Raw genomic sequence first — 144179 nt, 5'->3', positions numbered from 1 at the left:
AAGTAATATTAAAAAAACTAAGTCTGGCCATAGCTGGTTTGGCTCAGTGGATAGAGCACTGGCCTGCGGACTGAAAGGTCCTGGGTTCAATTTCAGTCAAGGGCACATAGCTGGGTTGTAGGTTCAGTCTCCAGTAGGGAGTGTGCAGGAGGCAGCCGATCAATGATTCTCTCTCATCATTGATGTTTCTAATCTCTCTCTCTCCCCCTTCCTCTCTGAAATCAATAAAACTATATTTAAAAAAAGTAAAAGTCTAGTAAGTGATAAGTTTGATGTATTTATAATTTAATAAGATTTGTTATACGAAGAGCAGGTTGCCTTATCCTCTTTGCTGCCTGATGTTTTGAACAATACAGGGCTGCTTTTGAAGACATTCACCAGAGAGAAATGAACTAAGTGTTTGTCTGTTGATGAGGTGCTTATTACCAAATAGGAGCCCCTGCCCTTGACCTCAGATTGCAGTTTTGATTGTAGGTAGAGCACAGGTTTCCTACACGTTTTGCCCCGCAATGTTGCTCCTCATCTGTTCAGTCTTTGATAGAGAAGTAAGAGAAAGCTGACAGCTGGCTTCTTTGGACAGATGGAGTCTAGTTGATAGGAAGTCGGGGAATTCTTTTCTTCTTCTTTTTTTTTTTTTTTTGAGTATATGAATTTATTTATTCAATAACAATGTTCAATATTTATTGAGCCAAGCACTTTTCTAACACTTCATATGTATAAACACCTTTACTCCTTTCAATGTCAGAAGTCGGGGAATTCTTGATCCTCTGCCAAATTAATAGTTATAAGCATCGTGTTGGCCTCCGTCGATGGCAACCAGATATGGCAGCTGGAAACTTCACTGCACGCTCCTGATGGAAGGGGTATTGACTTTATTGATGCCTGGCAAATCTTTAGTCAAGACGACTGACGTTTATTTGCTCCTATAATCCCAAGGGCTCGAGCCACTTGACACATTTTTGATGGCCTTCCAGTGCACAGCTCTGAAATGCTGCAAACTCCCGGGCAAGCGGCTGACTCCTGCTCAGGAGCAGTGCCTGTCGGCTGGAGAGTGTATACGGGATCTAAAGCGCAGTGTCTCAGGAACATTTCTGTGGGCATCCCTCTTGGCTGAATTCCAGCATCACATGGTGGTTGTGCAGGCTGAATGCTCCCTAGACTGAGGCAGGGCTTTCAAGCAGTTGTGAATCTGGGCCTGGTGAGTAGCTAACCTACAGAACTGACACCCAAAGCAACATGGTGAGGATCAAATGGTCTGTGATTTATGAGGCAGTTATTTTTTCAGTTTCAATGAATATTTATCGGGGGCCTGCTGTAGGCGAGGCATGTTCTAGGTGCTGGGAATCCAGCGGTAAAGAAGAGAGGCTAGATTCCCTCTCTCCTGGAGCTGACAGCTTTGTGGTGAAGACAGACCATAAACAAATAATAAATGTGACAACTTCAAATGGTGACAAATGTGCTACAAAGAAAATGAAACAGCCTAATTTAATAGAGAGTTACTAAAGGTTGAGGGCATGGGACATCATAAATTATGATGGTGGGAAAGGAATCTCTTAGGAAGAAACATTTGACCCCAAGTCTGAGAGACAAGAAGGAACCAGCTGTGCGAAGATGGGGGAGGGGAGGACATTCCTAGAACCAACACAAAGGCCCTGAGGCAGAACCGAGTTTGGCATGTTTACTGAACAGAAAGAAGGCTTGGGAAGCTATCTACCATGACTGAGGAGAAGAGCGGTAAGAGGTTGAGATTTGAAGATTTGAAGGAGGTCAGATCATTCAAGGCCTTGTGGGTTGTAAAGGAGGTTAGGTGGCATTCTCAGGGCGATGAGGAAACCATTGGAGGGTTTTAAGCAGTGGAGTGATGTGTTCCTGTCAATAGTGCTGCATCCACCCATTTAACTTTACATTTACAGTGCCATCTAAAAAGCCCTCCAAAATGTGTCACTGTGCCTGCTGTAAGAATGCTATTGAGGATGTGAGTCTTACACCACAGTTCTCCCTCTGATTGACTGAGGAGGTATTGTAGCAGTTATAACTTGCTCTGAGTTCCAGTCTCAAACCGAATTTATAGAGACCCTGGAGCCAGCCCTCCAGACAGTGTTTAAGTACCTGTGTGACCTTCTGAGTCATTAACTCCAGTGTGCCTCCATTTCCCCATTGTCAACTGGTGCTCACAGTTTTAAGCACTCCCTGGGATCACTGTTGAGAGGATTTAATGAATGGTGCCAGGCATATGTATGGTGTGCACTGTGTAAGTGCTCACTAGTGTTATTGTTAGGAAAAATTGTCTGCCTTACAGACATTACAGATTATGTGATCAGCTGTCTTTCCCTTTGTAGTGTATGTGCTAGAGCTCTCAAGGCCAAGTTTTGTGGTTCCCTCCCCAGTAGGAAGTGGATTGATTTTATCTGTGTTAATATCCTTTGTAGTTCCATTTTATACCTTTGCCTTAGTCTTTCCTTTTTATATCTTAACCTTTTAAAATATAATGTTCCAGATGTTTTGAGGATATTTTACATATTATATACTAGTATGTTTAATAGAGGCAGACCATAATACTTGTACAACTTAATTTGTTCACATAACTATATATCTGAAACAACTTCCCTTGTCAGGAATTATACTTTATCAATTGTATATAAATGAGAGATCAGAGCTAAGGTAATAAATTCAATCACTTGAACTAGATATGTTACTTTTTTTTTTTTTTTTTTTTTTACTGGTTATAATGGTAACACTTATTTCTTTTGAAATTTTCAAATAGTACAGAAGTAGATAACATAAAAATTGTACCTACATCTATCTTCATCTTGGGTAGTCTGTGTGCCCTTATACAATTTTGGGGAAATAACTACATAGTTAACATGCATACATAAAATATAATTCTGACCTCGTTAGGAAAATGTTAGTTTACACCTTGTTAGAAAAGGTCTTCTTTAATTAAGAACCACATACTCTTAATAAAATCACTTCTCCCTCCCAGCTCACAGAGGCTCAGGACCTCCTGGGGATCCAGTGCTAGAGCTCCCTGACATCCAGCTACCAGCCATGAAAGTTTACTTCCTATCCAGTGAGTAGAAGGGATTGTAAGCTTAGAACCATGAGGGATCTCCCTCTCCACCCCTCCACCCCCCACGGATCTGAATGCCTGGGCTCCATGCAGGTGGGCCAGGCTCCGTGTCAGAACATTGCTCTGTAGCTTATATGTCTAGACTGCTCTGAGCATTAGGGATGAAGGTATTGGCAAGTTGGACAACCTCTGGAGAATGGCCAACCTTTGTGTCTCCAGGGTTGTGTAGCAAAGGGCCCATTAGTCTCTGCTAATGGGCCCAGTGAGTCTCTTCACCTCACTGCTGGTTCAACTGTTAAGCCCAGATTTCAGGATCCCCAAAAGACCATCAGGGAGCTGAGTCCGATGCAAAAGCAAAAGAGCACTTATTCGAGCTAGCTCGAGCTCCCCGTCCACCACACTCGCCGACACAGCGGCAGGAGGCAGAGAGAGAGCTCTGTGGGGAGAAGGGTTTTATAGGGGGGTTGGAGTAAGGGGAGGAGAGAGGACTGTGGGCCCTGCCGATTGGCCAGGCACAAGTCGGGGTCTTGTTACACAGGATATGGTTGTGTCTATGGCACGCATTTCCCTTGATTGTCATTGGTTAGTTTAAAGAAATCCTAGGTGTGGCTAGCAGAGGCTTGGGCTTCCGGGAAGAAGCTCCTTGCTGAGCACATGGCTAATGGCTGCTGCCCAAAAATGGAGGATCCGGGGTAAGATGGAGGGCATAGCCCTCACCCTTTCACAACTTACTGTGTCACCTCTGTGAGTCACTTCGCTTAGGGTCTTGAACTATATTAGGGGCCAGTCAGGTAGTAAATGTAGAGGCCAAGTACTGTTGCCAGGCAGGATTGGGTTGTCAGAATCTCCAGATTTTTAAAGCAAAGCAAGCAATCTGGATTTTAATATGAAGTTATCTGGTTCTAAAATATTGGAAACTGATTCTAATTTCTAAAAAAAAAAAAAAAAAAAAAAAAAGTCACCCTGGAGGCCCAAACAAAGCATGCTGGTAAGCTGTGTTTAAGTGGCCGGTAGGTGCCAATTGCGCATGCACTCATGACCTGGTTGATTCCTAGGGTCTGCTATATTAAGTTAGAACCTGAATGTACCACAATTTATTCAACTGATTCCCTGCTAATGGAAAAGTATTCTACTGTTTGCAGTTATATATAATGCAAAAGGAACCTTATGCGAACATATCTGAGCATTGGGGGAAGTGCAGCTATATGACAAATTTCTAAACATAGAAGCATTGGGTCAGAAGTTCATTGAAAATTTTGATAGATACTGCCAAATATCACTCCAAAAAAATTGAACAAATTAATATTCTTATCAACAATATGAAATATATTTTTATTAATAAACTAGCTACATGCCCTGTTTAGTTCTGGACTAATGGATTGCTTTGTTGGATTTAAAACAAATGCCTTATATAATAATCTTGGCAGTCTTGTATATTAGAAAAGGAAAAAACTCAATACTAAACATTGCTGTATTACAATTCTTTTTAAAAAAAAAGTGGTCTGTGAGTGATTAATTTACCAATAGGAGTGGAGCTAATACAATTACTTGGGTTTTATTTCTACTGGGTTCATGGGACTCACAATCCTTCAATTTCATGGGCTTCCAGAACCTGTAGCAGGAGAGGAATTGAGGAGTGATTTGGTGTGAGTCTGCTTTGACAGAATTACTTTAGTGAGAACCCTTCATTTGTCTGCTTTATGTTACAAACTCATTCTCCCTATCCTCCTGCTTCTGACTTGGCTTCTGGCCCATCTGATTGAGTTTGTGCAAGAAGAGAGGAAAATGTATTTATTTAGGTCTGCAAAACACCAAGAGTATACCTATATGGAGAGCCAAGCTGAGGAATGGGGAAGAGCCACGGATGGGGAGTTTGACAGTTTAGAGTTTGCATCCTGGCTCAGCCACTTATTACTATATGATCTTAGAAATTCATGTAAGCTCTGAGCCATGTTAATAAGAATAATAATGCTTTTAAAAAATTGGGATTTTTGGTTTGATCCCGGGTTTCAGCACCCCCCCCCAAAAAAAATAATAATAAAAAATTAGGATTTTTAGGTACAAGTGACAGAAATCAAACTCAGTGTGACTAAAAGCAAAACACAAATTCATTTATTTACTTAACAGAGAATCCCAAGGACGGAATTTAGATACAGCTGAATTCAGATGTTTACACAGTTTCAGAAATATGTATTTCTCTACCTCTCACTCCTTTTCTTTCCTGGTTTGATGTCAGTTTAGGTGGGGTCTCTGCAGGTGGAGATACAAATGGCCACCAGCAGCTCTATGCTTCCTTTCTAGGACTTGGGTACTTCTCCATGGGTCCAGCCAATGTCCCAGGACTGACTTGTTTTAGTCTAGCTTGGTTCATAAGTCCCTGAATGAGTAATTGTGGCTCTTATTGGCCAGGCCTCTCCAGGGGCATGTAGGTTCCCACGGCATATGTGGTGAGAATAGGTAAGATGCCCAAAGGAAAACTGAGATGATGTTGCCTAAAGGAAAGGGCATGGATGCCTGACAGAAAACAAAAAGGGATAATTATAATCCTTCTCTATTGTTCTGTCCTAAATTGCCTTAGCTCAGGCCATAAAGGATAACCTCAAGGGAGGATCATATTGTCCACTATGAGCTCCTGAACACCCACTGGCTGGGGAACCTTTGCAAAGGTGAGACTGGCATGGCACATTCTGACTGGAACAGAGGTGTCGATAAAAGTCATTTAATCAACAGGGCTCCTCTGACTTTTTTTTGAGATGTTCACTGTGTGAATGCCTTAAATCACCCAGATATTGTAAAGTTATACGAGGTGATTGACACCGAGGAAGTGTCCTTCCCCATGGAGCATGTGAGCAAAGGGGGACATGTTTGATTATCGACAGGACTGTGGCCACATTTCTGAGAAGGAGGCCCAAGGCATTTTCCAGCAGTTGGTGTCCACTGTGTTGTACTGCCACCAGAGGGGCGTTGTCCACAGGGACCTGAAGCCAGAGAACTGAATATCAAACTTGCAGATTTTGGCCTCAGCACTGAGTTTATCACCCACAAGCTAAGCATCGCAGCCTCCCTGATGCCCTCCCAGAGTCCTCCCTAATGCTTTCGTGGGCCACAACTAGGATGGCCCTGCAGTAGACAGGAGAGCTTGGTTCTGTATAAGATGGTCGCTGGGAACCTTGCTTTTCATGGGAGATGACTTCTGGGACTACAGCAACAGATACTGAGTGGGCACTACCCCATCCCCTATTTCATGTCTTATGAATGCCATAAACTGTTAAAAACTTAATAAGTCTTGACCTCAGCGACAGAGGAACTCTAGAAGAATTAATGAGGACCCATGGCTAAACATGGGCCAGGCGGAGGAACTGAGACCTTGTAGTGAGTCACCTTGTGACATCATGGACCCCCAGGTGACCAAGGGAATGATGAACCTGGGGTTTGAGTGGGACCAGATCCTGGACTCAATAGACAGAAGGTATGACAGAGTGATGGCCATGTACCTGATACCACGAACCGAAACGTAAGTGGAGGGCTGCCCCTTCACCATGAGATCCTTCCTTTCCCTTCCCCAGACTTCAACAGCCGTTGTCCTTCCCTAACCTGGAAGGTTCAGTCATCAGGGCAGAGAGCCTGCCAGTCCCCCAATCATCCTGGAATCAAGGACTACCACTCCCAGCCCAGTCCACCCAGTTGTGGCCCGGGGCCTTCCCCTCCACACACTGCACCAGCAGCAGCTGCAGCGGTGAATTCCCAGAGTGAGCCAACAATGAACACTCCTTCAACACTGGGCGGCCACTTTGTATTAAGACATAAATGCTGTACGCTGTCCACCAAGAAAGAGCATGGCAAATGGACCCAAGTGTAATGTTTTAAATTGTAGATGGCAAGGGAGGACGACAAAGACTCCCGGAAGGGTAATCTGCACACTCCCTGCATTTTAAATGTGAACGTGCTGATGTTGAGCTCTAGGAGGTCGGCCAGAGCCTGGGCACAAACAGCTGTGGGTGGGAGCCGGGCAAGAAGTCCACGCTGTGTGTGAGGAACCCCCAGGAGGGTCCCCGGCACCTCTGTGGCCTTCAGATGCATTCTACCCAGATCCCTGGTGAGTTTGGAGGCTGCCTGGAGGCCCCTGGGGGCAAGAGGAGAGGCTGCTGTTGCTAGAGGCCCACCCTTCAGCCCCCACGTGGCTGAAACGTCCGAGACTTTTTTCCTGGGGCCTTTCTCCCCATCCCCGCTCTTCTTTTCTTCCATGTTTGTGGGGTAGGGGGACAGTTCTTATTAAAATACTGGGTTCTTCTGAATCTTGGAATAAACTGGGTACTCCAGGAAGATGTATCCGATACCTCTTCTATATTCTTCCTACACAGAACTGGGGCTGTGCACCTTCCAGTTTGAGAAGCATGTAGTGATGTAGCACATGGACTTAATCAGAACAACTAGTAGAGAAATGACGAGAGTTTTCACTGAACTCCCAAAAGCAGTGAAGGTGATGAACCGTCAGGCTCCCAGAGGAAGGGACATGCCATACCGTGCAGGGTTACACAGGGAAGCCCCAGGATCCATTAGGAGGCAGAGGGCGCTGGGAGAGGTTTTCCTTCCTGGGACTCGGGGCCGTCAGCAGGACTCATCTCTCCTCAGCTCTCAGCTTTGCTCACCTCCCTGTGTGCTGAGGGCTTTCTAGCGGGGCTCTCTGTGAAGGCAAGATGGTCACCAACAGCCTCAGGTTGATGTCATCCCAACAGTAATAGAACTCCTCTTGCCCCGTGATTCCAACACTCAGGGCTGCACCTGGGACACATGTGTTTTTTCTGTGTTGCACTCCTAGCACACACATTCTGTGTTCTGAGTATGTTAGCCTCATGACGGGCATTTTTCAGTGCTGCTACAGTTCTCATACCTTCATTTGTAAAGGCTTTGTAATGAGCCATAGATGTGCCATCTGTGTACAATTTAGGAAGAATCATCAAAGAGAGGGGAGAAAATGGACACAGGTATTGGGTAGGTGTTTATTTGCCTGTAGAGAATGTTAGTGCATAATTCAAAAGCAAGAAGCAACTAAATACTGCAAAGAAGTAAAAATTAGTTTAAATGTTCGAGGAGCATGGTATTCTTAGGCTGTTTTCCATGTCATTTTCTCTTGGCCATTCTTCCCATTTAATTATTTAATGCCTGTGTATTGCCTTTATATCGTAAAGGAAAATTGCCATTGAGATACAGTTGCTGGGTCTCTCCTGGACTTGTTTTTTCCTTTTTATGCTCCAAGAAAATAAGTATGGGTACTTGCAGCTGTGATTAAGGTATTTATTTACTAATAATTGCTAGTATTTGAGTTATTTGAACTAGAAACTGCTATAAATTTAACTTCTTGGATATTTTTTTTGAGTGCCCATGGCATGCCACCGTATAGCTATCAAGGTGTGCAATCACTTTTTCATTTGGAAAGTTACTGAAACAAACAAATGCAGATGAAAATGTATTTTCTGATAGTAGAGGGCAAGAAACGAATGTCTGTTCATATGAATATTTTAATAGGTACCAGGTGCCCTGTGAACCCCAGCATATATAGCAGGAGGCTGCGAGATGCAGCAAGCTAAGTCATATGTCAAGGTCACACAGCGCCTCATCACCTGAGCTGGATTTCAAAGCCAGATATGCCTGACCCCATGCCAAGTGCACTCACTGTTCTATGCGCTTAAAATGTAATGGGAATTCATGTGTGTAGCACCGTTTTAGAGGCCTCAAAGAGCAGTGGTATAATGGAGGAGTTTGGGGGAGCCCCAGTAGTTCTTTAGAGAGGAGCATCCTGTCAGAGGAATGTGGGTTTCTTTTTTATTTTTAACATTTTTTTCTGAGCTATGTTGTGTTACTAAACAGAGCTGTGTCATGGCCTAAGGGCCTCTTGTCAGCCTCCCCCCCCCCCCGCCCCCCCGAGAAATGTGCTTTTACAGTGGTTCTCAACCTTCCTAATGCCGCGACCCTTTAATACAGTTTCTCATGTTGTGGTGACCCCCGATTTCATTGTTAAAAATTGAACATAATTAAAGCATAGTGATTAATCACAAAAACAATATGTAATTATATATGTGTTTTCCGATGGTCTTAGGCGACCCCTGTGAAAGGGTCGTTCGACCCCCAAAGGGGTCGCGACCCACAGGTTGAGCACCGCTGTTTTAGAACATTGTTTGCAGCCTGCCTGGGAACACGTGTAAACGCCTCTATGTGAAGTCTTCGGAGAGGAAATAGGGATGGACCTTCTTTGCAGTTTATGAAGTTCCACTTGATGTACTGTTGATGTAAAATATTATTATAATCATAAGATAATACAAAGTTAAATGCCTTATCCCTTCCTTAAGGCTCATGGAGGCAGTCTTTAACAGCCACACCAGTAGCTAACATTGATGTAAATGCTCAATATGGGCAGATTAAAGATTTTAATATGCTTTGTGATATAACATGGATTACTTCATTTCATTTTCTTTCTTTCTTTTTTTGTTAATCCTCACCCAGGAATATTTTTCCATTGACTTTTAGACAGAGTGGAAGGGAGGGGAAGAGACAGAGAGAGAAACATCGAAGTGAGGGAGACACATTGACTGATTGCCTCCCGAAGGCACCATGCAGGGTCTAGCCTGAAACCGAGATACATGCTCTTGACCATAATCGAACCCGGGACCCTTCAGTCCACAGGCCGATGCTCTATCCACTGAGCCAAATCGGCTAGGGCCCATTTCATTTTCTTGATAAGTCCATGAGGGTAGGAACTGAGATTGGAAAGATCAATAAAAACACTTTTTCTTCCTCAGTTCAAAAACCCATTTAGAGGTAGAAATAGGTATCAAACTGCCACCTTAAGTGCTAATAATACTGATAATTGGGGAACGAGGCTTAGAACTACCAGCCAAGTAGGAATGCAGTACTTTCCCCATAAAAAAGACAGCCAGTCGCAGTCCCTCACAGCCCCCAAACAACCACTTGCAAGGGCGCCTGCCCCTATTTCATTTCTGGCATGGAAGAACTGGGGAGGATGAGCTCTCTCTAACAGATCCCAAGTGGAAAAAAAGGAAGAGAAGTGCTGAGCTGAGCCTGCATAGGTGTTGCTCCCAAACTCATGAGTCAGAAAACAAACTCTGCTTCCTGTGGAAAATGGTGAGGAGGTAGAGAAAGGCCATAACACTAACTCTACTGAAGTTCCTGCCACGTGGAATCAATGGAAAGGAGGTCTTTGTCTCCGATTGTAGGTTCTAAAATGGATCTGTCCTACAGTTAAGGAAACCACTGAGACACTAAATAACAGCTTGCAATGAGTTAGTGGCCGAGGAGTCTAATAGGGCCACTGTATACGTGGCAGAGTCGGGATTGGACCAGGCCAGCTAGGACAGGCTCTGGCTTATTTCACATACAAAGCAATGGGAAATGTAAAAGGGAGGGCAGATGTGAGAGGGATACAAGCAGAAGTGGTGGAAGTTGGACTCACCGGTTATGAAAGTTGGGGAGTTGTCAGAAGGGCTCAAAGTGTTCTAGCATGCCTAGTTGGAAAATAGCAAAATTATTTTTAAAAATTTGTTTCCAGGAGAGAATAACCAGTGTGCTCTTTTGGGCATGTGAGTTTGAGGTACCTCGAGGCTGTTGGAAATCTGAGTCTGCAACCTAGAAGATTGGCAGCACAGGTGTAGATTTTGGAGTTGGCCATTTAAAGTGAGAGCACAAAAAGAGGAGGTTGGTTTCATAATTGAGTTTTGTATTTGAAATATGCCCAAAGATTGGAGTTGGTAACCTTGAGCAACTTGACCTAGTTTAAAGGCAAGGCCCAGCATTGGCTTAGAACCTAACCTCATCTTTAAAAAAAAAAATAAAAATAAAAAATAAATAAATATATATATATATATAAAATTGATTTCAGAGAGGAAGGGAAAGGGAGAGAGAGATAGAAACATTGATGATGAGAGAGAATCATTGATTGGCTGCCTCCTGCATGCCCCCTCCTGGGAGGATCGAGCCCACAACCCCGGCATGTGCCCTTGGCCGGAATCAAACCTGGGACCCTTTAGTCCACAGGCTGACGCTCTATCCACTGAGCCAAACCAGCTAGTTAACCTCATCTTTCAATCATAGCCCTAGTGCAATCGAGGGCAAGCTCACAGGTTACACTGGTGTGCAGGACAGTTCCTGTTAGCCCCTCCAAGGTCACTGTCCATCCCATTTCCACTCTGTTCTCAATCCAGTTGATCCATGCATGGGCTTCATTAACTAGGCTCTCTTGGGTTTAGATTTGATGGGACCTGGAAGGCAGGAGGAGTGTGAGGTTGATGTATTTATTTTTTTGCTTCCTTTATGGTTAGATCCTGTGGACTAGCTGCTCTCCTTTACCCAAGACTCTCTACAGTTATTCTGTAGAAAGTTCCAGTAGCTGTTCTCTCCCATAGCCCCTCAGGCCTAGAGGTGGTAGTAGTTTCAGGGACTCTGCTGACCTTGTTAGATTTTATTAACACAGTCCTTACCTTTATAGGTAGTGTATTTGTTGAAGTCTCCCAAGTTTCCTAGTTCCTACTGGGACCTGGAATAATTAATATACCTAGTAGACCAGAAGGAGCTTATGTTTGCCAAAGCACTAGCCCTACCCTTAATAAACAGAGGGGTCTTCAAATCGGGAAGTCTCAGACTCGGGAGGAGGCAACAGAATTAGTACAGGGTGTGCAAATCCACAAATACATGCAGCATTTTCAGCGGACAGAATATCTTACACAGTTATCATGATTGTTCAAATGTTTTGTAAGTGCCTTACTGATGCATAAAATAAAAAGGTGTATTTGAAAATAGTATGAAATTCATTTTAACTGCTGTCTTTATATATATATTAATCAATAGGTAGCTTGTATTAAAAATATAGCTATTGCCATGTTTGGCTATGGAAATACTTAAAATGTGGGTGAATTCACATGCAAAGAAAATTAGGCAGAGTTCTGGATTAATATGGCAGAGTAAGTAAATACTGTGCTTGACTCCTCCCATGACCACGTAAAAATTACAATTAAATTATAGAACAATCCACCTGGAGAATCATCTGAAGACTAGCTGAACAGAAGTCCTATGACTAAGGATATAAAGAAGAGGCCACATAGAGTTTAGTAGGAGAGGCTGAGACGTGAAACAGCCTGGCCCCACACCCATGTGTGATGGTTGAGAATCAGGAGGGATATCTTAGCTGGGAAGGGAGGGGTGCCAGCCCCACACCGGAATCCTCAGCCTGGAGCACCAGTGTGAGGAAGAGGAGCCCTCACAACATCTGGGTGAGATGGAGTGCTGGGAGCCGGTCCATGCTTGCTGTTTCAAGGGACCTGGCATATATGGCATACTGTTCTTAATATGTTTGCTCACCTTCTTGGCACTATGTGTTTTAACCAAGGTCTCTGAGAAAGGTTGTTTTCCCCAGGTAGGGATTTTCCCCTGAAGTTAGGGAGGGAATAAAACCCCTCAACTAAGTGCCAGGCGGGTAATTAATCCCTTTAACTATGAACAATCATGCTTAAACTACATAATCTTTTCTCCCTGGAATGGAGATAAGAAACGCCCTAACCTTTGTAATAGAGATTGATAGGATTGAATCAACTGGTATAAATACAGTTGTAACAAGACAGAAACACTCAGAACTTAGAACAGAGTCAACAAGACAGAACTCATGAGACAGAATTCAGAAGACAGAACTTCAGACACAGAACTGAGAACACAGGGCTTGGAAGACAGGACCAAGAGAGACAGAGCCTAGGCACAGAACCTACACAGAGCATTCTCTAGAGACAGAAGAACTTCGCTGGCGAGAGCATGCCGGAGGATCCTGGAGAGGGACTGGCCTCGGAGCCTGGAGACAGAGCCTAGCGGGAGAACATGGCAAGGGATCCTGGACTGAACCTGACTACAGAGATTGGCAGGAGAACCTGGACACTGAACCTGACTGGAGAGCCTGGACAGAACCTGGCTGGAGAACCTAGCGAGGGAACATGGCTACAGAACCTCGCTGGAGATCTGAAGCAGAACCTCTCTGGAGATCGAGACCATTCCTTCTTCGCCGACTCCGTCCACACCTTTGGGACCCCTGGACCCGCTGGGGTTGGACCCCGGCAATGGAGGGCAGCTGGAACCCAGATGACCTCTTATAGGGCCAAGCACAGACTCATTGACTCCAAGGCACTCACCCTGGACTCTGGTAGAGGACAGAGGCTTGGGAGGCACCAGAGACAGAGAGGGAGAAACTGAGTTGTGTGTCTTGAGGGTGAAGGCTGGAGGGACCACCGCCATTGTCCCAATGTTCAGCCCTCCTCCCATGCAGCCAATTCTGAATCTGCATTTACCTAGTGATCTTTACTTACCCCACCCTGGTGACTCCCCGAGACCCTGCCCACCCAACTCACACACCGCCAGGGACTGTTTCAATGTGAGGTAGCTGGCCTTGGCTCAAGCTATAGACTTTCAAAAAACAAAATAAAACAGAACTCTCAAAGGACCGCACGCTCTAGGCAGGTAGTGGTTGGCCTCAACGTGCCTGGTGACTTTTGCTTAGTAGCCCCAGACTCAGCACTGGTTCCAAATATAAATCCACATTAACCTGGTGAACCCACTTGCCCCACCCTGGTGACTTCTGGAGATGCTGCCTCACCCAATTCGCATACTGCCTGAGGCTCTTTCAGCAGTTGAGCCTTATGGGCAGTGGGCAGGCAGTGGCAGGCCTCCAGGTGCCTGGTGCCATTAGCTGAGCTGCCCAGGCCTGGTGGCAGCTGAACTTGATTTGCAGTGTGGCCTCTCCCATGCAACTCCAGGTCCTGCACAGGCAGCTACAGACTGTAGATCACTGTGCAGCTCCTGCCAGGTGGCCCTGGGTTGGTCACAGGCATCCAAATTGAAGTAAAACTGTCATTATTTGCAGTTGACATGATATTATATAGAGAGAACCCTAAAGATACCACAAGAAAACTATTAGAACTGATAAATGAATTCAGTCAAGTAGGAGGACGCAAAATTAATATTCAGAAATCAGTTGTATTTTTATACATTGATAATGAACTATCACAAAGAAAAATGAAGAAAATGATCCCATTTACGATTGCATCAAAAAATAAAATAAAATGTTTAGGAATAAATTTAATCAAGGTGGTAAAAGACCTGTACTCGGGAAATTATAAGATGTTGAAGAAAGAAATTGAGTAAGATACAAATAAATGGAGCATGTACTATGCTCATGGATAAAAATAATTAACATTGTTAAAATGTCTGTACTAGCCAAAAGAAAATGTAAATTCAGTGAAATCCCTATCAAAATACCAACTTCATATTTCACAGAACTCAAACAAATAATCCAAAAATTTATATGGAACCACAAAGGACTCTGAATAGCTACAGCAATCTTGAGAAAGAATAACAAAGTTGTAAGTATCATGCTACCAGATATCAAACTAAACTACAAGGTTATAGTAATCAAAACAGCATGGTACTGGTATAAAACCAGATACATAGATTAATGGAACAGAATAGAGAGCCCAGAAATAGACTCACATCTATATGATCAATTAAAATATGACAAAGGAGGCAAAACTATGCAGTGGGATAAAGGCAGTCTATTCAATAAATGGTGTTGGGAAAATTGGACAGATACATTCAAAACAATATTAACTAAACCACCTTTTTACAACATGTACAAGAATAAACTAAAAATGGATTAAATACTCAAAACCATAAAAACCCTAGAAGAAAACATAGGCAGTAAAAATATTCTCTTAGTAATATTTTTTCTGATCTATCTCCTCGGGCAAGGGAAACAAAAGAAAAAATAAACAAATGGGACTAGATAAAACTAAAAAGTTTGTGCACAGCAAAGGAAACCATCAACAAAATGAAAGGCAACCCACTGACTGGGAGAAGATATTTGCCAATGATACATTCAATAACAGGTTAATATTAAAAAATTTATAAAGAACTCAGACAACTTAACACAAAGAAAGATGGATGGAAGGAAGGAAGGAAGGAAAGAAAGAAGAAAGGAAGGAAGGAAGGAAGGAAGCAAGCAAACAATCTAATTAAAAAATGGGCAGAGGACCTGAATAGATACTTCTCCAAAGAGGACAAACAGATGGCCAATAGACATATGAAAAGATGCTCAATGTCACTAATCATCAGAGAAATGCAAATTAAAATCACAATGAGATATCACTTCACACCTACTAGAATGATTATCATCAATAAGTGTTGGGAAGAATGTGGAGAAAAGGGAACCCTTGTGCACTGTTGGTGGAAATGCAGATTGGTGCAACCACTGTGGAAAACAGTGTGGAGGTTCCTCAAAAAATTAAAAATGGAACTGCCTTATGACCCAGCAATTTCATTTCTGGATATATAGCTGAAGAAATTCAAAACACTAATTCAAAAGACTTTATGCACCCCTCCCTATGTTCATTGCAGCATTATTTACAATATCCAAGATATAGAAGCAACCCAAGTGCCCATCAATAGACAAGTTGACAAGAAGATGTAGTGCATATGCATAAGAGAATATTACCCAGCCATAAAAAGAATGAAATCTTACCATTTGCGACAACATGGATGGACATACCAGTAGAGGGTATTATGCTGAGTAAAATAAATCAGACAGAGAAAAACAAATACCATATGATTTCAGTTATATGAGGAATGTAAAGAAAAAAATAAATGAACATATGAAACAGACTCAGATACAGAGAACTGTATGGTTGGCAGAGGGGAGGGAGGTTGGGGAACTGGATGAAAAAGATGAAGGGATTAAGAAGTACAAATTGGCAGTTACAGAGTAGTCACATGGATGTAAAGTACAGCATAAGGAATATAGTCAACACTGTAATAACTAGCATGGTGTCAGGTGGATACTAGAATTATCGGGAGATAATTTCATAAATTATATAGTTGTCTAACCACCACATTATATACCTGAAACGAACATAAAATAATATTGAATGTCAACTGTAACTGAAAAAAAGTTAGGAACTACTTCCAAGGCCTTTGTTGCTAAAAGTTCAGCAACCTTTTCCTTGGTCCCAGACTAGAAGGATGTGGAATGAACTGGTTCAGTCCTAACTATTTCAACTATCAGGATAGAGACAAAGATGACCACCCACATCTTGAAAGAATTTTTATAAAACATTTCTAACTTTTTCATTTCCAGGACGAAATTCAGGTCCCCAGTCTTGCACAAAAGAGTCCATCCCATTCTCAGCTTTGGCAACACCTTGTCCTCTGTGTGACCTGCTGTGCGGCTCAAGCAGTGAGCAATGTCGATGGAGTGCAAAAATAAACATCTCTAAGGGCCTGTGGAATTTGACGGCCTGTGCATGTGGGGCAGACAGTGGGCTGTGTGCCAGGCCCTGCAGGTGAGCCCTCCAGCAGTCCACACTCGTTTTTAGCCACTTTGCAAACACGAGGAGAGAGGGCCAACTTGGCAGTGAAGCTCTGTTCCCAGGTTTGGCCTGGTCTGGGTCAGGGCCTGGCCAGGTCTCGGTGTTCTCAGTGAGACTCCTCAGGGCGCTGTTACTCAGATGCTGGGAAGGCTGGCTAACCTGGTTTGACAGTGAATAAAAGGAACAAAGAAAGGCTGGGCAATTTCTTCCCTGAATTCCTCCTCAAGCTCCCTGTATCCCTTCCCTGTGTGATTTGGGAAATGGTCCGGCACTCGAGAATTGGAGGTTTCATTCACTAAATATTTATTGGGTGCCTGTTCTCTTTTGTGCCCTGTCCCAGGCACTGGAGACAGAGTGGCAATTAGGAGCATCACGGTGCCCACTCTTATGGGGCTCCCCCTCTTCTGCCTCCACTCTCTCTCAGACTCCATTCTCCACAACACTCCGTGATGTGCGGGTTAACTGGAACCACTGGACAGACATATTTGACTTGTTATGTCCTCCCATCTCAACAACGTGGCAGATTACACAGTGAGGAAAACGTTGTGGTGTAGACAGGCGGCACTGCTTTTCAAGAAAAGGCTCTCTATTGACTAACAAAAAGACTGTGAAATGCATCTCAGGCCCCAAGTGTCTCCTCTGCAGCCCAGAAACCTCGAATACAACATAGTTGCACCTAATAGCTCCATATGCTATAAAAATGCAAAATTAGAGTTGTGCAAAGCCACTGAGTTAGACACAAACATTTATCACCACACATTTTTTGAGCGCCAGCTTTAGAGCGGACATTGTGCGGGGCACTGACTAAATCCCATTTTTTTTTTTTTCCAAAGTGGGCTTCAGCTCAGGTCTACCACTTCTTTTACATGTACTTCCAACTAAGAGAGAAAAGAACTCTGTTACTGCTGAGAACGGTAGCAGGTGGCCAGCTCCTGGCTATGAATTGTACTGTCAACAAACGATTGGACTCCGAAGTATGCATTTTTCTGACGTTGCCTAGAGTCAGTGGCTCTGTGGATGAGGAGCCTACCCGGTGGGAAAGAATCTTGCTTTCTACTCCCTCTGCCTCTTCTGTGAATCATGACTGGTACCTTTTCTCTCTCTCTGTAGGCCAAATACCTTATAAATCACTCTGCCATTTATTCTTGGTCTTATGTAAAGTATTCGTGTCCCCAAAGTCTCATACACAATGTAGAAACTTTGGCAGCCTCGTTAGCAAAGGTCAATGCTTCATTTCAGTTTAGTGCCCAAAGGTCCCTGACAGACATCCAAAAATTTGTTTGAAGTCAGTAATTATTTACTCCTCCGTTACCAGGATCTGTTAGAGGACTAAGCAGGAAGAAACAATGTTTTAAAAAAAGTGAAGTGCTCATCTCCCTTTATTTTAGAATTATATATATATACCAGAATGAGATGCAGAATTCAATTATATTTTAGTGGCTGGATGTCAAAATCCTATAAACTTGAGGCTGATTAGTAAAATGAAGAATTGCATGACGGTAACATACTTGTTTTGCTTAGTTTTAGGTATCCTATCAACTCAATAAAAGGCTTTTCCATATCTGTGTACCATCAGGTGGGTTAATTATTCACAGGAACGCTCAGGCTATAATTCTAGGGGCACTGCAGGCTGCTGTCCGGCCCCTGCATGTCTTCTGACATAAATCTGCTAAAGGACCTGTCTTGAAAGAAACTCAGAGGAGGTGGTTTATGAGAAGTTACACCCCTGTGCTAACCTTGCGGGCTCCCCATCACAGGAATAGGTGCTTGAGCTCTGGCATTGCTTGGATGGCTTGTTGATGTGCCCAATAACAATATTGAAACCTGGAGGGCAGACGGGCCAGTGCCCTGTCCAAGGTCAGCCAGAGCTGTTGTCTCCATTCGGATTCAGATGCAGCGATGTCAGGCGGGTCCCTTCACGTCTCTGAGCTTCACTTCGTCATCGTGAAAGGGGGTTCCAGTGCCCATCTCTGTGGCTGGTGAGGCTCCAGGGCAGCTATTCATGAGGAAGTATGAATAATACTATTGCGTACAGTTGCTTTCAGAAGAGTCGTCTCCCCACCCTGGAATCCTGGGAGGACGTTCCTTGTTCTGTGGTATTACCCAGGTTGACTCTAACTTACAACAGACCTTTGTTCCTTATGCTGTCACCACAGCCACGCTTGGGAGTGTTTTCCATCTTTCATTTGGACTTACTCCATTGCGTTTTTTTTTTGAGAGATCCTCACAAATTGGTTCTTAACTTATAAAATCTGGGAATGCCCAAGAGAAGCTGCTCAACTAAAACAAATGAAAATGGAATCAGGGAACAGCCAAGGCAAAGTAAAAATTAATGATGCTTAATATTTTTGTAAAGAAACAGAACATTTTGTTTTGCCGGGAGTTTTGACCCACAGTGCGCCCTCTACGGAATAATTACCTGCCTTTCACTGTGCAGTCTTAATAAATGATGTGGTCATTTTAGCCCTTGAGAAGCTATACAAAGAAGAAATGTGTGTTTAGATTTACACTGCAGGAGTAGAACTGAAATATCTGTTTAAGAAAGTTATGTGTAAAATGGGATTGAATACCATTTTGAAAGTGAATCATAATTATACTAGCCTAGTTATATTTCTTTTTGCATATTCAGCCTATTCTTTGTGACAGTTACAAGTATACAACTTTTACGTGGTTTTGCATAGCTTCTTTTACAAGATACACACAATGTTAGAGACTTCTTTTTTGCTCTAACATTGCATCATAAATATTTTTCCATATTATAATATTATCTTCTTGTGTATAATTTTAAACAATTGTATACTATTCCATTTGTTTAATGTGCCATAACTCTTTAAACACTTGCCAATTGTTGAGCACTTAGGTTGTTTCTATTTTATATATTATTCATAATACAATTTTTTTTTTGGTCTGGCCTATAGCATTGAGCTTCTCTTAAATTGTTTCCTTAGGATAACTTCTTAGAAATGAGATCATTGTTCTAAGACTATGAATAACTTTCTAATTCTATTTCATCACACTGTTCAAAGGGCTGTTGCACAGTGCTGCCTGTTTCAGCAGTCTTTAATAGCACTGGAAGCACTAAGCCAGGCTGGTCTCATACTGGACATTTATGGGTAGGTAGATTTAGAGTTTTGAGTTGGAAAATAGTTTATTTATTTTTAATTTTTTTTTAGGCATAGAGCATTTATTAATTTTACCATTAGTTTTGAGGTTAGGTGCAAGCTTTTAATAAATGTTCTTTATCAGGTTGAGGAATTTCCCCTCTACTTCTTAGTTTTCTGAAATGCTCACTGTAAATGAGTGTTAATTTTGTGAAATGTCTTTTTTTTTTAACCTATTAAGACTATATAATTTTCCTACTTAATTGATTGATTTTCAGATGTTAAATGAATCTTAAATCCTGGAAGAAAACATCACTAGGTCATGATGTATTATCTATTTTATATGTTACTAGGTTTGATTAACTCATATTTTGTTAAAGATTTTGCTTCTATGCTCATTAGGCAATATCAGTTAATGGTGTTCCTTTCTTGTACTATGTTTGGTTTTATGAGGGCCCTCAGCCATTCTGCTTGGGGAAGGAATGATGGAGTAAAGGCAAGCTGTTCCTATTACCCGCTTGAATTTCTCCAAGCTATTTTATTTTTCTTCCTTGGTGTGCTGGAACTTTTCCCCTGAAAACCTGTACTTCTGGCTCTCTCATTTGTGGGAGATTGTCTAAGACGGTGTTTTTCAGATTACAGCCAAGATGGGCTAGAGCTGGTTCATGAACCACTGCGGATCCACAGGCAGGACTGAGTTATCTCTGCCTATTACCCAATGCATGGGTGGGTGAGACTCCTCCAGGGTCCCTCAGCTCCCTCAAATGCACTTTTGTCTATGTGTAGATGCCAAAATTTTGTTGTTGCGGGAGGGGAACAAATATGAGGGACATCTTATTCCACCATGATGCTGATAACACTGAATTTTTTACTCCAAGTACTTGTATATATCAATGCTAGAAGTCCCATTTTATCATTTAAAAGAAATATCTTCCAGTTTCCTTTAAATCCTTGAGTATAATTATAATAGGTGTTTTATAGTCCTTATCTGCTAATCCCATAATCCCTGTCATTTTGGAATCTCTTTAGTACCCCACCTCCCTTTTTTTTTCTGGTGTCAGTCAAAGAATTGTGCCTCGTAGCATGTCTGGCAATTTTGGTTTGGATGCTGGACATTATGACTTTTCGTGGTTGAACGTTTGCATTTTGTTTTCTTCCTTTGAATATCCTTAAGTTTTGTCAGACAATGAAGTTCCTCGAGGATCTGCTTTATCTTTTTTGAGATTTGCCTTCAGGCTTTGTTAGCACTTTTCACAGTGGCTTCTGCTCTAATTCTATTTAGTCCTGGTACTAAATAACTTATTAACTTATTACTTATTAACTGGTAATAAATAAGGCATGACTCTTCTGGGGTCTCTAGTGAATGTCTTGAGCATTAAAAAGTTCTCTCCTCTTTGACTGATAGGAATTCCACTATCTCCCAACCCTGTGTGAACTCTGGGCATTGTTTAGCTTCTAGTTTTTTAGATACTACATTTTGGCTAGTTTTCTAGAATTCTACTTAACACATGACCAGAATTAAATTCAAAGACTTGAAGGGATCTTTATGCAGATTTCTAGAACTTTTTTTTTTCTGGATGGTTCCCTGGTATGCTGTCCTGCAAATTTCAGGTCCTTGGGCCTCCCCAACTTTTTATCTATGTTCTTTTCATTTGAGTAAGATAGTTTTACTTGATTTTTCCCTACCTATGCTCTAGTCTGGAAATTGCTTCCAAATAGAAAGTTGAGGTAATCATAAGGCTGATCTTGTTTGATTCTCTTCCCTCACGCATCACAGTTCTGCTCTGTTACGTATAGTTTCTGTAGTGTTATGGTTGTTTATGCAGGCACGAAGATACTGTACCAGATACTTCTATATGAAAGAAGTTATTTTCATTAAGTTTAAGATAAAAACTTAATCCTCAGAAGGTTATTGGAAGCTCTGCATTCATGATGAGGATATTTTGACTGTTGGCCCATGTAATAGAATGGGTGATTGATTTCATTATCCTCCTTCATAAAAGCTATTATCTGTAGAACTTTTCTTTTGGGCATCTTACTTTGAAATTCAAGTTTCCAGAATTCAGATCTCTTTTTGGTTAAATGTTTCCAGAAGATAAACTTTTCATTTTTCTCTAAGGGCAGCTCAACTATCCTCCAATTTTATTTTATTTTTTGCTATTTAACCATATTCTGAGGATAGTTTTCTCTTAATTTTTTATATCTTCAGAATTAGTTTTTTCATTCATTTTTATATCTTTTTAATTAGTTTCTTTCATTTATTTATTGCTCTCCTAAACTTTTTTTTTTTTTTTTTTAGTTTTATTGCTTCAAGTATTACAAAGGTATTACATATGTCTCCTTTTTTCCCCAACCCTTGACAATCCCCTGGCCTCCCCTGCTCCCAGTGTCTTATGACCATTGGTTATGCTTATATGCATGCATATAAGTCCTTCAGTTGATCTCTTACCCCCCCCCCTTCTGCCCCCCTACCCTCCCCGGCCTTCTTGCTGCAGTTTGACAGTCTGTTTGAGGCAGCTCTGCCTCTGTATCTTTTTTTGTTCAAAAGTTTATAATGGTCTTTATTAGTTGGAAAATAGTTTAACCTTGGGGGTTATTTTAATGGAAAAACCAATGAAGAGATTAGGACAGAAGTTTCTAAGCTTCGGCTTTTTAAAAAATATATATATTTTTATTGATTTCAGAGAGGAAGGGAGAGGGAGAGAAAGATGGAAACATCAATGATGAGAGAGAATCATTGATCGGCTGCACGCCCCCTACTAGGGATCGAGCCCACAACTTGGGCATGTGCCCTTGACCGGAATCAAACCTGGGACCCTTCAGTCTGCAGGCTGACACTCTATCAACTGAGCCAAACCAGCTAGGGCAGCTTTGGCTTTTTAACTTGTATAATTGATTCTGTCATTTCATGACACTTGACACCTAATTGTGTCTAATTGGTGAGTTATTCTTTTGTGTGCAGGTGTAAGTGAATGCTATTCCTGTTGAATTGTGAGAGAGAGTGCAAGATCTAAAACATACCATAAACACAAAGAGATAGGAAACAGCCCAGCCATTGTGGTTCAGTGGATTGAGTGTTGTCCCATGTACCAAGAGATCACTGACTCCATTCCCAATTAGAGCACATACCTGTGTTGTGGGCTTGATCCCCGGCAGAGGGCATGCAGGAGACAGCCAGTCAAGGTTTCTTTCTCATTGATGTATCTGTCTCTCCCTCTCCCTTCCTCTCTCTCCAAAAATATAAATAAAAACATATTTAATTAAAAAAAGAGATAAGAAATACAGAGGCTCAAATATAACGGATGCTTATTTTATCTTTCTTCTGACAGTGAGAGGTATGTGAAACCCAGAGCTAGAGAGGCAGCCTTCTCCAAAGAGTCTTCTGGGGACCCAGGCTCCTTCTATCCTGTGGTTCTGCCAGCCCCAGGGCGATGTCCTGGTCTGTGTGGTTGAAGTTCTTGTCTCCACATCATGTTCCAGCCTGTGGGAAAGGGGGTTGTGGACGTCCTGGGAAAGCGCCCTTGTCTTTGATCTGATGAGCCAGAAGCGGCACCTATTACTTTTTCTTGCATCCCTTTCATCAAGACTAAAACAACATTGTTACCCCTACCTCCAGGAAAGGCTAGGGAAAATGGCATCAAACTGGGTGCATGTGGGTTGGCAAAAATTCGAGAGGATCTACTATGAAAGAGAAGGCGGAGGGGCTCCAAGGACACTAATGCTCTTTGCCCCAGTCCAATATTCTTAGTTATAAATAATCATATGTAACAGGAAAGTATTAATCATCTTTGCCCATTGAAAAATCAACCTTTGGAGATGTCAATAAATGATAAATATGTCCTGATTTTGGTTTTAGATGGCCCACAGTGACCCATGTGCCAGGTAGCATTCTATGCCAATCTTGAATGCCAACAGGAAGTCACGGGACAGTAAACTCTTCCAGGATCATAACTGGGCTGTTGGAGTAACTTGGAAAAGAAGAAAAAAGGAAAACCATGACAAAAGTAAATAGAGCCCGGTCCACCTCCCCTCCAGATGGGGGCTGGGGCTGGATGATTGTGGCTGGCTGTTTCCTCGTCACCATCTGTACCCGGGCAGTAACCAGGTTAGTGGCATTTTCTTCTTGATTTATTAAGATGATCTGGTTATTTTTGTTGTTGTTCTAAGTCTGCTTCGTTCTATTTCTGAACCTGCCATTGTGAAAATGTGTGTGTGTGTGTATGTATTTTCTTTGCTCAGACATCTTTTTCTTTGTGAGGAATGTGATTTTCTGATACTTAAAAAAAGTTCTGCATTGTGGTCTCTTTGATAATGTCTGACACATAAACCTTAAGTGTTAGGACATGTTTAGACCAAATATTGTGGCTATTCCAGCCACCTGTCTTCATACACAGCTCATCCCAGAAAGGAAAAACATATAAGGCTAAAATAGTCCTTGAAAACCTCTTCACTTACTAGGTACTGAGCCCTTTGAAGCTTAAAACCTTCATTTAAGTTCTTTCACTTCATATTGCATTTGGCTGTGTGTTTGGTGGTGGAGGCTGAGGTCTCTGGTTGAAGACGAGAGCAGCAGCATAAATACATGGATTCTCTCCTTATTTACTCATATCTTCTCTCTCTTTTTATTTTTCACATGTTTATATTCTGAGAAAGTTTCTTTTTTGGTTTTTAAATTTTATTTTTAATTATAGTTTACATTCAATATTGTGTTGTATTAGTTTGAGGTGCACAGCATAAAAAATATGGGATGCTTCACGAATTTACATGTCATCCTTGCACAGGGGCCATGCTAATCTTCTCTGTATTGTTCCAATCTTAGTATTTGTGCTGCTGAAGTGAGCACCTCTCTCTCTTTTTCTTTTATCCCAGGGCATAGTGTTGAAAGTGCTTAAGTTAAACGTGTACACACTGAGACTCATTAGAACAAATACATACTTGAAATCTGCAAGTGCCAGCTCTTTCCTCTACAGGTGCTCCCATTCAAATTGCACTCTGTTCTTCTCTGGCAGCTTACCCATGGCAGCAAAAGAAAGCAGTTTGCACTAATAACTTTATTTGATGGCATCCTATATAATAAAAGCATAATATGCAAATTGACCGAATGGCGGAACGACCAGTCACTATGATGTGCACTGACCACCAGGGGGCAGATGCTCAACGCAGGAGCTGCACCCTGGTAGTCAGTATGCTCCCACAGGGGGAGTGCCACTCAGCCAGAAGCTGGACTCATGGCTGGCAAGCTCAGCAGTGGTGGCAGGAGCCTCTCCAGCCTCTGCTGCAGGAGGGCAGTAAGGAGCAACAGGTCACAGACTGTGAGAGCCCCAGACTGTGAGAGGGATGTCTGACTGCAAGAGGGATGTCTAAGCTGGCAGGCGGACATCCCCCAAAGGGTCTCAGACTGCAAGAGGGTACAGGCCGGGCTGAGGGACCCCCTGCCCCAACCAGTTCACGAATCTTGTGCACTGGGCCTCTAGTCATTAATAAAAGCATTGATGTTACCTTCATAACAAACACATAATGCAGGAAAGAAGCAGGATGTTTGTTTTTGCCACAATAAAGGCTGATTAATTATGTGTCGTAATACACTGTAGATTTGCTTAAGATTATACAATTGGGGTTGAGTTTGATATTGTTTCCACTGTATTATGGATCTTGTGTTTGGGGTGTGAGGAGGTCATAGAGTTAAAAGGAATCTCTTGCATCTTGGTTCTTAGTGTGGAAGCTCCCATCATCCTATGATGGGAAAGTTCTGGAAGTGAGCTCAGTGCTTCATAAGAAGGGCTGCTGGAAGCCAGGAGAGAGGTTTGTGGCTGGCAGCAAAGGCCTGCTATCCAAGGTTCCTGGGAGAGGCGGAGGGGAGGATACCTGAGCAGAATAAGCTCAGAGGAAGAAAAGTGTGAAGACTCAGCCAGATCAGAATCTAAATGTCATGAACCAGGAAGCAGCCAAGAGAACTGGAGATGGTCAAGGAAAATAGCCTGCAGGGTGATTTGTCAATTCAGAGAATCAGTGCCTGTCGGGCAATTAAATTTTTCTTTTCCCCCCAGTTTACTGAGAAATAATTGATGTACATCACTGTATGAGTTTAAGGCATACAGCATGATGGTTTTATTTCCATATATTGTGAAATGATGACAACACTTTCAGCTAGCACCCACTTCTCATAGAGATACAATTAAAAAAAGGAAAAATAGGAAAATCAGATTTTTCTCCTTGTGATGAGAATTCTTTAGGATTTACTTTTTAAACAACTTCCCTATATCATACAGCAGTGTTAGCTATAGCCACCTACCCCTTCCCCCGCTTTCCACCTCTGGTAACTACAAGGCTAATCTCTTTTTCTATTAGTTTGGTTTTTGTTTGTTTGTTTTTAAGATTCCACATATAAGTGAGATCATACAGTATTTGTCTTTCCCTTTCTGACTTGTTTCACCTAGCATATGCCTTTAAGGTCCATTCATGTCACAAATGATAGGATTTCTTATGGCTGAATAATATTCCATTATATATATATGTATGTATATATACTTCTTTATCCATTCATCTGTTGATGGACACAGATTGGTTGCATGTGCATGTCTTAGCTATTGCAAATAATGCTGCTATGAATATGGGGTTGCTGATAACTCTTCAAGCTAGTGTTTTTATTTCCTTAGGATATATTCCCAGCAGTGGAATAGCTGGATCACATGGTAGTTCTGTCTTTAATATTGTGAGGATCCTCCATACTGTTTTCCATAGTGGCTGTATCAGTTTATAAGTCCACCAACAGTGCACAAGGGTTCCCTTTTCTCCAGCATTTTTTTTATCACTTGTATGTGGCCATTTTAACTGTGTGAGTGATATCTCATTGTGGTTTTAATTTGCATTTCCCTAATGACTAGTGATGTTGAGCATGTTTTCATGTACCTGTTCACCTTTTGCATATCTTCTTTGGTGAAATGTCTACATAGGTCCTTTGCCCATTTTTAAATTGGGTTATTTGTTTTTTTACTATTGAGTTGAATGAATTATTTATGTTTTAGATGCTAATCCTTTATCAGATATATGATTTGCAAATATTTTTCCCCATTCCATGAGTTGTCTTTTCACTTTGCTGATGGCTTCTTTTGCTGTTTAGAGCTTTTTAGTTTGATATAGTCCTTCTTGTTTGATTTTTATTTTGTTGTTTGTGCTTTAGGTGCCATATAAAAAAAGAATCATTACCAACACTCATGTCAAGGAGCTTTATCCTTATGTTTTCTGCTAGGAATTTCATGATTTCAGGTCTTACATTTAAGTCTCTAATCCATTTCAGGTTAAATTTTTTGTGAGTGATATGGGTTCATTTTCTTTTCTTTTTTTCATTCTTATACATGTGAATATCCAATTATCCCAGCACCATTGAAGAGACTGTCTTTTCTCCCTTGAGTATTCTTGGCTCCCTTGTCAATTATTAGTTGACCATATATACTTAGGTTTATTTCTGGGCTCTCAATTCTATTCTATTGATCTATTTGTCCATTTTTATGCCAGCACCATACTGTTTTGATGATTATAGCTTTATAGTATAGCTTGAAATCAGGAAGTGTGATATGTTCTGTTTTGGTTTTCTTTCTCAAGATTCTTTGCTATTCGGAGTTCTTGTAATTAACCATTTTTCAGAATAAAAATTTCTTTGTCTCTTTGTCTTCACCTCCATCTCTGTCTCTGTATGCCTTCCCCACCTCTGTGTGTGTATATCCATATGTTTCTGATTATATAAGAAAGCATGTTCATTGTAAAATAATTCAAAATGCAGAATAAAATTAAAAATGAAATAATTTATTATCTCACAATTCACATATAATGACTGGGTAGTTTTTAGTTTATATGTTTTCAGGTGTTTTTTTAATTTACATAAATATGCATTTATAAAAATAAGCCCTTACAGTACAAACTATTTTGTAAATTGCTTTTTAATTTAACATTATATTGTGAATTTATTTCCAAATCAAAACAGATCAAACCATCATTTTTAATCCTTAATAATATTTTATTATTATTATTATTATTATTATTATTATTATTATTATTAGAGAGAGTGAAAGGGAGGGGGAGAACAAGAGAGGGAGAAACATTGATGTAAGAGAGACACTTGGATTGGTTGCTTCCTGCACGTACCCCTGACCAGCCTACAACTCAGGTACATGCCTTTGATTGGAATTGAACCGGAAACCCTTCAGTCTGCAGCTGACACTCTAACCATTGAGACAACCAGCTAGGGCAATATTTCATTTTTTGGTATTCCAAAATTTATTTAACCAGTCCCTTATTGATGGACAAAGAGGTTGGTTATAATATTTGACTATTATGAATAGTTCTCCAGAATATTTTTTGTATGTACCTAATTTCATCTTCTTCATCATCTGTTTATTACCTTTGGTTAAAATCTAGACATGAGCCCTGGCTGAGTGGTTCAGTTGGCTGGAGCATTGTCCTTTACACAGAAAGGTTACCTGTTTTGATTCCTAATCAGGGCATATACCCAGGTTGTGAGTTTGATCCCCAGTATGAAGAGCAACCGATTGATGTTTCTCTCTCTCCCTCAAAAATCAATAAAAACATATTTATGAGTGAGGATAAAAAACCCCCGAAAACCTAGACATGAGATTGCTGGGTGATGTATAACTCTTTATTGTTAAACTAGAGGCCTGATGCACAAAATTCATGCAAGGGCTTTGGCCCTTGCTGCTGCAGCGGCCACCTTTGCCTCAGCCCCCGCCCGCCACAGCTTTGTCCTGTATAATTAGCATATTGCACTTTTATTATTATAGATTTTAACTTATATAACAACCTCTTACATGTTACAGATGTAAGTTAAATATTAAGATGAATAAAAGTACATGTTTTTGACCTGCCATCTTTTTCTTAAGATCTTCCCTACAGCAGTGATCTTCATATCTACTTGGCTTCAGCAGCCCCTCCAGTGAATGAACACTTGTTCTTGTCCTTTAGAATTGCTCAATGGTCAGCTTCTGATTTCTCACTTATTATGGTCCAGCAGAGTACCACTGAAAACCAATTTAAACCCATGGAACAGTTGATGGAAATAAAACTTTAAGCTCTGATTCAAATGCATGTTCATTCTTTTTTTTTGGATAACATGCTTGCACTGTATTTTTCAGATGTATTTCAGTTTTTTTTGTGGAGTTCCAGACATACTTCACTCAGGATTATGCACAAACAGCATGGATCCATTCCATTGTAGACTGTATGACCATGCTCTGTGGTAAGTATCACTTACCAGTGATAGATAGCTACGAGCTACTGTCAAATTGTACATGACAATGACCTTCTACTGCCTTTGATTACCAATTTTTCTTAGTAGAAAGACTATGGTAAAAATTGGCTAAGATGAAAAGAAAAGGTTGATCCTACCCTTCAGCCAAACCCAACCAGACATGCTCTTGGAATTAATGGTCTTGGCTGATGTCAGATGGAACAGGCAGTGAATAACTGAGCAGGACACATTCCATTTGGTTCTTCTATATGAAGAGGACTTGGGCATCCTAGGACTTACGTGATTTTGGAAGTAGCTAGCCATACAGTGTATGCATGGCTTCTTTCTTCCAAATGCTGTGATCCCTTCATTCTCCAGTCATGTAAGTCCTTGGATAGCACCCTGAGCCATTTCTATAGGATCCCCTTAAGTGAGTGCACACAATATGTGCATTGTTTCTCAAGTTTTGTTTCATTCCATTTCCTTCCCAGAGATTTCAAACTTTGTCTCATAGATTTCATCACTTTTCATGCATAAATCTTCATTCTTAAGAGAAGGAATAGGGAAGGATAGGATGGTACAATCCTGAGATAAATACATTCACCATAGCTGTCATTTCATTCAATATATAGGGTAAGTAGAGTGTTCTCAAAATAAATGGAACCTGTCACTCCATATATTTAGTAAAGGAAAGCTAACTTTGAGGATTTTTGTTTTTTTTTTAAAATTCACATCAAAGTTGTTCAATTAGTGGCTTAGAGAGTTTCTGAGATTGAGTCACATTGATAGGACCTATTTGCAGGCTAGACCCATTTAATCGTTTTATTGAGATGAATCCTGAGTATTTTAGAAAACTGCTCTTTCCAGGCCATGTCTTTGTGGTAAAGGGAAATATTATTAACTTATAAATGATGTCACCTGATTCCATTCTAGATACTAGTTCATATTTATTTTTTTAATGTACATACTCAGGAATTAATTCAATTGTTCTGAAATTTATTTCCTTAGTTAGAAGGAATTTGAGAGCAAACCTGAAAGGCAGGTTTCAGGAGAAGGCTAAATTGACTCTTTCTACCGATAACACTGGAAGGTCTTAAGGGATAAAAAAAATAATATCTCTGGGTTTTCTGTCTTGTGTGTATTTATTTATTTATTTATTTATTTACTGGTGAGACAATCACTGGGTCTTCAGGGTCACGTTAGTCACAGTGTTTGTATAAGCAAGTCAAGAGAGCAATGTTTGTCTTTCTCAAAGGATACAGGTGACTCATTTCCCTCTGTTATCTTTTGGAGACTATTCATAATCCCCAAAAGAGAAATAAATGAACTTCAGTGACCAATATGGTCACAATGACCATGTGAGACATTGAGCCAAAGTAGGGTCATATTAGCATGACCTTAAATATGCAGCATATTTAAATTCCATGCAAGGACTCAAGGCCTGTTTAATTCAGCCACACGATAATATTCTCATACTTCACAATTGCTTACCTGGCAACATTGGTTGAGTACAGAGGATGAACAAGAGGCTACAGAATCGCATCTAAGATGCTCTTTGGGGACATAACTGCCCTATAATAAACAGAGAAGTTAACATTTTTCATTGAATTTGGTTAAAATGTTGTCACTTTTCCAATAACCGTAGCAGCAGCTGTCAGGAAAATTAGACATACTTTTAGGAGATTTGCTCATTCCTGTTCTCCAGAGGTTCTATATACAGCCAGCCACTGTTTTAACTGGATAGCAGACATCAATCAGGCTGATGACTGATTCTGTCATGTACATTTGAATCAGGCCTAAATTTCAACTTGATCAATAAAAAAATTATACCCCACTGGTACTCAGAGAACTAGCTCTTCTGATCTCATTACTAGAAGTACTGGTGTCAGCATGAATTGTTCCTTAGAAAGAAATTCACATGCATTCCTTACCCATCCTCCCTACCATCAAAAGCCAGAGGAATAGTGATATAACCCTGAACTTGGTATCAGGTGCTCTGAGCTACACACTTCTTGGTGATCTTGGGGATGTCATATTCCCTTGGGCTGCAATTTCTCATCGGCCTCTCCTAGCTTTAATTAATATTTTATAAACCTGGAAATTGGCACAATGCTGACGCATTGTTAAACCACAAATAGAGCGAGGTCAACCAAAATGTCACGATGGGTGTGAGCATTTTCTTAGATTTTTCTGGGTGTCAATTTCTCATCCAGAGATTTCCTAAAGCCTGAATACACTGCCAGATTGTGACATTTGTCTATCATCTCTCTCCCTGGCTTTTTCCTGTGTAACACTGTGTGACTGTGGGCAAGTCAGTTTCTCTCTCCTCACTTTCCAAATCTGTAGAATGAGTTTGCAGGGTTGAGGGTGCGGGGGGAGGGACGCTTGATGCTTTAAAGGTTGGTCGTTCTCTACTCTGCCAATGCAACACCCCAAGGCCTTTCTGTTGACCCTATTTATTTTTGTTTTTGAAGCTCCACTTGGGAGTGTTGTCAGTAACCATTTATCCTGTCAAGTGGGAATCATGCTGGGTGGCTTGCTTGCATCTACTGGTCTCATCCTGGGCTCCTTTGCCACCAGTCTGAAGCATCTCTACCTCACTCTGGGAGTTCTTACAGGTAAGGGCAACTGTACCACTTGTCTCACCCCACCCCATTCAGGAGTTGTCAATCAATCAACAGAACAATAATTCATAAATTATTCACTTTGTTAGATGCATAATTTTGCTGACCTAGCCTATGTCTAGCTACCTAGCAGTTAAACAAAAGAGCTGGAAGTGCAGTTTATTGTGCGACTGTAATGAAAATGTCCCACCACTTTAATTCAGCCACACGATAAAAGTAACTGCTGGCTTTCCCTTTGGCAGAGGTGTATGGCTGAGATTCTGTACTAAGAAGCCATGAGCTATGAGCCAGGGCAACATACATTTCCAGCAGTGATCATTCTCCCAATATCTTCGACAAGACATTAAAATACTATCTGCAGTTGACTCGAGTCACCCCTGCTTTAAAGTGAATATGATTGTCCAATAAATGGGGGTTTCCAATTTAAAAAAGAAAGCCCCTGTGGAGAATATTCTCAAACTTCACATTTTCTCTCCACCTTATGGAGGTATACTTTAGGGCAGTGGTTCTCAGCCTTCTGGCCCTTTAAATACAGTTCCTCATGTTGTGACCTAACCATAAAATTATTTTCGTTGCTACTTCATAACTGTAATGTTGCTACTGTTATGAATCGTAATGTAAATATCTGATATGCAGGATGGTCTTAGGCGACCCCTGTGAAAGGGTCATTCGACCGCCAAAGGGCTCGCGAACCACAGGTTGAGAACCGCTGCTTTGGGGGATCATAGAGAAGCAACATATGTATTCCATAAGGAGACTGAGTGGGGTCAAGGTGGGGTTGGTTGGTAGGACTGAGTAGCAGTTTGCCTCATCACTCAGTGGGGTGTGGGAAGTAGCACTAACTCATGTCCAGGCACTGTGCCCCAGGGGGTAGCATGATCAGGACAATAACTGATGTAGCTCCTAGAGGGGCTATAAATCTAGCTCTGTGAGCTCAGAAAGGGATCGTTCCTATGTAACCCAAAGGGCCTGGCTGTTGGGGTGTCCAGTCATTCCAGTTTCCCAGGGACTGTCCTGGTCTTAGCACTGGGTCTCACATCTGGGACACCCCTCAGGACCAGTTGGGATCACTGGTCACCCTCCACTGCAGATGGGAACAGAAGCAAAAGGGACTTCTCCTTTTCCTTCTTTGACATTAGATGCCAAGAATCAAACCCAGAACCCTTTCGTCCGCAGGCCAATGCTCTATCCACTGAGCCAAACCGGCTAGGGCTCATTTAATTTTTTAAAGAAGTCATATTTCCTTAAGGTTTTTCTTCCCAAGAAGAAAGTCATATACATGCTATACTTTCCAAATTGTGGATGACTGGTGAAGGGAGAGAGACTCCTTTTTAGCTTGGTGTTTTGAAAGGGTAACAGAAGGTCAGATTCTCTTTAATGCAAATAACTTCATTCTGAGATATTTTCTTTCTTTGGCTGTTCTTGGTGCACCAGCACTCACAGAGTTCTCTTTATCCCCAGGTCTTGGATTTGCACTTAGTTACTCTCCAGCTATTGCCATGGTTGGCAAGTATTTCAGCAGACGGAAAGCCCTTGCTTATGGGATCGCCATGTCGGGAAGTGGCATTGGCACCTTCATCCTGGCTCCTGTGGTCCAGCTCCTTATTGAACAGTTTTCCTGGCGGGGAGCACTACTCATTCTTGGGGGCTTCGTTTTGAATCTTTGTGTTTGCGGTGCCTTGATGCGGCCAATTACTCTTAAAGAGTACCAGACAAGTCGAGAGCCAAACCATGTCTGTAGAACTCAGAAACAAGACTTCAAGCGGACGTCTCCTTGTTCAACTTGGACTAAAGCATGGGTGCAGACCTGCCTCTGTTGCTCTTTGCAGCAGGAGTACAGTTTCTTACTGATGTCAGACTTTGTTGTTTTAGCCATCTCTGTTCTGTTTATGGCTTACGGCTGCAGCCCTCTCTTTGTGTACTTGGTGCCTTATGCTCTGAGTGTTGGAGTGAGTCACCAGCAAGCTGCTTTCCTTATGTCCATACTTGGGGTGATTGACATCGTTGGCAATATCACATTTGGATGGCTAACCGACAGAAGGTAAAATTCATGAAACCACAATTGATTCCCCATCAGGGGACTCCAATTTGTGATTTTCCCTCATCTCCTTTTCCTGTAGGATACCTAAGTCTGAGTAATGTTAACAAGTTTTCAGTGTCTGAAGGGTCTTCTAGTCAGAGGTTGGCAAACTTTTTCTGTGAAGGGACAGATAATAAACATGTTTGGCTTTGTGGGTCACATGACCACAACTACCCAACTCCGCTGTTGTAGCCCCAAAGCACCCATAGACAATACATGAACAAAGGGAAGTGGCTATGTTCCAGTAAGTCTTCATTTATGGACACTGTATTTTGAATTTTTCATATAATTTTAATATGTCACAAGTTATTGTTCTTTAGATTTTTTCCCTCCAACTATTCAAAAATGGGAAACCATTCTTAGTTCGTGGATAGTGCAAAAGCAAGTGGTGAGCTGGATTTGGCCATTGTTTGCCAACCCTGTTCTAGATGGTTTAGGATGGTGGGTATTTCTAAATTGCCAAACACTAGGGCAACTATAAGTTCTGGTGATTGATTTAATTCCAGCCTAAGTCAAGTCAGTCCACAGGTAAGACAATTTATGGCTGGGTGTCGTGGTTTTAGTTTTCTTTGAACCACTCCAGAGACTGGCTGGCAGTGGAGAGAGGAGCAAAAGAAGCCAGGCTAGGAAGGAGGACCAGGTACACCTTATCTGAGGCCACACACTTATGTTTGAAAGTGCAGATAGCAAATACTTACATTATAATTGTAGGCTTAGAAACCAAAGTTATAAGAAATCTACTGAGTAGTTTTTTCAGCTAATGCTTATCAGTTTGGATTAAAGACAGCAAGCTGCTCATATTCTCCTAGATGATGGACTATTCACACTGGAGCTATGACCTCAGAGAGCTATCATCCTGTGGCTTCTCACACATTATGTCTTTGGTAATTAATCAGGATCCAACTGCCATTCTGCAGTGTTATGAATGTAATAGTTAGAATTAATTTCACAATTTTAATGGTTAAGGCAGAGGGGAAGAGCAAGGAGTACCTGTCTTTATAATCAAATAACTCAACAAGAAGCAGCCTGGCGTAGGTCTGATAAAGAGGTCTCTTGTCTGAGATGTACCACACCTCAATTCTTGTGCTGGCTCTGCCCTTTATTATTACTGGGACCTAAGGAAAATCACCTAACCCTCAGGTCCGCAAGGTCTTCATCTGTAAAATGGGCCAGGGCAATATTTGCCTGTAAACCTCACAGGATTTTGGAGGCTCAAATGAGACTATGGGTGGAAAAACATTTGTAAATCATAAACTGCTGGTGTGATATTATAAATAGTGTTTGAAATAATTGGTATCATGGATGGGTTTGGAGCAACAGAGAGAAAATATTACCTCCATTGAGGAGGTCTTGAAATAAGACTTAGTGCTAGTACAAGACCTTCATAGTCTCTGACAAATCATTTTAATGTCTTGATATTATGGTTTTTCTCTTTATGTAACCACTTGGATTATTTTTTGAGCACAGATGTGTGGCAGATAGCCATGAGTAACATATCTGAAAGCATCTAATATGGTAGACTGCTAGAATATATTAGTATCTTGAAAAGCTACAAGTTATTTTATGACTATCCTTGGAGTAATCCTATGAGATAACTTTCCCTTTTTATAGCTAAAGAAATTGAGGTTAGAGTTAGGCAGTTAGTAGGTGATAGGACGGGATTCATTCAAACTTCTTTCTAATGAGAGCATATATTATATTCTACCACACCATGCTCCCTAGAGAGATAAATTCTTACATTTGCATATTCCAGAAGAAAAATAGGAATATGCCCAAAACTAATAAAAAAATAATATTGAATATCAACTGTAATTGAAAAATAAGATTCTAAAAAAAGAAAGATAGGAAGACAACATAGATAACACTCAATGGGGAGGCCATCTCTGTAAGTAACTGCCATGCCTACTGCGGTCTGGCCTGGTTCTAAAGCTCTTTGATAGAACCTGTGCACATGCACTCATTCTTATTCTTCAAATCCACAGGTGTCTGAAGAATTACCAGTATGTTTGCTACCTCTTTGCCGTGGGACTAGATGGGCTCTGCTATCTCTGCCTACCAATGCTTCAAAGTCTCCCACTGCTCGTGCCTTTTTCTTGTACTTTTGGCTACTTTGATGGTGCCTATGTGACCTTGATCCCAGTAGTGACTGCAGAAATAGTGGGGACCACCTCTTTGTCATCAGCACTCGGTGTGGTGTACTTTCTTCATGCAGTGCCATACTTGGTGAGCCCACCCATTTCAGGTAAGTTTCTAGAGAGAACCCCAAACACCTTCTCTTTGTTGTGTTGATGTGAAAACAGTGAACTCACACACAGAAAATGAGGGTTGGAAGTAAGTTGGGGAAGAGTGAAAGAGAAAGGGATGTAAGAGCCACCAAAACATCATGATCTCACCTATATCCTTGTTTTATAATCTTCTAACCAAGTAGGGACCTTAGCCTCCTTGGAAAGGCAACATTCCAAATTAGGGTCTTGTTTCCATTCCATGTTAATGATGAGAACAATGGAATGGAGCAGCTGTTCAGACTTATACATTAGGTTGGGCACATTCATAGGAAAGTCTGGTGGGAGTACAGGGTTCTAATAGGAGATGGGTGGTGAGGCTGAAATGATAAGTCATAGTGAAGTGTCTTGAGTGCCAGCCAAAGGAGCCCTATATTCTTTAGAGACTCTGGATAGTATTACAGTTTTTGTGCAAAGGGGTAATATATCATAGTAAAGAGTATATTTCAGAAAATGTGATCTAGCAATTGATCTGGTCATTCAGGGGAGAAGCAGTTAGGATTCCATTCTAATAGTTCAAGAGCAAACTGATAAAGGCTTAAACTATGGCTGATAAAAATAAGCTCTGGGAGCAAGGAGGAATTTTTGTAAAAAAAAAAAAAAACCAAAACAACAACAGCAAAAAACAATAAGAAGAAAAAAAACCCAAATCAACTAAATTAAGCATATTAGGGTAAAGGAGAGAAAGAAGTCCCAAATCACTTAGAAAACAATGGCATGGTTAAAAGTAATAAGGAAGTTGGAGAAAGTGGCTTTGTCAGAAAAAAATAATGAATTTAATGTTTAGACATATTGAGATTTATGAAATACCCAATAAAATGACCAATAGAACTTTTTAGGGATGAAATCTGAGCTTTAGAGGGAGGATACAGTTGACATACAGATTTGGGATTCATCAGATAAAATATCTAGAATGTTTTGCAAACTTTAAAATGCTAAAGAAATTTAAAGCATGATGAAATAAGTGAATTCAAGAAATACTTATTGCTTGTGGACACCAGCCTTGTGCTTGGCGCTGTTGCTATAGCAGCAAATGCGTCAGAACCCTGTCCCTCCTTCCCAGAGCATGTGGTCAAGACCAATTTCTCTTAGATTGAGGTCCTGGGACCACCTACATTAGAATCCCCTGATGCCTTTGTTAAAAATGCAGATTTCTTGACCATCCCTCTGTGATCTGAATCTTTGCGGGTGTCAGAAATCTAAATTCTCAGCCAGCTTTCTTGTGACAGTCCATCTCACTTGATTGAGACGAACTGGTCCAGAGTAGTACCTGCCTAAATTAAAACCAAAAGAATGAAGGTCTCTGAAGACAGACAAAAAGAAATGAGCTGAACATTTGCCTAGAAGCAAATAGGGGAATTTTTAAAAGAAGGCAAGCAAATCACAAGGTAACTATAATATTTGAGAGCACTTTGGATTGCAGGAAAGTTTGTGGGGCTTATAACAATTTTTATATGCTATTTTAAAATTTTAAAAAATTTCTGCTTTAGCTGCTGTTGTGAGTAGATAGTTGAGGGTTATTGTCAAACTCCAGCAAGTGCTTAAAAGCAGCAAACGAGAGGAAACTATGGCTGCTTAATGGCTGCAGATGAAAATTCCTGGTCAGTTTAAACTCTATGATACAGGACTATATGTTTAGGGCTTCCTGTATGAAAACTGCCCCCAAAATGTTCCTCCCTCCTCCCTTTATAGCCAGTTTTGTTTGCTAACCTTTAGGAGCAGTGTCATTCTGTTAAAAAGTCATTGGACATGAAATGAAATTAGGATTCCTGGATCCTTTTGTCAATTGGGGCCTTTATTTGGCAAATCAGACACTGTACTGATTGCCAGGCAGTAGAGGGTTAGGTGTGGGTCCTTATTGTAATACTTCTGTTATTTAATTATCTTTAAAAATGACAACTCTCCACTCAGTTTCTTCTGTTTGGTTCAGAATGCACAAGCAAGTCACAAGGTAACTAGAATATTTGAGAGCACCTTGGATTGCAGGAAAGTTTGTGGGGCTTATAACAATTTTTATATGCTATTATTAAAAAATATATTTTTATTGATTTCAAAGAGGAAGGGATAGGAGAGAGAGAGCTAGAAACATCAATGATGAGAGAGAATCATTGATCGGCTGCCTCCTGCATGCCCCACACTGGGGATCAAGCCCGCAACCCGGGCATGTGCCGTGACGGAAATCAAATCCTGATCTCCTGGTTCAACCACTGAGCCATGCCGACTAATTTTACATGCCATTTTTTAACTAATGGATTTGAAAAGGGTGAGAGGAGACACTATATGCTTCTCTGGTGGATTTTCTTAGTGTACAAGTAAACTTTGGAGGAATTTAACTTTTTAATATAAAATAATTGCCTGCTAAAGTCTAACTTTACCCCATTGATTCTCTGATCAGTGTGGCCCATATTTTGCATAACATATGCCCTGGTTCTCCTCAAAATTTAGAGCTGGAATAGATGTTGAGATTAACCTGTTGTAACAAGAGATGAGGGGAAAAAGCTGTGATAACAGAATTATGCTTCCTGAAATTTGCATTTGCAACTTCTAAAATGATCTAAAGTTCTGGTTTTCAAACTGGATGGAGTACAATGACTGAATCCAATTGACAATTTGGATTCTGCTTTATCCAGAAACATGTATTGAAGACAGAATATTGGTGCTGGGAATACTAATCGCATTTTATATGATTCTTTTCTCTTAACACCCTAGATAATTGATCCCAACATCAATAATTTGAATGATGCTACTTTTATCATTCAACCATATCTCATGGGATTAATAATAATATGTAATATTTATTTTGTGGGTACAAAGAATATGACACTCTTCTGGGCACTTTACATAATAACAATCCATTTTAGAAGTTTCCCTAAAAAATATAATGCATTTTCAGCTGCTGCACAATATTTTTAAGATGTTTGCTTTTTGTGTCAAGGTTATAATGGTGAATGGTGGTGCTAGCAATCTGTTGTTATTAGCCTTAAAAATTATTAGATTTCAGACTGTGTAAGTAATTGAATTTTCAACTCAACAATATGATTTTGCTGTTGCTTGTTACAGGATGGCTAGTAGACACGACTGGCAGCTACACAGCTGCATTTCTTCTCTGTGGATTTTCAATGATATTTAGTTCTGTGTTGCTCGGCTTTGCTAGACTTGTGAAGAAGATGAAAAAACCCCAGCTGCGGATCCTTGCCCAAGAATCTGATGCCAAACTGCAGCTATGGACCAACGGATCGGTGGCTTATTCTGTAGCAAGTGAATTAGATCAGAAAGACCGGGAATCTGTGGCTATTTCTGTGCCTGGTTACAATCCCACATGACCAATGGCCTTGAGCTTGGGCATCTGCAGGGCTAAGAGAGGTGGGACCACTGGCTTGTACCTGTTTCTAAAGCATTTTATTTTGGCAGAAGCATTGCCTTCCAAGGAAATTATTATTGTTGTTTTGTTCACATATTTATAGGGGGAAATAGCAAGTAACAAAGCAAGCTGGACTGGCTCAGAGTTTCCTCATTTGGGATTTGCACTCACAATGGAACTCACATCTTTCAGGCAGTGAGCATCACTCCATAGAGAATGTTAGGACATAGCTGATGTAGTTAGCTGTAATTAGGGGTAATTCCAAGGCATGAACAAAGAAGATGACACTGGGCAGCAGCTTTGTCTCAAACCCTCTGGGCCTCCACCTTCCTTCTTCAGTTAGAAGGTGAAGAGAATCATTGACATGTAGGTTTGTCTACTTTATACTGTGAAGGAAGGGATCAGCTGAGGTATGGTAGTGGAAGGTGAAGGTGCCAAACCTTTTTCATAGTGGAGCTTCTCATTAGGGTTTTAAACAGGATTGTTAAAGAATACTTTAGATTCTTCAAGACAATGGTTGATACAGAATGAAAGGGACTGTCTCCCCCTCCACCCTTCTTACTCCTTCAGCTAGCCCTTGCCTTTGGTAACGGTGGGCACCACTTTGAGAATCCAAAGAATCACAGAATGCCGTGGTTGGGAATTATCCTAAGGGTGACTGGTAAGATCTTCTGTTTGAAATAGTGCACTGGAAAATGAAAGGCTTTTTCCTAAAACTGTGTCCCAGACTCGCACCTTCGTTACTATCACGTGCAATACTTATTTTAATTTAGCAAAACAACCAAGTTGCAAGGGCAATTTCTACCTTTAATGTTAACACCAACACTTGGTGTGTTTGTTTTTTTCCTCCTTGGGAAAAAAGTTCTTGTTTATGAATTGCAGACACATTCCTGTTAGGAATGGAAAAATATTGGCAGTATTCCAACTGGCCAAGAATTGAACTTTTGAATCAGCAGGTCTCTGGTGAGAGTTTTCTTTTCAGATTAGACATTTAGGTTCATCATCGCCTAAAACAGGATTTGGGGGTTTTGCCTGAAAAATATTATTCTAGAGATATTCTGAAGGTGAGATGCCTTTCTCTCTGTGTTACTTCCTGCTCAATTGTCCACTACTTTTTATCCTCATGGATACTCATTAGAAACTTAGTGGACGTTTTTAGCTGAATGAGAATGTGTCAGGGGTTAACTTCAGCATCATAGTACTCTCATAAATTATAACTTCGATCATGGGAGAGGAAGAAGTTTAAGAAGGCTAGTGGTGTGATATTTTATAATTCATAGAACACTTTAATTGACTGGATTAGAATAGTTTACTAATTCCCAAGTACTCTACTTTCCACTGGTTTGGGATAATTTCTGAGTCTTCAGATTGAAGAGGGAAGGCATGGGGAGAGAAGAGATGGCCCCCAACTTGTCTCTAATCCCTTTAATTACACAGCATGATAATCCTGAACCCCAAATTATGTTACACTTTTAAATAGGGGCAAGTTATACAATTAAAAGTGGATTTTAACTCTTGAACACATTTCAATTTGAACTTCAAGGAAATATTTTGACGCTGAAGGCCATTTAATCCACTGTCCTCCAAGAGACCTCACAAATGCCCTACCAGAGGTACTGAGAGGGGAAAAAACACGGCAATGAGGAAGATTTTAGATGAACTAAGCATGTTCAGCAAGTCTTTGCACATAACTGGATTATTTAATAAAACTACATATTAATGCTTTCAGAATGAAATACTGACTTGATTTGATGGGAGAAAACTGTAATATTTCATAGTTGTTTTTCAAAGAAATTTCAATGTTATTTGTTATCTTTTTACTTAGTGTGAGAATTTAGTTGTGAACTTTGTCACCTATAATTTTTTTCGAGCAATGTGTTTTTCCTTTATTTTATTTTTCCATCACCATTCATCACCATAAACCCTCTTCCACCCACCTCCACAGTCACTGCACTGTTGTCCATGTCTGTAAGTTCTTTATTGTTCTCTTCTTCTCTGTAATTTTAAAACAATACTTGGAAAATATCTGTAAAAAGTCAAAGTTGAAAATGAAGTTACATGTGTTTAGAATAGCACTTTACACCAAATGTCATTTCTTGAACCTTCAAGTCTAAAGTTTTTTTTAAAATAGAAACAGTTATTAATATTATTATATATATATATTTCCTAGAAGTGATCATAGTAAAATTTTATTTCTCTGGTCCTGAAATATAATTTCTCTAAAGTATTATAAATATTCATGAAAAATGAGCATAGAGATCAGAGCTTTTAAAAATTTGTATAATATATTTGAGATACTTTGACTTTATACATGCATAAATTTCTATTTTATTTTTCTTGCGGGGGGTGGGGCAGCATATTTAGAAAACCAGTAGGGAAATGTAGATCTTAGAGACTATCATTGTCATCTACACACAATTGTTTATTTCAAATGGAAGGATTTGTGGAAATGATGTGTTTTGTGGGATGAAGGACAAAATTGTGGTGAGATGATGCCAGATCTTAAATATTTTTTATGTCACTGCAAGCTATACTCTGAAATTGAGTAGGAAAACAAAGAACATTAAGTGCTGTCAATACTTTTTCAAATTGTGATGTCTCTAATAGATCAGAAATTTATGCTAATATTTTCTTTTTTCAAAAGCTTAATAAAATGAGTTTATAGTCGTGTGTGGAAAAACATTTTCCCGCTACACAAGGGGTTTGGATTGGATGGTGCATGGGCCTGTCTGAATCACACTAAGATTTAACTGGTATAAAAGATGTGGTAGCAATCAAATATTTTACAAAACCCCAAACCATTTATGAGTACTTCCAATGTATTAGCTACTTTGCTAAGCACTTCCTATTGCTTATTTAATCCCCCAAGAGCCTAAATTATCGCCATTCTATAGGTGTGGAAACAAGCATCAGGTCCAGTACCTTGTGAAATCCTGCAAAACTAGGAAGCTGATGCTGGAGCCTGCCTCCTTCTCTCCTGCCCACTCCGATCATTTTTTTATGTGGATTTAAGAAGCCCTTTGGAAACAGGCCCTTCCTTGGGCAGATAAAATCCTTTGGATTATACTTGAATCTTCCAAGTATAGATGGGGAGATTCTAGGTTGAAAATTTCCAAGAGTTTTCCCAAGCGTCTGGTTCTATCAAGATCACTACTTCCAGGCTAAGTGATTTAATTGGTGTCTATTGATCCAGGTTTCTCTTTGGGGACATTTGTGTGGAGGGAGTAGGGAGACAGTTGGAGAGCACACTTTGTCACAAAGGAGAGTTCTGCCTTCCACATTACCAAAGTCAGCTTTCTCAGTGAGGAGTTGAGTTCTTTCTGAAGGGCCTGCACCATTGCCCAGTGACGATGAAGATGGTAATGTCAGCTTGACTCTCACCTTCCTGGTCCCAATAGGTGTAATTCTGAAATTATTTATTGAAATGAAGTAGGGTGAATTCAAGGCAGATATCTGAGTTTTTCTCCTCATACTTCAAAGTTTGAGTTTTTCTTTGAAAAAAAAAAAAACCTCTACCAAACAATAGATTTGTATACCTATTGCCAGAGCTGCTACCTGATTGAGGCCTGACTATAAAAAAATGATACAACTGTGTTCAGCCCAGACAGACAGGCTGAATTCAATAGAGTGCCAGGGCTGGGAGCAGGATGCTGCTCACACTGGAGGCTTGAACATTGGGAAAAGATGGAGCGCATGCGCCTCATGCATGAAAAGATGGCATTACAGGTATATAGTCACCACACAAGCTGTTTTAACTTCACACAAAAACTTTAGACTAGGGTTTGGCTAGGAGCAAAAGTTCCTGACTAGAGTCTTTTGCTCAGTCCTATGCTGGCCTCTAACTAATCAGGCATTACTGACAATCAGCATGCTGCCAAGCATTAAGAGTCGGTGAGAGAAGATAATAACTACTTATTAAGCACCTCCTCAGAATCTGCCACCATGTTGTATATGGTAGGGAATTCAAAATACACATAGCACCCCCACCACGGTTTCAAGTTCACTGCCTAATTGGTAAATTGAAAGTAACACAGGTGAGAGCAACACCTAGAGTTATTAAACCTGAGGCTAAGAGTACTGCATACTCTGGCATTTAGGAGAGGAAGAATCCATCATGTGCTGGAGAAATTTGAGGAGGTTCTGAGGAACACAGCCAGGTATGGGATTGAAATCAGCCTCTACTCTTTTTAGGGGAAGAAGCTGAGAATAAGGGAATGGACATTGGGCAACCGCTTTATGTGGCTTTCTAAGGTCAATGCAGAACCACACACAAGTTGACACTAATAAGTGTTCTGGTGAGGGGACCCATAAGGGTATCTGGGACTTTTGGGATTGCTGGGATTTGGGGGTTGCACTTGGCTTCTCTAAATAGAAAAACAAAATTTCAGGGCATTGAGTTATACTTCACTAGAGGCCCAGTGCACAAAATTCATGCACTGGGGGAGGGAGGGGGGGGTTGGCCCCTCAGCCCAGCCTGTGCTCTCTCACAGTCCAGGACCCCTTGGGGGATGTCCAACTGCTGGCTTAGGCCCTATTTCCCTGGGCCACCGCTGCTGCACTCACCAGCCTGGCTTCCGGCTGAGCGGCGCTCCCCCTGTGGGAGTGCATTGACCACCAGGGGGCAGCTCCTGCATTGAGTGTCTGCCCCCTGGTGGTCGGTGAGCATCATAGCAACTGGTCATTCCACCATTCAGTCGATTTGCATATTAGGGTTTTACTATATAGGATTATTCATCTCTCAATTCTAAAAAGGGATAATTTGTAAGTTCTCTCTTTTTTGGTGTGTTTGTTCTTTATTTTTTATTTAAGTATAGTTGGTATCCAATCTTACATTGGTTTTATTAGTTTCAGGTGTAACATTGGTTTTATTAGTTTCAGGTGTACAATGTAGTGACTCAACACTTTTATAACTTACGTGATCACCCCACTAATTCTAGTAATCATGTGTAAACGTGTATACTTATCACAATATTATTGACTATATTCCCCTCCCCCTTTTCACCCATCCTACCACTCCCTCCCTCTGGTAACCATTCCTTTGGTCTCTATTTCTATGAGTCTTTTTGTTTGTTTTGTTTTTTAGATTCCACATATAAATGAAAGAAACCACATGGTATTTGTCTTTCTCTGCCTGGTTTTTCTCACTTAACATAATACCATCTAGACCCATCCATGTTGTTGCAAATGGCAAGATTTCAATTCTTATTGCTGTGTAATATTCCGATGTATATATACCACATCTTCTTTATCCTTTCATCTATCAATGGACTCCTAGGTTGCTTCCAAATCTTGGCTATTGTGAATAATGTTGGAATGTACATAGGGATGCATATATGCTTTCAAATTGGTTTTTCCTCCCTTTGGATAAATACCCAGAAGTGGAATTGCTGGATCATATGGTATATCTATTTTTAGCTTCCTTAGGAATCTCCATACTGTTTTCCATAGGGGCTGCACCAGTTTGCAATCCCACCAACAGTGCACGAGGGCCCCCTTTCCTCCCCATCCTCACCAACCCTCATTGACTTTTTAATAATAGCCATTCTGACAGGTGTGAGGTGATATCTCATTGTGGTTTTGATTTGCACTTCTCTGATGATTGATGATGTTGAGCAAGTTTTCTCTTCTTAAAGGGCTTAGCACTTCAGGAAAGCCTTTTCTTTCCTTTTCTTTATTGACATGTTATGTGGCACTGCCATCTGCTGGAATTAGTGAGATCACCTCCCAGAAGTTGGTGATGCCTCCAATTATATAGTTCAACTGGACAAGGTCAGCCTTAGAGGAAGCATTAAAGTTTGTTGTTTCTACTCTTCTCATCCCCAGTCCTGCTCATTACCCATCCCACATTTATCTTCTTCCTCTTGCAAGTACAAATACAGGGATAAAGATGCTGTGTGGTGTTTTTCAGTACTTTGGTTGCCCAGGTTATTTCTCTATGTGGAATATCAAAGTTAGTATGATGATGATTTTGGTTGACTTGTCTATGAATAACCATTGGTAAAATTTTTTAGCCCTCTGCCTTTCTTGGGAACCCATATTGCCATCTTGGGGTTCATTCTTGGTCCCCAACTAATGTGTTAATTTATTTGATATGAGTTGATAAAGGATTAAGTTAAAGTGTAACACAAAGAACTCAATCACATATCAGAATTCAAATTTTGAGAAATGTTGAAACAAAATGATATAGGGAAGTGTATTCTGTGTCAATTTGGAAGCATAACACATCATTCTTATTATACTTTACATGAATTATGACAGATTTAGTGATTGAATTTACTTTATTATTTTTTAAAAATATATTTTTATTGATTTCAGAGAGGGAGAGAATGATCGAAACATCAATAATAAGAGAGAATCATTGATTGGCTGCCTCATGCACACCTTCTACAGGGGATGGAGCCGCAACCAGGGTATGTGCCCTTGACTCAGCGGTTCTCAAGTTGCTCATAACAGTAGCAACATTACAGTTATGAAGTAGCAACGAAAATAATTTTATGGTTGGGTCACAACATGAGGAACTGTATTTAAAGGGACAGAGGTTGAGAACCACTGCGACTGGAATCAAACTTGGGACCCTTCAGTCTGCAGGCCAACACTCTATCCACTGAGCAAAACCAGCTAGGGCTGAATTTACTTTAATGTGTATTTCCTGTGAAATTGTGAGGGGATGCTATTTATTTATAACAATTCCATTTAAAGGAGAGTATATCATGTTAAAATGAAGGACCCTTTTGTTGAACTAAGTAATTTGGTGAATGTGGTTATGCATAGGTGGGTCATGGCTGAGTATGAGGGTAAGAGTTAGAACTGAATTGCTCTAAGGAAAATGGTTTTTATTTCAGAGAAAGAAGAGTAGAGATAGGAAAAGAGGTAAGGCTTAGAATCATGGAAAGAGGCAGGAGCATCACGAAATGTTTGAGGGTCTTTCCTTCTCACTCCATTCCTCTCTTTCCCTTCTCCTCCTTTCCTCTCCCTCCCTCTTTCTCTGAGAATTCTCCCTCTTTCAAAAGAGGAACAGGAATTATCTAATATTAAGTTTTAAGTTGTAGACTCTTCTCTCCTGAAATCTTAATAAAAGGTTTTTATACACAAATTACCTGTGATTTTTAAAAAATATATTTTTATTGATTTCAGAGAGAAAGGGTGAGGGAGAGAAACATCAATGATGAGAGTAAATTGTTGATTGGCTGCCTCCTGCATGACCCCTACTGGGGGTTGAGCCCACAACCTGGGCATGTGCCCTGACCAGGAATTGAATTGTGACCTCCTTCCTGGCTCATAGGTCAGCACTCAACTATTGAACCATACCGGCTGGGCTATGATTTTTATTCTGGGTTTTGTTTTGGTTTTGTTTTGTTTGTGTAGGTGCAACTGAAGCATAACGTTGCTGGTGTTAATGTGGTATGGAAAAGGGAAAGCATGTAAAGAGAGGTGAAGCTACTCTTAGGCTAAATTAATACTCAGTGGAATTCAGGGCTCAGAGGCACTCTCCAAAATCCCTCACTTGGAAGCTCAAGGCAAACACAGGAGATGCCGAGGAAGGTGAGCCCAGCCTACCTCTGGTGGTTACGTGTGTTACAGCACTCTCCACCCTGGGTAAAGATTCTGATTCTGGTTGGTGTTTTGTATGGGAGATGCATCCTACCTCCCAAGGACAAAGGCCTGGTGTCCTGGCTTCTAATTGTTTACTGGTTCTTCAACCTTCCAAAGTAGGTTTGATGAATATATTCCAAATTTCTGATTTCCAACATCCAACTCTTCAGACAAGCCTCTTCCTTAGATTGAGTCCCTTGATTTCTTCAACTACTCAAAGGAGACGATTCTAAGTATCCAGGCCAATGGAGTCTCATTTCTTATAGTCCACCAGTTATAAAAAGAGCATGCAACATTTCCATGTTTTATACTTCTGTCATGTTCTTTAATCTCAACAATAAGCACATTCTATAAAAGAATGTGCCTGCTTGTGTTATAATCACATCATGGCCAGATAAACTGCCAGTTAAGGTTTAACTGGTATAACAAATATTGATTATACGTAGAAACTGTCAAATAGGGAAGAATGATGCTGAACCAGGAGCAAGAAGAAATTAGTTGTGAAATTTAGTCACGTCACCAATTTGTGGCCCAATTTTCTTACCAATAAAGTTGGCTAGAGCAGGCATTTTCTTATGGCCCTCCTGGTTCTAAAGTTCTGTGTGTCTGTGCAGTTCTTCTTGAACTGAGATAATTTTCAAGGACTCAATCTAGAAAGGAACAGTGACTGCTTATATTGTCCTTGAAACTCCAGCAGATAGCATGTGATCAACTGCTAAGACTAGTTCTGCACCCAGACACAACAGAAAATAGGTTTACGAGCTTCATTACGCTGAAGCCAGTTTTCCTGCCAGCTGATTCTCTTGTTGAAGGGTTTTTTCTCATCTTTTGTGAGACTGGTAGCATAGCTTTACCGTTCAATAAAATAGTTTCCAAGATCACTTTGGAGACTTGGGGTCAAATCAACCCCAAGGGCAATTACAACCACTTCCCGGGGCACATTTTTGCAAAAATAAATAAATTAGATCTCTCAAGTCCCTAAAGACAGACTAAAATGTGTAAACTTCAGGCCATAACTCCAGTTAAATGGGAGGAATACATTTCTAAGAATAAGGACTATCTGCAGATGAAATTATCATTTAGGAAGATAATTCATGTCATCAAAACTTGAAGTTTTTATGGTTAATTGATAAAAGTGAACTCTGAGGTTTTTTTTAAACCCAAGAGTCTATGAAATAATTTCTAAATAGTTATGAATTTTAGGAAGTAAAATTGACAAAATTTAGTTATTCTAAACATATTTAGTTCAGTATTTATAGTTGTGCTTTTCATATATTGATTTTATACTTTCTTAGCATGTTATGACTTATATATTTCAATATTTTAATAGCTAATGAGTTTTAAAATCATTTCATAGACCTTAATATCTAGTATTTAAATATAGAGGCTTATAGTTATATCTTTGTTTTGATACCATAACTATTTTATTGCATGTAAAGTGCCTATTTGGGAGCACAACCTTAATTACTTTATTCCCAATAAGGGAAAATGATTTCTGCAAAATAAAATATTCTAGTCCTGAATTTCTAAAATACTTGAGTAAAGATCATTCCCTTTCCTGTTCTTCCTTCTTGAATAAACAAATAAAATCAATGAAATAAACAAAAACAGAAGTGATTTGAGTAAAACAAACATTAAAAAGAATTTAATCATGAGATACACTGTAGTATATATGTATGTTTGAATGTGCATAGAAAAACATATCTGGAAGGATACATATCAAATTGCTAACAGTTTACCTTGAGGGTGTAGGATTGGAATAGGGTAAGGGGAGTGCTCTTAAAGTCTTATACTTCTGCATTGTTTGAAATTTTACAATGATAATTCACTACATTTATTATAATCAAAACCATAAAAATAGCAACAAAAAGTAAATCACATACACATACACATTAGTTTTAAGAATTACATTGGAGGTATAGAGAATTAAATCACATGGCACACTTTTCCACTAATACTGGTAGTAAACATAATCAAAGAAATAACCTTAAAGAAGCCACTTTTAGCAATATCCCAACCTAGGGAGGGGCAGGAGTGGGGGGAGGGGGAAGTCATTGAGGGTAAAAGGGGGACATCAGTAATACTTTCAACAATAACGATATTTTTAAAAACTCCTTGAGATAAGAGACCTTCAACAGTGACCCTTCAAGGTGAATATTAAAACTAAAAGCCGGGGTTACCTATTACTGGATGATCTATAGGAAAGCATGTCAATCTGAAAACTTCAGATAAAAGAAATAGCTTCACAGAAGTAAGTTGAAATTCTAAAACAATTAACCAAAGGCCAGAAATTGGGAGTATGAGAATTCTGCCCAGTCCAGACCCAAAACTAAATCATTGAAATTTTGGTAATCTAGGGATATAGGTTAGGGATTTCTACTTTAGGCATTTGCTTATCATTATTTCCAATTTCTCAATTGGTCTGCTTTCTATTTCAATGATTGTAACCTAAAAATACTGCAATTCTAATTGGAAAAAATAAATTTAATCTAGATTCAGTTTAGGCATATTCTTCTAGTTAAACAACCAGAGAAACTTGAGACTAATCGTTTTCCATTATCCATTATTTTCTCATAACTGTTTCTAGCTACTTAATGAACATATTAGGACATAATACTTTTTTCTCATGTTCTAATTTTTTTTTATTGAGTCATCAGAGATGACAAATTTTTTATTATGAACTTTTTTCTTCCAACAAAGAGGATTCTTTAGGTTGATGGTTAAATATCCTCATATCAACCATCTGTAACTGGAAGGTTCTACCTTTTGTAAGTTACATAATTAAGACCTTATCTATAAAATTTTGCACTCCTGAAACCGTGTTCCTGACCTTGGTGTCAAAGATTTATGTAGGATTATACTCACTGCATAAGTGAGTATTATGGGAAATTTGACAAAACTTAATCAGAATATCATTATAAACAGCAGACATAAAGGGTATAAAGTCATAATGGCCATGTCATTTTTAAGTTTAAAACAGCTGGAACGTTGCTGTTTCTTAGTGAATTACAGTATTTTAATTTTCAAAAGTAGAAAACAAATGATTCATCATAATGTATATAAAGTACTTAACATGATGCCTGGTACACAATAACGACTCAATAAAAACTGTCTCTGTAATGAATGGATTAAAATAATAAAAGTATAAGAACCCCAAATAAAGAGAAGAGCTTTAAAATCGATTTCCTGGAGTATGTAGTTAAGTGGAAAGTCGAAGCTCACAGAGAGCAGTAAGGAATTCTACATTTTCTGGATCTATCTTTTGGGCCCTCTCATAATACTCGGCAGCTTGCCTTTTTTCTCCCTCCAGCTTGTAAACAAACCCGAGGGCACTTAAACTCTGCACATCTGACGCATTGTGACCAAGTCTCTTGGTAGCCAATTTCTTCAGAGCACTTGTCAGTTTGGTACGCAGGGATGACCTGTCTTTGACCTTTAAGGCTTCTAAGTAATGGTGGATGGCAGTATTTTCTGATTTACGGTGAAATTCTTGAAAGCGGCCATAGTGGTAGTGGATCTGATGTTTGTGATCATCAGTTATGTTCTCCAGACGAAGGGCTTTCTGGAAAATGTCTTCAGCATTGCTATACTGGCCTCCCTCAGCATACATGTTGGCCAGGTCTGTGTAGGCAAATGCAAACATAGAGTCTCGTTCCACAGCTGCCTTGAAATGAAATATAGCAGATGTAATCAGCCCGTCAACTTTCAGTTTATCTTTGCCTTTAGGTCTGTTACGCGTGGCTTTCTTGATTTGGATCATCTGTGCCCTATAACAAAGTCCCATTTGGTGATGCAGGAAAGAAGAGGTTGGTGTCACCTCCAAAGCCTTTTTCAAAAGTTCAAGAGCTTTGTCCCAGGAATTTTTTCTCCTGTAGAATTTGGCCGCATAACGAAGGACATAAGGTTCGGATGATATCTGGTCCAGGATTTCTTCAATATACTTTTCCCCTTCAGCCTCTGCATGTACATCTTGAAGCTTCAGTGCCAGGAAAACCTTAATGTAGGTGTTATCTGGGTTCAGGGTTACAGCCTTCCTCAGAGGGCCCAGAGAGAAACTTTTTACAGACCCTTCTCTGTCAGAATCATCCAGCCGATACACTGTTATGGCATAACCAATGTTAAATTCTGGATTGTCTGGTTCCACTTCCAGAGCCTTCTCAAAAGCTGCTTTAGCCTTTTGGTAATACTTCCCTCCAAATTTCAAAAGTGCCCACCCTTTCTCACAGTCAATCTCAGGACACTCCAATTTGTAGTTAAAAGGACTGGACATTTTCTTGCAGACGTTCCCTACCTTGTCTGTATACTCCTGAGCTTCTGTAAGCTGGCCCATGTGATAATACACCCAGGCATAATTTCCCCAAGTGACCAGACTTCGTACTTCTTCTTTGTCTGAGTGTTCCCGCTGGATGATTTGTTCTGCTTGTTCCAAGCACTCTAGGGCATCCTTATTTTGGCCTTTTAGGTGTTTCACATAGGCCAATAAGTTATAAAGAGTGAGTCTGGATTTTGTCGTAAGAAATTCAAGCTGTTGCCCAATTGTATCTTCCACATCAAACAGATCAATGTCCTCCTTAAGTAAATTCCAGGTAAAGTGACATTCTAACTCCAACAAAATGGTCTTCAAGGAGTCCTTAGGAAGCTCACTGTCAAAAGATAAAATTCTTTTTAATTTTTGAACAAAGGAAACAATTTTTAAACCATAGTACTATTGTTTTCTTAATAACCAATTTTATCTTTTATTTGATCTTACAGTTAAATCATAGGCTACTATAACTTTATACTAGATTCCTATGTCTACAGGTATGTCCCGAAAATATTTCATTAAATTCTCATTATTTATTGCAAAATTCTGGAGATGATAGTGTTTTCTATGTTACAGAGTATCTATTTCCTTTTGGCAGTCACTACCCCACAAGAACCACCTATTTTTATTTTTTTAAATTTTTTTAATTTTTTATTTTTTTTAAATATATTTTTTATTGATTTTTTACAGAGAAGAAGGGAGAGGGATAGAGAGTTAGAAACATCGATGAGAGAGAAACATCGATCAGCTGCCTCCTGCACACCCCCTACTGGGGATGTGCCCACAACCAAGGTACATGCCCTTGACCGGAATCGAACCTGGGACCCTTGAGTCCGCAGGCTGACGTTCTATCCACTGAGCCAAACCGGTTCGGCAGCCACCTATTTTTAGAGAGGAGAATTTAAATGTTTTATTTACTAGCCTTGAAAATTAAGAACAATAAATATATATAGTCAATAATTAATATAAAATTTTCATCTCTATATTATTAATGAAGGAAGAGAAAAAAGTGGGTGAGAAATAAGAAATACATTGAAGGAGACAGAGAAACCACACAAATATATCATTTTTGCAGAGAAAGGAAGGAAGGTGTGGAGGGAGGGAGGAAGGAAAGCTTACAGAGAGAAAAGGCACAGAAACAGGCATACCAAAAGATGGGGGAAAGCGTAAGTTTCAGAGACATAAAAAGAAAATGTAAAAAAAGATTACTTAGGGTTTCTCTCGAAGAGGGAAGTGCTCTCATTATGGAATGAACAGTGTACAGTGTGTCTGAGTGTATATTTCCTTTTCTCCTGCACACAGGACCCCCCTTGTATGCACAGTGTAAATATGTATTTGTATAAATGTTTATGGGAACTATAGTAGTTTCCATCAATGAACACTTATTGATCACATCATATGTGTGAGGCAGTATTCTAGTTGTGGTGGATATAGCAGTGAACTAGCTAGAAAGAGGCCCTTTCTTCACGATAACTCCATTCTGGAAAAGGAAGGAACAAAAGGTGTTGACCGAAAATAAGCACATATACAAATGAGTGGACAACATAATTCCAGAGTGTAATCAGTGTTAAGAAGAAGAAACTCAGAGTAATGGGATTAAGTGCTGCTGCTGGTGGGGGGATACTTTAGTTATGATTGTTAAGGAATCGCCCTTGTAAAAAGCAGCAATTGAAGTATGAGCCCAACAATGAAAAGGAGGCTGTCATAAAAGATCTGAGGGCAGAATGGTCTAAGCCAGTGCTTCTCAACCAGGGTGATTTTAACTCCCTGGGGACCTTTGGTCATGTGTGGAGACAATTTCGTTTGTCACCCCAGAAGGAATGGTCAGCCCCAAAACCAAGAATGATCTAATTCAAAATGTCAACAATGCTGAGGTGAGAAACCTTGGTTTGGGCTGAGGTACCAGCAAGCACACAGGCCTTGATGTGGGAACAAATTCATTTGGCAGTGTTCAGGGTACAGAAGGAAGTATGGCTGAAGCATAAACGAAAAGGAGATGAGAGGTAGTAGGCAGGGACAGCTGACTTAAATTGTAATCTAACTGCAGAAATCATTGGAGAAAAATTTTTAAGTAGGGAAAGGAAAATGTTTGAGCTAAGCTGTAAAACGTTCTGGGTGCTCTGTGGAGAATGGACGATAGAGGGTCAAGAGAGGAAGTTGGGAAACTAGTGCAAAGGCTATTTACTCAATAAATAGTTATTGAGAGCCTAACACTGCTCATGCTGGGGCTACAGCAGTGAACAAAACAGGAAAAATAATTCTGACTTCATGTAGCTTACATTCTGACAGGGGGTGGGATGTGCCATAAAAAGACCAAAGAAAATAAATGAAAATACAGAGTATGTAAGATGATGATGATAGTGCTAAGGAGAAAAATAAAGCAGGAGAGGGAAATGGGTGGCTGGCAGGAAATGGGTAACATGGCCAGAGCAAATCTCCCTAAACGAGACATGAAGGCAGCTGTTGATATAATCCAAGGAGGGATTACACAAGCCTCCACTCAGGTTGTAGCAGTGGGTTAGTGAGTTCTGCATTGTTAGATTTTGGAGGCAGAACTGATAGGTCTTTCTGATGAACTGGGTGTGCAGAGGGCCATGGGGCGACGAGGTAGGCACGGATGATTGCTGTGCTTTTGACTTCAGGAGCTGAGTGAATAAATCACGAGGACTATTTGGAAATGTTAATTCAAAGATGTGTGTTAGATACTCAAGTGAAGATGTCACCTGAATTGCGAGAAAGACGGACTACAAAGCAGAAGTGAAGCTATTTTTTAATAATGCTCAAATCTTTATCTCCAGCCCGAAACTCCTAACCATGGTTGCTATGTCCTTCATCTCCAGCCCATGTTTACTGCTCTGGCCTCATTTTGTACCACTTTCCTTTCACACACTGAACTCCAGCCATACTGGCCTTTAAAAAATCCTTATTGTTTATTATTTCTTATGCCAAGTATGTACTATCTTAGGGCATTTGTACCTTCTTTTTCTTCCCTTATTCTTCCTAAGAGAGTTTCAGGGCTTATTTATTCTCGTAATTCTGGTCTTTGGCTCAAATCTCAGCTCTCTGAAGAGAGCTGCCTGACTGCCTTAGATAAAAGCTGCACCCCCTCTCCCCCACCTTGCCAGTCATCCTGAAGTCTAGTCTATCACATTTTCCTGTCCTTCATGGCACTTATTGCGATATTTGCTGGGGTTGGAAAGGAGGAGACAATGCTTTGAGTCAAATATGAGATTAAAATGAATTGGACTGAGTCTTTAGGAATTGGAAAGGGGCCATCCTAGTAGGCAAAAGTGACAGAAAAATTAGAGAACTGTATTAATTGCACAATTAGTAGTAGTGATTAAAAAAATAAAACCAACCCTTGATAGGTGGCACAGTTGGTTAGAATATCATCCCCAAAAGGTTGTGAGGTTGATTCCGGTCTAGGCACATAATCTAAATACTACTCCATGAAATGTCTTCCAATTTTTATAAATACTAAATGTAAATATTAAAATTGACTTAATCTATCTAGTAGATATTTAAATTAGCTTATTAATTTCCATTTTTATAATTTTTCACATTTATTCTTTCTCTCTCTGTTTGTATATATAAATATACACATACCGTATATACAGATCCCACATTTTAGTGACTGCAGGTCTAGGCTAGAGTTTTCCAATAGAACTTCTTGCCATGATGGAAATATTCTTATCTGTGCTCTATAATATGGTAAACATTAGCCACACATGGCCACTGGTCATTTGAAATGCAGCTTGTATAATGAAGAAACTGAATTTTTGTTTTACTTACTTTATTTAACTTGTGACATAGGACTGGTGGCTATGGTATGAAACAGTGAAGAAACAGTGGACCTTGGGGCTTAATGGGTAAAAAGGCCTCAAGCCTAAAAGGTTAGAGCTCTCATTTGACTTTAAATTTCTGCTATTTTATTCAAGGTGGAGAGCTAAATTAAATGACAAACAAGGATATATTTTAAAAACAACTTTATGGCCCTAACCAATTTGGCTCAGTGGATAGAGCGTCAGCCTGCGGACTCAAGGGTCCCAGGTTCAATTCTGGTCAAGGGCATGTACCTCGGTTGTGGGCACATCCCCAGTAGGGGGTGTGCAGGAGGCAGCTGATCGATGTTTCTCTCTCATCGATGTTTCTTACTCTCTATCCCTCTCCCTTCCTTTCTGTAAAAAATCAATAAAATATAAAAAAACAACTTTATGCATATCACCAGGTTTACTGCAATTCAACAGAATAAATATATACTACTTATAATATACTGTCTAGAATTATATGAGTACTCAAAAAACAAATAACTAAAACTACAATTCACTGAAGGTTTACTACATGCCAGGCAGTGTGCCAAGCATTTTATATAAATTACAGTAATTTTTATAAAAACCTCTTGCCCAGCTGGTGTGGCTCAATGGTTGAGCATCAATTCATAAACCAAGAGGTTGCTGGTTCGATTCCTACTCATGGCACATGCCTGGGTTGCAGGGCTGATCCCCAGTAGGGAAGGGGGCATGCAGGAGATAGCCAATTGATGATGTTTCTATTTCTCTATCCTTCTCACTTCCCTTCTCTCTAAAAACCAATAAAAACATATTAAAATCAATAATATTTTCACAATTTTATGATGAGTACTGGCAGAGAGTTTAAATTACATGTCTAAAGTTACACAGCTATAAAGTGCCTGAGCCAAAATCCCAACCTGGTTCTGCCTGATTCAAAAGCTATGCCTTTCAACCATAACATTATACCACTTCTCATATACAAATTGGAGGGTTGCTTTTCATAGAATAGTTTTCTTTAAAACATAGGATATATCTAATGTATATAAAATTCACTTCGTTGAAGGAGTACCTAAAGAGAACAAGAAGGGATTTCAGAGAAGCTTTAAAGAGCAGGTAAGAGGTTTGTGTGACTGACCATTGGCATAATAGACCAGATAAAGGTCTCAGGTTAAGAAAATAACAATTTCATATATGAGCCCTAAAGGTCAAAACATTGAACTTTGTTGGAATTGTTCTGAGATGGGCTACTTCTCACGAGGCTGTGCTTCACGAAGTGCTTCAGATAGGGAGTGGCAGAGATATATATTTATTTAAAGATAATTAGTGATTCTCTCAAACAACAAGAGAGCTGGGCAAAAATGTGCTAAAGGTGATCTGAAGGAAGTGCAAGAATCTTAGTTAACAAAGATATAATTATCATTATTAGGATAAGTGAATTAAAATACTTTCCCGAACAATCTAATTAAAGACTTGCTGTTGTATAGCTGATGCCCTTCCCAAGTAGTTCCTCTATCTCTGATCTCTCCTCTGAATTCCAGACTTATCTCATTTTTAGTTCAAATAAACATATCCAATACAGAAATTTGGGTCCCTGAGTCTGTTCTCCCCTGTCTTCCCCACCTTGTTTGGCACCTCTTAGTTCCACAGGTCAAAACTGAGGAATAATTTTTGGTTCCTCTTCTCTCAACCTGCATCCAAATCCAATAGGAAGTCCTATTACATCTACCACCCAGATACATTTCAAATCCACCTACTTTCCTATTTATCTAGTATAAACCACAATTACCTTTCCTTGGAGCTGGGACAAAAATTTGGTCTCCCTGCTTTTACTCTTGGTCCCCATATAGTAACTAGTAAACTTTTGAAAATATAAACCAGATTATGTCAGTCTTAAAATCTCCAAATGACTTCCAACACCCTTAGATACTCATCCAGCCATATCCTACAAGTCCCTAAAGGAGTTGGCCATGTTTATCCATCCAACCTTCTCTCCCACTACTCTCCCTCCTCATTCACAGTGACCTTCTTTCTGTAGTGACATACCAAGGTCAAGGGCTTTTACACCTGTTGTTTTTACTCTATTTGGAATGCTCTGGTCCTAAATCTCTGAGTAACTATCTCCTATAACTCAGCTCAAATATTCACTATTTAAGAGGCTGCTGAGGCAGAGCTATCTAAAATAGCCTCCTCCATTCTAGACCCTTTTCTTTGGCCACTACACTGCTTTAGTTTCCTTATAGCTCTTACCACTTTCTGAATTATGTTGGTTACTCATTTATATACTACTTGTCTATTTCCCTCATTTAAATGTAAGCCCCATGAGAATGGGGACCTTGTTCTAATTTTATTTTTTTTATTTCTGTGTCCCTAGCATCTATTATTCCAGTTATAATAGAAGTTCAATAAATAAATATTTGTTAAATGAATGAATGAACTTACATACTGGCAGCTTCTGTAGGCTGTCCAGAGGTGTAGGCTTAGCATAAAAAGCACCTGAATTTCAGATGAAGGAATCCCTTCTAATTCTTCCCTTCTGCTAATGGCTCCAAACTTTTCCCAGTTCAGTCTTCCCTCTCCATTTGTCTTTATATCTTGGCATGTTCTCTGTCTGGCTCTATGTTTGGATTTTGAAAATAGGTGTTGAACTGTTTCTGACATTCCTCCCTGGGAGACCTGGTATGATTCTCCTATAGAACTTATTCCTTTCTCTGGTGTAACTGCACCAAAATCATGGGTAAGTTTTGCCAGGGCCTTACCAGCCTGCCCAGATTCACTGCCATCTGAGCCCAACAGCCCCCTGCCCACCCATAGACTAACATGAACACTGGCCTCTGTTCTGAGGGTTTCTACCACCGCAGCCCAAGACAATGCGGAGGGCTGCCTGGGCTTACGCATGTGGATGTGAGATCTGCAAGGGGCATTCAGCCGGCCACGGACGCGCTCGGCCCATCTGGCCGGCCATGAGAAGTTTTCCTTTTTAAACGTTGTCAACTTAATATTTTAACTTTGTCTCTGGAAAGCTGGCAGAGAGGGGCTATTGTGCCTGAAGAGGCAACATTTATCTTTTCAGCAATTTTTTTTTTCCCCAGTGAGAAGCAGTCTTTCACTGTCCTTGGGTGCCCATCTCACTTCCCCAATGGAGTCCACCCCTCTCCCCCGTCCCTGCATACACAAGTCCAGTGCACACCCTTTTCCTCCTTACAAATGTTAGAGGTTAGGGACTTATTATTATCATTATTTTACTTATGAGTCCTATGAGATGGATGCCATTCATCTTTGACAGATAAGAAACAGACTCACAGAGTTTAAACAACTTTGCTTTGGGTCACCCAACTAGCAGAACAAAGGGTTATCTGCTTCGGGCGTCCAGGATCGTAACCTCTCCTTCCCCGTTATAAAGGCGACGGGCTCACCAACCACGCCCAGGGCAGGGGCGAGGGAGAGGCGCCGTCACCACCCAGCAGTCAAGGATAAAGAAATCCTCCTGAAATAGCGGGTCGGGTGGAACAATACCAATCCGTCCGTGGCGCAAAGGCAGCTCACGGGCAGGGAGGCGCTCAGACCCCGAAACCCGCAAGGCAACATGGCAGGAGGAGACCAATGCGCCGCCGGGGGCTGCGGCCACACGCGTCTGCCAAGATGAAGGAATGGCAGCTGCAGCCCCGGGAACGGGAGGGCGGCGACGGGCCTAGGGAGCCCCGCGCCACGTAGAGGCCCCGCCGAAGGGCCCTGGGCCCCCAGCGCGGGCGCCGCCCAGAAGAGCCGCGGGGAGTGGACAAGCCCCCGGGGCGCATCGCCCGGACACGCCGGACCGCAGCCGCCTGGGAGGCCCGGGCTCCGGAGCAGAGTCCGCTCGGGGACCCTCCCCGACAGGCCCGATTCCAGACGCCCGGGGCCTGGACCAGGTTCCCGGGGAGCGTCCTCAGTCGGGCGCCTGGCTGCTTGGCCCGGAGGGGGGCGGGGTGCTCGGCCTCTCCACGGGCCGCGGCGCGGCGCTGGACGCGGAATGGAAGGGAAACAAAGGCCTAGGCAGAGCGGGGGTGGAGGGGCCGGGGGAGGCCTTACCTCATGGTGGCTGGGCTGCGCGGGTCGTGCAGGCAGGCGGCAGTGCCCTCGGGCTCTCTCCGCAGGACCGGGATGCTGCGCTGCGGGCCGACGGGCGGGCGCGTGCCTGTGCGCGGGGGCGGGCGCGGGGGCGCGGGCGGCGGGCGGCGGGCGCGCGCTTCCCGCAAGGCGTCCGCAGAGCTGGGTCGGAGCCTGGGCGTTTGTCTTTGTTAAAGGCAGGGCCTGAGCGGGAAGAGAAAACTGAAAAGGGAATCGGATCCCCGACGAGGCGGAGTCCAGCTCTAGGAAACGGAAACTTCTGGAAGGGGTGACGGGGACCCCCTACTCCCGCAACCCCCCTCCCTGTCCCCGCGGGGGGTGGGATGAGAGAGGTGGGGGAGAGGGAGCAGGCGGACCTTTGCGGACCTCAGAGTCGTTTCGAGTTAAATTTGCTGCTGGGCCTCTGGACCTTGGTCTCCCTGAGTCCCCGTGCCACTATATTAACCTTTTAAAAATAATAATAGTAATAAAATGACAGGCAGTTCAGTGTTATTTTTGTTGGAAGAGTGGCAGTGATACTCTTTACAGCTTTGTGCATCCTAAGCTGAAACTGAAGCAATACACAACATTGCAATGATGTGTGCACATCTGTGCCATTATTTCCATCGGGTAAATTTAGATTAATTTTGGGGTCAAAATGTCTATGTATTTTAAATTTTGGTAGGTACTGCTGAATAGCTTTGTAGAGAAGTTTATACACCGCCCCGCCCTCACAATTGTATAGTGTTTTGCCTTCTGTGCCCATGCCAACAGTGCTTCCTAAGGTCCCAATAAAGATAGGGGTGGTATTGCCAATCTAAGCAAAAAAGGCTAAATATCTACACATTAAATTTTAGTCCCCTTCGACTTCAAACATCCATCCATTCATTCATTCATTCATTCGTTCATTCAACAAATTGTATGGGACAACTGATAAGAACCACAGGTTGTTCAGGCACTGTTGATAACAGCAATGAATTAAATATACAAAGGATCTATCCTTTATGGAGTTATTTTCTAGTGCACGAGATTAAGATAAAGGACAAAAATACTCATTATATATAAGATAGTTCTATAGCCCTAACCGGTTTGGCTTAGTGGATAGAGCGTTGGCCTGAGGAGTGAAGGGTCCCAGGTTCGATTCCAGTCAAGGGCATGTACCTTGGTTGCAGGCACAACCCCAGTAGGGGGTGTGCAGGAGGCAGCTGATTGATGTTTCTCTCTTATCGATGTTTCTAACTCTCTGTTCCTCTCTGTAAAAAATCAATAAACTTTTTTTTTTAAAGATAGTTCTATGGCAAAAAAGCATAGGGAGGGTTGGAGTTCAGTGTATTTTTCTGTTACAGATGTGGGTGAGGGAAGATTTCACAGAAAGTGGCAATTGAGCAAATGAGTGGATGTGCAGTTAGGGAAGTGTGTGCCGGGCAGAGGAAACAGTATGCATGAAGGCCTAGCGGTAGGAACATAGTTGGCTAGCCCGGATGATGTGGTTGGAGTGAAGAGAGCAGGGAAAAGTTCTAAGACATGAGATCAGAGCGGTAATGTGGATGGTGGTGGCTTGTAGGCTATTGTAATATTTATGTTAAGTATGAAACCACATTTTAGAAGGGTACTGAATGGTGTCAGTAGAAAAATAAACCTAGAATTTCCTTCTTACTAAGGATGTAGAAAAATTGAATAAAGCTCCAATGTTTGAAAATTTTCCAGTGCCTTGACCATGCTTTTTCTTCCTTGTTCCTACTTCTTTCCCTTCCTTTCTCTCAGCTGTATCTGGACAAAGAGACAGTCTCTCCTTATTAAGGTTTGAATGAATAATAAGCAATCAATAGTAAACATCAAAGGAGAAAACCTCCTGGTTATCTACTTATATGTTTTAGAAAGTCAAATTCTGACAGACAAAATCCATCAGTGGGTATTGAACATGCTGACATTACTAGATGGAATTTGAATATCAATCTTTTTTTCACAGACTGTTGGATTGGGTAGATTCTTAGGAAAAATCAAGTGTATTTTTTTTTTTAAATTTCTTCTTATGAACATGTAAAAAACAGCAACTAGAGAAAAAAGGAAATGAAAAGTGAAACCTAGCAACTGATCTAAGATCTGCTTGGGAAAATGAAACTTAAGTAATAGGTAAATACTCCTCAAGTTTCAGAATAAACACTCTGTAAATCAGAGTTTCTTGGCCCTGGTACTATTGACATTTGGGCTGGATAATTCTTTGTTGTAGGAAGCTGTCCCGGGCATTGGAGGATGTTTACCCAGCATCTTTCTATATACCCACTAGATGTCAGTAAAACTCTGTAGTTGTGACAACCAACATTGTCTACAGAAGTTGGCCAGATTCAATTTCTTTTTGCCCTGAGGGGCAGAATTCTCCTCTTCCCTATTATCTTTCCCCAACCTGAGCTGAAAATCACTGCTACGAATAATGCCTTCATAGATGTGCCTATTTCTTAAAAATTACTTTTCACAGTACAGCCTTCAAGAGGTAGGAGGTGGAGTTAGATAGAAGAAATGTTGAATTCAGAGGAATCAGTGTTGGAATTCAGAAAGAGGCCAGCGCGAAAGGATGGAGATCAAGGGGAATGTCAAAGAAGGCATATTCCTTGGAGGATATGACTCCAGTAAAGGTGTCTGTATCACATTTGCTCTGGCTGGGGACTCACACTGATGGTGGGTAATCTAAGTGGAGGCAGGATATAGCTAGAGGTCCTTAGTTCCAATGCAGTTTCACCTCTAGCAGCATCCTGAGAATGGAGACATTGATGGCAAAGGCACCTATCACAGTAGTAAAGTAAATGATATGTGCCCTAGCCTAGGTTCTTGCTAATTGCTACCTACACTATTGCAGGCTCCTGCTCCTTGAGGGTCACCTTGGTCACCCTAGAAACGCAAAGTTCTTTTCCTTTATCTTGTCACTTCTCTGAAAATGTATTATTCTTTTGTTAAGATACTATATAAAACCAAGATCTAACCACCTTTGAGTTACTCATCACTGGGTACTCCCATGTATATGTAAGATGCACATGTTTATCAAGTTTTGTTTGTTTTTCTCTTCTTATTCTGTCTTTCTTAGTCTAAATTACGGGGCCCCAGTCAAGAACCCTAAGATGGGTCTAAAAAAAGAATTTTCCTTACATCACCATAGTATATTTGGTATCTAGCACTGAAAACTATTTGTTGATCAAATGAATGAATCATTTTACTTTATGTGAGTGCGGTGCTTTATTTGCTACAAATTTACTTAACAAACTGTTATTTCTGTTACATAACATTCACAGAGAAATGGTTTATGTCTCTCTTCCTATGTTACACACACAGAGACATATATATTCTGCTTCATTCTTTTTTTGAATACAGATAGTATTTAATCAGGCTTGAGTGCCTGATTGTTCAAAAGTTACATGTTTCTGAAAGCAGCAAGCAGAGATGATTAGTGCACCTTAACGTAAAATCAAATGAAATGTCCACGTGGTCCATATTTCAGCGCCTCAGGAGCATGTCCCACAGCAGCCAGCCTCAGGGCCCGCTCATAGTACTCCAGGGCTTTATTCATTTCTCCTTTCAATTTGTAGATGAACCCAAGGATGCTCAAGCTTTCCATGTCGTCTGCATTTCTTTGAAGTTTCCTTAAAACCACTTTCTCCAAAGAACTGATACTTCTATCTCTCACAGATGATGGCTTTTCTATTTTTATTGCTTTTAAATAATAGATAATTGCATCGACTTCAGATTTCTTTTGAAATTCCTGAAATCGACCATAGCGGAAATATAACTCTTGCATGTTTTCTTCTTCAAGTGATTTCATGCAGAGCACTTTTTGATAAGCGTCTTCAGCTTTTCTATTGTTGCCTGCCTGTATGTACATATCGGCGAGGTGTATATAAACAATTTCAAATGTTGGCTTTTGTTCCACAGCAAATTCAAAATGAGATATGGCTAATCTTACTATTCTGTCGATATTTTCTCTATCCCGTCCTCTAGGCTGCCAGCTTGCAGCTTTGTTTATTAGATAACTTTGTGATCTATAGCAAAGCCCTATCTGGTGATGCAGGAAGGCAGAGGAAGGTGTTGCCCGCAAAGCCTTTTTTAAGAGCTCAAGAGCTTTATCTATAGAGCCTTTTTTTCGGTAAAACTTGGCCGCATATCGAAAGACATAGGTCTGCGAAGATGTGTTGGCCAGTGCTTCTTCAATGTACTTTTCCCCCTCAGCTTCTTGTCCTAGCTCCTGAAGTTTCACTGCGAGGAGAGCCTTAATATATGCATCTTCTGGATTGAGCCTGATGGCCCGTTTTAGGGGCTGCACACAAAATGCCTCATCAACGTGTGATGTTTTGTAAAAGCCATCCAGACGATAGACAACAATTGCATACCCAGCGCTGAATTCAGGGTTTTCAGGGTCCACTTCCAGAGCCTTCTCAAAGCAAGCTTTAGCCCGTTCATAATTCTTTCCTCCACATTTCAGCAAGGCCCATCCTTCCTCACAGTCCATCTCAGGGCATTCCATTGTGTAGCAGGAGGGGCCGGCAAACTTCTTGCAAGTGTTCTCCACCTTGTCCAGGTATATCTGGGCATCTGTCAGTCTGCCCATGTGGTAATACAGCCAGGCATAGTTGCCCCAGGTAACCAGCTTCATCGCGTCTGACTGGCCAGCGTGCTCTGCCTGCATTAAGTCTTCAGCTTCTTTCAAGCTCTCCAGGGCTTCCTTATTCTGGCCATTCAGGTGTTTCACATAGGCCAGTAGGTTGTGTATTCCCACATTGAATTTTGTGTCTAGGAACTCAATTTCATCAAAGACCCTGTTTTCTAAATCATGCAGTTCAGTGTCTTCAATGAGCAATTTCCATGTAAAGTGACATCTCAACTGTTCCAGCCTAGCTTTGACCTGATCTTCATCCGCATTCATACTATGAAAATAAAAGCAGATTTTCTTTGTTAGGTGAGAAACAGCCAATGGAAAGAAGCCAAGTAAGACCCTTCACATATATAGCTTAGCCTTGAAAGGACATACCTGCCTTACTTTTTAATTTTTTTTTAGAGATACTCTACAGTTGGCCCTTGAGTAACACAGGTTTGAACTGGCTGGGCCCGGTTGCACCTAGGTTTGTTTCCATATAGTCAGCCCTTCCTATCATGGGTTTCACGTACAGGCCCTATTTCCAAATATAGTCCCCATTGGGGGTTAGGGCTTCAAATATGAATTGGGGGGTGAGGGCACAATTCAGACCATAGCAATTGTCAAATGTGCCAAGACCATTTAATGGGGAAAGATCAGTGTTTCAACAAATGTGTTGGGAAAACTGATTATCCACACGCAAAAGAATGAAATTAAACCCTTACTTTACAGCAAGCATGTCAAACTCTAGCTGGTGGGCCATATGCCTCATTTATTTAAATGGCCTACCGGCCATGAGATTGACATGCTTGCCTTACAGCCTATAGAAAAAAGAAAAAAGAAAAAGCAATTCAAAAGGGATCAATGACCTAAATGTAAGACCTGAAACTATGAAAATCTTAGAAAAAATAAATTGGGAAATAACTGCATGACATTGTATTTGGCAAGGATTTCTTGGATAGGATACCAAAAGCACAGGGAACAAAAGTAAAAATAGGTTTGCTGCACGTCATCAAAATTTAAAACTTTTGTGCATCAAGGGACATTACCAATACAGTGAAAAGAAAACTCACAGAATGGGAAAATATACTTGCAAATCATGTATCTAATAAGGGATTAATATGCAGATTATATATACAAGACTTACAATTGAACATCAAAAACAAACAACTGATTAAAACATGGGAAAAGGATTAGAGTAGACAATTTCTCCAAAGAAGATATACAAATGGCCAATAAACACACAAAAAGATGTTCAATATCAATCATTAGTGAAATGAAATAAAAACCATAATAAGACACCACTTCACACCCATTAGAATGACTACTATATTTTTAAATACCAGAAAATAACAAGTGTTGGTGAGGATGTGGAGAAATTAGAACCCTTGTGTATAGTGGGAATGGAAAATGGGGCAGCTGCTGTGGAAAATGGTGATGATTCCTCAAAAATTAAGCACACGATTACCATATGATTCAGCAATTTCACTTCTGGGCATATACTCAAAAGAAGTGAAAACAGGAACTGGAACAGATATTTGAATGTTTGTATTCATAGCAGCGTTATTCACAACAGCCAAAAGGTGAAAGCAAAGCAAGTGTCCATCAAGGGATGAATGGATAAGCAAAATGTGGTATATGCATAGAGTGGAATATTATTTAACCTTAAAAAGGAAAGAGCCCTAGCCGGTTTGGCTCAGTGGATAGAGTATCGGCCTGTGGACTGAAGGGTCCCAAATTCAATTCCAGTCAAGGGCACATGCCCATGTTGTGTGATCGATCCCCAGTGGGGGGGATGTAGGAGGCAGCCGATCAATGATTCTCTCTCATCATTGATGTTTCTATCTCTCTAGCTCTCCCTTCTTCTCTGAAATCAATAAAAATATTTTTTTTAAAAAAGGAAAGACATTCTGATACATGCTATAACATGGATGAATCTTGAACACACTATGCTAATTGAAATAAGCTGGTCACAAAAGACCACATATTGTATGTTTTCATTTATAGGAAATATCCACAACAGGCAAATCAATAGAGACAGAAAGTAGATTAACAGTTGCCAGGGCCTGGGTCAAAGGATGGGTGGGGAGTGACTGCTTAATGACTATGAAGTTTCCCTTCAGAGTGATGAAAAATTTCTCTCTCTCTATGTATGTATGCATGCATATGTATGTATATACATTAATTGATTAGGGAGAGGGAGAGAGATAGAAACATCAATGATGAGAGAGAATCATTGATCGACTGCCACCTGCATGCCCCCTGCTGGGGATCGCGCCTGCATCCAAGGTATGTGCCCTTGACCGGAATTGAACCCAGGACCCTTCAGTCCACAGGCCAACGCTCTATCCACTGAGCCAAACCAGGTAGGGTATGAAAACTTTCTTGAAGTAGGTACTGGTGATAGTTGCACAACATTGCAAATGTACTAAATGCCACAAAATTGTATACTCACAATTTGTTAAAATGGTAGATTTTATCTTACATGTATTTTATCACAATAATAAAACTATATTATTAACCTGAACAGAAATTCTTCAAAGTATATATGTATACTTTTCTAGTACATGTACATGTTAAAAAAACACACAAAAGCATTAACATGTAAAAGCTAATTAGTAGGCTGTCTGAACTTACCTCATAAACTCCCAATGGTACTCTTTGAGAAACATTGGTTTAAAGATTAAATAAGGTGTCATGGAATAGAGACTCTGATTCATGTCTCAACTCTATCATTTATTAACTGTGAGATCTCAACATTTTAAAATCTAAGATTCATTATTGCACAATCAGTACGAGTACCTGCCTCACCGTTTCTTTTGAGGGTGAAACGCAATAATTTACACAATAATTTTAGAAGCCAGCTGGCATTTAATGAACATTTAGGAAGTGATGGCTACCTTTATAGTATAATAATAATTACCAGTGACAGCCCTCTCTTTCTGTGGACCAAAGGAGGCGTGGAGGATTGATCAGGGACAGTAATTGTGCATTTTCTGGAACTCTTGCCCCTTCAAAAGTTTACCCACTGGAGTACTGAGGGGAATTTCACAGGTCAATATTGATTTATGTCTTCTTTTAATCTGCTGCTCTCTGGGAGTGTTTGAATCTAGATTCCATTTGGACAATATAGAAATTCCCACATTAGACCCTTTGTTGAAAGAAGACAATACAGTGAACAGCAGCCAAGCCCCGGGGACAGGAGGCTAGCCAGGGTCTGCAGAGCACCTGGCTTCCCCAGGAGGGAGGTCATCTGCTGATCTGAAATCCAGTTGGATTGAAGGAGTTCAGCAGTGCTGACAGTGAGACCAGAAGCCTGCCGAGCAAGGCCTTATCTTCTAGGCAGTGAGCTGCTCCCACCACATCCCCACAATATTTCCCTCCAGGCATCTGAGAGACCTCAGGACCGCAGCCCACACAGCTGTGTGGGTACTGCATTTCTTCCACAGCCAGGAGCCCGCTAAAAGCAATCTCTCTATCCAGACAAACTGTCCATTCCCTCCCTATGTCAGACAGAAGTGAGTTTGGTGGAAAATAGTTTCAGAGATTGGGATCATCTTCTCCCTGTGAAATTCTTTTCCTGTTTCCTTTTCTTTGGACTTTTTAACATGAGGTAAGTTTCCTCAGGGTGATGCTAACAAAAATGAAAATGCCTGAATAAATAAAACAATTTATCTATGTGTGTGACTGTACACACACACACACACACACACACACACACACACTCAGTCCACAAGCAGATGCTCAAACAGAAAAGTGAGGAGACTTGACATCACTGAAACTAAGTCTGTCGAGATAATAATGATTAACCTTTCCCCCCAAAACTTTAGGCAAACAGGCAGAGAAGCAGAGAAATCCATACCTCATGGTTGCTAAGAATTCAGGCAGCAGTTTGCAGTGTTTTGGTTAGCTGGATGGGCTCCACTGAGATCTGTCCAGCCTGTCTTGTAGATTTTCAGGTGACTTTCAGCCCCAGGGCAGGGCTGTATAAGGGAGGTAAACAGCTGACTAACACGGTAAACTGTGGGTATGTTGTTAAAGAATAACTTGAAAACCACAGTGAAAAGGGAAACTGGAAAGTGAAACTGATGCCTTCAGAGTTCCTGCCAGAGAAAATGAAACTAAAGCTGTAAGTGCTTCCTTTGGTTTGTTTTGAGAAGGGATTGAGGTGACCACGGTGAAGAACAGTTTCAGTGATGTGCCAATTCCTCTCCGAGTCTTTACCCTGCCTTATAGAAACCTGGGAGGCAGGAGATGCCAATTATATCAAGTCCACTGAATCTGCAGCCAAGGACACCTATGGCAATTGGCTGTGTGAGCTTGTCAAGGACATGCCCCAGACCTGTGCCTGTTTGTTCATCTGGAAACAGAAATGGTTCATTTTATGGTATACACTTCTGCAAATCTCTTAACTGGAGTTATATGTATATGTATATGTATATGTATATGTATATGTATATGTATATGTATATATCCATATCTATGTATCTATTTCAGAGAGGAAGGAGAGAGAGAGAGATAGAAACATGAAAGTTGAGAGAGCATCGTCTATCGACTGCACCCACCCTACTAGGGATGGAGCCCACAACCCAGGTATGTGCCCTGACTGGAAATAGAACCATGACCTCCTGGTTCATAGGTTGATACTCAACCACTGAGTCACACCGGCTGGCCAGGATAAACTGGAGTCTTAACCCAACTTCGATTCTCTTTTCTGAGATCTTGTGTCTTATGAATTATTCTATGCCTTTGCATACCCTTCTGGAGAATGGTCAGTGACTATAAGAGGCCTGTAACATCTTCCTTATACACAGGAGCAGGGAAAATGTATGTACTACGATCTTTTTTTTTTTTTAATATATTTTATTGATTTTTTTACAGAGAGGAAGGGAGAAGGATAGAGAGCTAGAAACGTCGATGAGAGAGTAACATCCATCAGCTGCCTTCTGCACACCCCCTACTGGGGATGTGCCCGAAACCAAGGTACATGCCCTTGACTGGAATTGAACCTGGGACCCTTGAGTCCACAGGCTGACGCTGTATCCACTGAGCCAAACCAGTTAGGGCTGTACTACGATCTTGAGACTCTAAACAAAACATGTTAATGCTGACCTGGCCTGTTTGGCTCAGTGGTTAGAGTGTCAGCCTGTAGACCGAAGTGTCATCGGTTCAGTTCCCAGTTAATTACATGTACTTGGGTTGCAAGTTTGATTCCCTGCCCTGCAGCATGTAGGAGGCAACCAATTAAGCTTTCTCCCTCATATCAGTCTCTCTCTCTCTCTCTCTCTCTCTCTCTCTCTCTCTCTCTCCTCCATCTCCTCCTCCTCCCCCCTCCCTTTCTTTCCAAAAATCAATGGGAAAAGTATCCTTCAGTGAGGATTAATAACAACAAAAATATTGTTAAAGCTGAATGGCAGTTTTTTCTTATTTTTAATGCTCTCTATGGTAATTGCCTAATGTGTTCTTATTCACCAGACATGATTGTCACACCTATGCAAGAGCATTGTCCAGTCCCTTGGTGCCCATGGCATTCAGGCTTGGCCTGCCCCATCTGGCCCATGTCATCTTCTGTACTTGTGCTGTGTGTGGAAAGAGGTGGAGAAAAATAGGGAGGCTGGGATCCTGGGTACAGATTAGTCTCCTTTTACTGGTGTCTGCCAAGCTCCCGTTTCTCCTGATTTTTCTTTGGAAATGTCTCCACTCTCCTGATACCTGGAGAAAAGTGGTGGTTCCCTGGCAGATTTGCAAAGCAAACTTATGCTTAACCACAGTTAATTTAACCATGGGTGCCCCGACCCGCGCGGCATGCAACGTGGGTACCGTGACGATTCCTGTAAGAGAATGAGAGGATAGGAGACGCGAAGAAATGGAGGCAAGACAGAAATCTGATCAAGCCTCAAATTTTTATTTTACAGTGGCAGAATATATATTGTTCCAGGGACGGGGGTGGGTAGCAGGGGTGGGTAGCAAAGCTTATAGTAATAGCCTATCAGCAAGTGGCAGCTGTTTGCTTGTGGTGTGTGACAAGTGGTGTGCGACGGATTCTTAATTGCTGACCAAACCGCAGGACGTATGTGGTTTCTGGTAACTAGGAGTTACTACCAGAAACTTATTGTTCTTAAGATGGCTTTGCCGTGGTCTCTGGTAACTAGGAGTTACTACCAGAAACTTATTGTTCTTAAGATGGCTTTGACTAGGCCAGTTTCTCCGATAGCTCCCAACACATGGGGGGAGTGTTTACTGAGAGGAGACAATTAGACTGGCTTCACTGGAAAGCTGACACAGGGAAGTGTTGGACCTGGAACATATATATATATTTGAGTACCATTGTCAGCCATGTTTTTCTATGTGGGCTGAAAAGAATAAAAGCAAAGCAAGCTTAGTCACAGAGAAGAATATCAGGTGATTGGGTCAAGAAAAAATAGAGAATTTGAGATAAGAGATGGAAAGTTCTGATGGTATCTCTCACCCACAGCTTCACCATTAAGACCATATGCTGTGTCTTATGAGGTTTCCAGGTGAGTTCTGAGTTGTATGAAATCCGATTATCAATGACTGGACCTGGGGCGAAATTGAAGGGTGTATCTAGTGCTGCAAAACCCCAGTAAACTGGTCAGGGATGGAATCAGATCTGCCTCATACTCTGAAGGAGAACTTAAGCCCATTGTTGCTCATCATGGAGGTTGGTGGCTGGATTCTGGATGACTGCACAGTAAAGGAAGAATTGAGGGAGGCAGCTCCATTTTTTGTTAGCCTCCTATATGTGGAAGAAATCTATAATAAAATATCCTATGTAATAAAGATGTAATATGCAAATGGTCGTTACACCGTGTAGCGTAATGACCGACCACGAAACAACTGGATCACGGATCAGCAGGAGGGTGGGGCAGTGAGCTACAAGTGAGCCTTGGAGAGCTACAGGAGGGGGCAGGGCAGCAAGCTATGAGGAGGGGGAAGGGGGATGGGGGTGGGGCAACGGGAAGAGAGCTACTGGAAGGCAGCAGCGAGCTACTGGCCAGCTACTGGCACACAGATTCATGCACAGGGCTACTAGTATAATATAATATACATCGCTCCTAATTAAGGGCCCAGGATACTATTACTTTGGGTTTCAGCTTGAAAGAAATATAAACAATCCACCTGGTTCAGGGATGAAGGAAACAAGCCAAATACCAAGAGAATCTCTTAATCTCCGATCACTTGGACAGGAAGTAAAAGCAAAGTGCTGTGTTTTGGCTTGGAGAGCCCTCTATTGCTCCAGCCTGGATACCCACATTCTGAGTCAAATTCTAAACTTAACTTTAACTATAGTTCATAGCACTTGAGTTTAAACATTAGCATCTATCTGGCACATAGAAGCATCCAAATAAGAGGTGATGATGATGATGATGATGATGATGTTGTTGATGGTGATTTTAAGTCATCAAGTTAAAGTAATGCTTTCTTCTTTTAAAAAAAAAATGCTACCCATACTTTGTCACTTAAAATAATAAACAGCAGAAGGACAGCTGCAGGAATATTTTCCTCTTAGAAACACTTAGTTGGACACACCGCCAGATCTGAAAAGTTTCTGCTCAATCCCTCCTCCCTAGTTCATTTCTCATCTCAGCCCTCTCCAAATCTAACAGCTTCCACTGGGACACTGGGACTGAACAGAAAGGGCTCATTTCTTGGTGAGCAGAACCCAGTGAACCTCAACCAAGGGAATATTACTTGCAACAGGCAAGGAGAGCACTGGGGACGTCTCCCAAAGCAGTGTCCCCCGGAATGGACAGGGGAATTACCTTTTCTGGGATTAGTTATGCATATTCATCAAAAAGGGGACAGGCCATTACAGGTGGAGGCTGGCTCCTTCCAGCACAGGTGCAGTCTTGTGATCAGCCTTTCAGGGCACAGCCTTGTTCTGCAAGACTGCTCAACAAAGATCGTTAGTTTCACAACTCAGCACCCCTTTTACCTCGATTCTACTGGCCACATCCTGAACGAGTCAGAAAGATCTGCACAAATACAAATTTCTGAATAAGTAAGACAGGTTGCTCCATGTATTGTGACAAAAGTTCAGGCTATAGGAAAGTAATAAATAAATGAATTAGAAACTATCTCCTTTTGGTGAATATGGTGTATTCGGAATTCTTGTGGAGAAAAGCAGTTGGGTTTGTAATTAGATAGAAGGCAAAGAGGCAGACAAAATGTTTCTTTTGTCTTTGCTATGAACTGGCGGTGGTCTTGGTTCCATGGGGTTCTCGCTCAGGCTGGTTAGGTATTCAGAATCGTGCCTCCCTGACATAACCACACCCATGAATGATGCAAGACAGACATGTATTAAAAAGAGAAAAATAGACAAGGAAGAGAGTGTGTGTGTGTGAGTGTGTGTGTGTGTGTGTGTTAACAGTTAGAAAAGAAAACAAGAACTGGAGAAAAGGAAACTTTTAGAAAATGAAATTTCAGCATTGAGCTGATTCCATTCCCAGCAGTCGAGCTAGGATCCGCTCCCTGAATGACTAACCAGTAATGACCAGTAATGATAAGCCACTTCACCTCTATGAGCCTCACTTTCCATATCTGATAAATAACTGCTTTGGAATAGCTTATTAGATCCCAACCCCCTACTGCACAGTAGAATTATCTAGGGAGGTTTTAAGAGTAATGCTAGCCCTAGCTGGTTTGGCTCAGTGGATAGAGCATCAGCCTGCGAACTGAAGGGTCTCAGGTTTGATTCTGGTCAGGGGCACATGCTGGGGTTGCAGGCTCGATCCCCGATGAGGGCATGAAGGAGGCAGCCAATCAACGATTCTCCCTCATCATTGATGTTTCCATATCTCTCCCCTTTCCCTTCCTCTCTGAAATCAATAAAAAATACATATTAAAAAAAAGAGAGAGTAATGCTAACTAGGCCTCATCCCAGACCAATTGATTCTGGGAAGGGGCCCCCAACTTCAATATTAACTTCAACATTAAAGATAAATCCTCAGGTGATTTTGAAGTACACGAGGGCTGGAACTAGGGCTGTGATGATCCCTGGTGTCTATTGTGTGATTGAAATTCCTGACATTTTAGAAAAGATACTGAACAGTTTATTTGGGGTGAAAAAAATATATCCAGATTTTATCCTCACCAAGAATGTAGAAAAATTTAATAGTGCCTTTATTATGTTTTTTTCTTCCTTGTTCTACTTCTTTCCTTCCTTTCTCTCATCTGTATCTGGTCCAAGAGATAATTTTTGCTTATTAAAGTTTAAATGGATAACAAGTAAGCAATCAATGATAAAAATTAGAAGAAAAAAAACCCCTCCTGGCTATCTACTTGTATTGTTTAGAAATTCAAATTCAAAGAGACAAAAACCCCATCAATAATTTTAAAAGAAAATATATTTTCAGGATTGAGAAGAAAGACCTGGCTGTTGAGTGGGTGTTGAACATGCTGAAATTACTAGATGGAATTTGAATATCAAACCTTTTTTTGCAGACTGTTGGTTTGGATGGATCCTTGGGAAAATCATTATTGTATTGTTTTTAATTTCTTCCTATCAACATGAGAAAAAGGGAAATAAAAAGTGAAACACGACAACTGATTAAAATCTGCATGGGAAACTGAAACTTAAGTAATCGGTATGACTCCTCAAGTTTCAGAATAAACACTTCTTTTATTTATTTATTTATTTTTTAAAATATATTTTATTGATTTTTACAGAGAGGAAGGGAGAGGGATAGAGAGTCAGAAACATTGATGAGAGAGAAACATCAATCAACTGCCTCCAGCACACCTCTCCACTGGGGATGTGTCCGCAACCAAGGTACATGCCCTTGTCAGAATCGAACCCCGGACCTTTCAGTCAGCAGGCCGACACTCCATCCACTGAGCCAAACTGGCCAGGGCAACACTTATTTTCAATGACACTTCCAGGAGATGGATGTAAATCAGAGTTCCTTGCCCTTGGTACCATTGACATTTGGGTTGGATAATTCTGTTGTAGGAAGCTATTTCATGTATTGTAGGGTATTTACCCAGCAGCACTGTGTATATCCACTTGATGTCAGTAGCACTCTATAGTTGTGACAGTCAAAAGTGTCTTTAGGCCTGGCTAGCATGGCTCAGAGGTTGAGTGTCACCCGATGAACCAGGAGGTCATGGTTCCATTCCTGGTCAGGGCACATGCACGGGATGCAGGCTCAATACCCAGTAGGGGGCATGTAGAAGGCAGCTGATCAATGATTCACTCTCATCATTGATGTTTCTCTCTCCCTCTCTCTTCTGTTCTGAAATCAATAAAAATATTTTCAAAAAGTGAAAAAAAGAAAATAGTGCCTTTATCTCGGCCTGGTTTATAGCTTGACTTATAAACCAGGAGGTCAGGGTTCAAATCCCAGTCAGGACACATGCCTGTGTTGTGGGTTTGATTCCCAGTAGGGGGCATGCAGGAGGCAGTTGATCAATCATTCTCATGATTGATGTTTCTCTTTCCCTTCCTCTCTCTGAAACCAATAAAAATGTATATATTTTTAAAAATGTCTTTAGATGTTGCCAAATGCAACTTGTTTTTGCCCTGAGGGGCAGAATCATCCTCTTCCCTCTGATCTCCTCTACCCTAGTTAAAAATCACTGCTACAAATTATACTCTCATATACAGGGTCCCAACAAAATGTATACACACTTTGAATGATTATAAAGTCAGTGTTTATTAACATACAGTTCATTTTTAAAATTTAAAAGAATCCACAGAAATGAATAATTTTGTTTGTTAGTGTCTGTTTTCAAACTGATGACTGTTCTGGTCCAGGCACTGCTGATAACGCATGAAGCAATGGAATCATATGCATGAAGAATCATTTCATTTGGAATTCGGGGGCCCTCAATTTGTCAACAGTTACCAGTTTTGTACCACAAACTTTATCTTTTATGGATCCCCATAAAAAACATCTAGTGGCACTTTAGGATAAATTTTCTTTGTTCAAAGCTATGTTGGGCTTCACCCATTATTTCAAATCAGTTAAACCTGAAAAGGAATGAAAATTAAGTGGGTTATCAACTATTAAAGTGTGTATACATTTTAGGGGGCACCCTATATATACCCATTTTTAAAATTAGTTTTCACAGCACAGCCGGTAGGAGATAACAAATGGAGTTCAGGTAGGAGAGGAAAAGTTGAATAAAGATAAAGAGAAGTTGGGGATGTCAAGACAATACCAAGTCAATGCTAGCTTTCAAGGCTTTTAAGGACAGGATAATGGTCTTGCTGGGGGCCAATGTTTCAGGTTATATATTGAAACCCTTTGTGATTTGACACATTGAGAACTCCAGGGCCTTCAGGATATCAATCAGCACACCAGCCAGTGTTCTACAGGAGCAATAAGAAGTCATTGATGAACCAGCTCCTCTTCCAAGATGCCCCCCCGAATTGCTCTGCTGGCTAAGTAGAGAAGTACTGTTTGGAGAATAACGGGCCTTTTGAGATTTTGCTTGTTGTTGATAATGCTCTTAGACATCCCCCTTCGCTGGTGACCTTCATCCAATATCAAAGTGGTATTTCTCTCTTCAAATACCATTTCTTTGAGCCAACCAATGAATTAAGGAGTTATAGCAGTTTTTAAGGCCTACTACTTCAGGAGATGCTTTGCCCAAGCTATTGCTGCCACTGAGGAAGACACTGATACAATTCTGGAAGAATTAAAACATCTATGCCCACTTCAAGAGTTTTGCTTGGGCTTGGGATGAGGTCACCCAGGAGTATGATTGCCATCTGAAGAAGATACTCAAAAAGTGAATCTATTACTTCAGTGGATTTGCCTATGATGAAGAACTTGCAAAAATCAACAAGCCTATGGTTGAGATGGAAAACAACTTGGATGAGAAGGACATTGAGGTGGTTCCTGAACAATTGACTGAGGAGTTGTTGGAACTGGAAGAGGAACACAGAGCTGAAGAAGAAGCAGGAGTAAAGGAAACTGCAGGAGAAGAGAAGAAGAACCGCCCCCCCATCCCCCCAAGGAAATTTACAGTGGAGGGTTGAGCAAAAGCTTTTGCAAACTTCAACAAGTTCCTAAAAGAGTTTGAAAACATAGACTCCCAAACTAAAAGGTTTTTATTGCTACAGAGGAATGTTCATGGTGCATTATCAGCTTACAAGCAAATCTGTGGTGAAAAAAAAAAAAGAAACAAACTAAGCAAACCTCCATGAGAACATATTTCTGAAAAGAATGCCATCTCCTCAAGAAGAGCCTCAGGCATTTTTGGGGCAAGGTATTCCAGAAGAAAGCATTGTCATCATAGGAGATGACAGCTACTTGCTTGCTATTGTCCCTAAAAAACTTCCAGTGGGACAAGACATGAAGGAGGAAGACAGTGATATTGATGATCATGACTCTGTGTAGTCCTAGCCAGTGGTCAGCAAAGTGCGGCTCGCGAGCCGCAGTTTGCCGACCACTGTCCTAGGCAAATGTGTGTCTTAGTTTTTAACAAAAAGTTTAAAAAGTAAAAAATAAATAAATTAATTAATTAATAATAGCAAAAGCTGATAAAATTAGGATATAAAGAACAAATATTTTTGTATAGTGTCTGAGTTTTAAGCAAAGTGTTATTATGAGAATTAGAAAGTTAAAAAAAATAAAAGTTTATACAGTTAAATAAAACAGGTTGCAGTAAGCTAAGGTTAATCTATTATTGAAAAGATATTTTTTCAAATAGTCATCTAAGTGTATGGTGTTTATAAAGTCTACAGTAGAATACAGTAATGCCCTAAGCCTTTACATTTGTTCACTACTCACAGACAACTTCCAGTCCTGCAAACTCTATTCATGGCAAAGGCCTTATACAGATGTGCAATTATTTTAATCTTTTTTCCTGTATTTTTCCTGCATCCTTTTCATGTTTAGATGTGTTTAGATACACAAATACTTACCACTGAGTTACAGTTGCTACAGTCTTCAGTACAGAATCATGCTGTGCAGGTTTGTAGGCGAGAAGCAATGGGCTGTACCATATAGTGTAGGTGTGTGGTTGGCTATACCAGCTAGGTTTGTGTAAGAGCACTCTAACGTTTGCACAGTGATGAAGCCCGCTCAACCATGCAGTTCTCAGAACTATCCCCATTGTTAATCAGCGTACGACTGACTTGTTTTACTGTCTGTCTCTCTCACTAGATTGTTAGTTGCCTGAGGTTTGGAGAAAATGTCTGCTTTGTTCATTGAAGAGAAGCAGCATATGCCACTCCAAAGTATGCCACGTTGGCATAAGGATTATTTTGAGCTGAAAGCAATTGAGGAGACACAGATACAGGTATTCTGGCTTTTTGAGAGTTCACTTTATGCCATTTTGCTTTCATGAAAGACATACATTAGCACCTGTTTTTGCTAATTGAAAGTTTCAAAGAGGGTTTTCGCTTTTATGAAAAGAGGCAACAACAACAACAAAAATAGTGTACTTCATTCGTTTCTTTTGCACGGAGCCTTTATAGAGGCAGTGCACTACCCCAGCCTCGAACCTCCTTCCTGAGAGGTACACTCAGCATCTCCGCATCTCAGCAGTGGCTTTGAGCTGCCTGTGAGCATCTGTGCTCTATCTCAATTCCCTTAGCAAAATGCCTCCTAAGGGAATTGTTTCTTCACTTTGTGCTCTTTGGCTTATGAAAGATTTCATGGAAATGCTTTACTTTTCCATGGGGGCGGGGGGGCGGGGCTGTAAAAAAAAGTTCTGCCCTCTCCCTATCTGCCTCAAAAGCAGGGCTTCATTTCCTAAAGTTGTTGCCCCTCCCCCCCATCCAGAGAGAAGGTGACCACCTGAAACAGCTCCAGGTCCTTCTCAGTCCAGACTCACTACTAAGTGAGTCTAGATAACAAACCTTACCAGCTAGCAGCTATCTTCCAGTGGTTTAGCCCCATATACTTACCTTCCTACAATTTGACACCCTGAAAACTCAGTTCTTTTCCTTTGTCTTGTCACTTCTCTGAAAATGAATTGTTCTTTTGTTAAGATGCTATAGAAGCCCAAGATCTAACCACCTCTTTGAGTTACTCCTCATTGGGTGCTCCCATGTGTATGTAAAATGCACATGTTTATCAAGTTTTGTTGGTTTTTCTCTTCTTCTTCTGTCTTTCTTAGTCTAAATTATGGGGCCCCAGTCAAGAACCCTAAGATGGGTCTAGGAAAAGAATTTTGCTTACATCACCATAGTATATTTGGTATCTAGCTGTAGGGAGCTGATATAGGGTTAAGCCTCGGACTGACCTGTGGGCAAAGTCACAAACAATTCCCAGCTTAGAGGGCATAGTCCTCTTAGCATAATTAGGCTTGACCTTATAACACTCCCTAGATCTTATCTGGGAAGCTAATGGGCTGAGGAAGTGCAGGAAGTATAACCATGGTGTAAACAAGTGAAACTCACAAGTACAGTGTAACTTTGGTAACCATTACCTTGTTTACCTCTCACTATAAAATAAAGGCTCAGCTTGCCTTGGGATCTCTCTCTGTGGCCTCAGCCAGGCACAGGAAGATCCACGGAGACTAAGGAAAGCTAGAGAGTTCTGAACGCTGTCTCTGTGTAAAACATTCTTCGCCGACTCCGTCCACACCTTTGGAAACCCCTGGACCCCCGCTGGGGCTGGACCCCGGCACCTAGCACTGAAAACTATTTGTTGATCAAATGAATGAATCATTTTACTTTATGTAAGTGCGGTGCTTTATTTGCTACAAATTTACTTAACAAACTGTTATTTCTGTTACATAACATTCACAGAGAAATGGTTTATGTCTCTCTTCCTATCTTACACACACAGAGACATATATATTCTGCTTCGTTCTTTTTTTGAATACAAATAGTATTTTTTCAGGCTTGAGTCGTTCAAAAGTTACATGTTTCTGAAAGCAGCAAGCAGAAAAGATGATTAGTACACCTTCATGTAAAATCAAATGAAAGTCAACATGGTCCATATTTCAGTGCCTAAGGAGCATGTCCCACAGCAGCCAGCCTCAGGGCCCGCTCATAGTACTCCAGGGCTTTATTCATTTCTCCTTTCAATTTGTAGGTGAACCCAAGGATGCTCAAGCTTTCTACGTCTCCTGCATTTCTTTGAAGTTTCCTTAAAACCACTTTCTCTAAAGAACTGATACTTCTATCTCTCACAGATGATGGCTTTTCTATTTTTATTGCTTTTAAATAATAGATAATTGCATCGACTTCAGATTTCTTTTGAAATTCCTGAAATCGACCATAGCGGAAATATATCTCTTGCATTATTTCTTCTTTAGGTGATTTCATGCAGAGCAATTTTTGATAAGTGTCTTCAGCTTTTCTATTGTTGCCTGCCTGTATGTACATATCTGCGAGGTGTATATAAACAATTTCAAATGTTGGCTTTTGTTCCACAGCAAATTCAAAATGAGATATGGCTAATCTTGTTATTCTGTCGATATTTTCTCTATCCCGTCCTCTAGGCTGCCAGCTTGCAGCTTTGTTTATTAGATAAATTTGTGATCTATAGCAAAGCCCTATATGGTGATGCAGGAAGGCAGAGGAAGGTGTTGCCCGCAAAGCCTTTTTTAAGAGCTCAAGAGCTTTATCTATAGAGCCTTTTTTTCGGTAAAACTTGGCCGCATATCGAAAGACATAGGTCTGTGAAGATGTGTTGGTCAGTGCTTCTTCAATGTACTTTTCCCCCTCAGCTTCTTGTCCTAGCTCCTGAAGTTTCACTGCGAGGAGAGCCTTAATATATGCATCTTCTGGATTGAGCCTGATGGCCCGTTTTAGGGGCTGCACACAAAATGCCTCATCAACGTGTGATGTTTTGTAAAAGCCATCCAGACGATAGACAACAATTGCATACCCAGTGCTGAATTCAGGGTTTTCAGGGTCCACTTCCAGAGCCTTCTCAAAGCAGGCTTTAGCCCGTTCATAATTCTTTCCTCCACATTTCAGCAAGGCCCATCCTTCCTCACAGTCCATCTCAGGGCATTCCATTGTGTAGCAGGAGGGGCCGGCAAACTTCTTGCAAGTGTTCTCCACCTTGTCCAGGTATATCTGGGCATCTGTCAGTCTGCCCATGTGGTAATACAGCCAGGCATAGTTGCCCCAGGTAACCAGCTTCATCGCGTCTGACTGGCCAGCGTGCTCTGCCTGCATTAAGTCTTCAGCTTCTTTCAAGCTCTCCAAGGCCTCCTTATTCTGGCCATTCAGGTGTTTCACATAGGCCAGTAGGTTGTGTATTCCCACATTGAATTTTGTGTCTAGGAACTCAATTTCATCAAAGACCCTGTTTTCTAAATCATGCAGTTCAGTGTCTTCAATGAGCAATTTCCATGTAAAGTGACATCTCAACTGTTCCAGCCTAGCTTTGACCTGATCTTCATCAGCATTCATACTATGAAAATAAAAGCAGATTTTCTTTGTTAGGTGAGAAACAGCCAATGGAAAGAAGCCAAGTAAGACACTTCACATATATAGCTTAGCCTTGAAAGGACATACCTGCCTTACTTTTTAATTTTTTTTTAGAGATCCTCTACAGTTGGCCCTTGAGTAACACAGGTTTGAACTGGCTGGGCCCAGTTGCACCTAGGTTTGTTTCCATATAGTCAGCCCTTCCTATCAAGGGTCTCACGTACAGGCCCTATTTCCAAATATAGTCCCATTGGGGGTTAGGGCTTCAAATATGAATTGGGGGGTGAGGGCACAATTCAGACCATAGCAACTGTCAAATGTGCCAAGACCATTTAATGGGGAAAGATCAGTGTTTCAACAAATGTGTTGGGAAAACTGATTATCCACATGCAAAAGAATGAAATTAAACCCTTACTTTACAGCAAGCATGTCAAACTCTAGCTGGTGGGCCACATGCCTCATTTATTTAAATGGCCCACCGGCTGCAATTTTGATATGCTTGCTTTACAACCTATACAAAAAAGAAAAAAGAAAAAGCATTTCAAAAGGGATCAAAGACCTAAATGTAAGACCTGAAACTATGAAAATCTTAGAGAAAAAAAAATAGGGAAAAAACTGCATGACATTGTATTTGGCAAGGATTTCTTGGATAGGATACCAAAAGCACAGGCAACAAAAGTAAAAATAGGTTTGCTGCACGTCATCAAAATTTAAAACTTTTGTGCATCAAGGGACATTACCAATACAGTGAAAAGAAAACTCACAGAATGGGAAAATATACTTGCAAATCATGTATCTAATAAGGGATTAATATGCAGATTATATATACAAGACTTACAATTGAACATCAAAAACAAACAACTGATTAAAACATGGGAAAAGGATTAGAGTAGACAATTTCTCCAAAGAAGATATACAAATGGCCAATAAACACACAAAAAGATGTTCAATATCAATCATTAGTGAAATGAAATAAAAACCATAATAAGACACCACTTCACACCCATTAGAATGACTACTATATTTTTAAATACCAGAAAATAACAAGTGTTGGTGAGGATGTGGAGAAATTAGAACCCTTGTGTATAGTGGGAATGGAAAATGGGGCAGCTGCTGTGGAAAATGGTGATGATTCCTCAAAAATTAAGCACACGATTACCATATGATTCAGCAATTTCACTTCTGGGCATATACTCAAAAGAAGTGAAAACAGGAACTGGAACAGATATTTGAATGTTTGTATTCATAGCAGCGTTATTCACAACAGCCAAAAGGTGAAAGCAAAGCAAGTGTCGATCAAGGGATGAATGGATAAGCAAAATGTGGTATATGCATAGAGTGGAATATTATTTAACCTTAAAAAGGAAAGAGCCCTAGCCTGTTTGGCTCAGTGGATAGAGTATCGGCCTGTGGACTGAAGGGTCCCAAATTCGATTCCAGTCAAGGGCACATGCCCGGGTTCTGTGATCGATCCCCAGTGGGGGGCATGCAGGAGGCAGCCGATCAATGATTCTCTCTCATCATTGATGTTTCTATCCCTCTAGCTCTCCCTTCCTCTCTGAAATCAATAAAAATATTTTTTTTTACAAAAGGAAAGACATTCTGATCCATGTTATAACATGTATGAGTCTTGAACACATTATGCTAATTGAAATAAGCTGGTCACAAAAGACCAGGTATTGTATGTTTTCATTTATAGGAAATATCCACAACAGGCAAATCAATAGAGACAGAAAGTAGATTAACAGTTGCCAGGGCCTGGGTCAAAGGATGTGTGGAGAGTGACTGCTTAATGAATATGAAGTTTCCCCTCAGAGTGATGAAAAATTTCTCTCTCTCTCTATGTATGTATGTATGTATGTATGTATGTATGTATATACATTAATTGATTAGGGAGAGGGAGAGAGATAGAAACATCAATGATGAGAGAGAATCATTGATCGACTGCCACCTGCATGCCCCCTGCTGGGGATCGCGCCTGCATCCAAGGTATGTGCCCTTGACCGGAATTGAACCCAGGACCCTTCAGTCCACAGGCCAACGCTCTATCCACTGAGCCAAACTAGCTAGGGTATGAAAACTTTCTTGAAGTAGATACTGGTGATAGTTGCACAACATTGCAAATGTACTAAATGCCACAAAATTGTATACTCACAATTAGTTAAAATGGTAGATTTTATCTTACATGTATTTTATCACAATAATAAAACCATATTATTAACCTGAACAGAAATTCTTCAAAGTATATATGTATACTTTTCTAGTACATGTACATGTTAAAAAACACACAAAAGCATTAACATGTAAAAGCTAATTAGTAGGCCGTCTGAACTTACCTCATAAACTCCCAATGGTACTCTTTGAGAAACATTGGTTTAAAGATTAAATAAGGTGTCGTGGAATAGAGACTCAGATTCATGTCTCAACTCTATCATTTATTAACTGTGAGATCTCAACATTTTAAAATCTAAGATTCATTATTGCACAATCAGTACGAGTACCTGCCTCACCGTTTCTTTTGAGGGTGAAACGCAATAATTTACACAATAATTTTAGAAGCCAGCTGGCATTTAATGAACATTTAGGAAGTGATGGCTACCTTTATAGTATAATAATAATTACCAGTGACAGCCCTCTCTTTCTGTGGACCAAAGGAGGCGTGGAGGATTGATCGGGGCCAGTAATTGTGCATTTTCTGGAACTTTTGCCCCTTCAAAAGTTTACCCACTGGAGTACTGAGGGGAATTTCACAGGTCAATATTGATTTATGTCTTCTTTTAATCTGCTGCTCTCTGGGATTGTTTGAATCTAGATTCCATTTGGACAATATAGAAATTCCCACATTAGGCTTTTTATTGAAAGCCTAATAGCAGCCAAGCCCCGGGGAAAGGAGGCTAGCCAGGGTCTGCAGAGCACCTGGCTTCCCCAGGAGGGAGGTCATCTGCTGATCTGAAATCCAGTTGGATTGAAGGATTTCAGCAGTGCTGACAGTGAGACCAGAAGCCTGCCGAGCAAGGCCTTGTCTTCTAGGCAGTGAGCTGCTCCCACCACATCCCCACAATATTTCCCTCCAGGCATCTGAGAGACCTCAGGACCGCAGCCCACACAGCTGTGTGGGTCCTGCATTTCTTCCACAGCCAGGAGCCCGCTAAAAGCCATGTCTCTATCCAGACAAACTGTCCATTCCCTCCCTATGTCAGACAGAAGTGAGTTTGGTGGAAAATAGTTTCAGAGATTGGGATCATCTTCTCCCTGTGAAATTCTTTTCCTGTTTCCCTCCTTTTCTTTGGACTTTTTAACATGAGGTAAGTTTCCTCAGGGCGATGCTAACAAAAATGAAAATGCCTGAATAAATACAACAATTTATCTATGTGTGTGACTGTACACACACACACACACACACACACACACACACACACACACACACAAACTCAGTCCACAAGCAGATGCTCAAACAGAAAAGTGAGGAGACTTGACATCACTGATACTAAGTCTGTCGAGATAATAATGATTAACCTTTCCCCTCAAAACTTTAGGCAAACAGGCAGAGAAGCAGAGAAATCCATACCTCATGGTTGCTAAGAATTCAGGCAGCAGTTTGCAGTGTTTTGGTTAGCTGGATCGGCTCCACTGAGATCTGACCAGCCTGTCTTGTAGATTTTCAGGTAAATTTCAGCCCCAGCGCAGGGCTATATAAGGGAGGTAAACAGCTGACTTATAAGGTAAACTGTGGGTGTGTTGTTAAAGAATAACTTGAAAACCACAGTGAAAAGGGAAACTGGAAAGTGAAACTCATGCCTTCAGAGTTCCTGCCAGTGAACATGAAACTAAAGCTGTAAGTGCTTCCTTTGGTTTGTTTTGAGAAGGGATTGAGGTGACCACGGTGAAGAACAGTTTCAGTGATGTGCCAATTCCTCTCCGAGTCTTTACCCTGCCTTAAAGAAACCTGGGAGGCAGGAGATGCCAATTATATCAAGTCCACTGAATCTGCAGCCAAGGACACCTATGACAATTGGCTGTGTGAGCTTGTCAAGGACATGCCCCAGACCTGTGCCTGTTTGTTCATCTGGAAACAGAAATGGTTCATTTTATGGTATACACTTCTGCAAATCTCTAAACTGGAGTTATATGTCTATGTCTATGTCTATGTCTATGTCTATGTCTATGTCTATGTCTATGTCTATGTATATGTATATATCTATATCCATATCTATGTATCTATTTCAGAGAGGAAGGAGAGAGAGAGAGATAGAAACATGAAAGTTGAGAGAGCATCATCTATCGACTGCACCCACCCTACTAGGGATGGAGCCCACAACCCAGGTATGTGCCCTGACTGGCAATCGAACCATGACCTCTTGTTTCATAGGTTGATACTAAACCACTGAGTCACACCGGCTGGCCAGGATAAACTGGAGTCTTAACCCAACTTCGATTCTCTTTTCTGAGATCTTGTGTCTTATGAATTATTCTATGCCTTTGCATACCCTTCTGGAGAATGGTCAGTGACTATAAGAGGCCTGTAACATCTTCCTTATACACAGGAACAGGGAAAATGTATGTACTACGATTTTTTTTTTAATATATTTTATTGATTTTTTTACAGAGAGAAAGGGAGAAGGATAGAGAGCCAGAAACATCGATGAGAGAGTAACATCCATCAGCTGCCTTCTGCACACCCCCTACTGGGGATGTGCCCAAAACCAAGGTACATGCCCTTGACTGGAATTGAACCTGGGACCCTTGAATCCACAGGCTGACGCTGTATCCACTGAGCCAAACCAGTTAGGGCTGTACTACGATCTTGAGACTCTACACAAAACATGTTAATGCTGACCTGGCCTGTTTGGCTCAGTGGTTAGAGTGTCAGCCTGTAGACCGAAGTGTCATAGGTTCAGTTCCCAGTTAATTACATGTACTTGGGTTGCAAGTTTGATTCCCTGCCCTGCAGCATGTAGGAGGCAACCAATTAAGCTGTCTCCCTCACATCAGTGTATCTCTCTCTCTCTCTCTCTCTCTCTCTCTCCTCCTTCTCCTCCTCCTCCCCCCTCCCTTTCCAAAAATCAATGGGAAAAATATCCTTCAGTGAGGATTAATAACAACAAAAATATTGTTAATGCTGAATGACAGTATATTCTTATTTTTAATGTTCTCTATGGTAATTACCTAATGTGTTCTTATTCACCAGACATGATTGTCACACCTATGCAAGAGCATTGTCCAGTCCCTTGGTGCCCATGGCATTCAGGCTTGGCCTACCCCATCTGGCCCATGTCATCTTCTGTACTTGTGCTGTGTGTGGAAAGAGGTGGAGAAAAATAGGGAGGCTGGGATCCTGGGTACAGATTAGTCTCCTTTTACTGGTGTCTGCCAAGCTCCAGTTTCTCCCGATTTTTCTTTGGAAATGTCTCCACTCTCCTGATACCTGGAGAAAAGTGGTGATTCCTTGGCAGATTTGCAAAGCAAACTTATCCTTAACCACAGTAAATTTCACCATGGGGGGAGTGTTTACTGAGAAGAGACAATTAGACTGGCTTCACTGGAAAGCTGACACTGGGAAGTGTTGGACCTGGAACATATATATATTTGGGTACCATTGTCAGCCATGTTTTTCTATGTGGGCTGAAAAGAATAAAAGCAAAGCAAGCTTAGTCACAGAGAAGAATATCAGGTGATTGAGTCAAGATAAATAGAGAATTTGAGATAAGAGATGGAAAGTTCTGATGGTATCTCTCACCCACAGCTTCACCATTAAGACCATATGCTGTGTCTTATGAGGTTTCCAGGTGAGTTCTGAGTTGTATGAAATCCGATTATCAATGACTGGACCTGGGGCGAAATTGAAGGGTGTATCTAGTGCTGCAAAACCCCAGTAAACTGGTCAGGGATGGAATCAGATCTGCCTCATACTCTGAAGGAGAACTTAAGCCCATTGTTGCTCATCATGGAGGTTGGTGGCTGGATTCTGGATGACTGCACAGTAAAGGAAGAATTGAGGGAGGCAGCTCCATTTTTTGTTAGCCTCCTATATGTGGAAGAAATCTATAATAAAATATCCTATGTAATAAAGATGTAATATGCAAATGGTCGTTACACCGTGTAGCATAATGACCGACCATGTAACAACCGGATCACGGATCAGCAGGAGGGTGGGGCAGTGAGCTACAAGTGAGCCTTGGAGAGCTACAGGAGGGGGCAGGGCAGCAAGCTATGAGGAGGGGGAATGGGGAAGGGGGTGGGACAGCGGGAAGAGAGCTACTGGAGGGCAGCAGCGAGCTACTGGCAAGCTACTGGCACACAGATTCATGCGCAGGGCTACTAGTCCTATCTAATAATTGAGAAACAGGGTAATTAACCGTAACTTTGCTACCCTTCCCATTGGCTAATCAGCGAGATATGCAAATTACCTGCCAACCAAGATGGCCGCCGGCAGCCAGGCAGCTGAAGCGAACAGGAGGCTTGCTTGCTCCAGTGATGGAGGAAGCCAAGGTTCCCTGCCTGCCTCTGAGCTGCACTCTAAGAAACAATGTTGCAATTATAGAAGCTAAACAAACCCCAGAAACCTGCTTTTAGCCAGCAGGCCTCAGAGCTGGAGCTGAAACAGTGTTTCAATTATTGAAGCCAAACAAACCCAGATCAGCAGCCGAGGTCTCAGAGCTGGAGCTGAGCCTTAGAGCTAAAGCCGGCTCTCAGTTCCAGTGACAGCCATAGAAGGAAAACAAATCCCAGAATAAAAGAAAAAAAGGAAAAAAGGAGAGGTTGGGAGCTTCAGTCGCCCGCCAGCCTGAAAATGGTCCTCAGCCCCTCACCTAGACTGGCCAGGCACCCCAGTGGGGACCCCCACCCTGAAGGGGGTGTGATCAGCTGCAAACAGCCATCATCACCTCATCCAGGCTGGCCAGGAACCCAAGCGGGACCCCCACCCTGATCTGGGACACGCTTCAGGGCAAACCAGCCAGCCCCCACCGGTGCACCAGTCCTCTATCCTATATAGTAAAATGGTAATATGCCTCCCAGCACTGGGATCAGTGGAGCCACAAGACCTCCTGGCACCGGGATCAGCGGAGCCGTGAGGCCTCCTGGCACTGGGGTCAGTGGAGCAGTGAGGCCTCACTGCCCCGGTGTCAAGCGGAGCTGTGAGGCCTCCCAGCACTGGGATCCGTGGAGCCGCAAGGGCTCCTGGCCCCTGGAATAGCGTGACAGGGGACAGCGCCCAAACCCCCTTATCACCCTGCGGCTCTGTGTGTGACAGGGGAAGGCACCCCAACCCTCTGATTGGCCCTGCTCTGTGCCTGATAGGGGGGAGCTCCCCAACCCCCTGATCGGCCCTGCTCTGTGTGTGACAGTGTGCGGCACCCCAACCCCACCATGGGCCCTGCTCTGTGTGTGACAGGGTAGAGCCGCAACCTCCCCATCGGCCCTGCCCTGATTGTGATAGGGGGAGTGCCCCAACCCCCTGATTGGCCCTGCTCTGTGGGTGATAGGGGGCAGCGCCCAAACCCCCTGATCTGCCCTGCACTGTGTGTGACAGGGGGCGGTGCCCCAACTCCTCTATCAGCCCTACTCTGTGCATGAGAGGGGGGAGCCCCCCAACCCCCTGATGGGCCCTACTCTGTGCATGACAGGGTATGGAGCCCCAACCCCCTGATCAGCCCTGCTCTGTGCGTGACAGGGTACGGAGCCCCAACCCCCTTGATGGACCCTGCTCTGTGCGTGACAGGAGGCAGCGCCCCAACCCCCTGATGGGCCCTGCTCTGTGCGTGACAGGGGTTGGCGCTGCAACCTCCCCATCGACCCTGCCTTGAGTATGACAGGGGGCGGTCCCCCAACCCCCCAATCGGCCCTGCTTTGAGCCGACCAGGGGCTGCACCTAGGGATTGGGCCTGCCCTCTGCCACCCGGAAGCGGGCCTAAGCCAGCAGGTCATTATCTCCCGAGGGGTCCCAGACTGTGAGAGGGCACAAGTGGGGCTGAGGGACAACCCCACCCCCGCCAGTGCACAAATTTTTGTACACCGGGCCTCTAGTATAATGTAATATACATCCACTCCTAATTAAGTGCCCAGGATACTATTACTTGGGGTTTCAGCTTGAAAGAAATAAACAATCCACCTGGTTCAGGAATGAAGGAAACAAGCCAAATACCAAGAGAATCTCTTAATCTCCGATCACTTGGGCAGGAAGTAAAAGCAAAGTGCTGTGTTTTGGCTTGGAGAGCCCTCTATTGCTCCAGCCTGGATACCCACATTCTGAGTCAAATTCTAAACATTACTTTAACTATAGTTCATAGCACTTGAGTTTAAACATTAGCATCTATCTGGCACATAGAAGCATCCAAATAAGAAATGATGATGATGATGATGATGATGGTGATTTTAAGTCATCAAGTTAAAGTAATGCTTTCTTCTTCTTCTTCTTCTTCTTCTTCTTCTTTTTTTTTTTGTAAAAAAAGCTACCCATACTTTGTCACTTAAAATAATAAACAGCAGAAGGACAGCTGCAGGAATATTTTCCTCTTAGAAACACTTAGTTGGACACACTGCCAGATCTGAAAAGTTTCTGCTCAATCCCTCCTCCCTAGTTCATTTCTCATATCAGCCCTCTCCAAATCTAACAGCTTCCACTGGGACACTGGGACTGAACAGAAAGGGCTCATTTCTTGGTGAGCAGAACCCAGTGAACCTCAACCAAGGGAATATTACTTGCAACAGGCAAGGAGAGCACTGGGGACATCTCCCAAAGCAGTGTCTCCCGGAATGGACAGGGGAATTACCTTTTCTGGGATTAGTTATGCATATTCATCAAAAAGGGGACAGGCCATTACAGGTGGAGGCTGGCTCCTTCCAGCACAGGTGCAGTCTTGTGATCAGCCTTTCAGGGCACAGCCTTGTTCTGCAAGACTGCTCAACAAAGATCGTTAGTTTCACAACTCAGCACTCCTTTTACCTCGATTCTACTGGCCACATCCTGAATGAGTCAGAAAGATCTGCACAAATACAAATTTCTGAATAAGTAAGACAGGTTGCTCCATGTATTGTGACAAAAGTTCAGGCTATAGGAAAGTAATAAATAAATGAATTAGAAACTATCTCCTTTTGGTGAACAAGGTGTATTCGGAATTCTTGTGGAGAAAAGCAGTTGGGTTTGTAATTAGATAGAAGGCAAAGAGGCAGACAAAATGTTTCTTTTGTCTTTGCTATGAACTGGCGGTGGTCTTGGTTCCATGGCTCAGGCTGGTTAGGTATTCAGAATCGTGCCTCCCTGACATAACCACACCCATGAATGATGCAAGACAGACATGTATTAAAAAGAGAAAAATAGACAAGGAAGAGTGTGTGTGTGTGTGAGTGTGTGTGTGTGTGTTAACAGTTAGAAAAGAAAACAAGAACTGGAGAAAAGGAAACTCTTAGAAAATGAAATTTCAGCAATGAGCTGATTCCATTCTCAGCAGTCGAGCTAGGATCCGCTCCCTGAATGACTAACCAGTAATGACCAGTAATGATAAGCCACTTCACCTCTATGAGCCTCACTTTCCATATCTGATAAATAACTGCTTTGGAATAGCTTATTAGATCCCAACCCCCTACTGCACAGTAGAATTATCTAGGGAGGTTTTAAGAGTAATGCTAGCCCTAGCTGGTTTGGCTCAGTGGACAGAGCATCAGCCTGCGAACTGAAGGGTCTCAGGTTTGATTCTGGTCAGGGGCACATGCTGGGGTTGCAGGCTCGATCCCCGATGGGGCCATGCAGGAGGCAGCCAATCAATGATTCTCTCTCATCGTTGATGTTTCCAACTCTCTCTGTCCCCTCTCCCTTCCTCTCTGAAATCAATAAAATATATATATATATATATATATATATATATATATATATATATATATATATATTTTATTATTATTATTTTTTATTTTTTTTTTAAAAAGAGAGTAATTCTAACTAGGGCTCATCCCAGACCAATTGATTCTGGGAAGGGGCCCCCAACTTCAATATTAACTTCAACATTAAAGATAAATCCTCAGGTGATTTTGAAGTACATGAGGGCTGGAACTAGGGCCGTGATGATCCCTGGTGTCTATTGTGTGATTGAAATTCCTGACATTTTAGAAAAGGTACTGAACAGTTCATTTGGGTTGAAAAAATAAATCCAAGTTTTCTCCTCGCCAAGGATGTAGAGCTCCAATGTTTGAAAAATTTCGAGTGCCTTTATTATGTTTTTTTTCTTGTTCTACTTCTTTCCCTTCCTTTCTCTCATGTATCTGGTCCAAGAGATAATTTTTGCTTATTAAAGTTTAAATGGATAACAAGTAAGCAACCAATGATAAAATTTAAAAGAAAAAACCCCTCCTGGCTATCTACTTGTATTGTTTAGAAATTCAAATTCAAAGAGACAAAAACCCCATCAAAAATTTTAAAGGAAAATACATTTTCAGGATTGAGAAGAAAGACCTGGCTGTTGAGTGGGTGTTGAACATGCTGAAATTACTAGATGGAATTTGAATATCAAAGTTTTTTTTGCAGACTGTTGGTATGGATGGATCCTTGGGAAAATCATTATTGTGTTGTTTTCTAATTTCTTCCTATCAACATGAGAAAAAGGGAAATAAAAAGTGAAACAGGACAACTGATTAAAATCTGCATGGGAAAGTGAAACTTAAGTAATCGGTATGACTCCTCAAGTTTCAGAATAAACACTTATTTTCAATGACACTTCCAGGAGATGGATGTAAATCAGAGTTCCTTGCCCTTGGTACCATTGACATTTGGGTGGGATAATTCTGTTGTAGGAAGCTATTTCATGTATTGTAGGATATTTACCCAGCAGCACTGTGTATATCCACTTGATGTCAATAGCACTCTATAGTTGTGACAGTCAAAAGTGTCTTTAGGCCTGGCTAGCATGGCTCAGAGGTTGAGTGTCACCCGATGAACCAGGAGGTCATGGTTCCATTCCTGGTCAGGGCACATGCCCGGGATGCAGGCTCAATACCCAGTATGGGGCTTGTAGAAGGCAGCCGATCAATGATTCACTCTCATCATTTTTTTTTTTTTATTGCTTAAAGTATTACATATGTCTCCTTTTTTTCCCCCCCCGCCCTTGACAATCCCCTGGCCTCCCCTACACCCCAGTGTCTTATGTCCATTGGTTATGCTTATATGCATGCATACAAGACCTTTGGTTGATCTCTTACCCACACCCCTCCTGCCCTCCCACCCTCCCCGGCCTTCCTGCTGTAGTTTGACAGTCTGTTCGTGGCAGCTCTGCCTCTGTATCTATTTTTGTTCACAAGTTTATAATGGTCTTTATTATCCAGAAATGAGTGACATCATGTGGTATTTTTCCTTCATTGACTGGCTTATTTCACTTAGCATAATGCTCTCCAGTTCCATCCATGCTGTTGCAAATGGTAAGAGTTCCTTCTTTTTTATAGCAGCATAGTATTCCATCATGTAGATGTACCACAGTTTTCTAATCCATTCATCTACAGATGGGCACTTAGGCTGTTTCCAGATCTTAGCTATGGTGAATTGTGCTGCTATGAACATAGGGGTGCATATATCCTTTCTGATTGGTGTTTCTGGTTTCCTGGGATATATTCCTAGAAGTGGGATCACAGGGTCAAATGGGAGTTCCATTTGTAGTTTTTTGAGGAAACTCCATACTGTCTTCCATAGTGGCTGCACCAGTCTGCATTCCCACCAGCAGTGCACAAGTGTTCCTTTTTCTCCACATCCTCTCCAGCACTTGTCGTTTCTTGATTTGTTGAAGATAGCCAGTCTGACAGGTGTGAGATGGTACCTCATTGTTGTTTTGATTTGCATCTCTCGGATGATTAGTGACTTTGAGCATGTTTTCATATGTCTCTTGGCTTTCTGAATGTCCCCTTTTGAAAGGTGTCTATTTAGATCCTTTGCCCATTTTTTGATTGGATTGTTTATCTTCCTTTTGTTAAGTTGTATGAGTTCCCTATAAATTTTGGAGATTAGGCCCTTATCAGATATGACATTGGCAAATATGTTTTCCCACACAGTGGGTTTTCTTGTTGTTTTGTTGATGGTTTCTTTTGCTGTGCAGATGCTTTTTATTTTGATGTAGTCCCATTTGTTTATTTTCTCTTTAGTTTCCAATGCCCTAGGAGCTGTATCGGTGAAGAAATTGCTTCGGCATATATCTGAGATTTTGTTAACTTTGGATTTTTCTAGTATTTGTATGGTTTCCCGTCATATATTTAAGTCCTTTATCCATTTTGAGTTTATTTTGGTGTATGGTGTAAGTTGGTGGTCCAGTTTCATTTTCTTGCATGTATCTGTCGAATTTTCCCAACACCATTTATTGAAGAGACTATCTTGACTCCATTGTATGTTCTTGCCTCCTTTGTCAAATATTAATTGAGCGTATTGGTTGGGGCTGACTTCTGGGCTCTCTATTCTATTCCATTGATCTATATGTCTGTTCTTGTGCCAGTACCAGGCAGTTCTGAGAACCGTGGCTTTGTAATACAGCTTGATATCTTGTATTGAGATCCCACCTACTTTGTTCTTTCTCAGGATCTCTGCAGCTATTCGGGGTCGTTTTTTATTCCAGATGAATTTTTGGAGAGTACGTTCTAGGTCTGTGAAATATGCCATTGGTATTTTAATGGGAAGTACGTTGAATTTATACATTGCTTTGGGCAGAATGGACATTTTAATGATGTTGATTCTACGAATCCAAGAACATGGTATGTTCTTCCATCTGTTTATGTCTTCCTCTATCTCTTTTTTCAACGTCCTGTAGTTTTCTGAGAAGAGGTCTTTTACCTCTGTAGTTAAGTTTATTCCTAGGTAGCTTAATTTTTTTGGTGTGATGGTAAATGGGATTGCTTTTTTAGTCTCTCTTTCTGCACATTCACTATTTTTTTTAAATATTTTTTATTGATTAAGATATTACATATGTGTACCCTCTACCCTCCGCCCCCCCCCCCCCCCCGCTCATCTCCTCACCCCCCCGTTGTCCGTGTCCATTGGTTAGGCCTATATGCTTGCATATAAGTCCTTTGGTTGATCTTTCCCCCTTGCCCCCACCCTCCCCTACCTTCCCTCCAAGGCCCGACAGTCCAATCAATGCCTCTCCGTCTCTGGATCAGTCCTTGTTCATCAGTTTATGTTGTTCATTATATTCCACAAATGAGTGAGATCCTGTGGTATTTATCCGCTCTCCAGTTCCATCCATGCTGTGGCAAATGGTAAGAGTTCCTTTTTCTTCTTCCTCTTCTTAAAGAATATCTTTCAGCATTTCATATAATGCTGGTTTGGTGGTGATGAACTCCTTTAGCTTTTTCTTATCCGTGAAGCTCTTTATCTGACCTTCCATTCTGAATGATAGCTTTGCTGGATAAAGTAATCTTGGTTGCAGGTTCTTGCTATTCATCTCTTTGAATATTTCTTGCCACTCTCTTCTGGCCTGCATGGTTTCTGTTGAGAAATCAGCTGACAGTCGAATGGGTACTCCCTTGTAGGTAACTGACTGTCTTTCTCTTGCTGCTTTTAAGATTCTCTCTTTATCTTTTGCTCTTGGCATTTTAATTATGATGTGTCTTGGTGTGGTCCTCTTTGGATTCCTTTTGTTTGGGGTTCTCTGCGCTTCCTGGACTTGTAAGTCCATTTCTTTCACCAGGTAGGGGAAGTTTTCTGTCATTATTTCTTCAAAAAGGTTTTCAATATCTTGCCCTCTCTCTCCTTCTGGTACCCCTATAATTCTGATGTTGGTACGCTTGAAGTTGTCCCAGAGGTTCCTTACACTATCTTCATATTTTTTGAATCTCTTTTCTTTTTTCTTTTTCGGTTGGGTATTTTTTGTTTCTTTGTATTTCAAATCTTTGACTTGATTCTTGGGATCCTCTTGTCTGCTGTTGGATCTCTGTAAATTATTCTTTATTTCAGTCAGTGTATGCTTAATTTCTAGTTGGTCCTTTTTCATGTCCTCCATGGTCTCACTATACTCCTTGAGGGATTCATTAAATTTATTGGCCGTTTCCATAAAATTCTTGAAAAACCTTATAAACGTGGCCTTGAACTCTATATCCAGTTGTTTGCTTTCCTCCGTTTCTGCCATTTGTGACCTTTTTCTTTGTCTCCACATTTTGGCTGCTTCCCTGTGTTGATAGAGTGGCCCTGCGCGCCAGGTGTCCTGTAGGGCCCAGTGGCTCAGCCTCCCCAGTTACCTGGGGTAGACACTCTTGGTGCACTCTTGGTGCCTTGGTTGTTGTAGGATCACTGGGAGGAATTGACCTCCAGGCCAATTGGCTGTGGGAATCAGCTGTGTCTGAAGCGGAAGAATGGTCCCCCTCTGACCACTGGGTAGAGTGGCTCCTGGATCTCAGGAGGTGCTAATTCAGCCCCTGCCTGAGGCCACACAGCAGGAGCCACGAAGAGGCTCAGCTGTGAAGCGATGCAAGCCGCTGCGGGGCCTTGGGCCTTCTCTTGGAAGTTCCGGGCCTGCCTGGCTGGGCTGTAGTTAGGTACATTCACATGCAAAAGCCTCTGCCACAGCCTGGGTGAGGCGGGGTCTCAGGGAGTCAAAGGGCGGTGAAAGCAGCTATGGTGATTCTCCGCGCCCGCCCGGAGTCGCGCGTCTCAGTGTCCCGGTAACAGCTGCAAGCACCTCTGAGGGAAAGCCGCCCTCAAGTTCGCCCGCTGCCGCCTGACAGACCAGCCTCTCCCGGTATGAGCCCAGGGTCCCCAGAGACCCGCTGGAACCGGAGTTCAGAGCAGTCGGGAGCTTGTGATTCAAAAAGACAGCCGCGTCCTCAGGCGCCACCCCCTTTCAGCGCGCGCGAGCCGCCGTACCTCTGCACTTCAAGTCTGCAGCTCCTCTGGCTCTCAGCGTGCCCCTGTTTTCTTCTAGTTGTAGAAATTACACTCAGCCAGCCTTCCTGTTGTTCTGGACGATGTTTGCTCTGACCCTTGCGGCATTCTTCAATTGTTGTGTGAGGCGACAATTTCCCGGTGTTTATCTATGCCGCCATCTTAGTTTCTCCCACATTCACTATTGATGTATAGAAATGCCATAGATTTCTTGGCGTTAATTTTGTATCCTGCTACATTGCCAAATTCTTTTATTAGGTCTAATAGTTTATTGATGGAGTCTTTAGGGTTTTTTAAGTATAATATCATGTCATCTGCAAATAAGGACAGTTTTACTTCTTCTTTTCCAATTTGGATGCCTTTTATTTCTTCTTCTTGTCTAATTGCAATGGCTAATACTTCCAGTACTATGTCGAACAGGAGTGGTGAGAGTGGGCATCCCTGTCTTGTTCCTGTTCTTAGGAGAAATGGTGTTAGTTTTTGTCCATTGAGTGTGATGTTGGCTGTGGGTTTGTCATATATGGCTTTTATTATGTTGAGGTATGATCCTTCAATTCCCACCTTGCTGAGAGTTTTTATCAAAAATGGGTGTTGAATTTTGTCAAACGCATTTTCTGCATCAATTGATATGACTATGTGTTTTTTTTCTTTCCATTTGTTTATGTGATGTATCACGTTTATTGATTTGCGGATATTGTACCATCCTTGCATCCCTGGGATAAATCCTACTTGGTCGTGGTGTATGATCTTTCTGATGTACTGCTGGATCCGATTTGCTAAGATTTTGTTAAGGATTTTTGGCATCTATGTTCATGAGGGATATTGGCCTTAATTCTCTTTCATTGTGTTGTCTTTACCTGGTTTTGGTATTAGGGTGATGCTGGCTTCATAGAATGAGCTTGGAAGTGTTCCTTCCTCTTGGATTTTTTTAAAAATATATTTTATTGATTTTTTACAGAGAGGAAGGGAGAGAGATAGAGAGCTAGAAACATCGATGAGAGAGACATCGATCAGCTGCCTCCTGCACATCTCCCACTGGGGATGTGCCCGCAACCCAAGTACATGCCCTTAACCGGAATCGAACCTGGGACCTTTCAGTCCGCAAGCCGATGCTCTATCCACTGAGCCAAACCGGTTTCGGCCCTCTTGGATTTTTTGTAGTAGTCTGAGGAGGATAGGTTTTAGTTCTTCCTTGAATGTTTGGTAAAACTCCCCTGTGAAGCTGTCTGGTCCTGGGCTTTTGTTTGCTGGAAGCTTTTTGATGACTGCTTCAATTTCTTCCATAGTTATTGACCTCTTGAGATTTTTAGATTCTTCCTGATCAAGTTTTGGAATGTTGTATTTTTCTAGGAATATGTCCATTTCCTCCAAGTTGTCTAGTTTGGTGGAGTAGAGTTGTCCATAGTATTTATTAACACTCATTTGTATTTCTGTGGGATCTGTTGTTATTTTGCCTCTATCATTTCTGATTTTGTTGATTTGGGTCCTTTCTTTCTGCTTCTTGGTGAGCCTGGCTAGAGGTTTGTCAATCTTGTTTATCGTTTCAAAGAACCAGCTCTTTGTTTCAATGATTTTCTGTATTGTTTTTTTGGTCTCTATGTCATTTATTTCTGCTCTAATCTTTATTATCTCCTTCCTTCTGCTCACTCTGGGCTTTTCTTGTTGCTCTCTTTCTAATTCTTTGAGCTGTAGATTTCGATGATTTACTACCATTTTTTCTTATTTGTTGAGATAGGCCTGTAGAGCTATAAACTTCCCTCTCAGGACTGCTTTCATTGCGTCCCAAAGGTTTTGGATTGTTGTGTTTTCATTGTCATTAGTTTCCAGGATGTTTTTAATTTCTTCTTTGATCTCATTGGTAACCCAATCAATATTTAATAACGTGCTATTCAGCTTCCAAGTGTTTGAGTATATTGAGTTGTTTTTGTTGTAGTTTATTTCTAATATTATGGCCTTGTGGTCTGAGAAGATGCTTGGTATGATTTCAATCTTCTTGAATTTGGGGAGACTTTGTTTGTGACCCAATATGTGGTCTATTTTTGAAGATGTCCCATGAGCACTTGAGGTGAACGTATATTTCGTGGCTTTGGGGTGAAGTGTTCTGAAGATGTCAATTAAGTCCATCTGATCTAGCAAGTCATTTAGGACTGCTGTTTCTTTGCTGAGTTTTTGTCTAGCGGATTTATCCAGTGATGTCAGTGGTGTATTAAAGTCCCCTACTATGATTGTATTGTTGTCGATCTCTCCCCTGATATCTTCCAGGAGTTTTCTTATGTATGTGGGTGCTCCTGCATTGGGTGCATATATGTTTATCAGGGTTATATCCTCTTGTTGTATTGATCCCTTTAGTATTATGAAGTGGCCTTTCTTATCTCTTGTTATGGCCTTCACTTTGAGGTCTATTTTGTCTGATATAAGTATTGCTACCCCAGCTTTTTTTTTTCATTTCCATTTGCCTGAAAGATATTTTTCCATCCCTTCACTTTCAGTCTGTGTGAGTCCCTTCTAATGAGATGGGTCTCTTGTAGACAGCAGATGTATGGGTCATGTTTTTTTATCCATTCAGCCACTCGATGTCTTTTGATTGGACCATTTAGTCCATTTACGTTTAAAGTTATTATTGAAAGGTACTTGTTTGTAGCCATTTCTATTTTTTTTTTTTTTGTGGCTGTTTTCTTTCTGGGCTTTTTAGTTCTTCTTTTTATACCAGTCCCTTTAGCATTCCTTGCATTGCTGGCTTGGTGGTGATAAACTCCCTTAGCCTTTTTTTTGTCTGTGAAGCTTCTTATTTCCCCTTCAATTTTGAATGATAGCCTTGCTGGATAGAGCATTCTTGGATTCAGTCCCTTGCTTTGCATCACTTTGTAAATTTCTGTCCATTCTTTTCTGGCCTGATGTGTTTCTGTTGAGAAATCATTTGATAATCTGATGGGGGATCCTTTGTAGGTAACTCTGTTTCTCTCTTGCAGCCTTTAAGATTCTGTCTTTGTCTTGTACATTTGCCATCGTTATTATGACGTGTCTTGGTGTGGGTCTTTTGGGGTTCATCTTGCCTGGGACTCTCTGTACTTGTGTAACTTTTTTCTTCCCCATATCAGGGAAGTTTTCTGACATTATTTCTTCAAATAGATTTTCTAATCCTTGCTGCTCTTGTCCTTCTTGCAGCCCTATTATGCGTATGTTACTCGTTTCATGTTGTCCCGAAGCTCCCTTAGGCTCTCCTCCTGCTTTTTAATCCTTTTCTCCAGTTGCTGTTCAGATTGAGCTTGTTTCTCTGCTTTATCTTCTAATTCACTAATTCGGTCCTCTGCTTCTTCTAGTCTGCTGTTGAAACTTTCCATGGTGTTTTTGATTGTAGCTATATCACTTTTCATTTCTTCCTGATTCTTGCATAGGTTGTTGATTTTCTCATCCATCCGGTGAATGAATTGTACAATCATTATTCTGAATTCTTTTTCTGTCATGTTGCATGCTTCAACTTCATTAATGTCCTTTCTTGGTGACTCCTCATTGTCTTTTCTCTGGGTGTTGTTTCGTCTCTTCATTCTGATTATCTCCCAATGGTTCAAACGTCGAGTTGCGTGGGCCTGGGCCGTGGGCAGTGGGAGCCTCCCACCACCCTAGTGTCACTGAAGAGCTCTGACACTAAGATGTGTGGTTGTTGTGGGTTGGTGGGAACCAGGCTCGCTCAGAATCAGTGTTATCAGTGCTCAATGTGGTCTCGTACGCGCCCTTAGAATCAGGGACCCTGCCTGCACCGTGCTGAAACAGAGACCCCCCTGAAGCGTGTTGAAAACCAGAGCCCCCTAGCGTGCGCCAGGAGTCAGAGTTCCCCAGAATCCAGTATCAGAGTCTCTGTTGCTTCGCGCGACCTTGCCTTGAGAATCAGGGTCCCTGTGTGCCCTTGCACCAGGAATTGGAGTTACTGGCTCTTAGTATGAATGCACAGGAAATCAGGATCTCAGGCGCAGGTGAAAAGAAACACAGTCAAGTCACTGGTGCTTGGTGCTGCCACCTGCCCAAAGATTCGGGGTCCCTGGGCCTGTGATATGTGGGACAAATTCCCAGTGTTCGCGCGATTGCTCCCAGCCCAGGGCTCAGAAGCCGGCAGTGCGCCTAGGCTCAGTTCCTGGAGTTCCTGCGTTTGCTTCCAGCCCAGGGCTCAGAAGCCGGCAGTGCGCCTAGGCTCAGTTCCTGGGGTTCACGCGTTTGCTTCCAGCCCAGGGCTCAGAAGCTGGCAGTGCGAGTAGGATCAGTTCCAAGGTGCTCGTGCACTTCCAGGCTAAAGTTCCTGGAGCGCTGAGGCCCCGGCAAGGGGTGGGTCTATCAGTTAGTTACTCTGGCGCTGCGGGAAGCGGGGATGGGCTCTGTTACTCACGGATCTGCCGCGGGGATTTCTGAACTTTTGGTGTCCGCAGGTCTGTAGCTGTGGTCACAGGTCTCTGTCCCCGGTGGCTGCAGGGTCCTGGTATGCGTCTGAGATCAGACTGGGTGGTGCTGAGGCCAGGATCGTAGTCTCAAGCAGCTCTGTTTCCCAAGATGGCGTGGTCGCCGTGCCTGTGCTGGGCGCCCAGGAGTGTCCACGCAAGGAGCGGGACTCCGCCGCCTAAGACTCAACAGTCTTGGGATCTTGAGCAGACAGGAACAGATGTGGAGGCCTCCCTTTCTCACATTCCAGGACAGGATTTTTGACCTATGTCGCGGTCAGTCAGGCCCTCCGGACTGGGGGTCCCTCGATGGTGTTGGGGATCCCGGCGAGCCCCCAAATGTTGTGCCCAGATTTCAAGATCCCCAAGAAATCCACACCAGGGAGCCAGCCAGTCCAATGCAAAAGCAGAGGGTCCTTCATTGAGCTAGCTCCACTCCCCCTCCTGGCCGACGCAGCGACTGGAAGCAGAGTCGATTCACTCTCATCATTGATGTTTCTTTCTCTCTCCTTCTCTCTTCTGCTAAGAAATTCATATAAATATATTGGAAAAAGTTAAAAAAAAAATAGTGTCTTTAGCTTGGCCGGTGTGGCTCAATGATTGAGTGTTGACTAATAAACCAGGAGGTCAGGGTTCAATTCCCAGTGAGGGCACATGCCTGTGTTGTGGGTTCAATCCCCAAGAGGGGGCATGCAGGAGGGAGTTGAGCAATGATTCTTTCTCATGATTGATGTTTCTCTTTCCCTTCCTCTCTCTGAAACCAATAAAAAGATATATTTTTTAAAAATGTCTTTAGATGTTGCCAAATACAACTTGTTTTTGCCCTGAGGGGCAGAATCCTCCTCTTCCTTCTGATCTCCTCGACCCTAGTTAAAAATCACTGCTACAAATAATGCTCTCATATACAGGGTCCCAACAAAATGTATACACACTTTGAATGATTATAAAGTCAGTGTTTATTAACATACAGTTCATTTTCAAAATTTAAAAGAATCTACAGAAATGAATAATTTTGTTTGTTAGTGTCTGTTTTCAAACTGATGACTGCTCTGGTCCAGGCACTGCTGTGCATGAAGCAATGGAATCATATGCATGAAGAATCATTTCATTTGGAATTTGGGGGCCTTCAATTTGTCAACAGTTACCAGTTTTCTACCATAAACTTTATCTTTTATGTATCCCCATAAAAAACATCTAGTGGCACTTTAGGATAAATTTTCTTTGTGAAGCTTTGTCTGGCTTCACCCATTATTTCAAATCAGTTAAACCTGAAAAGGAGTGAAAATTAAGTGGGTTATCAACTATTAAAGTGTGTATACATTTTAGGGGGCACCCTATATATACCCATTTTTAAAATTAGTTTTCACAGCACAGCCGGTAGGAGATAACAAATGGAGTTCAGGTAGGAGAGGAAAAGTTGAATAAAGATAAAGAGAAGTTGGGGATGTCAAGACAATACCAAGTCAATGCTAGCTTTCAAGGCTTTTAAGGACAGGATAATGGTCTTGCTGGGGGCCAATGTTTCAGGTTATATATTGAAACCCTTTGTGATTTGACACATTGAGAACTCCAGGGCCTTCAGGATATCAATCAGCACACCAGCCAGTGTTCTACAGGAGCAATAAGAAGTCATTGATGAACCAGCTCCTCTTCCAAGATGCCCCCCCGAATTGCTCTGCTGGCTAAGTAGAGAAGTACTGTTTGGAGAATAACGGGCCTTTTGAGATTTTGCTTGTTGTTGATAATGCTCTTAGACATCCCCCTTCGCTGGTGACCTTCATCCAATATCAAAGTGGTATTTCTCCCTTCAAATACCATTTCTTTGAGCCAACCAATGAATTAAGGAGTTATAGCAGTTTTTAAGGCCTACTACTTCAGGAGATGCTTTGCCCAAGCTATTGCTGCCACTGAGGAAGACACTGATACAATTCTGGAAGAATTAAAACATCTATGCCCACTTCAAGAGTTTTGCTTGGGCTTGGGATGAGGTCACCCAGGAGTATGAATGCCATCTGAAGAAGAGACTCAAAAAGTGAATCTATTACTTCAGTGGATTTGCCTATGATGAAGAACTTGCAAAAATCAACAAGCCTATGGTTGAGATGGAAAACAACTTGGATGAGAAGGACATTGAGGTGGTTCCTGAACAACTGACTGAGGAGTTGTTGGAACTGGAAGAGGAACACAGAGCTGAAGAAGAAGCAGGAGTAAAGGAAACTGCAGGAGAAGAGAAGAAGAACCCCCCCTGCCCCCCCTCGCCCCAGGAAATTTACAGTGGAGGGTTGAGCAGAAGCTTTTGCAAACTTCAACAAGTTCCTAAAAGAGTTTGAAAACATAGACTCCCAAACTAAAAGGTTTTTATTGCTACAGAGGAATGTTCATGGTGCATTATCAGCTTACAAGCAAATCTGTGGTGAAAAAAAAAAGAAACAAACTAAGCAAACCTCCATGAGAACATATTTCTGAAAAGAATGCCATCTCCTCAAGAAGAGCCTCAGGCATTTTTGGGGCAAGGTATTCCAGAAGAAAGCATTGTCATCATAGGAGATGACAGCTACTTGCTTGCTATTGTCCCTAAAGAACTTCCAGTGGGACAAGACATGGAGGAGGAAGACAGTGATATTGATGATCATGACTCTGTGTAGTCCTAGCCAGTGGTCAGCAAAGTGCGGCTCACGAGCCGCAGTTTGCCGACCACTGTCCTAGGCAAATGTGTGTCTTAGTTTTTAACAAAAAGTTTAAAAAGTAAAAAAAAAAAAATTAATAATAGCAAAAGCTGATAGAATTAGGATATAAAGAAGCAATATTCTTGTATAGTGTTTGAGTTTTAAGGAAAGTGTTATTATGAGAATTAAAAAGTTAAAAAAAATAAAAGTTTATACAGTTAAATAAAACAAGTTGCAGTAAGCTAAGGTTAATCTATTATTGAAAAGATATTTTTTCAAATAGTCATCTAAGTGTATGGTGTTTATAAAGTCTACAGTAGAATACAGTAATGCCCTAAGCCTTTACATTTGTTCACTACTCACAGACAACTTCCAGTCCTGCAAACTCTATTCATGGCAAAGGCCTTATACAGATGTGCAATTATTTTAATCTTTTTTCCTGTATTTTTCCTGCATCCTTTTCATGTTTAGATGTGTTTAGATACACAAATACTTACCACTGAGTTACAGTTGCTACAGTCTTCAGTACAGAATCATGCTGTGCAGGTTTGTAGGCGAGAAGCAATGGGCTGTACCATATAGTGTAGGTGTGTGGTTGGCTATACCAGCTAGGTTTGTGTAAGTGCACTCTAACGTTTGCACAGTGATGAAGCCCGCTCAACCATGCAGTTCTCAGAACTATCCCCATTGTTAATCAGCGTACGACTGACTTGTTTTACTGTCTGTCTCTCTCACTAGATTGTTAGTTGCCTGAGGTTTGGAGAAAATGTCTGCTTTGTTCATTGAAGAGAAGCAGCATATGCCACTCCAAAGTATGCCACGTTGGCATAAGGATTATTTTGAGCTGAAAGCAATTGAGGAGACACAGATACAGGTATTCTGGCTTTTTGAGAGTTCACTTTATGCCATTTTGCTTTCATGAAAGACATACATTAGCACCTGTTTTTGCTAATTGAAAGTTTCAAAGAGGGTTTTCGCTTTTATGAAAAGAGGCAACAACAACAACAAAAATAGTGTACTTCATTCGTTTCTTTTGCACGGAGCCTTTATAGAGGCAGTGCACTACCCCAGCCTCGAACCTCCTTCCTGAGAGGTACACTCAGCATCTCCGCATCTCAGCAGTGGCTTTGAGCTGCCTGTGAGCATCTGTGCTCTATCTCAATTCCATTAGCAAAATGCCTCCTAAGGGAATTGTTTCTTTGCTTTTTGCTCTTTGGCTTATGAAAGATTCCATGGAAATGCTTTACTTTTCCATGGCGGCGGGGGGGCGGGGCTGTAAAAAAAAGTTCTGCCCTCTCCCTATCTGCCTCAAAAGCAGGGCTTCATTTCCTAAAGTTGTTGCCCCTCCCCCCCATCCAGAGAGAAGGTGACCACCTGAAACAGCTCCAGGTCCTTCTCAGTCCAGACTCACTATCTCTCAGTCCAGACTCACTACCAAGTGAGCCTAGATAACAAACCTTACCAGCTAGCAGCTATCTTCCAGTGGTTTAGCCCCATATACTTACCTTCCTACAATTTGACACCCTGAAAACTCAGTTCTTTTCCTTTGTCTTGTCACTTCTCTGAAAATGTATTGTTCTTTTGTTAAGATGCTATGTAAGCCCAAGATCTAACCACCTCTTTGAGTTACTCCTCACTGGGTGCTCCCATGTGTATGTAAGATGCACATGTTTATCAAGTTTTGTTTGTTTTTCTCTTCTTATTCTGTCTTTCTTAGTCTAAATTATGGGGCCTCAAGAACCCTAAGATGGGTCGAGGAAAAGAATTTTCCTTACATCACCATAGTATATTTGGTATCTAGCACTGAAAACTATTTGTTGATCAAATGAATAAATCATTTTACTCTATGTAAGTGCTTTATTTGCTACAAATTTACTTAACAAACTGTTATTTCTGTTATATAACATTCACAGAGAAATGGTTTATGTCTCTTGCTTTCTCACACACGCAAAGGCATATATATTCAGCTTCACTCTTTTTTTGAATACAAGTAGTGTTTTATCAGGCTTGAGTGATTGTTTAAAAGTTACATGCTTCTGAAAGCAGCAAGCAGAAAAGATGATTAGTGCACCTTAATGTAAAATCAAATGAAATGTCAATGTGGTCCATATTTCAGTGCCTCAGGAGCATGTCCCAGAGTTCTCATTCAGCAGCCAGCCTCAGGGCCCGCTCATAGTACTCCAGGGCTTTATTCATTTCTCCTTTCAATTTGTAGGTGAACCCAAGGATGCTCAAGCTTTCCATGTCTTCTGCGTTTCTTTGAAGTTTCCTTAAAACCACTTTCTCCAAAGAACTGATACTTCTATCTCTTACAGATGATGGCTTTTCTATTTTTATTGCTTTTAAATAATAGATAATTGCATCGACTTCAGATTTCTTTTGAAATTCCTGAAATCGACCTTGCTGGAAATATATCTCTTGCATTTTTTCTTCTTCAAGTGATTTCATGCAGAACACTTTTTGATAAGCGTCTTCTGCTTTTCTGCTATTGCCTGCAACTGAATACATATCTGCTAGGTGCATATAAGCCATTTCAAATGTTGGCTTTTGTTCCACAGCAAATTCAAAATGAGATATGGCTAATTTTGTTATTCTGTCTATATTTTCTCTATCCCGTCCTCTAGGCTGCCAGTTTGTAGCTTTGCTTATTTTATAGACTTGTGATCTATAGCAAAGCCCTATCTGGTGATGCAGGAGGGCAGAGGAAGGTGTTGCCCGCAAGGCCATTTCTAAGAGCTGAAGAGCTTTATCTATAAAGCCTTTTTTTCGGTAAAACATGGCCACATATCGAAAGACATAAACCTGTGAAGTCATTTTGGCCAGTGCTTCTTCAATGTACTTTTCCCCCTCAGCTTCTTGTCCTATATTCTGAAGTTTCAAGGCGAGGAGACACTTAATATATGCATCTTCTGGATTTAGCCTGATGGCCCGTTTTAGGGGCTGCACACAAAATGCCTTACGAAAGCGTGATGTTGTGTTTAAGCCATCCAGACGATAGACAGCAATTGCATACCCAGTGCTGAATTCAGGGTTTTCAGGGTCCACTTCCAGAGCCTTCTCAAAGCAGGCTTTAGCCCGTTCATAATTCTTTCCTCCACATTTCAGCAAGGCCCATCCTTCCTTACAGTCCATCTCAGGGCATTCCATTGTGTAGCAGGAGGGGCCGGCAAACTTCTTGCAAGTGTTCTCCACCTTGTCCAGGTATATCTGAGTGTCTGCCAGTCTGCCCATGTGGTAATACAGCCAGGCATAGTTGCCCCAGGTAACCAGCTTTATTGCGTCTGACTGGGGGATGTGCCCTGCCTGCATTAAGTCTTCAGCTTCTTTCAAGCTCTCCAGGGCCTCCTTATTCTGGCCATTCAGGTGTTTCACATAGGCCAGTAGGTTGTGTATTCCCACATTGAAGTTGTTGTCTAGGTACTCAATCTGATCGAGGACCCTGTTTTCTAAATCATGCAGTTCACTGTCTTCAATGTGCAACTTCCACGTAAAGTGACATCTCAGTTGATCAAGTTTGTCCTCGATGAGATTGTCATTTAATTCATCACTGTAAAAAGAGACAATAATTATATATAGTTTTTCAGGAGCATTTGGAAGTGAAGCCAGAACTTTGATTAGTCAAATATTACCCCCACGTGTTCCTGATTCATTATCAATAGAGCATCTCCCAGGGCTCTATGATTGTGTCACTGGACAGAGAGCAGGTTGACATAAAAACCTTGGGAAAATGCTAATCACTTCATGGTTCCACCATGAAGAGTATGAGCAAGCAATCTGAAAGAGATTAGTTCTTCTCATGTCGAATAATTTCAGCACCACTCTCAATACTGCAAAGCCCTTCTCTCCTGACCTTTCTCAACATTGTAGTGCATCACTAATGCTGTCTGAAGAAATGTGGACAGAGGGTTCACAGAAGGGTAATTCCATACTCATCTTTTCCATATTCCCTACATATAAACATGGTTTGGTTTTCTGACTTCCCAGGAAGGGTTCTGAGCAAAATATGGTATGAGAACCAAATATGGTTTCATGAATACTTAAACCGGGGTGGAGAATTGTGGTACTACCCTGACATCTATGCTTGAGTGAACTTACTCAACCAATTCCTGAAATACTGAAAAATTGGTGGAACCGCTTCTCAATGATGAACTTACAGCACATGCACAGGTCAGAAGTAGAAGGATGAGTAAACAGTTGTGCCTATGCAAGGAAGCCGTAAGTCCCACTTCTGGAATTCAGTGAGCCTGCTGTCAGGTAACCCTGCAGCATAGTTATTAACAGGAACTCAAAATCTCAACAATTACAGTGAGCTTAGCTACCCACGGGAAAGGGAGAATAATAATGAGTCAGTGGGACAAGAAGTTTTCTTTCCATTATTCAAACCTCCTCTGAAGTAAGCTGACATTCTCTTTCCCTTCCAAGAACATGAGAGAAATAAATTTCTCTAATACTTGAAAAGGTCATCCTCACATCCTATGTAGCTATATTACATCTGTGTCTTCAACCAATTACCTTATATTCCATACTCAACATATCTTCCACCCGTTAGTCCCAAGGAAAGATCCCAGAGGGAACCCTGATGAATTTTTTTTTTTATCTCAATGGATAGCAATTTTTGTATAAATCTTACCATCCTGACTCACAATATATAACTGTAATCTAATCACAAACAGACTATGTAACATTCCCTTTTGAAAACAATGGGAGAGAGAAAAGCCATAAATCCAGGTGAGCAGAGGATTCTCAGGCATACTACTGCCTTTGCAAATACAGTTGGCAGCTCAGTATGACCCTCTCATTTCTCCCCAAGTCTTGACGTCAAAACTCCCCATACTGCCAAGCCACCTTCCCCAGGCCTCAGCGGTGATGTCCTGATCAGAGTTTGTTCTTTCTTAAAGTCATACCTGAGTGGTTGACCACTCAGGTGAAGAAGACATACAGTGACCTTCCTTTTCACCACCTAACTGTGGCCAAGAAATATTTCCCAGTGAAGCATGTGTGCGCCTGTGTGGATTTGGCAGCAGTCCTGATTCTGTGGGACTCTGGCTCAGCTGATTAGTTGATTCTGTGCTGCACAGTGTGTATCTGGCATAAACAGACCCATGAACCACACAGGACAGAGTAGCATTAAGGAGAGAGAAAACAGATAACAAGTGTGTAAATGTGTCTGTGTGTGTGTTTACAAATAGAAAAGAGCAATGAAAACTAGAGAGGGAAAAATAATTTCTAATGGACAGGGTTCCTACCTGAAGCAATGAAACTTAAGCACTGAAGTATGAGTTCAATATCAGGATTCATGGACCAGCTCTGTGTTTGGTTGAAAAGCTGGATGAATTGGATTTAATTGAAACTCTATTAGATGCCTTATCAGTGCAGTAGATAGATTGGCCTTGGACAATAGTTTGCAATCTTGGCTGCAAACTAGGAAATCTCATGTGAATCTTTAAATACATACAGGGTGTCTCCAAAAAATGTATACACAATGGTTATATCTGAAAAGAAAGAAACATCAATTGAACTATCAGGAAAAAAAAATTGTGTATACATTTTTTTGGGACACCTTCTATATGCCTGAGCTATCTTCTAGTTCAATGAATCAGAGTCTCTGGGTGTGAGGCCCAGGCATCAGAATTATCAGTAATTTAAAACAAACAACAACAAAAAAAGACAGAAGGCCCCAAGGTAATTTTATTGTGTAATCATGGCTTAAAATCACTGAGCTAGATTTTTGCTGCTCAGAGTGTGGTCTATGCACCAGTAGCAATAGCATCAACTAAAGCTTATTAGAAATGCAGAATGCCAGCCCCCTCCACCCACCTACTAAATTAGAGTCTTCGCCATGTTCAGGTGATTTGTTGGTATATTAAAGTTTGAGAGGTACTTTGTTAGATGATTCCTAGGCCCTTTTCAGGTTTAAATGCCATGGAGGGTGGACAGGGACTCATTCTATACGTACCTATCTTTCTATGAGGCTCTGAATCAGTAACTTAATTTCTCTGTGCCTGGTGTCCCTGTGTGCACCTGAATAATTCACACAATATGATAAAGGAATGTAGGTCAAAGTGTTTTGACCTCTACACAGAGTGTCTGGTGTTTCCTTTGGAGAGATTACTCATGCTTGCAAACGTGTGCCAACCATCCATAGAGAAAATGCTCAGCCACCACGAACTACTCTGCTCTGAAAGTACCAGTAATTTTCATACCATCTCAGGGGTCTTGGTGGCTATCTTTGGCTCACCGTGATTTACATTTCCGACTGACTCCCATGTATTCCAGTTCTAACTGAATTTTCATGCTTACAGGTAAGATCCCTTATCTGTAACAGACCATAGGCTGAGGCCATGTTGAGATCCTGAGTGGCCATGGAGTAACATGTAGGGGGGCTGTCTTTCATTGGTACCCTTAGCCTCCAGCTCAGCCAGTCTCTCTGTATTGGGGGTCTATCTCCTGAAGGTGGGGGGCGTGACCAATCTCTGTCAGGACTGGTGAGTGATTCTCAACAGGAGGTGTTTCCCCCCCCGCCCCCCCCCCCCGCCCCCCAGGGACCCATTGGCAATGTCTGGAGGCATTTTTGATGGTCACAAGTGGAGATGGGGATGCGAAGGATATCTAGTGGGCAGAGGCCAGGCCTGCCGATGAACATCTGACAATGCACAGGACAGCCCCCACTACAAAGAATTATCTGGCCTCAAATGGCAATAGTGCCAAGACTGAGAAACACTAATTTGTTCTGAAAGAACTTTCTGCAGTGATGGAAATGTTCTAAATCTGTGCTGTCCAAGGTGGTAGCCACCGGCCCCAGGTTACTATTGAGTACCTGTAATGAAACTAGTGGGTCTGAAGAATTCATTTCTAGATTTTATTTTAATTAATTTAAATACCTACGTAGTGGCTATGGGAATGAACAGCATAGCTTTAGATAAAGGCCGGCACTGTGAGGTGCTTGGCTTGCTCCACCACCTGGATGGAAACAGCAGATGACTCGGGAGACCTCAATTTCTTGAGAGTGCAGGTTTTACATCCTATGCAGTTCATTGAGCAACTGCCCACATTTTTTGGGCACTGTGATCTTTGGCTATGTGTGGGGAAATACAAATATGTATTCCTGCTCAACAGGAGACTAGTAACGCCATTCTCTCTGACATTTCTTCCAATAAAAACCACTTAAACGATCTGTGTTCTTGTGTCTAAAGACTTCATATTACTGCAGGTAGAAGTTGCTACAGATGATGGCAGTAAAGAGTGCAGGCAGCCCGTTTATTAAAAAGCATGAGCTGCAACAGACTGGCGTATTTGGGGAGGGAGGAGGAGATTAACCAATGAACTTATATGCATATATGCATAGACCAAGGACAGACGGTAGTTTGGGGAAGACCTGGGAAGGGGACTGGAGCAGAGTGGAGGGGGTCAATGGGGCGAGGGTGTGCATGTGTGTGGAATGGGACATCTGTAATACTTTCAACAATAAAGACAAATTTTAAGAAAAAAACATGATCTGTTGTCCATAGTATTCCCTATGGCTTCTTAACCTCCCTCCTTCAGCTTTTTCATAAACATTTTGAAGTTTCTTGACAAAGATAACTCTAGCATACCAGTTTTCAGGACTCAGCTCCATGGCCCAGTTTTTAGGGTTGGGGAGATAGTTCATTGGAATGCCAACAACCTGGGTTGTTAGGCTTCTCTTCCAGAACTTTTTTGAAACACATCTTAACCCTTTCATTGTACTATCCTCCACATTATTATTCTGCCAATTCTTTCTCCCAAGCAATCTCTAGATGCTGGATTCTCAGACTTGCAAACTTATTGCAGTACTTTCTGCCTTGGCTATGTAAGTCTGTGCTTCTAAGATCATATCAAGTGACGTAATAAAAGCAAAATCCAACACCCACTCATGATAGAAACTCTCAGAAAACTAGGATCAGAGGGGAACTTCCTCAGCTTGATGAAGAACACCTACAAAAAACCTATAGCTAGCATCACATTTAGTCACAATTATACTTAATAATGAGAAAGCAGATGCTTTTCCTCTAAGGTCAGAAACAAAGCAAGGATGTTCCCTCTCACTAGTCCTATCAATATCATATTAGAATTCCTGGCTAATGCAATAAGACAAAAGGAAAATGAAAAGTATACAAACTGGGATGGAAGAAATAAAACTGTCTTTGAAAATGACATGATTTCTACATAGACATTCCCAAGGAGTCAATAAACAAACTTTTGGACTTAATGTGCAACTATAGTAAAATAAAATAGAAGGGTAATATGCTAATTAGACTGGGAGACTTCCGGACGTCATTCCGGACAAAGCCATGGTGGCACGGCCGAGGCAGAGGCGGTGAGGGGCGATCAGGTGAGGAGGGGAGAGCAATTGGGGGTGATCAGGCTGGCGGGGGGTGGGGCAGTTGGGGGCAAGTAGGCTGGCAAGGGGGGGCAGTTGGGGGTGAGCAGGCCAGCAGGCAGAGTGGTTAGGGGTGATTAGGCAGGCAGGCAAGTGAGTGGTTAGGAGCCAGCGGTCCCAGATTGCGAGAGGGATGTCTGATTGTGAGTTGGACATCCCCCGAGGGGTCCCAGATTGAAGTGGGTTCAGTCTAGGCTGAGGGACACCCCTCCCCCCATGCACGAATTTTGTGCACCAGGCCACTAGTAGTAAAATAATAGGTTACAGGGTTATTATACAAAAATCATTGACTATCATTTATATCAGCAATGAACAATTCGTTTTTGAAATTCAAAACAAAAAACACTTATAGTAGCATCAGACCCCTCCTCCCCCCAAAACAAACAAACCAAGAACCACTTAGGGCCCTGACCGGTTTGGCTTAGTGGATAGAGCGTCAGCCTGCGGACTGAAGGGTCCCAGGTTCAATTCCGGTCAAGGGCATGTACCTTGGTTGCGGGAACATACCCAGTAGGGAGTGTGCAGGAGGCAGCTGATCAATGTTTCTCTCTCATCGATGTTTCTAACTTTCTATCCCTCTCCCTTACTCTCTGTAAAAAATCAATAATTCATATATACATACATATATATATATGTATATATATATATATGTATATATATATATATATATATATATACATATATATATATATATATACCACTTAGGGATAAATCTAATAACATATGTAAAAGATTCATATGAGAAAAAGTACAACACTCTGATGGAAGAAATCAAAGAAGAGCTATTTTCATATTAATCAAATGGAAGAGTAAATATGGTTAAGATGCCAGTTTTTCCCAAAATAATTTATATAATTTTAAAAATCCCAATCAAAATCTCAGCAAATTATTCTGGATATCAAGAATATGTTTCTAAAGGTTTTACAGAAAGGCAAAGGACCTAGAATAGACAACACAATGTTAAAGAACAAAGTTGGGATCTCACACTACCCCACTTCAAGACTTACTATTGAGCTACAATAATCAAGACAGTGTGATACTGGCCAAAGAAGAAACAAACGGATCAAGGAAACAGAATAGAGAGACCAGAAATAGGCCCGCACAAATATAGACAACTGATTTTTTGACAAAGGAACAAAAATAATTCAATGAAGAAAGGATAATCTTTTGTGCTGGAGCAACTAAACATATATATACCAAAACAAAACAAGAATCTAGACACAGCCCTTATACTCTTCACAAAAATTAAATAAGTCAAAATAGATCGTAGACCTACATAGAAAGGCAAAGGAGATATCACAGGATAGAATCAAAGTGACCTTGGATTTAGCTATAAGATTTTAGATACAATACCCGAAGCACCATTGATGAAAGCTGGTGATAAGTTGGACTTCATTATTGATGAGTTGGATTCTATTTAAAGTAAACCTTCTGCTTTGTGAAAGACACTGTTAAGAGAATAAGAGCACAAGCCACAGGCTGGGAGAAAATATATACACAATACATGTCTGATTAAGGACTTGTATCCAGAATACACAAATAATTCTTTAAACTGAACAAGAAAACAAAAATAAAAACAATTTAAAAATGGGCACAAGCCCTAACCAGTTTGGCTCAGTGGATAGAGACTTGGCCTGCGGTCTTAAGGGTCCCACGTTCGATTCTGGCCAAGGGCATGCACCTTGGTTGTGGGCACATACCCAGTAGGGGGTGTGCAGGAGGCAGCTGATCGATGTTTCTCTCTCATCGATGTTTCTAACCCTCTCCCTTCCTCTCTGTAAAAAATCAATAAAATATATTTTTTTAAAAAGATAATACAAATGGCAAATAAACATATACTAGTAAAAAGGTGCATGTCCTTTACTTGCCCTTGGGGTGTTGCAAATTAAAACAGCAGTGAGCTAGCACCGCACACCTACTAGAATAGCTAAAATCCATAACACTGACACCACCAAGTACCGATGAGGAGGTGGAGCAAAAGGAACTCTGATTCATTGCAGGTGGGAATACAGAATTGTCCAGCCACTTTGGAAGACAGTGTGGCAGTTTGTTACAGAACTAAACAAACATCCCCTTACCAATCCAGCAACCGTGTCCCCAGGTATTTACCCAAATAGGGTGAAAACTTATGTTCACACAAAACAGGCACAAGAATGTTTGGAGCGGCTTTATTCATAATTGCCAAAATTGGAAGCAATCAAGATGTCCTTCAGTAGGTGAGGGGATAAACAAAGGTTGGGGCGTCCAGACAATGGACTATTATTCAGCAGTAAAAATATATGAGCTATTAGCCACAAAAAGATACGAAGGAACCTTAAATGCATATTGCTAAGTGAAAGACGCATCTAAGAAGGCTACATACTGTATGATTTTTAACTATATGATATTCTGGAAAAGGTCAAACTATAGAAATAGAAAAAAAGATCAGTGGTTGCCAGGGGGTTAGAGGGAGCGGGGAATGGATGACTAGGTGGAACACAGGGCATTTTTAGGGCAGTGAAACCCTTCTTATGATAGTGTCATGGTGCATACATGATGTTACATACAATACAAAAAAAATGAACCCCAATGTGAACTATGGATTTTAGTAATAATGTATTAATATTGGTTCATCAGTAGGAACTACAAAACCACAGAATGCAAGATGTTAATCTTAGGGGGAACTGTACAGTGGGTGAGGGTGTGGAGCAGGTGGTATATTAGAACTGTACTTTCTGTGCATTTTTTATAAGCCTAAAAGTGCTCTAAAAATAAAGTTTATTACATGGGGAAAAATGACTGTTGCAATAAGGGCAATAGGGAGATGGCTCTGATCATAAGGTCTGCAAATATCTCAAGGATTAGTCAGAAAAGTGCTTTGTTTTCTGTGGAGTAAACAAGGCTAGAAAGAGCTGGGTGTGGGCAAGGAGGGTCATGGTTGGCCAGATCCAACAGCTGAGCAGGAAATATTTTCCCATGTCCTCAGCGAGATTTTGAGAGGGACTGTTTGGCATTCCAGTGTGTGTTTGATCTGAGGGGTGAGCCAGATTTCAGGGTCCGGGAGGCAGGGGAGGGACGACTTCATGTGTTTCTGGAGACAGGATTCACCATACCACGCTATGAAGCCGTAGAAAAATGATTGACTTCATGATGTCAGCAAATTCATTCTGTCAGGTTTGAGACCACAGAGAGGGATTGGATCTGCCAATGATTGCTGTTTACTCAGTGGATAGAGTGTGGGCCCTAGGACTGAAAGGTCTCGGGTTTGATTCTGCTCAAGGCACATGCCTAGGTTGTGGGCTCAATCCCCAGTAGTTCAGGAGGCAGCCAATCAATGATTCTCTCTCATCATTGATGTTTCTATCTCTCCCTTTCCCTTCCTCTCTGAAATCAATAAATCAATACACACACACACATATGGACCTGCCAATGGTTTATCAACACTGCATGATAAGCCTCAGTCACCTGGCTGCCTCTGGGAGCCACAGTTTTCTTTGTGCTTTGCTGCTGCTGGAAGAAAAGCAACTGACTCTTGAAATCTGGAATTCACAGGTCCTGACTGCCTGGCCCTGACTCCAAGCTGAAACCTGGGCGGGGCTGACTGCTGCTGTGCTGTTTCAGCTGTGGCTTGCCCTGTGTTGACCTGAAAGAGGGCTCAGCGAACAGAAGCAAACTCTGGGACATTCCCACTTGTAGGATACCCCTCCATGGAGCCCTGCTTTATAAAAGTACCATGGATGCCTGCACAACTTCCTGGGTCACGAACAAATGCCCACAGGAAAGGGCATGTCTCTGATTGACCATCTGAGATAGATAGTGGCAGGTCAGCTCTCTCTCTCTCTCTCTTTTTTTTTTAATTTTTATTGTAAGGGAGGGAATAAATCTTTTTCCACTGTCCATCTTGGGTTCTTTGATGGGGCCCTGAAAATTAGACTGACAAAAAACAGATTAACAAGAGAAAAACAAACAGAAGTTCAATAACATGTGCATCATGCATATTCATGGAGATACCCAGTAGTGAGTAACTCAGAATTTGGGCTTATATAGCACCCTAACAAAACGAAAATACATTGGTAGAAAATTGGCAAGACAAAGGATAGGGACTTTAAGCTTCCAGGGGCTGCAGATTGTGGGGGAGTAAATATATGGGGGAAATTAATGGATGGTAAGAGCTAGGAAGACAAGGTTTGTTTGTTATACTCCTTTTGGTACCATCTCCTCTCTGATAATAAGACTGTTACCTGAAAGGGCGAGGACTACGCCCTCCACCTTGCCCCAGGGTAAGGGCTATGCCCTCCATCTTACCTTGGCCATGTGCTCAGCAAGGCTTCTTCCCCGAAGACAAGCCACTGCTGGCCACGCCCACGATTTCTCTGGACTGGCCAATGATAGTTAAGGGAAGTGCACGCCATCACTATGACCACATCCTGTGTAATGAGACACCGACTGGCGCCTGGCCAATCGGCAGGGCCCACAGTCCTTTCTCCTCCTCTTGCCCCAGCCCCCTATAAAGCCTCTCTCCACACAGAGTTCTCTCTCTCGGCCACTGGAGCTTACCGTTGCATCGGTGAGTGTGGCAGGGGAGCCAAACCTAGGTTTGAAATGAATGACTCTTTGCTTTTGCATCGGACTCGCTGGCTCCCTGTGGGTTCTTGGGAATCATGAAATCTGGGCACAACATTACCCCTTCCTGATATAGGATCTGGCGGCCCCGGGCAGGGGCAGGGGAGTGGAGGTAGTGGGGGATGTTTACATGGAGAATTTGTCTTCTGCTTTCAGGCTGAGGGGGCGGGCAGGGAGCTCATCCTGTGCCTGCTTTTTCCTAATGGGCCTCAGGATACAGAGGCTAGTTACGCTGCTGACCAGTGATTCTTGCTGAAGCCTGCAAGTTGGGAGAGGACACATGACAGGGAGCATGACCCTCTCCTCCCACTCCTGACAGATTGAACTCTTGACCCCTCTCCAGGCTCTCTCAATGTTGTTGACTTGCTCTTTTCAACTTTTCCAAATAGGTGAGGTCTGGGAGAATGGATTGCTAGCCTGACTCCATGGCCCTCACCTTTGTCCTAGTATGCACACCTTCGTAAGGTGCATAGTCTGATTGTTAAATGCAAGTGACCCCAGAAAACAATCACTCTTCTTTAGGCTCACCACTTACATGATCAGGATGGAGGGGTGAGGAGTGATGGAAACCCATTTTGAATTTTTTTAAAAAAATTCAGGACTTTGACTCATTTGTAAATACAATGCTTCTTTCTGGTTAAGTTGTATAAAATGTTTTCCTATGAAAACACTTTTGTCTCTCTTGCAAATAGTCTGTCAAAGTTGAAAGGTCTGGGTGAAAGAGAGTGGGGAAAATTGGAAAAAAAGTTATGAGTGTTGAATGAGGCGCTTTGATTTGTAACAATGAAGATAAATAAAAATTCAGCATTTAGGGAGGGACGGCGAAGGGAGGGGCATTAATGATCTTTGTTTTTCAGAACCATTCCAGGAAGCTTTCATTTCTTTCCAAAGGAAATCTGACCTTTCCAACTTATGCTAGTGCTTGAATTCAGACTGCTGAGCCAATGAACATGGGGGACAGCAATGGGGTGGCTGGTTGGGGGCCAGCTCCTGAACATTCCACCCAGAAAACCTTAGATGTCATCTTTACTCCTGAGGCAAATGAACTGGTATCAGGGATGAGCAAATGTTTGGAACTGTCAGGCAGTCCCTCTAAAGCCAAGGACTCGACTGATTTTTTTAGACTAGACTGAAACCCCAGGACGGGCAGCCCTACAGTGGAAGGCCCCATCTGGGGGGCTTATTAACCTGTACCACCTGACGGAGGTATGCCCTGCTTGGGATAACTAAACAATTGTAAATTCTGTTTCCAGGGCACCAAGTGTATCTTCTGAGATTGTACTTCTTAGGTGTGTTTCTGATGAGCATGGAAGACAGCCAGGTCAGTCTATTGGTCAGGGTTGTGCTGTGCCACCAGGTAAAAGGAATAGAAAAGAAACTCAAGAAGGAAGTGACCTGACAAAAAAACAGACTTTATTAATTAGAGCAGTGGTTCTCAACCTTCCCAATGCCGCGATCCTTTAATACAGTTCCTCAAGTTGTGGTGACCCCCAATTTCATTGTTACAAATTGAACATAATTAAAGCATAGTGATTAATCACAAAAACAATATGTAATTATATGTGTGTTTTCCAGTGGTCTTAGGCGACCCCTGTGAAAGGATCGTTTGACCCCCCAAAGGGATCTCGACCCACAGGTTGAGAACCGCTGGATTAAGGCTTCCCTAAAGGGCATACCTGAGGCCAATACTGTAAGGTCTCACTCACACTGTCATGTGGTATGCTGCTGATAACACTTGGATGGCAAAGGCACCTTGGCTAAGGGCCAAGGGGATGGACGATGCAGATAAGCATCACGCCAGGGACCATGACCTTAGAAAGGCCTGCTTACAAGGTCAGCCCTTAGCTGGCATCTGGGAACTTGGATTTTTGGAGTGTTCTCACCATTCCCTAACCGAGAAGCATGGTTCTTGTTTATGCAAATGATGTGGTTAACGCTGACATCTGCTTTCCTTCTGGGAGTCTGGGATTTTGTTATGTGCTAAGCACAGGGTCCTTATGTAACTAGTCTCCAATGAAACCATTGGCCATGGAGTCTTTAACAAGCTCACAAGAGTTGTCACAATTTGATGTAGGAGGAATCAAGCAGGTGCTGTATGATCCTACTGGGAGAGACTTTGGGAAACGTGTGCCTCATTTTCATTATTCTTAGACCCATGCACCTTTTCCCTGTGCTGATTTTGCTCCGTATCTTTTTGTTGTCATAAATCTTAGCCGTGAATATGACTCTGTGCTGAGGTCTGTGAATCCTCCTAGGGAAAACCACCAGACCCAGGAACTGTCTTGGGGATTTCTGTTGCTGACTTCTCAGTCTTCTCACTGGAAGAAACAATGCTGCAGCGATTGGGAAATGCTCTCTCCATCTGGTGGAGCAAAGAAAAGACAGGCAAAGACTGGCCTAGTGTGGCTCTCTCTCTAACCTACCCAATTTCTTGTGAGGATTCCCCTTGTAAGACTCTCCTTTCACAAGTGGCATGCCCTTAGGTTCCCAACCCATGGGAACATGGGCTAGGGACACAGCATCAATACTTAGGCATATCTGGGATAAGAGTCTATCTCCTGGTAGATTCCAGTTGCAGGTAAGTTTCCACATACTTTAAGCAGGGGCAAAGGAGCAGGGACATCAAAACTCTTCTGTTTATTATCTCAAATTGGAGTCTGTGTTTCTCTATAACCATAGTGAGTGTGTGTGTGTGTGTGTGTGTGTGTGTGTGTGTGTGTGTGTGTGATGGGAGGCAGGGGGACGGGGGGGTGGGGGGAGACTGAAATGGTATTTAGCAGGGAAGCAATTGCCAAGGTATTCGTGTGTGCACAGCAACCCTGGTCTACAGCAGCAGCTGCTAACTGGGCACTGGGCTCGGGTTTGGCTCCTGGGCTGCAGTGAGAGTCATAGTTCCCATAGCCCTAGGATGGGGTGAGTGTTAGTTCCAAGGAGGAGCTAAAATGGACATGTTGAGAATAGGGTGTCACAGCCGTAGTAAGTACCCACCATCCCTAACAAGAGAAACTTGGAGAATTAATATTACTTGTAATCACACATGCAAACCACACAGTTCTATCCTGAGTAGAAATTTTGACATTTATTGTAGCATTATTAGCAACAATACATATTTACTATAGTATCACTATCAAAAGTACGTATATATATATGGCTGAGGTCAAGCACAACATGGAAGGTATATTGCAGAGTTTTAGTCAAAAGCTAGTCTTCTAGGAGGCCCAGAAGGTTAAATAGTAATGGGGTGAGGAGGTGAGATTCTGTTGGTAGGCAGTCTACCAGCTATGACCCTTGGCAAGCAGGGCAGAAACGGGGGATTTCTGGTGAACTGAGTGCAAACTGAGATAATCACACCTCCCAGGGCTGAAGCGCTGTTCCTCGGTGTCATATGTTACAAGACAATTGAGTGTGACTGGTATGGAACAAGGGAGACAGACATGAGAAAACAACTCTCTAACCATGTACCGGAAAGCCATAAACAAGACCACCTCGCTCATCAAGCTCAGATTAGGGAACTCCTGCCTTTCCACCCTTCTCCCCCTCACAACCACCATTCCAGGCTTCCCCCTCTCTGTTCCTTTCACTCCTCTGCGTCAGCTGAGGGATCAGAGAGCTTGCTGAGAGTGGAGCTGCCTGCGCCCTGGCCCACTTCCTCTCTGCCTTCTTCAAGCTCCTCTGCTGGCAGGAAAAAATTGCTTATGCCGGAAGGGCTGTTCCTCAGGAGGTGGCCCAGTTCCTTCTCAAAACATTCAGCTGCTTGCAGCAGATCTCCATTCAGCTTGTGAGTTAATCCTTGGAGATACCAAGAATTCTGTGGAAGCTGCTTTTCAGCTCCATTCACAGTAGATTTTGTGCTTAAATGATGCTGGACAGGAGTGTCTTCAGACTTCTCATTTTGCTCCTGAAAGTTGGAATAGCCCTGATGCAGTTGTTTTCTCTCTGCCTTATTAAAAGCTGTCTGATAACATTCTTCTGATTCCAGCTCAGTGAGATCAGAATATACATACAGAGGGTTCAGTCCCTTCTCAATAGCTTTATTCGAATAGTCCATAGCAGATTTCCGTAGTTCTTCCATCTTCTCTCTATTCCCACCAGCTTCAGAGTCCTCTGTGCTCTGCATTTGTTTCTCTTTTGCCCGATAGCAGCAGGCGATCTGGCGATAGATGCAGGCATTGTTGGGCAAGGACTCCAACACCTTTTGAAACAGTTCAATTGCTTTGTCTAGATCACCTTTTCTTTGGTAAAATTTGGCTGCGCTGCGGAGGACATCTGTTTGGCCAGGAGCTTTCTCCAGGGCCTCTTCTATCAACAGCCCCCCTTCAGCTTCTTTATTTATCTTTTGCAATTTCAGGCCCAAGAGAACTTTGAGGTACTGATTGTCGGGGTTGAGCTCGATGGCCTGCTTCAGAACACTGACACAGAACTGCTTCGGTGGTTTATCATCCAGACGGTACATCGCGATTGCCAGCCCGGTGGAGAATTCTGGGTTGTTGGGTTTCTCTTCTAGAGCTTTCTCAAAGTACGCCTTCACCCTTTCATTTCGCTTTGCTCCGCACTGTAGCAGGGTCCACCCTTCCTCAGAGTCAAGCTCAGGACACTCAATGCTGTAAGGATTTGAAAACTTCTCACACACTTGTTTCACCTTGTCTACATAGACTTGAGCTTCGGAGAGTCTGTCCATGTGATAGTAGACCCAGGCGTAGTTGCCCCAGGTGACCAGGCTTCGGAGTTCTGCTTGGTCAGGGTGCTGCTGCTGGATTAACTCTTCGGCTTGCCGCAAGCATTCCAGCGCCTCCTCGTTCTGACCATCTAGGTGTTTTATGTAGGCCAACAAGTTGTACATTGTAGCTTTGAACTCAGTGTTTAAAAATTCAATCTGGTTACACACTCTATCTTCTAGATCATGGGAGACACTTTCTTCCTTAAGTAATTTCCACGTGAAATGGCATTTCAGCTGTGGAAGGATTTTCTCCAGAGCGTTCTTGTTGACCTCACTGTGGAGAAAATAAACATGGTCACTCTGAGGTGTACCTGCCAAGCATCGCACCGTGGGTGCAATCACAGGTTAATTGTGTGTGTCAACTTGACTGGGCCACGGGATGCCCAGACTTTTTGTTAAACATCAGTTCTGGGCATATCTGTGTTCCCAGAAGAGCCTAGGATTTGTGCCAGTGGACTGAGTACAGTGGATTGCCCTCCACAATATCCAATCTATTGTGGGCCTGGGGGCGGGGGGCAGGGGGGACAGAGGAAGGGTGAATTTGCTCTCTCTGGTTGAGCTGGAACATCCCCTCAGGCTGGGACTTATACCACTGGCTTTTCTGTGTCTGCAGCTTGCAGACAGTGAATCAAAGATGTCTCAGCCTCCATAATCATGTGAGCCAATTCCTCATAATAAATCTCTCTCTCTCTAGCTTATTTACATATATATGTACAGGGTGGAGCAAAGTAGGTTGATAGTTGTTCCTATGGAAAATAATACAATAACTGATAAAGAATAATATAAGAATAAACCATGTTTCGCGTACTTACTGTCAACCTACTTTTGCCCAGCCCTGTATACACACATATGTATACATATATATGTATGTATGTATACCAGCATAGGTGAGAATATTTTAAAAAAAAAAAAAGAGCAGTATTTTAAAAGGCAGGTAAAAAAAAATGAATGTTTACAAATTAGGTAGAAATAATACAAAAGAGGGTTAAAATTCTCAAAGAGGAAAAGCAAAACATCCAATTGTATAAAGCCTCTTCCCTTGCAAGAAATGCGCATAAAGATGAAGATCCAGTTTGGTTTCTCAGCTGAAAATGTACAAAATAACTTAGAAATAACTTGAGGTCAAAGGCTGCGAGCCCAGTACTTGTACCTGCCTGCTTTTGATCTAAGGAAAGTTGATGACCACAGTGCCAGGCAGAGCTGATGGTAGAAGAGCCAAGAGTTCTCCGTCCTCCATTCACCTTCAAGTGCAAGCCGAAGAAAGACAAGCCTTCAGTGAAGTCTGGGTTCTGCAGTTGCCTGACTGAATTTCCTCCATTGTGGTGCTCAAAAAACTTTACTTCTTGGCCAGCAAAACATGGAAGAGCCTGGAACAACCCTTAACAAATGCTTGCTTCCTCTTCCCAGCTTTTGGGGGTTGGGCCTGACATCAACCTGCAGCTTATCTATGTGTCTCTCATGGGTTCTGTTTTTCTGGAGAACTCTGACTATACACACCCCTAAGTTTTCTTAGACAGAAGAGCAGGTACTTTCCTCTTGCTTCCTGGACTCACTTTTCTGTAGCTATGGTCTGTGTAAAAACCCACAAAGCATATCCCTGCCACCATGTGAATAGACATGCAGGAGGTGGGGTAAGGTGATGAGACGCGAAACATATGGTGAGAGGAACTGGGATCTCTCTTGTGCTGCTCAGTCACTAAGTCAGGGCTCAAGTCCTCAAACATTCTGAGGAGTGAGTTTTATTTAGCCATCCATTGACCTTCTACAGGGCTCCTTTTTGTGTCACTTGGTGAGCTTGGGGGAATACTAAGAAAAACAAAGGTTATCCTGGCTGTCTCTGCCCCTAGGAGCTCACTGTCAGGTTAGAAGGAGCCATGAAAAGAATGAAAACTCAGGGAATGTTTGCCACCGTGCTGTGTGATTTAGTCTTTTCTCTTCATCTTCTCCACCATCACACAGGACACATAAAAGCTGGGTTTCAGTCTGATTGAAGCCGTCTCCCCGACAGCCCAGATCCCAGAGAGAGTGAATTTAAGTACATGAAATGCTCTGCTTTTTTCACCTTCAAATTTTCATTGTATATTTTTTATTTGTTCATTGACATATTGACATGTTTTTATGTAATTCACATTTAGGATAACATTAACATATTTAACTGAGTAGATACAAATAAATCAACTGAAGATAATTCTGATTTAATTAAAATACCCGATTGCCTTTCTAAACACCAATACTCCATTTGCCAAGCTTTCCTCGCTTATTAATTTCTATCATGTGTGTGTGAAAGTGGCTCTAAATACTCTTTATATGTATATGTATAAAATTCAGTAAGTTACTGAACAATAATTAAATCAGACATTTGAAGGGAGGACAAGCAAGCAGGTGGAATGATGGCCGCAGTAACTTGAGGAAGAGAAAGTCTCCGTTCAGGTGGAACATGGAGTTGAATGCCCTTCCTTCCTGGAGACTATGTACCTAGTAGAAAACTTTGGGGAGCGGGAGTCCCTCTGGTCCAGGAAGAGATTTCTCATGGCCTCCAACGGCCGCCTTGAGGTTTTGCTGACCAAAGCAGATAAAAGCAGCACTGCAACTCCTTGGGAAACACCCAGAACCAGCCCGTTTACAGCCTTTCCTCCTTCTCCTGCTCCCCTACCTGGATTGACCTTCTACAGGGCTACCTTTTTGTGTCACTTGGTGAGCTTTGGGGCGCTGCCCACAGACCCCAGCGAAGATGCCTCACCTCCTTCCAGGGCCTGGTGAAAGCCATTACTAGACTAGAATCTTGAAAGTTCCTGGAAGAGGCCCTGTTTAAATGGTAAGAAGAGGAGTTTCCAGAGAAACCTCCGAGGCGGCTTGTACAGGGACTGATGCTGTGAAGGGACAGGCAGAACTCATGGCCAGTTGTTTGGTCAGAACAGGCACAACCCGAGGAGCCCATCTCTTCCAAAAGTGAGCCAAGGAACTGTCCATAGCAGGGCTGCTCACACTTTCCCATGCACATGGACCACACCACCCGAGGACCGGGCTGGAACAGCTCAGCAGGTCCGGGATGCTGCCTTTATAACCTCCTCTCAGCGGGGGCTGGATTCAGACCACACGGAGAGTAGCAAGGGCCTAACCACTTTTTGGAAGTGATTTCCAATCACCAGTTTCTCATCCCGAAAAGCCCTTAAACAGGCAAGCCTTGCTTTATAAGAACATCCTTCCCACGCCCCCACTGGCCACCCACCCACTTTGGGCTTCCTCCACTCCCATTTACACACATAGCCGGCAGGGAGCACTGAGTGTGTCTAGGAAGTACCTGTGGTCCTCTTTAAATATGTATTCTGGCCCCCCTTCCCTCTCCCCAGGCTTTAAGTCTGATTAGGCCTTCAGAATGCAGGGCCCAGTAATTTGCATTCTAACAGGGCACTCTGCTTTATTATACCCGCCAGCTGCAACACAGCTTGAAACTACAACACTCTCTCCCAGCTCACAGGGGAGGTCTGGCAGGTCGCTAAGAAGACGCATTCCTCAATTCTGAAAGAGCCAATGGTAAGGTAGAAGCGACCTCATTCTAGATTGCAGTTTTGCAGCGCTGAATTAGTCATTAGCACATTTGCTGAGAAGCAAGCATACTTTAAAAATCACCACCACCACCACCACCACAGAGCTCACAAACGGCTGGTTCAGTCTGACAAAATCTAAGACACAAAAGAGGGACCAGGACCTCCACTGTCCCTCCCCATTGCCCAGATTTTGCCTGGAAGGAGCGGAGCAGGTTAGCCCTCGGGCTCTCTCCAGAAACTCCAGTCCTTGCCCTGCTGCAGCCGCCAGCGCTCCTGCGAGCACCTCCCTCCGTGTCCTTAGGCTGCCGGACTCAGTAAACAGACAGAGCGACAGAAATAAAAACGCAGGAATTGGTCAGAGGGGTTCATGACCAAGTTCAGAGCAACGCAGCTGTAACCTATAAGCGCACACCGAATCAGGAGGATTCTGGGAGTTGCCCGCCAGAACAAGATTTGTAAGAAATGCTCTCCACTTGCTAGCAGAGAAGGCAGCCATCGTTACCTCATGATGGCGGTGTCCCTGGGATTCTCAGAAGCTGGGGTGCAGGCTGATGTTCTGTTCTGCTGGTGGATCGCAAGCGAGTGCCGATGAGGTTCCCAAGCCCTGGCTCTGGCCCTTAGGTCTGTGCTTTTATGGAGAAGAAATGGAAACTGAAACTGATGCGATGCCGTCAGGATTCCTGGTGAGGAGAAATGAAACTAAGGTATGAGAGCTCAGCTCACTCCCGCCCGGGAATATTGTTCTACTCGGGTTCTGAAACTGTTTGAGAGACTGGAAAAGGCACTAGAGATGGCTTGCAGTTTCCATGCCCTACTCCTAGAGACCTGATCCAACCGGGGGTGGGCTGGGGCTCGGGGTCGGAATCTGCATTTTTACACTCCCTGGATTTACTGTTGCAGGAGTGAAACCCAGGGTCCTTATGACTGATTAAATTTAACTTTAAATCCTAATTATAGAAATTATCTCTCTCTTTATAGATACACCCCTCAGAAATGAGCCTTTCCCCCAGATAATCCCCCCACGCAGCACAAGACAGGAGCCCAAATCTGACTAATGATCACAGTGTGGGGACCTCTGGTATCTTGACCTTAGTTATGTTTCAGCTCCTGAGCCTTAAGAGGGAATGGCCCTCTGGCTCCTTTCCCAGGAGACCAGACCGAGGGATGCCAGCAAGAATCTCAGAGCAAGACCTGAAGAAATGACTCACTGCCCTGACCTCACCTCCGACCAAGGAGCTCTCATCATGAGCCCCCTAATCCGTAGTGTCTTGTGATTTTGCCCTGTATAATCTGTAACCTACACACGATCAGGGTGTTAGGGCTTTTGCTCAAAGGCTTCCTATTCTCCTGGGTGGCACCATTCCTCATAAAATAGCCAGTATTTCTCCCCTGCAGTTCTCGGTGCCTAGTGTTTGGCTGTGCGAGCGCTGTGCTGTTGGACTCTTTCTGTTCTATTGCAGGAGTCCCTGTACCACAAATGGAGAAACACTATCCTAGAGGTGTTTGGAAAAGCAGTTTCCTGTTTACTTGCAGAAGATAATGTAGTGAATCGGACGATCTAGAATAGAGGGAAATAAACACAGGACACCTGGATTTAGGGTAGCTCTTTGATCAGCTCTGGGATATTTCTTGAATCACATCATTGAGCCTCATTTCTTTACTTTTAAAATGGCCTAGAATGAACTGACTTTTTCCTTCCATCCAAATTATAGGAAACTGTGCCATGGGGAGATCCATTCTTACCTTCATCTAAGGCAGTGGTTCTCAACCTTGGCTGCACATTAGAATCACCTGGGAATCTTTTTTAAATCCTGATTTCTGGGCCTCATTCTCCGGAAATTCTGTTTCTTTGTTATGGGGTGGGGCCACAACATTAGTAACAAAGAAATAGAATTTCTGGAGGATGAGGCCCAGACATCAGGATTTTAAAAAAAGATTCCCAGGTGATTCTAATGTGCAGCCAAGGTTGAGAACCACTGATCTAAGGTGTGGCCCTTGAGTCGCCATCGAAGAGTGGTCCTCACCCTCCAAATAAAACCCCCGAGGGCCTAGTCCTCCCAGCCCCTGCCCCTTCTCTCCAACGTGAGCTTAACTGAAAGGATTGAGACATTTCACCCTTTTGGCCTTTGTGCCCAGAGCTGGGACATGCTTTGGCACCTGGGTAATGACCTTACTGTATGTAAACACTTGGGTGAGTAATTTGCCCTCTGAACCCCGTCTTATTCACCTAGAAAATGAGGCTAGTAAAAAAATAACAGTTCTTCCTGCCTAGAGCTATGGGAAAGATGATAGGAGATAATGTATATAAAGCACTTAACAGGACACTACCTACTACTGATCTCGTAGAAACTGGTACAACTGTGATTACTGGTAAATTAGTGCTACAATTTTAAGTGGATTTTGAGGGGGTGAAGGGGACCACAGAGTTTCTCAGTGGATGGGACAGAGGAGGGCAGCCATGAACCAGCTAACAGGTGCTGGGCGTTTCCCCATGTGGCTCTCCCTTTGACAATGTTTAGCACTGCTGGGGAGGAACACCTAACTCCGGTGGCCACACAGCCTCTGGGAACAGGACACGCTGGTGTGGGCTTTAGTCCAGCATACTCCAGCATGCCCCTCTCAGACGCCCTCAGGTCAGTGCTCTGGACACCCCCAAGCACAGGTCGCTGCAAAACCTCTTGGACAGACTGAGGTTCTGGGCAGCGGCAGGTTTTCTGGTCAAACTTATTCATGCAGGTACAATTGATATTACTCATGGCCAGGAGCCCATTCTACAGGAATAGGTGACCTGAGGCACTTGGCTGTGAGTTCCTCTTACTCCTCTCCTCTGCAGGGGATTTGGGAGCCCTTGGGTCTTCCTTTCCTCACTGCCTGAGTGGTCACTTGGATCCTTCTTCCCCAGGCAATCAATCCCTCCCACAGCTGTTTGATGGGAAAGACTTCTTTTTCTCTGTCCTCTCTCTTCTGAGGTTCTCTGTGTTGGCAGAGCTCCAACTGGTCTGTATGCATTTTTTGAAATCGTGTGCTAAGGTTATAGTTTACCTACAATAAAATGCACCCATTTTAAGTGTACAGTCCGATGTGTTTTGCCAAATGTATATGCCCAAGTAACCACCAGGAGTCACTCCTTGTAGACTATCTGCATGATCTTCAGTTTCCCGTGTGCCTTCCTAGTGGATTCCAGCCCCACCCGCCTCCATGCTCCGGCAACCATGTCTCTGCTTTCTACCACTAGAAATTAGTATTAGACAAGAGATTAGGCCATTATGTTTTGAAGAGAAATGATTTCCAGCTCTCATCACAGCAATAAAAATCAACTCTAAGCCTTCTGTTTGTTTTTCATATAAGAAATGGAAAAAATAAATGCCCATCTGTAAGAATTCCCACCTTGAAGTGATCAAATTTTCAGGGCTCAATTCCTCTCAACGTGAGTTGGGTTTGGACTTCCAATTCCATCTTGAATAATGTCTGCTGAAAAGAAAATGACAAGAAGAAGGCCTTCGGTCCTTCAAAGGAGAACAACAAAACCCCATAAGGAGGGATTCCTTAGTTCTGCCACTGAATCAGCAAACTTTGTGCCTCAGTGGATCTAACCGTTCCTGCCCAACCTCCCTCACCCAGCTCCCAGCTCCACCAGGTGTTCCAGGGAACAGTTCTAGAAGTTTAGAGAGCTGAGCTCCTACTCCAGAAAAAGCCCCGGAAATGAAAAGTGCCATGCTGATGAAGGCACGTTTAGTCCGGAAGTAACAGGACAACTCAGGACCTTGTCTGAACCTGAGAAACGCTGTTTTGCATTCAAGATCAAAGGTATCTATGCATTGTTATCTCACTGACCTCATGACTGCAAACTGCTTCTCAGCAAGTCTCAAAAGGTGGGTCCAAGCTGATTGGCTCTTGGGAAATCTTCTTTGTCTGTGGCCAGTAAATGCTGAAGGAGCTATTTAAAGGGGAAATGGGGGTGGGGGGAAGGCTTGCTCCCCGTTTCTAAGAAATTGCCTTTAGGAGAGGGAAGAGGAACTGGAAAGTGCAAGTGATTTCACATCAGGAGGAGGAAAATAAAACAAGTTTGATGAGTTCTGCTATGACTCAAAGTACATTGTTTAAATGCCACTCATATACCCCGGGGTAGGTCCTAGGAATAGTCTGTAGGAGATTCAGACTCCAGGGGTTTCTGGGACCACATGATGCGAAAAATTGTTCCAGAAATATTTTCTAAAAAGTAGTTTCGTCCACTTTATCTGTGGGATTCACTTTGTACTTGGAGACCTGGATTTAGTTCTGTTTGTTCAGTTTACTAGCACTTGAGTTAGCCCTGAATCACATCACCACGCCCTAATCTTCTGTTTTGCCCCAGACTAAATAGAGAAAGCCAAACCCTGGAGATAATCTTGGGCGTTTAAATCTCTGAGTAGTCTAAGATAATAGTTTGGTCTTCCCAGCTGTGAAATAGGAAGTAGTAACACGTATTGTGTAGTGGCTGGCCAGTTAGCTGATAAATTTACATGTCTGTATTTATTCCTTGAACTCTGAAAGAGGAATACTACCTAAGACACATCTATTTTTTATTTTTATAAAATTTCTGAAGAGGTTTAGAATGAACTTCCCCAAAATGTGCCACTTTGGCGTGTGGACTGTTTTAAGCTGAGGACAACTTAGCCAGCAAACTCAAGAAAAGCTTTGACCTCTCCCTTAACTCCCTAAAAGAATTTAGATAGGAACAAGACAGTGCAAGCAATCCCTGAGCTTAAAAATAGAAGGTGATTGAAGAAAAGATTGCTTTCCTTATACAGTACACATTTGTAATGAGTACACATTTTTAAGATTGATTAAAATGTAATCCACATACCATGCAACACACCCATTTAAAGTATAGAATTCAATAGTTTAAGCATTTCACAGAGCTGTGCAACCATCATCACAATACGTTTTTAAGTTTTATTATTTTTAATTTTTTATTGATTTGAGAGAGAGAGAGAAATGGAGGAAACAGAGAGAGAAACATTGATTTGCTGTTCCACTTATACATTCATTGGTTGAATTTTTATTGACCTGACCTGGGATTGAATGAGAAACCTTGGCGCATGGAGACAACATTCAAACCAACTGGGCTACCCTGCCAGGGCACAGTCAATTTTGGAATATTCTCATTAACCCCAAAGAAACTCCACACCCCATTTGTTGTTACCTCCACTCCTATTATCCCTCCCAGTCCTCAGCAACCACTAATCTACTTTCTGGCTCTCTATTTGCTTACTCTGGACATTTCATATAAAAATATTCATACAGCCCTAGCCTGTTTGGCTCAGTTGATGGAGTGTTAGCCTGTGGTCTAAAAGGGCACATGCCTGGGTTCGGGCTCGATCCCCAGTAGGGGACATGCAGGAGGCAGCCAATCAATGAGTTTCTTTCATCATTGATGTTTCTATCTCTCTCTCCCTTCCTCTCTGAAATCAATAAAAATATATTTAAAAAGAAAAGAATCATACAGCCCTAGCTGGTTTAGCTCAGTGAATAGAGGACCTGTGGACCAAAGGGTCCCCCCCCCCCCCCCCCGGTTTGATTCCAGTCAAGGGCATGTACCTTGATTGCAGGCTCCTCCCTGGCCCGAGTCCGGGTCAGGGCCCATGCAGGAGGCAACCAATCGATGTGTTTCTCTCACATCGATGTTTCTCTCTGCCTTTCCCTCTCTCTTCCACTCTCTCTAAAAATCAATGGAAAAATATCCTTGGGTGAGGATTAAAAATAAATAAATAAATAAATAAATAAAAATAAAAAGAATCATATAGTGTGTGACCATTTGTGACTGGCTTCTTTCACTTAGCATAATGTTTTCAAGGTCCATCTATGTTGTAGCATGTATCAGTAAGTATTTTATTTTTATTGCAAAATATCATTCCCCTGTAAGGATATACCTTTTTAATCTATCAGTTCCTTAGTTGATGGATCTACTTCTTGGCTATTATGAATAATGCTACTATGAGCATTCAGGTACAGGTTTATGTGAATATATGTTTTCATTTCTCTTGGGTACATACCTAGGGATGGAATTGCCAGGTTGTGTGGTGATGCATTGTTTAACAGTTTGAGGAAGTGCCAAGCAGTTTTCCAAAGTTGCTGCACCATTTTACATTAAGGATTTTAGTCATCAATGATCCACCCCCTTGCAGCCTCCCAATAAGGTGTAGATTACCAGCAATAACACAGTAGCACTGTCAATCATAAGGAAAATTTCTAATTCATCTAACCAAGTTGTTGTAAGCAGTGGGAACAGTGCTGGGTGTTAGACCCATGGGGTCAGACTGGACCTAGGTACTGAGTTCTGGCTAGGACAGAGTTCAGAGCCAAGACTCCAACTATAAAAGGACATTTATTTAGAAAGTTACAGAGATAGAAGAAGTCATTCGTAGAAGAGGTGTGCTGAGGAAGTAAGTTATGGCGGCAAAGGAAGGGCCCTAAGGCATTGGTCGGCAAACTCATTAGTCAACAGAGCCAAATATCAACAGTACAACGATTGAAATTTCTTTTGAGAGTCAAATTTTTTAAACTTAAACTATATACTGTAGGTAGGTACATTGTTATTAACTTAATTAGGGTACTCCTCAGGCTTAGGAAGAGCCATACTGAAGGGGCCAAAGAGCCGCAGTTTGCCGACCACGGCCCTAGGAGCTTGGGAGGGAGGATGGTAATGGTAATGCGCCTAGGAAGAGGGGGACTTGGGGAGAGGGAAAAGGCCAGAGCCTTCTGGCGGAGAGTGCACTGAGTCCTCCTTCCTAAGGGTTTTAAGGGGGAGATTTTAGGGGCGGTCCCAGGGAAAGATCTTAATAGAATATTTAGCAGCTTTCCAGGTGTGTCCTTTCAGGGGGTGTGGTCTCTCTCCACCGATTGGTTGGTGGGCACCAGGGCATGGGGGCATTATTCAATGCAGCTGGTCCTGAGGTCAGCTGTGGCTGGTTTTGTTGCTTATCTGAGCCTGGAGCTGAAATACGACTGAGGCCTAGATGTTATCTCTAGAGAGGAAAGGTCAGGGGGTTCAAATCGCAGGACCAGCTATATCAGGGGTGGGCAAACTTTTTGATTCGAGGGCCACAATGGGTTCTTCAACTGGACCGGAGGGCCGGAACAAAAGCATGGATGGAGTGTTTGTGTGAACTAATATAAATTCAAAGTAAACATCATTACATAAAAGGGTACGGTCTTTTTTTTCAATAGTTTTATTCATTTCAAACGGGCCGGATTCGGCCCGTAGTTTGTCCACGGCTGAGCTACATACTAAAGGAGGAAGGGTCACCCTGGGGGCAAGGTCTCACCCTACGATTGGCCTTTGCTAGGCACCCAGGGCTTTCCACCCTGGTGACTTTCTGTACCTGGCCCATCATCCTTGCTCTGCTCCTGTCTGTCTAACTGCCTACCACGAACTAATTACCTTTCCCCAAAGTAAATGATGGGGAAACGGTGGAGGCAGGGAGGGAGGAGACAGGAGCTTATGGTCTCCAGTTGGAACCCACATTTCCCAGGTTGAAATCCAAGGTTGATTGTGCAGATGGCAGGGATCCTAATCCAGTCTTGTTTGTGTTTATCTTCAGGACTCTAATGCTGTCTCACTTCCCGACACAGACTGTGCGAGTCAGTTAGTTACCAGGAAACCCCTGGGTGGGCCCGGGCTGCCTGTCGCAATGTCCAATAACGAAGGCAGGGTTGAATCATATAAGGCGCTTATTGAGAAGGCCAGCCAACCAAGAAGACAAGGGGCTTACAAACATCCCAAGCCGGCCTTACAGCAAGGTGCCGGGGACAGGATTTTATAGGGAAAATGGACTGGGCTGAGGTTGGGAACAGAATGCGATTACATGCAGTCCTGCAGGTCAGCAGACGTCAACCATTGTTCTTGGTTGTCAGGCGATGAGATGATGGCTTGGCTCCTGGTGGGGTCGGCCTGATCGTGCTTAACAGTTCTGCTTGCATGCTGGGTACAGTGTACATTGTCTGCAGCTGAATCACCTCCTCCATCACTTTGTTCGGGATCAAAGTGGGTGCGCAGGTGCACTGGCCTGAGACATGAAACTTAGATTAAAAAAAAAAAAAATTAACCCTCTGTTCCCATATAAGAAACTTAACTCTCTGCTCCCGTGCATATATGTATTTTAGAATTTCAAAATAATGTGATTATTTTTTAGATTAACTCAGGTGCTCTAGCTATCAAATGATACGTCCCTCTACCCAATGGACATGAGGTGGGAAGGAAGATGAGTGTGGAGCATGACTCAGGTCTGCTGCCTCCACGGGCTGTCTGAGCTCTGCAGGAAACGCACGACAAACCCTTCACTGAGGACCCTGCAGCTGAGAAACAATGAGTGCGACTTGGAACCCAGACAAGGATGAGAGGTTCTCCTCATTCCTTCATGGGTGTGACTACACTGGAGAACAGCTTTGGCAGGGATGTCGGTGCTCTCTGGGTGGCAATCAAACACAGGGAATGATGAGATGTCTTGGAGCCCTTTTTCCGAGAAGGCATTGAGGGCTGTGGGTGCTGGAACCATGCCAGTAGCTCATTCTGACAGACTAGTTCATCAACACTTAGGAGGCACCTCTTGGGGGCATGTTATTTACCAGGGTGAGCTTATGAGGAGAGTTAAATGTCTTGCACCGGGAGATGTGGTTAAGAGCCAGGGAATTACAAGTCATTCCAACTAATGTGGCTCCATTTGTTCCCTGGCTAGTGACATTTCAGGAAGCATAGTTATATATAAAATGTTCTTCATTGTTTTCCAAATGTCTCCATTAGTTTTAAGTCCTCAAGTAAATATTAAGTGTAATAGGTCATATCTCTTGCCTACCCGTCCCACCTTATTCCTTTTAGGGTTCTGTTCCTAGTAATATGACATCCTTGAGCAACACACATGCATACACCTGGCGTGCCTTCTTTACCACACTGGAGGTGCCAATGGTCTTCACTCCAGGTCAACAGAACATGCCGTTTCCTTCCCCAGGCACCAGATGCAGTAATTACTCAGGCAAAGTGAGCTAAACCTTCCCTTGAGATATATACACCTGTCCAATTCCGTCCAATGGAAGGAGTTTACCTTTGCGGCTGGTATGAATCATGTTTTCCACCAGAGAGGCCTCTTGAAAAACAGGAGAGACTCAGGGCCTCATGTTTCTTTGTATTCTTTACTTATCAAGAAAAACTATTTTTTACTTATTATGCCTTTGAGACTGCCTCCAGGTGCGGCATAACACAGTATCAGGGGCACCTCCTCATTTCTCATGATGGAGTCAGACAAGGAGAGAGAATGTGGATAGAAGCAGATATTAACAAGATTTAATGGAGAAAAAGACAGCAGCCCTCCCCCTCTCGCGCCCCCCCCTCCCCCCCCCCCCCCACTGTCAGTGTGGAGGCAGGCATTTGTGTGCACGAGGGTGCATGGTGGTGGGTGTCAGGGCATAAGCTGAAGTCCTGAGCACTTTTAAGAAAGCTGTAGGGGAAAAAATGTTCTTTTCAGTGGCTGTGATGTGAGACCAGCCTAGGTTATTGGAGCCAGTTCATACCCAGTGTAACATTTCATTTATCTGTAGCTGAGTTGGAGGAGGTAAGGTACACCAAACTTTCAGAAAAACCAGAACACCCCTTTATGTTCCATCACATATACATTATGTATTAATTAAATCTATGACTTTTTTTTCAGGAATCCATACTGTGCATACGGATGGTCTCAGGGCACACAACATTATTTCTGATACAGAAAATAACACAAAAGCCATTGTCACAGTAGTTGGAAATTTTAATAGAAAAAGAACCTTGATTTACATATAATGTTTTAATTGCTTGATGAACATGTTAATATAGACTTAATTTTATTGAAACATATTTGATATATAACATTGTGTCAGTTTAAGGTGTACAGCATGTTGACTTGCTACATTTTTACACTGTAATATGATTGCAATTTTTTGACATATTTTATGGTGGGACTAATTAAGATCTAGTGTCTTAACAAGATTGATGATTATAACACAGTATTATTGTCTATATTCACTGTTCTGTGCATTAGATTTCCAGAACTTCTTTATCTACTAGTTGCAAGCTTGTACCCTTAAACAGAATCTCATGTCCCCCCGCCCGCTCCAGCCCCAGATAACCATCTTTTAAATTTGAAGGCATTCCAACAGACAAACATTTTGCAACCCGGAGAATAACTGATGATCTCGTGCTCGGTCAGCTGACTGTGTTTTGGGTCACACAGAACTTGACATTTGTAGGCTATTCAGTATCTACCTAGAAAATTCCAATTGCTCCAAACATACCATTAATTTGGGTGTTTTCATAAAAATTTTCAGGGTTAAGAGAACTTTTATATCACCGAATTTACATTTCTAATGGTGGCAAACCCTTCCTTTACTGATGTAATTTCCCAAGACCTTTCACTAGCTCCTTAGCTATCAAATAATTACCTGTTCTGCTGCTTTCCTAGCATCTTGAACCTGGGGGTCATCAAAGCATTTTTTTTTTTAAACAAAGCAAATACATTTTCCTAATAGTGGCTAAGGAAATGAAAATTTCTCCATATGATTACAATCTACAATGACAAACCAGCAGCATTCCTCTCTCTTGGTCTCTTTTGCCTACCCTGTTCCTACCCCTATGGGTGAGACATTTATTTTTAAAGAAAGGTATTATTTTGGTTTCTAGCATACTTTACAGAATCCTTTTTTAAAATAGTAGTTTGTTTGTTTGTTCTTTTATTTATTTATTTGGAGAGGAACAGAGAGGGAGAAGAGAGAAACATCGACATGAGAGTGTAACATCAATTGGCTGCCTCTTGCATGCCCCCACCAGGGATCAAGTCGGAAACCTGGGCAGGTGTCCTGATGGGGAATCAAACCGGCAACTTTCAGTGCATGGGATGATACCACATTGACCAGGGCCAGAATCCTTTTAAAAAATTCTTCACATGTTGTATTACGATTGCAGGGAGAGCAGAGTGAAGGCAAAATCTCCCCCATGTGCCTCTCGAACCTCTGTAGTGTGATTGACTGACCCCATTACTTCTTGGAGATATGTCGCTTCTGGATTTGACTTATTTTCTGCTATTTTTCAAACTATGGTCCCACCTCAGTTAATAGGACGATTGAACTGCTGTTATGTAGGACAATCTAGATTAAGGATAATCTAGGGCAGTGGAGAAAGAAGGCGAGAGAGAGAGAGAGAGAGAACACCAGCCCTATCTAAGCTCTAAGCTTTGGTCCCCCAGCCTTTGGGTGAACCTAGAACATTCCTGTAACGGATCTCAAATGACACCAGTGATGGGAAAGCATTGCAAAAATGGACCAGTGTTACAGATGTCAATTGGGAAATGGCCCCTTTACCAAGCCACAAGACCTTACACGCCCCCCCCCCCCCCGCCCCCAACTTAGTCCCTCTCCTGAAACTCCCTGAGCAACTCAAGCAACTCACAGTCCTGACCCAATCCAGGACTGTGGCCACACTCTTAGTCCATGCCTACGCCATACTCATAGTTAAATACTTTGATACCAACTGCGAGAAGGGGTTTTGCTTCCCTGCCAGGAGTAGCCCTATGGGCACCACCTCCTGATTCCTCATTACTCCACGAAAGATGCCAAAGGGCTCAGGCGTCCGGCGTTCACACCCCTCTCAGAGTTTTCATCTGCTGGCTGCCCTTTCTCATTCAGCTCCTCAAGACACGCCAAGATACGCAGAGCCTCGGGATCGTCTCTACTTCTGGAAAGCCTGGTTTTGGCAATACCTCGCAGTTTGTATTCCATCTTTCCTGTCGCCTTTAGGTCCTGGTTTATTTTCACGCCCTCTAGAAAGTGGTGGATGGCCTTGCTTTCACACTTCATTTGAAACCACTGGAAGTTGCCATATCGGAGATGGAGCACTTGCCGGTCTACAGCCGTGAGCTCTTTGCTGAATTCTCTCTGGAAATAATATTCTGCTTCTTCGTACTGACCCGCCTGGAGGTGGAGGCAGGCAAGAAAGGAGCCGACATTGGCGAGGTTTCCGTTGAGCTCATCAGCTCTCTTCAGATGACCCACAGCGTGTCTGATCAGTTCCTGGTAGTCCTCTCTCTCCCCATACCTTCCGCTCAGACCTCTCTTCTCATAGTCGTGGACTTTTGCCCGATAGCACACCCCAAGATGGCAATGCAGGTAGGGGTTGTTTGGCAAGCATTCGACAGCCCTTTTAAGCAGTTCGATAGCTTTGTCCACGTCATTTTTTTTCCGATACAGCATTGCTGCCCCGCGGAGCACATCTATGGCACAGGGGGCTTTCTCCACAGCTTCTTCAGCTAACCTCTCTGCTTCCCTTTCCTCGTTCATCTTCTGCAGTTTCAGAGCCAGGAGGACTTTAAGATACTGGTTGTCAGGATTGAGCCGAATGGCCTGCCTCAGCGCATCGATGGGATTCTTAGGCCCTGACCACTCATCCAGACGGTAGCTGCAAATGGCCAGCCCCGAGGTGTACTCGGGGTGCTTCGGGCACTTTTCCAGACACTTCTCAAAACACGCCTTCGCCCTTTCCGTGTACTTTCTTCCGCACTTCAGCCGCGACCACCCTTCTTCGCAGTCCAGCTCAGGGCCCTCCATTCTGTAGGGGCTGGAAAACTTCTTGCACGTTTCTCTGACCTTGTCCACGTAGACCTGAGCCTCCGAGTGTCTGCCCATGTGATAGTAGACCCAGGCGTAGTTGCCCCAGGTGACCAGGCTTCGGAGTTCTGCCTGGTCAGGGTGCTGCTGCTGGATCAACGCTTCGGCTTGCCGCAGGCATTCCAGCGCCTCCTCGCCCAGGCCTCTGTGGTGTTTTATGTAGGCCAGCAAGTTGTACGCCGTAGCTTTGAACTCGCCGTTCTGCAGCTCGGTCTGGTGACACACTCTGTCTTCAAAATCATCCAGGGAATTTTCTCCCCCTAAGTTCCAGGTGAAGTGGCACTTTAGCCGCCGTAGGCTGCTCTCCAAGGAGTTCTCGGTGGCCTCGCTGTGGGGAAAAGCAGAGAGATGGACATGTGAGACTCAGCACAGACTCACCCGGCACAAAGCAGGGAGCAAGACAAACGCAGTCCTCCTCCGAAAGGGAGTGAACCCCAATCAAAAAAGAACATTGCCCGGGCGGCATGGCCCAGTGGTGGAGCGTCACCCTATGAACCTGGAGGTCACAGTTTGATTCCCGGTCAGGGCACATGCCCAGCTCGCGGGCTCAATCCCCAGTGTGGGGTGTGCAGGAGGCAGCCAACCAATGATTCTCTCTCATCATTGATGTTTCTCTCTCTCCTCCTCCCCTCCTGTCTGAAATCAATAAAAATATATTTTAAAAAACATTTCCTTTTTAAAATATCTGTGTTTTGGCATTTCTGTATTCTGTTCAAGCACGGGGAAGCAGGAATCAAGTGACTGGGCAACGGAAGAATTAGGGAGAGGGCAGTGGGCAGGTTTCCCTAAAGAAGGCAGCTTTGTTAGGGTGGTCAGCCCTCTGCTCTCTTCTTGGGGGGCCTCTGCAGGGGCGGCCAAAGCTGTGGAACTGATTCCAGTGGAGGCTTTCTGTGCTTTCTGGGAAGGCTAGTTCATTGATTTTTGTCTGTTTCTGTTCTTCCTCCTACCTAGCATTCACTTAAAAAAAAAAAAAAAATATATATATATATATATACATACATATATATATATGTATATATATACATATACATATATACACACACATATATATATATATATATATATATATATATATATATATATATATATATAATTGATTTCAAAGAGGAAGGGAGAGGGAGAGATAGAAACATCAATAATGAGAGAGAATCATTGATTGGCTGCCTCCTGCATCCCCATACTGGGGATCAAACCCACAACCAAGGCATGTGCCCTTGACCAGAATCGAACACAGGACCCTTCAGTCCACAGGCCACTCTATCCACTGAGCCAAACCAGCTAGGGCTGACATTCACTTTTGAACTGTAGCTTTATAATTTTGTCTTCTTTGAACGTTTTGCCAACCTGATTTTAATCTTGGCTACTCCTCTGAGATTCAATGCCATATTAGCATCTACACTTTTAATTCCTTAGTTCCCCTTAATTTGTCTTTTTTATCTCTATTACTTTCTATTTCCTGCCTAATTATTTGAGCTTTTCCTATATACTTAATTGAGTTTCTTTGTTTAGCCAAACCTTTTTAAAATCAAATCGGTTTTGTCTTTTTATTATTTTGACATCCTATTGCCTTGTTTTAAAATTTTCCATTTTAACCATTTAAATCTTAATTTCAACCATTCTTTTGTTTTTTTAAAAAATATATATTTTATTGATTTTTTTACAGAGAAGAAGGGAGAGGGATAGAGAGTTAGAAACATCAATGAGAGAGAAACATTGATCAGCTGCCTCCTGCACACTCCCTACTGGAGATGTGCCCACAACCAAGGTACATGACCTTGGCCGGAATCGAACCTGGGACCTTTCAGTCCGCAGGCCGATGCTCTATCCACTGAGCCAAACCGGTTAGGGCTCACTATTCTTTTAAAAAAATATATTTTTATTGATTTCAGAAAGGAAGGGAGAGGGAGAGAAAGAAACATCAATGATGAGAGAGAATCACTGATAGGCTGCCTTCTGTACATCCCACATTGAGGATTGAGCCCACACCTCAGGTGTGTGCCTTGACTGGGAATTGAACCATGACCTCCTGGTCCATAGGTCAATGTTCAACCACTGAGCCATGCCGGTCAGGCTTAGTTTCAATCATTCTTAATTTTTACTAATTTCCCCTACATTTTTATTTTTTACCTCCTAACCTGATTAATCTATACTAATAAAAGCCTAGGTGGTCCTCGTGCGTGCGTCGTAGCCACAAGATGGAGGCAGCCGCTCTGTGAGGAGGAGGCTGGTCCCGGTATCTCAGGCGGGTCGTGGCAGGGGAGGGCAGTTGTGGGTGATTGGGCCTGCAGGGGAGGGCAGTTGGGGGCGATCAGGCAGGCAGGGGAGCAGTTAGGCATCAATCAAGCCTGCAGGGGAGTGATTAGGAGGTGATCAGGCTGGCAGGTAGGAGAGCGGTTAGGAGCCAGTGGTCCTGGATTGATTGTGAGAGGTTATATCCAACTGCTGGTTTAGGCCCGATCCCGGACATCCCCCAAGGGGTCCCAGATGGGAGACAGTGCAGGCCATGCTGAGGGACACAGCAACCCCCACTCCCCCCCTGCACGAATTTCATGCACCAGGCCTCTAGTATTATATATGTTAACAATGTCTTAAACTTTTATTGTGGAATAAATATAATCACTCCCACCCCCAACTTCTTAGGTTGTTGATTTCTGTTCTTAACATGTTTTGTTGAGTTGATTTAGTAATAATTTTGCATTTGTTGTTTAATTATTTTCTTTTTAAATTTTTATTTTTCCTCTTCTGTGGATTGCTTTCATGACAAGGTGTTAGACGTGTGGCTACAAGAGGAGGCTCACAAAACAGCCAGCTTCCTCTCTCACAGGAAAGGCTCTCTTTCACTTAGGGCGCCCTAGCAACTCTTCTAGAAACATTTCTCATTCCCTTTAGTGTTGGTCCTTAAAACAAGCAACCAAATGAACAAACCCAACCAAACAGAAACAGCAGACAAATAACCCTGTCTTGAATAACTTCGCCGATGAGGAGGTTATTATAACTCACAAATAGCACCAAATTGTTTTTCTACATTGCCTAGACCAGTGGTTGGCAAACTTGCGGCTCGGCAAACTGCAGCTCACGAGCCACATGTGCCTCTTTGGCCCCTTGAGTGTGGCAGTATTTTGTAGAAGACCCACACTCAAGGGGCCAAAGAGCCTCATGTGGCTCGCGAGCCGCGGTTTGCCGAGCACAGGCCTAGACACTGGAGTCTCTGAAATGTTGCTTTTGCTCACTTAAAAAATTTTTTATGATATATATTCCCTGGCCCTTTTATCAGGAGCTGATATTCTAAATAGTATGGATTCTGACATGAGCAGCCAAGACATTACACAATCATGTAATGTGGCAAGGATCGATCACTTTTGAAATATCTGCCCAAATGAAAGATTATATTCCCTCATTTGCTCCTGTCCCCTAGCTTTCACGTTGTATAGCCCCTTCCACACCACAATTTGATTGGACCATGGCTGGGGACCCAGACGCAAGGGGAAGCTGGGAATGGAACTGAGAGGGAGCGAGGGAGCCTGAGGTGGTTTTCACACATTAAGAAGGGAACTGTGCAGGCTGGGGGTCTGATGGGACCGCATTCTGCATTATGTACTGCAGAGAGGGACTCAGATGCACTTGGATAGGACAGGGTCTGGGTCCCCCAAGCGCCCCAGTGTCCTGTTCTAGTCCTCCTGGGGTTGCTATGGTCCTGCGTGTGGAATCCTGGGAATCATTCCAGGAACTTTAAATCAGCACCTGCTCATTTCTGTTACTTGAAACAAATGGAAACTTAACTATCCCAAGTAGAATAAACAAAATATAGGAGGGAAGTGGGTAGGGATTTCCTCTCAGGGAAGGAACCTGTGTTCTTTCAAAGACCCAGGCGGGTCTTAGCGAAGGGCTAGGTTGTCTGAAGTCTCCTATGTAACCAGGAGGGTGGGGCAGAGCCCAGGAGAGTGTCTTGCTTGGCGTCTGCATTGTAATGACAGCAGCCTCCCCGAGGAAAGCTGATGTCCAATCTCACCTACCTTCCTTCTCAGTGAGCTCACAGGAAGATTTCCTAAAGCACATGAGATTCCTTAGCTCCTTTCTCATTTTATAACAGAAACACAGAGAATGAATACAGCTGAAATGATCTCAGACATAGTTCGTTGTGCATTTGCAGGATAGAGACAGTTAATGTACACACTTACATACAATCCCTTTGAGCAGCCCTTCAAAAGGCAGCCAATTTCACTGCATAATCATGGATTATTTTGTCCACCGGCAAATCAGAAGCTGGTCCCAATACCTGCTTCCTGGACATATGCTTGTGCCATATGCTCCTGATGCCGCTGGAAGTCCTAACTGTTCACAGCACAACAATGCGTTTGCCCTGCTTCAGGTCTGGAGGAAATCCACAGGGACACTGTTCCCCAGTCCAGAACGTGTGCTGCCCACGCAGTGAATGAGAGCAGTAGCAGCACCACCCAGGAAGACCCTGTTAGACAGCGGTTCTAAACCTTCTGGCCCTTTAAATACAGTTCCTCATACTGTAGCCCAACCAAAAAATTATTTTCGTTGCTACTTCGTAACTGTAATGTTGCTACTGTTATGAATCGTAATGTAAATATCTGATATGCAGGATGGTCTTAGGCGACCCCTGTGAAAGGGTCGTTCGACTGCCAAAGGGGTCGCGACCCACAGGTTGAGAACCGCTGCTGTTAGAGCTGCACACCCTTGGCCCTCATCCCAGCTCTACCCAATCAGAATCTGGGGGTTGAGCCCAGGAATCTCTCTTTAACAAGTTCTCCAGGTGAATCATATTTGAGCTCAAATACAGAAACTACTGTCTTAGAGCACGGGGGTGGGGGGTTGGGGCAATGCCTGGTGAGGGTGCCTATAGCTAAAAATCAAATTAGAAGAGAGACTGATGGGTATGTTTGATCATAAGAAAGATTCGATGAGAGGACCATGCTGAAATTCTAAGAAGTAGAAACAATGCTGAGTTACTATAGCAACACACATCTGGAAATATCTCAAATCTTTTCTTTTTTCTACCAGGCAAACATGGAGACTAACAGAAAAAAAAATATCTTTCCAGAAGAGAGACTAGGAAACTTCAAGATGGGTGGCAATGTGCCCTCCAAAGGTAATGCTGGGGCCGGTGTCCCTGGGTTCTGGAGCTCCCAGGAACGAGGCTTGGGCGTCCAGTCTGGTCACCCCATCCTCAGACTGGAGAAAAAAGCAAGCTGTCTTCCTACCCAATAAGCTAGTACTTCCTCCTCAGGGCAAACTTCTGTTTCTGAGGATCATCTCCAGTTTATACTTCAGACAGGACGACTCTAGCCAATCAGTAGAATTTGGGGGTAAATTATATTTCTGTTAATGAATGAATGAATGGATGAATGCATTTTGTCCGTCCTGATGCAGATCTGAGATGAACTGTAAGCACAGAGAAGGATAAGTACCATATGATTTCACTCACATGTGGGATCTAATGAACCAAATAACCAAAAAGCAAAATAGAGACAGACTCATAGGGAGCAGGCTGACAGGTGGGGGGGGGGGGGGGGAGGGGGAAGGGGGGGAATGGGCCCGCAGAGGGATTGAGCCAAAAAGGGAAAGAGCTTACTGACAGGGACAACAGTGTGGTGATGGGAGAGGAGGGGGAAGGTGGGAGAGGGCATAAGGGATATGAATGAACTTTGAACAACGAACGAACAAACAAACATAGAATTTGAACATAAAAAAGTAAATAAATTCCACCTTCACAGGAACTGGGTTGCTACCCTGAGTGCATTTTAAACACTGCTCAAAAAACACACACAACCACCACCAACAACAAAAACACTGCTGACACTCTAAACGTTGTTCTTATTTTGTTAACTAAGAATCTTATTTTAAAAACTCCTCACCTAGTTCTTCAAATAAAGAAACAAAAAGGAGTCTCCAGGATGGCACCCCCTCCCCCTGTCCTCTCCCTCCGCCTCCCTCGCTCCCTTAGGAACTCAGCTCTCCGCTTCTCCAGGGCCAGTCGTCCTAAGGAGCGGGCCGGCGTGAGGCAGAAAACGGACTCGGCAGTAAACAAGCCCGCAGCCTAGAGACAGGAGCCTGGGGAAGGCTGTGAGCAAACTCGCAGGCAAAACTTGTGGGGCGCCGGCCCGCTGGGAGCGCCGCTGAGGGTTTGCGTCCACAACAGGACTGGTCAGACTTTTCCAGCGCCGCAGGGAATGCCTACCTCATGGTCGCCGCGTCCTTCTCCGCTGTGCTGTGCTGCGAGGAGGCTGCTGTTGGGGCTGCTGTGCTTGCTCCCCAGCCACCTTCCTCCTCTGTCTGCAGTCAGGGCTGAAGACACCTATATATGGGGGCACCCCCGTTCCTTCGCCTTGTCTTTCGGCCAAAGGCTTTGGGAAAGAGAAACTGCAACTGCAAAGTGAAACAGGCAGGGCTCCAAGGCAACGGAAGCTTCAGTAAGAGCCACGGGGGGTGGGGTGGGGTGGGCGGTGAGTCAGAGGGAACTGCCCTTGGTGAATTGTGTTGATGTCCTGCATCAGCTGACATCCAGGGCGTCCAGCGGGGAGGACACAGTTTCCCAGCACCCTGCCTCCTTATTGCAGTGGTCAGTGGTCACCCACCCTCACCCAGCCCACCCTGGTCGCCAATAGGACTGGCTGGCCGCTGCCAGGAGCCGTTAGGTAACCTCCAATGGGAAGGGGGTCTTTGGTCAGTTTCATTCACTGCTGAACCTCCAGTTCTTTTTTTTTTTTAATAAATATTTTATTGATTTTTTTACAGAGAGGAAGGGAGAGGGATAGAGAGTTAAAACATCGATGAGAGAGAAGCATCGATCAGCTGCCTCCTGCACACCTCCTACTGGGGATGTGCCTGCAACCAAGGTACATGCCCTTGACTGGAATCGAACCTGGGACCCTTCAGCCCGCAGGCCTACGCTCTATCCACTGAGCCAAACCGGTCAGGGCATGAACCTCCAGTTCTTACAATAATACATGGCACACAGCAGGCATTCAAAAGTAGTTTTTTTTTTTAAAAAAATACATACATATTTTTACTGATTTCAGAGAGGAAGAGAGAGGAAGAGAGAGATAGAAACATCACTGATGAGAGAGAATCATCGATCGGCTGCCTCCTGCATGCTCCCCACTGGGGATCAAGCCCGCAACCTGGGCATATGCCCTGACAGGGAATTGAACCGGGACCTCCTGGTTCATAGGTTGATGCTCAACCACTGAGCCACCCTGGCCGGGCAGTAGTTGTTCAATGAATGAATGCAGGATAGAACGGTGGACTCTGATGTCAGCCCCTCCAGATTAGAAACTAGGCTGCTTTTGAATGCTGGGCCACTAGCAATGATTGAATGGCTCCATGCTTGAGTCCCTTCCCCTTGAAATGGAGGTAATACTCTACCACCTCACAGTGGTGTCTGGGGCTCACACGGGTGGATACACGAAACACATTCTTCTAGGGAGAATAATGCCCGGCACACAATAAGGAAATGTTAGTTTTTATTTTAATTAATAACTCAGCGCTTTAACCAAAGCGACCAGAATGGAAACTTGCGACATTGGCTTTTCCCAGAGCTTTCGCCACTCTGACATCTCATGACGCATCATTGTCACTGACTCAGGGAAAACAGCCCGTGACCTCTCTACACATCGCTGGCTTCCCTGAGCTCCGCACCCCTGTAAGCCCCCGTGGGTCGCCTTGGTATTCTGCACCCCCACGCCGCAATGAGCAGCTGTAGTGGTGTGTTATGATAGAGGAAGTGTACCTTCTTTGCTCTCTCCTTATTCATATCCTTAATCACAAAGGGATTACCGTGTACATAGACCCAAGGGGGGACGCTAATAGCACCTGGTTTCTTTGAGGCCAGGAACTTACACAGAGCCTGGGAGAAACTGAGGCTGACTGAGGCTGACGAGCCAGGTGGTTGGGTCTTGGAGGAAGGGTGATTTATTGCGCATTTTTCTGCCCAGGACCGGGTGGAAGCTACGCTTCTTGACAATCCTCTACCCTATTATTATTATTATTATTATTATTATTATTATTATTAGTTAAGGTATTACAAATGTATCTTCATCCCCCCCATTAACCCCAACCTCCCCCCCTCCCACCCCGCACACTCATGCTCCCATCCCCCTGTTGTCCATGTCCATCCTCTACCCTTTTATTAGGCTACACAGCTAAGCCTATCCCCGTTGGAAATCCGTTCTTTTAGGTCTCACTTTTCTTACATGTTCTTTTACGTACTTATAGAAACGTATTGTTAAATGTGCAAGAAGTGCCGAACTAGGAAATTAGGAACATTGTGGGTTTTGTTTTATTTTTTTTGGAATTGGCACTCAAGGAAACAGTTAGACATGTTTCAGTCCTATTCATGAAGGTGCTGGGTGGGGAGAAGCTCAG

General features: G+C 42.4%; 7 protein-coding genes and 1 non-coding gene across 11 annotated transcripts in view; 1 reads left to right on the top strand and 7 right to left on the bottom strand.

The window, feature by feature from the left end:
- SLC16A12 (solute carrier family 16 member 12) overlaps positions 1–41848 on the top strand; it is a 63744-nt gene extending 21896 nt beyond the window's left edge. Inside the window, exons 1-7 of one of the 3 annotated variants that reach the window (XM_059662790.1) lie at positions 19545–19592; positions 23437–23685; positions 28727–28830; positions 31296–31439; positions 32907–33486; positions 35508–35767; positions 38868–41848. In XM_059662790.1, the coding sequence (XP_059518773.1) occupies positions 23576–23685; positions 28727–28830; positions 31296–31439; positions 32907–33486; positions 35508–35767; positions 38868–39130 (1461 nt within the window). In that variant the 5' untranslated portion in view covers positions 19545–19592; positions 23437–23575 and the 3' untranslated portion in view covers positions 39131–41848. Of the gene's footprint in view, positions 1–19544; positions 19593–23436; positions 23686–26236; positions 26416–28726; positions 28831–31295; positions 31440–32906; positions 33487–35507; positions 35768–38867 lie in introns of those variants that run through there. The other 2 variants (XM_059662791.1, XM_059662789.1) reach the window with 2 other exon arrangements.
- LOC132215080 (U6 spliceosomal RNA) lies at positions 24317–24423 on the bottom strand. Its single transcript, XR_009448435.1, has one exon. It is a non-coding gene; the product is annotated as a U6 spliceosomal RNA (small nuclear RNA).
- Positions 41849–48378: 6530 nt separating the features above from the next.
- IFIT5 (interferon induced protein with tetratricopeptide repeats 5) lies at positions 48379–59129 on the bottom strand. The gene is made up of 2 exons (XM_059662788.1): positions 58921–59129; positions 48379–51404 (listed from the first exon to the last, which is right to left on the bottom strand). The coding sequence occupies exons 1-2, from the start codon at positions 58923–58925 to the stop codon at positions 49961–49963; spliced, it is 1449 nt and encodes a 482-aa protein (XP_059518771.1). The 5' UTR covers positions 58926–59129; the 3' UTR covers positions 48379–49960.
- A 3009-nt stretch (positions 59130–62138) lies between these two features.
- On the bottom strand, positions 62139–67559 carry LOC132214985 (interferon-induced protein with tetratricopeptide repeats 1-like). The gene is made up of 2 exons (XM_059662787.1): positions 67419–67559; positions 62139–63848 (listed from the first exon to the last, which is right to left on the bottom strand). Exons 1-2 carry the CDS (start codon positions 67421–67423, stop codon positions 62396–62398), a joined length of 1458 nt encoding a protein of 485 aa, XP_059518770.1. The 5' UTR covers positions 67424–67559; the 3' UTR covers positions 62139–62395.
- Positions 67560–78203: 10644 nt separating this feature from the next.
- On the bottom strand, positions 78204–123735 carry LOC132214982 (interferon-induced protein with tetratricopeptide repeats 1-like). Of its 2 annotated transcripts, none has more exons than XM_059662783.1 (2): positions 123625–123735; positions 78204–79905 (listed from the first exon to the last, which is right to left on the bottom strand). In XM_059662783.1, exons 1-2 carry the CDS (start codon positions 123627–123629, stop codon positions 78489–78491), a joined length of 1422 nt encoding a protein of 473 aa, XP_059518766.1. In that variant the 5' UTR covers positions 123630–123735; the 3' UTR covers positions 78204–78488. The 2 variants fall into 2 exon arrangements, with proteins under 2 accessions (XP_059518766.1, XP_059518765.1); XM_059662782.1 differs by lacking the exon at positions 123625–123735 and adding an exon at positions 83491–83701.
- On the bottom strand, positions 103879–123760 carry LOC132214984 (interferon-induced protein with tetratricopeptide repeats 1-like). Its single transcript, XM_059662786.1, has 2 exons — positions 123625–123760; positions 103879–105404 (listed from the first exon to the last, which is right to left on the bottom strand). Exons 1-2 carry the CDS (start codon positions 123627–123629, stop codon positions 104000–104002), a joined length of 1410 nt encoding a protein of 469 aa, XP_059518769.1. The 5' UTR covers positions 123630–123760; the 3' UTR covers positions 103879–103999.
- Positions 117910–123759, bottom strand: IFIT3 (interferon induced protein with tetratricopeptide repeats 3). Its single transcript, XM_059662785.1, has 2 exons — positions 123625–123759; positions 117910–119848 (listed from the first exon to the last, which is right to left on the bottom strand). Exons 1-2 carry the CDS (start codon positions 123627–123629, stop codon positions 118435–118437), a joined length of 1419 nt encoding a protein of 472 aa, XP_059518768.1. The 5' UTR covers positions 123630–123759; the 3' UTR covers positions 117910–118434.
- Positions 123761–134520: 10760 nt separating the features above from the next.
- Positions 134521–142219, bottom strand: IFIT2 (interferon induced protein with tetratricopeptide repeats 2). The gene is made up of 2 exons (XM_059662781.1): positions 141994–142219; positions 134521–136116 (listed from the first exon to the last, which is right to left on the bottom strand). The coding sequence occupies exons 1-2, from the start codon at positions 141996–141998 to the stop codon at positions 134721–134723; spliced, it is 1401 nt and encodes a 466-aa protein (XP_059518764.1). The 5' UTR covers positions 141999–142219; the 3' UTR covers positions 134521–134720.
- Positions 142220–144179: the final 1960 nt, after the last annotated feature.

This window comes from Myotis daubentonii, chromosome 13 (genome assembly GCF_963259705.1).
Source record: "Myotis daubentonii chromosome 13, mMyoDau2.1, whole genome shotgun sequence".
NCBI lineage: Eukaryota > Metazoa > Chordata > Mammalia > Chiroptera > Vespertilionidae > Myotis > Myotis daubentonii.
Note: the sequence above shows the minus strand (reverse complement) of the source record. Positions and strands in the feature narration are given on the sequence as shown.